The 144,179-nt window shown below is 42.4% G+C and overlaps 5 protein-coding genes across 12 annotated transcripts; 2 read left to right on the top strand and 3 right to left on the bottom strand.

Moving 5' to 3' along the window:
• Positions 1-4,279: 4,279 nt before the first annotated feature.
• Positions 4,280-28,647, bottom strand: eml2 (EMAP like 2). Of its 3 annotated transcripts, none has more exons than XM_069160995.1 (22): positions 28,280-28,647; positions 19,970-20,197; positions 19,670-19,787; positions 19,122-19,223; positions 13,078-13,106; positions 12,466-12,595; positions 12,051-12,200; positions 11,014-11,083; positions 10,617-10,727; positions 10,352-10,447; positions 10,034-10,168; positions 9,814-9,913; positions 9,483-9,637; positions 9,185-9,310; positions 8,970-9,101; positions 8,773-8,840; positions 8,414-8,502; positions 8,177-8,274; positions 7,726-7,813; positions 7,540-7,635; positions 7,038-7,168; positions 4,280-6,192 (listed from the first exon to the last, which is right to left on the bottom strand). In XM_069160995.1, the coding sequence occupies exons 1-22, from the start codon at positions 28,350-28,352 to the stop codon at positions 6,067-6,069; spliced, it is 2,451 nt and encodes an 816-aa protein (XP_069017096.1). In that variant the 5' UTR covers positions 28,353-28,647; the 3' UTR covers positions 4,280-6,066. The 3 variants fall into 3 exon arrangements, with proteins under 3 accessions (XP_069017096.1, XP_069017097.1, XP_069017098.1); XM_069160996.1 differs by lacking the exon at positions 28,280-28,647 and adding an exon at positions 24,014-24,156; XM_069160997.1 differs by lacking the exons at positions 19,122-19,223; positions 19,670-19,787; positions 19,970-20,197; positions 28,280-28,647 and adding an exon at positions 17,824-18,037.
• Positions 28,648-30,486: 1,839 nt separating this feature from the next.
• rhbdd1 (rhomboid domain containing 1) lies at positions 30,487-34,577 on the top strand. Of its 2 annotated transcripts, none has more exons than XM_069161485.1 (8): positions 30,487-30,663; positions 31,145-31,309; positions 31,721-32,000; positions 32,165-32,297; positions 32,832-32,920; positions 33,184-33,249; positions 33,502-33,645; positions 33,794-34,577. In XM_069161485.1, the coding sequence occupies exons 2-8, from the start codon at positions 31,157-31,159 to the stop codon at positions 33,886-33,888; spliced, it is 960 nt and encodes a 319-aa protein (XP_069017586.1). In that variant the 5' UTR covers positions 30,487-30,663; positions 31,145-31,156; the 3' UTR covers positions 33,889-34,577. The 2 variants fall into 2 exon arrangements, with proteins under 2 accessions (XP_069017586.1, XP_069017585.1); XM_069161484.1 differs by having other exon boundaries at positions 30,487-30,694.
• Positions 34,578-39,597: 5,020 nt separating this feature from the next.
• galnt17 (polypeptide N-acetylgalactosaminyltransferase 17) lies at positions 39,598-54,658 on the top strand. The gene is made up of 12 exons (XM_069161157.1): positions 39,598-40,324; positions 40,439-40,796; positions 42,121-42,304; positions 45,270-45,436; positions 49,174-49,348; positions 49,939-50,136; positions 50,609-50,726; positions 51,285-51,470; positions 51,718-51,855; positions 52,219-52,314; positions 53,324-53,485; positions 54,135-54,658. The coding sequence occupies exons 2-12, from the start codon at positions 40,556-40,558 to the stop codon at positions 54,267-54,269; spliced, it is 1,800 nt and encodes a 599-aa protein (XP_069017258.1). The 5' UTR covers positions 39,598-40,324; positions 40,439-40,555; the 3' UTR covers positions 54,270-54,658.
• Positions 54,659-58,261: 3,603 nt separating this feature from the next.
• caln1 (calneuron 1) lies at positions 58,262-103,674 on the bottom strand. Of its 4 annotated transcripts, none has more exons than XM_069160993.1 (6): positions 103,131-103,674; positions 95,105-95,226; positions 87,495-87,638; positions 82,833-82,945; positions 67,272-67,428; positions 58,262-62,202 (listed from the first exon to the last, which is right to left on the bottom strand). In XM_069160993.1, the coding sequence occupies exons 2-6, from the start codon at positions 95,217-95,219 to the stop codon at positions 62,075-62,077; spliced, it is 657 nt and encodes a 218-aa protein (XP_069017094.1). In that variant the 5' UTR covers positions 95,220-95,226; positions 103,131-103,674; the 3' UTR covers positions 58,262-62,074. The 4 variants fall into 4 exon arrangements, with proteins under 4 accessions (XP_069017094.1, XP_069017092.1, XP_069017091.1 ...); XM_069160991.1 differs by lacking the exon at positions 103,131-103,674 and adding an exon at positions 102,947-103,032; XM_069160990.1 differs by lacking the exon at positions 103,131-103,674 and adding an exon at positions 101,342-101,772.
• Positions 103,675-109,334: 5,660 nt separating this feature from the next.
• Positions 109,335-143,873, bottom strand: tyw1 (tRNA-yW synthesizing protein 1 homolog (S. cerevisiae)). 2 transcript variants are annotated; one of them, XM_069161292.1, is made up of 16 exons: positions 143,724-143,873; positions 143,369-143,496; positions 142,690-142,815; positions 142,288-142,389; positions 141,211-141,405; positions 140,773-141,051; positions 139,159-139,275; positions 134,010-134,142; positions 131,858-131,910; positions 131,626-131,744; positions 129,877-129,986; positions 125,897-126,074; positions 124,017-124,152; positions 120,993-121,103; positions 114,378-114,545; positions 109,335-110,198 (listed from the first exon to the last, which is right to left on the bottom strand). In XM_069161292.1, exons 1-16 carry the CDS (start codon positions 143,785-143,787, stop codon positions 109,977-109,979), a joined length of 2,241 nt encoding a protein of 746 aa, XP_069017393.1. In that variant the 5' UTR covers positions 143,788-143,873; the 3' UTR covers positions 109,335-109,976. The 2 variants fall into 2 exon arrangements, with proteins under 2 accessions (XP_069017393.1, XP_069017394.1); XM_069161293.1 differs by lacking the exons at positions 141,211-141,405; positions 142,288-142,389; positions 142,690-142,815; positions 143,369-143,496; positions 143,724-143,873 and adding an exon at positions 139,656-139,806 and having other exon boundaries at positions 140,773-140,839.
• Between the last annotated feature and the right edge of the window lie 306 nt (positions 143,874-144,179).

The raw sequence follows: 144,179 nt of genomic DNA, 5'->3' as shown, positions 1-144,179 counted from the left end.
TTCTGTCGAAGGCCAATTCCAATAAAATCTACCACAGAAAAATAAATGATCTAATTTGTTCGTGCTCCTGTTGGTTGTATATTTAACCGTATCCAATCGAAACCCTCTGCACCCAAACACAGCCGAGACAGAACCTAAAAGAAATAGAAATCTTCTTTTTTAAGTTTAAGCCTTTTGAAGGAACAACTCCAGATGTTTTGTTATCACACAAGTAAACTGTGTATAAAAAGCATCAAATGATATTAAAATCCTAATCCTCTTGATGACCTTTAAAGGAATACAGAAAGAGAAGAGCTTGTTGGTGAATTCAACATTAATCAGCCGGAGACGCCAGGCAGCTTATTTTATCTACAACTAAGTAAAAATAAGAAGAAGTAGAAGTTTCAAATATAAACAATCTGCAGTACCGTGTTGGAGGTTAAACAGTCTTCACTGTAAACAACCAACCCTGAAATGGACGACGTTGGGCACTAAGAGACTGGGAAATAAAATATCCAATATATATCTGCACACGATGTGGAAACATGTTTATCTTCTCATTTAAGTACACGTAACATCAGGCAGCAGTAAAACAGGACTGGCAGTCATTGAAAGCTCCACCGTTAATGATGCCATTCACCAACAACATAATCAATCAAGTGCGTATTTTCTTTTGGATGTTTAGTTTCCTCCACCAGTTTAGTTCACTGCTGACATCAGCGTTTTCTAAAAGAAGCATCACCTGAATGCTTCACAACTACGTTTGGATTTGTGTGCGCAGTAATGAGACGCGTCCCGTAGTGCACAGCTGTAGATGCCAGAACATTTTTAATGCAAGTCAGCATAATGTAATAGTGCGTGTGTGTGTGTGTGTGTGTGTGTGTGTGTGTGTGTGTGTGCGTGTGTGTGTGTGTTTGCAGCCTCGGGGCTGTACATTATGCGGATGAGACCCCTGACTGTCAGAATCTTCCATCCTGTTATTTTATTAAGTGTCTCTGAGAACAACTCCAGCCATTTTCTGTTCTCACGACTCGTCTCCCACCAGAAAAACACAAACCTTCAGCGCTTCTGTCTGACTCACAGCGTTTTACATAACTCCTGAAATTTCTGTCCATCGGACCAAATAGAAACCGACGAGAGACGTTTGCTGACCTTACATTTTGTTTTCAGTCAATACTTTTGGAAAAGGTTAAGTGATCTTCGAGCCAGTTGGTCTCGCCATCAGAACGCATTGTATGATGTAGCACGGCTGCATGAACCTCCTCAAACAAATAACCTTTCCATTGGTGAGCAAACTGCCAAGCAGACCATCCCTTCGTTCCTGAAAATGAATGTCTCTTCATAAAGTTTGGGAATTACAGCACTCGACGGGAGGGAGTATTATTGTGTGACTCAAGTACTTCATCATGTGCTGAAATCCCACATTCTCCACAACTGCATATATCGTCTGCTGAATCTCCATGCAGATGCTGTTTAAATGCCGCATGGAGGACGAGCTGCTCTTTCTCACCCGACTCTGTCCTCCTCTCGGGGGACACGCTGAGGTGTTGTCTTCTCAAACGGTTCCTCGTACTGGAAGTGTTTTCAGCTCGGTGCTTGAATACAGTCTGGTTTTTATCTACATAACAACAAAACGTGCAACACTGCAGACCGTAAGCGATGCCAGCAGGTAGGACACTGATGCGATTAGCTACATATATATATATATATATATATATATATATATATATATATATATATATATATATGCAAAACATTTTGCACATGCCATGTAGCTCATTTCAAATGAACCAAACAATACAGCTTTTCCCTGAACTATGACTAGCAAACCACACAGGTTGGATCTTTTAAATCAATAATTTAGATTTGACTGATTTGCATTAAATCTTCTCCACAGCAAGGCCAATGTCCTGCTCGTCTGTCTTTCAGACAACATGGAGATCGTTCATTCCTTTACTGCTAGACTGCAACCACGCTGAAACGTTATGGATTTATTACCATCCAAAGAACAGTATTGTGAAGATGTGAACTAGCCGTCACCATAGTTTGTTCTCCAGCACTCAGCCTCCGAAGGCTGAAGAGACAAAACTGAAACAATCAAAGTTAACTGACTAATTAAGTTATCTGATAGATAAATCGAGCCATTATGTTTAATGAAGCAAAGATATTCAACATTCTCTCTTTTATCTTGATGTATTTACATGAAAAATATAAAAAAAACTATTTGTATTCATTTAAGACGTATGCAAGGTCTTACCGACGAGTATTAATCTAGTATCCATAATAATCAAATACATTTCATGGTATTTTTCATTCATCTTCTGGGAAAACAAAATTGTCTAGTTTATGAATTCTGAAAAAGAATATACTCAATGTCATATCTGATGGTCTGACAGAGAATCGTGACTGGAAACAGTCCGAGGAACTTCTGCTTGCGTCCTGAAGTGAAGCCGTCAGAGAGGAAAGTAAATAACATTTGCTTGCAATTAATCACCCGCAGATGACAACGTGTATAAAAGGAAACTATTGAATGTGCTGCAGCGGCTGAGAGATCTGGTCTGTTGTGATCTTCTGCGCTCATGAATGAATCTTGATGAAAATGAATGCTGGATTCACGCAGGCAGAGAAGGACTTGGATGAACATGTGAATAAAAAACGTTTTATATATTAGTTTGGCCCAAATATTAATGTCCCCCTCAATCTGAAATTGACATTTCTTTGCTTCGAGTCTCAGGCTTATTGTCCAAAGCATGAAAAACTCAAGAAGTGTTGAAGCATCAACTTCTTTCCACTCTTCTGAAAGAAACCCACCCTTTACCTGGGTGGGATTGTCTGCTCATGCCGTCACATCTCCAAAGCGACGACGGTCCGACACCTTCAGTCCCGGTTGATCCCATCCCGTCTTTATTTCTGGCTGCTTACACACAAACAAAAAGAGAGACTCAGTCTGTAACCTCGGGCTCAACAAATGTCGTCGAGCTTTTCAAACCCCTCGTTTTGTACAAAGCTTTTCGAGAGGCTGCATCGTGTCTGAGACGAGGGCCACTGTTTGTGCTCTTCACGTCCAATACTGACATCACTTCATCTGGTTATTGATTATTAATCTGCGGACGGATTTGCTTCGCTCTCAAATCGCTGGACAGTAAAACTGACAGAAGAAGGAGGCACTCGAAAGGCTCAATGTGGATTCAACTGTCCAGGTTGGATTTCCTTCTCTTGTCGAGTGGAGAACAGTTTAAAGTGGAAAGAGGGTCAAATCTTTCCCCATAATTTAGTTACTCTTCTGCATTGTGCACAATAAATTCATGACAAACTACAATTACCGTCTAGATGCTGTTACACGTGTCATATAGTAAACTTTCACCTCCTCTCTGTCCTCTGGGTGACCCTCGTCCTAAAGCTCCATGTTTATTATGTTAACGTTTGGGGTATTGTATGTCTCGCACTCTTCCTTTCGCTGTATGGGAAGTCCTTTGTCCTTGTGATATTCATGTTGTGAGTACATCCTGCAGAGCTCATAAAAGCTACCGACACATATTTGTGTTTTATACAAATAGAGTTCATATTTACCCGGTTTACAGAAGGACATGGGGAAGTTTTTAATACAGAAGTTTATAAATGGACACTATTAAGTAAGTAAGACAATGGATGATGAAATGATTACTTTTATGGAAAATTACACAGTATTTAATGTATTAATTAATCATTTTTAAAAAGCGACATCCTAATACTGTGAAACAGGAAAAAAAAAAAAATCACTGCAGTATTAGATGTGTATTAAAGATTTATGGCAGTTCATTTTACTGAGTAGCCTATATTACAAAATGTCTTTTCTCCCACACCACGTGAGATATTAAACCTACTTCATATATCAACTTCTGGATCACCACGTTGTACAACAGGTATCATTTACCACTCACCTCTTCCTCTTCCTCTTCCTCTTCCCGCGTATTTCCCAGTCAAACAGAAGCTGCGTCCAATCAGCTGTTAAATAGGATCGTCGGGGTCTCTGGTGATGACGCATTTGTCACGTGACTGTAGGCCTATATAATATTTTCTGTGTAAAAATAGATTTGTTTGTGCATCATGTGAGAGGTTATTGTTTGGAAATTAGTAGGGAAGCGTGTTTTTATTGAATTACTTTACCTGTATTTGGAAAATGATTGACAACCCTGGAGGTTGAGAAAACCTACTTTGTTATGTATTTAATTGGCCAGTGGGAGGAGCTTAGCAGAGTTTTACCAAAAGTCCCCCTTAAAAGTACTCAGTTTGCTTTGGTAACGTGACAAAGAGCCTCGTAGCACTTGGGTAAAAACTTTATTAACAAAACAGAAGAAGGCAAAGCACAGCTCAAGCTCACTTTCATAGCACAGCAGCCTACGTTACCCCTCTGTTAATTGCTAAAAGTGCCACAAGAATAATAACATCCTCATCATTACAGTTACATATTAAAATAACACAGCCACTCGGATATACTGCATAATATATATATTTACTCTACAGACCTTTGCGACATAAACAGCATCTACAGGAGGGCAGCCTCAGTCATGCTCATTCTCTTGTACCGTAGCGCCTCCTAGTGCCTCCTCAGCGCAGTTACAGTAGTAGTACAATCAGAAACACAGCAGGTGGTGGTGGTGGTGGTGGTGGTGGTGGTGGTGGGAAGGGGGGGGGGGGGGGGGGGAAAGCCTCAGGACAAAACAGCCACTTTGTACCGTTCACAATCTCCAACAGCAATCTGTAACACTTACAAACAATATGCACCGTAACAGTTTGGAAATCAGGCTGAGGGAGGGAGAAGTGGAAGATAACAAGGCAATGGGCTCATTGTCATTATTTATAAAGGGGAATACCACCTATTTTAGGAGTTCTTATTCAATCTTAATCCAAAGAAAGGTCAGTTGATTCCTTGAAAACATGCATCACCCGTTCTGACTTTGAAATATCAAACCTTAATAAAGTTACATTCTGATGTATTATATCCCTGCACCAGTTGTTTACAAGTTTAAAGGCTTAAATCTCCAACGTTAAAGAAAGACCAGTGATTGTTCACAAGAATCGACTGCCCTCCCTTGTGTAAAATAAAATGTCTTAAATTCTTAAAGGGCAATGTTTTAACCTTGTTTTTCCAAATTATGTATACTCTTTATCGCAGCTCATTATTTTGCAAACCAAGCTGCTCTTCTAACAACATTTAGGGGTATTTGTTGTCTTTTTTTTTTTCTTTTTTTTTACAATAATTCATTGGTTTCCATAAATTTCATAATGATACAAAAATCTAATAAAAATCTCCTCGCTGTGTAATCAGTTGAATTTCAGTCCTGCTTTATTTTCTGAGTCGTACATTCCCATTGGGTTGTCATGCAGTTAATAGTCCAGACTTTTTGATTTGTTTTGAAAAGTCTGTACTAAATTCATTCATCCACCTTAAACACGATTCAAGAGTCTGCCAAATGTTTGTATACCTTATGAAAATGAATGGAAACCAATATGTGAAAGGTACCATAATATTAAAATATGTATCTAACGTTTACCCTAACTGTGTAGCACGCAATCAAAAATGGCCAAAAATACTGTATTATACATGCTTTGTTATTAGGCAGCGAAAATTTGCCAAAAGACTTTTCTTGTTTAAAATAGATGGAATTCCCGTTAAAGAGGGTTAAATAAATACAGTTTAGGCACAGTTAGTACTAATACTAAAATCACAGGATTATTGTGGTCACCAGCAGCAGCATCCAGCTCGGATGGAGTTGCAGTAGTGGATTTTTTTGTTGAGGGAAAAGTTAAGTTTCACCTCCTGCATTGTAATTCTCTCTACATTCTATTACAAACAGCGGGACACTTTCATTTATTACACGGATACTCATCATCTTATCCGGTGTGACATCTGTGGGTTGATCACGTTTTTTTTAACTTTTTTTTTTTTTATTATTATTTTTTTTTATTATTATTTCCAGTAGGCACAGAGGAGATACTGCCCCCTGGTGGCAGGAGGATAAAACGGCAAAGAGGTGACAGAGGGTCAGAGATGATGCTGGTCTCGGGCCTGTGAGGGATCAGAGATGTGGATGGAGACAGTGTTGCCTAGGCAACCACCCACTGCAGGATGCTGGTGTCTTTCCCGCCGGTTGAGATCAGGTGACTGTTATCGTGCAGGAAGGCAACGTTGGTCACGTGGCTGCTGTGGCCACCGTACTCGTGACTTGGAGCCTGTGAATTGGAGCAAAGCGGAGGCAGGACGAGTCATTGCAGAGTAATGAATCGGAATCACAAGTTGACAAGCTGCTGTACTCAGTATGTGGGGAGTCATTTGGGAAAAATGTTTAAACTTTATAATTATTAGTATTAATTAATGAGTGAAAATAACACGGAAGTACGTTTTCCATCGGCCTGTGTCCTCTTAAAATATAACTTTATCTGCAACCAGAATCACATGAATATCTCAGATTCATTTAAGGAAAAGAAACTGAATTTATTTGTTTCCCTTCTTAACACAAACGATTAAATATTTTTTGGAAGATTTCTTTTTTTTTCTTTTTTATCACCGTTTCAAACATGTTGTAACTATTTGTAACTTCTGTGGTAATGGAAACCAGTTTGTCTGAATGGACAATTAAGTTTACAGCTCCAGTTTAAATGGCTTTGGCTGAAAACTTGTAAAAAACAAAAAGATGTCTAGCAGCCTAAACGTGTTTGCGAGCACTAAATAAACACCTGGTAGAAATTGTGCACATTATAGGTCTGATAATGAGCCGACACTAAAAGTTGTGTGTTTTTTAGGTGTTTTGTTATTTCTGCTGAGCTTTCAGTGTTCATTAACAGCTAATCACGATGTGGGCGAGAGACGAGCGTCGTGGCTGCTCAGCTCTCGAGGTGTTAAAAGGTCAACGAGTAGATGAAGCAGATCAAATTTCAATAACGGTTGAGGGATGAAGTTTTGGCTTGCGTCAAGTTATAAATATGTCAATAAAAAAAATAAAAAAAGCAATGTGTGCATACAAACATGCAGACAACGGTCCTGATGTGCTGTGTGTAACTGAGAGGATGTGACTGACCCTTGGTTGGGAACAGGGGAAAGAGAACAAGTGCACTTTGCCAAAGTCATCAGCAGAGGCCAGCAGGGATCCATCATGTGACCTGCACACAGCGTTGATGTCGGTCCCATCTGCTCCATCTGGCCAAATTCCTGAAAGAGATGAATAAAGAGTGAGGAAGACAGCTGGGAGTTAGCAGAAGACAGCCAGACGTCGACGTTTACTTCACGTTCTGTTTCGGGCTGCAGAAAAATACAGGATACTGTGCAGTGGTTTGATCAGAAGTCAGTCTGGGCATTTCTCCACCAACAAAAGTTAAAAATTTAAAAAAGACAAAACTGTCTTATGAAACAGCTGTGGATGGACGACCTGTGTCAGGTTGGAAAACATTACATAATGCGTTTTCTGCTTTTTGCTCTCGCTTGTGCTGAGCAATCAGCCAACTCAACCCAACATGCACAGAATAGAAATCTATGTAAATGTGGACAGATTCAAATGTGATGAGTACATTTTGTCGACCTACCGAAGGTGTTGAAGCCCAGAGTGCAGGTGAAAGTGGCCCACTGCAGGTTGCGCAACATGTCCATGTTAGTCACGTGTTTACCATTAGATGCCTCCCCTAAAAAAGAAACACAAAAATGTAATTCTTACACTAAGAATCAAATTAAAAAGGACAATTATCCGTAAACAGAGAAGAGGGATGACTTACAGAAGAGGATCTCATAGTCTCCTGAGTTGGTGACAAGGTGTTGGCTGTCTGTGGACCAGTCCAGATGGGTAACGAAGCTGGAGTGGCCCTGGAGAAGAGCGAAGAGTGGATTTTACACACTACACTACACAAGGTCCGATTTACTGGTTATTGATCCTATTTCAGAGGGAGTATGTTGTTCAGTACTTCAAGTAAAAATAAAAAAAATGAAGTACTGAGTTTAACAATATACAATAACAACACAGAAAATCACTTCATGTAATCGTGTTCCTTCAAGTGGCGAAAAAAGCTGTTGCAGCTGCTTTAAATTTATTGTTATTCTTTATCTATTCTTTGTTTTTTAAAGCTCCACAACAACTGAGATATGTTGTAAAAGGCGGTGATTATTTTAGGAACGGGATCCTACAATCATGTACATCTTGTGATGTATATCATGTGAAGATATACTCACAGTGCATTTCCCCACGCGGCTGTACTTTCGTCCGTTCTCCGTCACAGCGTAGATGTAAACAAAGTTGTCATGAGAAGCAACCGCCAGGAAGTTTCCATCTACAGGCACAACGAGCTCAAGGTTAAAAGTGCTGTGAGCAGAGAACTGGTTAAAAGAGTCCTGAAGCAGGACGGTCTGTCTGTTTTTTATGGGTCTGGATCAACGACATGAACATGTGATTTATTTATTTTTTTTTACCTGGAGAGTACTTGACGTTAGAAATGATCTCATTGCCGTCTGTGTGCATAGAAACAAGATCCCGAGTGTCAGTGTCCAGCACCAACCATCTGCAACACACACCGGCCAGAAAATAAGGAAAATGCCCATCGCAAGTTCACAAAACCCGAGGTGACGTCTTCAAATAGCTTGTGTTGTCCAACCAAAGGTCCATTCATACCCCAAAGATACATCAGTCTCACAAGGAGTCCTAGTAGCTCAGGGCTAATTGATTTGTTGTCATCCTGTATAATAGTTTATCTGCCTGTTGTGAATGTTGTTGTTCAGTTTCTAAATCGTAACCACGGGGACAAAATGTGCGAGAAAGCTGAGAGACCAACCGTCCGGTCATGGTCCCCACAGCCAGGACACCCCCGCTGGGATGGAAACCTGCAGACCTTCCTGGATCCTGAAGCACAGGAACGAGCAGAAAGAGAAAACCAGTAGTAATATTTAGTTTACATTTGTATATATTAATTATGACTGAATTAAAAATGGGTAAATTGTAGTTCTGTGAGACTCGTCATGTTTTTCTCACCTCGATGGTCTTGCTCCAGAGGGGCTGATGGGAGTTGGTGTCCCAGAGGTGAACCTGTCTGTCCTGTGAGCAGGTAACAAACTGCTCCATGGAGGGATGGACGTCCAGACCCCACAGCTCATCCGTGTGACCCTGGAACACATCGCAGGTCATGAACATAATTATCTACACTAAAACAGATCTTCTTAGGAAGTGGATTTTGAGTGCGTAACAACCTGCACGATGGGAGTTAATGTGTTGGGGAAGGAGGCTCTGATGATGGCGTTCTTGGTGGTTCCGACGAAGAGTTCTCCTGGTTTACCTTCAGCCAGAGCTCGCACGGGGCCGAACGCATCGCCCACCTGAACACATGCACAGCAGGGGGTCAGAGAAAGCTCGAGGTTAAAGGTAAAAGGACATGTTTACGCCTACAAAACCTGAAAGTGACGATCATTGCATGATGCTGCGCATTAAACTATACTCCATAAACATATTCAAGGTTTAATGTTGCACATGACAGTTCAGCACGTTCACCTCCATCTCGGCCTGTTTTCTGTAGTCGTGGTCCCACAGCACCACCTTGCGGTCCTTCCCTCCTCCAGACACCATGGTGCCATCCTTCAGAACACAGAGAGAGAAAATGCCGCCTTCGTGGGCCCCCGACACCACCTGGCTGATGCGGTGACCACCTGTCAGATCGCCAGCGGAGGACACAAACATCTTTGATGGGTACGTCTCATTAGTGAAGCATAATTAGAACATTGGTTGTATCACCCCACGTTCCTTTATTTAGTCTTTCGGTGTTCGAAGATGAAATCTTCGCGAACAAACATTTGGAAAGAGACTCATTCATCTAGATTCTAACCTTTGGCCCAGATGTAGATGTTTCCGCCGGAGTCTCCGGTGATGGCGTCTCCGTTCTCAGCAAAAGCCACACACAACACATACTTTGGTTTCTCGTGTTTCTACAGAGAAAGAGAGTAACGGAGAATTACTGCCAGGCTGTTGTACTAGGCTGCTGCATCTAATCAAATAAGAAGTGTGTTCTTCACCACAGTTGGAGGTTAGTGTGTTTACAACAGTACCTCAAACAGGCCCTGTCTCTTTGTGAGAGTGTTGCCCTCCATGGTCCAGAAGTTGATGTGAGATTTTCCACAGGTGACAATCAGGTTGGTGTCCATGGGATGAAACACGGCAGCCAGCACAGACTCGTTGGAGCACTGCAGAGACGGGAAGCATGAAGCCAACGTTTGTTTCTATATCAAATTCAATTAGTTCTCTAACGGGAACATTTGCCTTTCCAGCCCTTTTATTCCCGCTCGTAATCCGCCCAGTTTGTTAGATGAGGTTTGTAACGAGGAGATAGTACCAGTAATGAAACAGCTGTAGAAATGAGAGGTTACCTTTACATCAGCCAGCTGCTTCTCCTTCTGCCAGTTCCAGACTGACAAGATGTGATCGTTGGCATCGTCCACAGCACAGAGGAAGCTGCCGCCGTTCTGGGGAAAAAAAAAAAAAAAAACGAAACCCAGAGGTTAGATTTACATAAAGCTAAAACATAGTCAGACATGTTTCCACAACTAGTTCTCTTTTGTAAGTCATTACCTGACTGAACTCAGCACGGTGCCACGTGGTCGATTACCACTAGAGAAACGAGAGGCTGCTTACCGACTTGGAGAAAGCCACGCAGGTGACCGCCCGGTCGAACACTCCCATCCCGATCACGTGCAGCGTGTTGAGGCTCACGGAGTCCCAGACACGGACGTGAGGAGCCAGCAGCTGAACGGACGAAATCAGACATCGGTTTTTGACACAACTAATTTGATTTGTAGAAACACAAAACAAGTATTCCTTTTACATTTTTCTTCTAGTTTTTGCTCCATTTAAAAGATGATTAAACTCCTAACTCCTCATGCAAACAATTTTATATCATATAAAGCTATGCTGAAAAAAATTAAACAAAATAAATCGCTATTGAACTAAGATGCTTTCCAGCAAGATATGTCAATATTTAGCTACGAGAAAAACAAACTGTAGGAGGATGCAAGTGTGATTTACACAGTACCTTTCCATCTTTAGAGTTCCCAGCCACTTGCCCTGTTGCTATGGTAACCATGTCAGGATGCACACTCAGGCTAAGTAGAGAGGATGAAAATCATTACTTGATTTTAATGTGTTCCAGTGCTTCTGGCTTTTTCTGAAAAGAAGTTGTAGTGTCACAGAGCGTTTCCCCGGGAATTCAAACAACTCATTCAGATTCAGACAGAATGACAGTAAACACATTAGTTTATAAAATGTAAAAACGGGGAAATTCTCAGGATCTGATATTATTATTTTTTTCAGCTGTTTTCATGGCAAGTGCTGTTTTTTTTTTTCTGGTCTCAGATTTTCATAAAGTCTTTCTGGACTCTTTAGAAAGACGTTTCTGACGCTTGGCACCATAAAATGATGGCCATCTTAAACACAGACTGTTATATACATTTTGTGGGAAAACTTAAATACAATACATATCATATCGTCTATATCACAACAATTGTGTGTGCTAAAATAGGAGCAATGTTAAAAACTACAGTAGTTAACACGGGACCTCTTTCATAGCAGCAAGAGGAGGCCTCGATATCCGGCGTGGGAGAGCCGAGCTCGATTGTTTCCCCTGTAGAGACAAGTAGCTTTCCCAGCATGCCCCTGAGAGGTTTAGTGTTTACATCCATGTGGCTCCATGCACAGAGCTCATGTAGGATGTCGACTAGTACTCATTAAGTAAACCACAAATTTCATGAATGATAAACAGAGAAGCTGTGAATGACGTGTTCGAGACAGAATCTGAGTCGCTGTAAACATTCGTCTCTCTTTTGTCTCCGTGTAGAAGCGCTGTGCAAGAAGTCATCTCAGTAGATGGACACAGAAGAACCGCATGAACTATTTGTATGTCAAGAACAAAAGATCGAGAGTCAGACCTCTGCTTAAACTAATCTCTCTTAGTCTTACACACTGTATGTTCAAAGTGTTTACAAGGAGAGTAAATGGCAGGAAACTGCATAGCCTGACTAAATATCAAATACCACTTGGAGGACAGCTCTTATCGGCCTGCTGTTTTCTCACCATTTGACATCGTCGTTGTGGCCCAGATAGTGTCTCTGCTGCTGCTCCTCCGTGTTGTACAGCACCACCACCGAGGCATTGAAGTACACGATCTCCCCGGTGGGCAGCAGGTACAGGTTGGAGCGGCAGTCGCGACCGCGGTAGCCGTACCTGGTCCACACTGAAGTTAGGGAAGACAGCTGAAGCTGGACAGGACCGGTGAGTAAGAACATTTAATCGTCTTACACATGTTCATGTATGACAGAGAAAATTCAAGTTAACGTTGCTTAAATCCTTTTGTCTACCTATGAATTCATCAGTTGGATTTTAGGAAACAACACCAATAATACATTTATTTCTCAATCCAGACTCATCAGAGAAACAGTTGGTTTCAGGTTTACTTCTTAGTTTCCTTCTGGGTTTGTGTGAAGGATACACCCACTGCAGTTTGAGCTTGTGGTCTGGCAGCGCCACCTTCTGGTCGAGGCTGTAGCTCTCCCTCTGCTGGTCGGGGATGTGCATGGTGACAGGACGACCTCGGAGGAACATCCTCACGTAGCCGTCCTCTGAAAGGAAGAGGGCGAGGACACGTCTCTGCGTTATGAGGTGTGAGATATGTCCATCTCCTTGATTGGATTTTCACTAAATCTTTTTAAAATACAAACATAGCCAGTGATTTTGCTTGTTCTTTATTTTTTTTCCTCCTGCAACAACAGATCTTCTCTTTTCCACAAAAAATATAATCTTCAGAAATCTGCACTTGTCTTAATAACATATCTTCAGAAAATATAACGGGTTCCTTCGTAATTCAAATGGAACTTCATTATTTTAAATGAGAAAGCTTATTGGTTCAAAATGACATTAATAATTAAATCTTGAAGAGCACTTCAGGCGCTGCTGAGGGCTAATTGAGTTTCATACTTTTGAGGCTGCTCATCTTCTTCACAGCAAATTAAAGTTTAAGAAGAGGTGGAGGGTAAAACATAATATGTAATGCATCCATTAGACAAACAGAGAAGCAACGTGTCGGAGAAGAAATGAGTTTTACCTGCATTGAAGGTGCATTCTTTGGATTTGCTGAAACGGAGGAAAGAAACAGTGATGAAACGTCTCCTGTGAAGATTGTTGTGCAGCATATTGAGGGTGTAACTTCCCTCCATAATGGAAAACTAGATAATGGAAGGTGCTTCGCCCCAATTAAACAATATACACAGTAAATATAATACAAGTATTTTCCAAAGCTCCTGAGACATTGTTCCATTTCATTCTTTCTGTCTAAATCCTTTATTCTTTTCTCTACAGACGGAAAACTTCAGCAATCAGTTTAAATGTTTATGGAAACACAGGATCAGGATCAGATAATTAAAGACGTGGAAAATTACTTTTATCCTCCTGAGGATGACATAATGTGCTCTGGAGGAAGGATTAAGGTCCCCAGCCATGGGGACAACACGTTCATGAGTTATGAGTTAATGCTCATATTAGCTGAACAATGCTGAGGCCTCCAGCATTTTAGCAAACTTCGAAGTCTTTTCTTAACAATACAGTTTTAATGCCGTTATTATTTCTGTTGATATCATGCTGACATTGTGTGTAAATATAATTCCACCTGACAAAAACTAACAAAAGGAGCCCACAACAAAGTTAATGCCGGCCTTGGCATACGTCTTTGTTATTGGCCAATATCCAAAAGTGAACACAAAGTTCAGATTTTCTTTGATGAACAGAGAAAATAAATAAAGGTTTTAGCTGTTTAATGTGGCTGCGTACACAGGTACTGTATTTCAACACAACAAGTGCCTCTGATCAAATCAGCAAACATAAAGTAAACAGAGAAATCCTGTCGTATCCGGTGGTGACACCATCAGTAAACCAGCTCAGACAGGGAGAGTTACAAGTCCTCTTAAGAAAATGTTGGACAACGAAATCTAAAATGACAACCAGCGAGTCGGCCACTTTGCCAAAACCATTAATAAACCTGTCAATCAACAACTGCAGCTGGCTCATCACTTCACAGCAGCTGAGCAAGAGCAAAAAGCTGTTCCTGAATCAGCTGTCTGTCAACCAATCAGAACTGCCCGCTGAGCATTTCAGTGCATGCTGACGACCCGACCCAACCTGTCAGGGTAGCGTCCACCCATCACTCTAGGTTTGAAGGGTCAGCGGTGGTTTCGATGGTAGAACGGGTCGCCCACTGACCATGAGGTTAGGTCATTGGTCCTCCCGTCCACATGCCGAACACGGTGTGTGTGTGTGTGTGTGTGTGTGTGTGTGTGAGGGGATGGAAGAAAACTGTAAGGCAGACTGTATATGTACTGTATATATCTACACCATTTAAAGAGCTGCCTCAGCTGACAGGTTGATATCACCATGGCAACAGTAAGGTTTGATAAAGAGAAAGATGAAGAGAAAGAAAGGATTTAGTACTTCTTGTTCTGCAGCAGGGCACACACACACACACACACACACACACACACACACACACACACACACACACACACACACACACACATACACACACACACACACACACACACACACACACACACACACACACTTCTCCTCTGCATTCAGGTTTATTTCCAAAACTACACCGAGTAAGTCGGAGTAAGACAAAGATGTTGGCTGTGAGAAAACCTGCAACTTTTGTTTGAGAATGAGAAAAACACCACGGGGCTCCTTTAAGCTCCAGGATGAACTTTGTGTATCCACCTGCGTTGACATTTGTTTAACAGGGAGGCGACTGGAAAAAAAGCCTCCGAGACGTCTCAGTGTCTCTGAGCTAATGAGGTCACGTCAAGTGAAATGTTTTCACTCGTTTCAGGTTCGTCAAAATGTGTTTTTGAGATCAAACTGGGACATGTGTAACGAGAACAAAATTAAATCAAGAGTTTCCATGAAGCATTGAAAGGAGATTAAAAGAGATTTCAGAGTAAACACATGACTGATCTGAGGACCTGAGCGGTGTCTGTTGGGTCTCTGGGCAGCTGGAGGCGAGCAGATAGGGTGTCGGCTCTTTAAAACGACCACATAAAGGCCCGTTTGTCTCTTGAACTGTGTGTGTGTGTGTGTGTGTGTGTGTGTGTGTGTGTGTGTGTGTGCATGCGTGCGTGTCTGCCGGCAAGATGGGGTGTGGCCTGGTTCTAGCCAGTGAGAGAGCGAGACTGAGCCAGAGCCAGTAATTAGTGCAGGGCATGCTGGGTAAACTGGCAGCTGCACAGGGCAAATAACTCTGCATCCAAAACCCATGCGGCGGCCGTCCTAGTCACCGGGTTTCCAGAGAGAGGGCATGAACAAACAGAACACTCATCAACGTGCGGGCCGAGTGTATTGCTGGCATTTTCGGCCTGCCTGCACTCTGAAAACACAATGACTTGTTGTAAGAGCGAGAGGGAACTAATGAGCAGAGAAATCCTGCATCATGTCAGACTTGGTGAGAGGTGCCATCAAGTTTGTACTCTTTGTAAAGAGCTCACTTAAATCCTCCTCGAACTTCAAGCTCCTCCAGAAGATTCTTTAAACCGTGACAACGGGCTTTCTCAACAATGTCAACAAAAGCCTTTTCTGCATGGATGCGTCACGGTTCTTTAAACTGACAGCAGAATAGCCGTTTTGCAGCAGTGTTAATATGTTCCTGCTGCTCCATGTTGAGCTGTGGAAGAGACCACAGTCATACAGGCGAAGAGAAAATGGATTTTGAGGTCCACTTAATGGGTCCACACTCCCTGAACTGTGGGAGCACTCAAGTGTGCATCCACTTCCTGATCCATTACGGCTTCAAGCACCGCAGCTGCAAAATTACCGAACACGAACACATCTGACTTTCCTTGTTACATTTTCACTCAACTCGTGCAAAACAATACGGTAATACCGAAACAAACTGCATTAATCGAATTGCTTGTGAGAATATTGCGGCACCAGACACTGAAGACAAAACCCAGACGGAGGCGAAGGAGGAGGAGAAAGACTTTGACTGAAGGATTCTTATTTATTATTGTCGTTAAACTTTACAAAGGTAATGTTGGGGCCACAATTGTAAATATATGAGGCGGTTTTAAATGTTCTATTTAGAAGATTAACCTACTAGATTTCATAAATACAAAATGAAAGAGGAGAACAGAGTGAAGATGATAGAAATCTTTTCCATATTGCTTATGCAAGTATATTTACACCTGCAAGGCAACTTTGTACAAAACGCCAATATTTCGAGGGTTATTACCCAAGATTCAATTTAAATTGGCTTAATGTCGGATGAAAGGAAAGTCACGGTGATGTTAAACTGATTTGCAGTGCAAAATGTGCGTCTGCCATCAGATACACTGTCAGTGTGTTTGTTGCATGTGAAGCAGAATCAATGTTATCGGCTGAGCAGAATCTGTAAATGGAACATCTCTCCCTCTGTGACCTCAGCGTCCTGTCTGTGGTCATCATGCTGCATTGGGTTGTAATAAGGAAATTGTGTCGTCAGCATTTTGCCTGGACTCTCGATTAGGGGCTCTTAAGCTGCACGAGGAATTTACCTTAAAATCAAAGTTAGTTTAGGTACACAAGTGCACCAGCTCAAGGAAATAAAACTAGACTATCGGTGAAGGGAAGCTGTTTTTTTTTGTTTTTTTTAAACCTGACCGTGTGTTATATTCTCAGTATTTGTGAGCTTCAGGCTGTCCAATAAAACAGCAGCTCTCCTGTCTGCTGCCAGAAACAGTCAGGTTTAACAGAATAATCAGTGAAGTGACAGATATGCTGAGCGCAGTGTGACTGGTCCTCTGTCACTTCACATTCACTCATCCCATCTGTGTGTGTGTGTGTGTGTGTGTGTGTGTGTGTGTGTGTGTGTGTGTGTGTGTGTGTGTGTGTGTGTGTGTGTGTGTGTGTGTGTGTTTAATAACCAGACAGAAATGCGACATGTCTGTTTCTTTTCACTGGTGACACTTAAAAAGACATAAATTCATTCATCAGCATGACGTAATGATTTCAGGAAAAACAAAGGCACCTTTAGTAATGTTTCCATAACAGTTGCATCCTGTTTTGAGCAGATGAACATTGTGAATGTGATTCATCTCCTGTGATCTAAATTTAAAGCAAGTTTCACAGTTTCCTTTGTTTAACTACAAAGTTATTAGACTTTCTTTCCCAAGTTGCATAATCTATTACGTTGGTGTTTTCGTGCCATTTCATCTGTGGTTCAGGAACACAGCTGGCTCTCATTTCTGTTTAATTCATGTTTGTATGCGGCTGCCCCCCTTCCCCTCCCCCCTCCCCACCCCACCCCGCCCCACAGCCACCCACATCCCTGAAGACAGGATCCGACTGCATGACACGGTTTGCGTGACAACGGTTTCATAAAACAACATAACTTCCCCCTGCGGTCGTGAGGCCAGACTTAAACAACTGACTATTAAATTATTCTGATCTGAACATAATGAAAAACAGGACATTATGAACACATTTGATCAAACAAACCAAACTGCATTTCATCAGCAAATCAATAATCTATTCCAGTGATAGTCAAACAGCAACTGAGGTCCTGAGCTGGGTGTGACACCAAAAGTTCCCTTTACTAAAATTCATCCCACTGACTTCAAAACCTGCTCGTGAACCTTGAAAACTGCAGTTACCATCTTCTTATCCGAAGACTAAAGCTACACACTTTCCTTTCCAAGATACAAAACATTTCATTTTTGTGCTATGAATCATAAAAAATGCAAAATTGGTATCTTCCAAAAGCTTCACCAACAAATCCTCTCTGCTTCTCTGTTAATCATTGACTGTCTGTTGTAAAGCAGCTGTTTACCTGGAAGATTTCTTCATGTCTGCAAGGTTTCCGAGTAAGATCAACAGTGGCAGCAGTCAGAGCGGTTCCTGTCCTGTTCAACAGTCAGAGCAACACACCGGCTTCCTCCTTCACTCTGCAAACTTTTAGCTCAGCCTGAAAGGGCCTGTCATCCAATCAGAAGGCATTTCCTGACCGTGCAGTCACGCCCCCTCTGCAAACACCTCCCTTTTACCAAGAGCTGTTGGAAATTTGATCCATCAGCAGAAAGATAAGAGAGAGCGACCGTTGAAAGGGAAGGAGAGAGGAAAGAAGGAAGGAGAGAGGAAGGAAGGAAGGAAGGAGAGAGGAAGGAAGGAACGAGAGAGAAAAGAAGGAAGGAGAGAGGAGGGAGGGAAGGAGAGAGGAAGGAAGTAAGGAGAGAGGAAGAGAAACTAAAGAAAAAGAAGGTAAAAAAAATAATAAGAGAAAAACTTTAGATAAGAAAAGTGGAGAAAGTGAAGACAGAGAGAAAGAACTTTTTTTTTTAACTGACAGAAAAAACAAGATAGAAAAATGAATGAAAGAGAATTATAACATGCAATTAAAGATGTACATAGATCCTGAGGAAAACAAGAACAATGGAGTTTGTGTTTGTCGCCATGATAACTAACAACAAACTTCCTGCGTGTTTGTTTACTGCTGACAGGAGACCCACGTGTTGCGTTGACTCGGCCGGGACACGTGAAGACTTCATAACTGCAGCGTTGCGATGAGCAACGGCTCGTCAGCTGCGGAGGATAATTCACGGTGGCATCTGGAATTCAGGGAAGCGCCGACCTCGGCAGTTCAACAGCGACACGTGATGATGAGACACATCAGACAACACTTATAACGATGAACTCTCTCTTCTCTCAAACACAGTCTGAATCACTGCATCACATCTGTGTTTACTGCAGGTGGACAGTATAAATATTTTCCACCCATTTTGATCTGATTGCTGAAATCGAACTTAGATATCATCTGATTCAAGGTCAAATCAATTTCCAGTTTTCCACTGTTGATTATTAATTTTTTTATCTTAGTGCCCATGTGTCTGAGGCTTCATCTATCCATTTACTACATCTTCTCATCAGGGTCGTGAAGTGTGTGTGTGTGTGTGTGTGTGTGTGGAGGGGGGGGGGCAGCCTATCCCAGCATGCATTGGGAGAGAGAGAGAGACAGGTCACAACCTGGACGGGTTCCCAGTGTATTAAATATACTGTCTAAAATAACTCTGACTCCCAGACTGACCGACGGCGGTTGAACTATCCGACGGCCGTTCAGAAGAAGCCGGTTACCTTTTGCCACCGGAGGAGCTGCTGGAGGAGGTGGTTCGACTCCGACTCTCGGCGCCCATCTCTCTCCTCACCGAGGTGAGGCGCTCCGTGGACATGCTCTTTCTGAGGAAGCGAGAGCAGAGCAAAGACAGCTGCGTCCAGCATATCCCCCCCCACCCCCAAGTTAAATTCCCTCATTGAAATAAAATAATGTAAAATGTAGTTATCGAATACAAAAACTTTGGGTGACGTTGCCTATCCCCTAAATCAATCATTAGACGTCAGCTCTGTGTGTTTTGCAGTGTGAAAAGAAAAGTAAATAACATATTACTGCAAAAACTAAATAAATCTCTCATTTTGTCATGTTGCTTTCTGTAAATGTCTCCAGAGGGTCTTTGTTCTTTTACCCTGTCATCAAAAATGCTGTTTTGTCACCGTCATAATTACTAGTTTAACCCTTTTAACTTTTTATCTCCCCACTGAGATAAAGCGCAAATGCAGGAGTATAAAAATACATACATACACACAACTGTTTATAGAAATTAAAAGTTTTACTTTCCTCAACATACCTTTTGATGGACAGCAGCACCTCTTTCTTTGGAGATGAAGGGGAGGAAAGGAGGCGTTTCTGCTGAATGTAACCGTTACTCAGAGGTCTGGAGGGAAGAGCCTGCAGGAGCTGACGTACTGAAAGGTAAGAAACAGCCATCGGCCTCGTCAGAAGAGAAATAAGAGGACGTTAACAACTTCACCAACAGTTTTGTGCATCAATCAGTGTCAACAACGAGTTAGAGAAAGCAGTGAAGACGGAGGGAAAGCAGAGATTCCTATATTTGTCATTAGATGTGATTTGTGAGTGCTTTTCTAACCCTTGGTAGGTGGAGCTGAGGCGGTGGTGGCCAGAGGTCTCCTTCCAGCCCGGGCAGCTCCTGGTTGAACCTCCTTGCTCTGCTCCTCACAATACCCGAGTCGGCGCAGGGCGTCGGCCAGAGCCGACTTCAGCAGCTGGATCTCGTCCTCCTGCAGCAGCAGCCTCTGCTCCAGGTGGGACACCCGGTCCTCCATGTCCATGTTGCTGCTGGCCGACACCGTGTCATCTTGAAAGGGGGAGGAGGGAGGAGGGAGGAGAGAGGAGGGAGGAGGGAGGAGAGAGCGCAGTGAGCATTGAGCAGCAGAGATGGCTACCAGGCTACAAAATGTAGATTCACAACTTTGCTGTAAAGATGAGAGATAAGAGATTTAGAAACTGTGGATCTGCGTCGGACACAGTGTGAGAAAGAGAGAAAGAACCGCTGCCGGAACATATTTGACCATTTGGAGTATTTTTATTTTGACGTGAACACAAACAGCTGCTTTAGGTGTGCGTCATGGATACGTGCTGCTGCTGCGGCTTTGTGAATTAGTGGTTTGGAGTTTCTTGAGAGGGATAAAGCATTAAGTTTTGACTGGTTTTAATAATTTAGACTCTGTTTATGAGTGTGAACCAGAGAGAAGGAGAGAATGGAGAAGGAAGGAAAACCAGAACAAACCACACCAGCAAGAAGACGAGAAGATGGGAAAAAAAAAGAGGAAGAAACAGAGAGAGGAAGAGTGGCAGACAGAGAAACAAAGCTTTTTGTTTTGTTTTTTATTGCATCTTTGTACATTAAGATTTAAAATGGCAATCTGTAAAGCATTTAGTTTAAAATGCACAAACTAAACTTACCTACAGGATCAGTATTGACGTTTTGTCAGATGGATATTTATTGTGTTGCAGATGTTTTTACAGAAGTTGACAAGCTCGCTAGCACTAGCTCATCCGGTCTTGTAATACCACTTTGTACCACAAGGTGGGACATTGAGTCACTGGAGGGGCCAGTTTGAAGAAGTACGGCATTCGAACTTTTTGTTACGATAAATGAATAAACATTGGTCGACACTCTTAACCAGAGTTATCACTGCTTTCCCCTATTGATTAAAGGCATGAAGTTTAATGCTGAATTCACAACGTCTCCGAGGAAACAACCTTCAGTGTGAACGGTGGTTATGTAGCGATAACTTAAATAATAAATCCTGCTGGGCTGCCACACGTTTTTTCAGTATAAATATTATTCTATTACTTTTACTTTTTGGTTAACACGTGACGCTGCGCGTGAGCTGCTGTGGCCTCAACACCCGCTCAGTCTGCTGCCTTTATTCCTCCCATCTTGAACGCTCTCCAGCGTAACCGTTCAACAATCTCTCATCTACCATGATTACATCACTGGCGGCTGGTCAGATTACCAAAGGAAACTGCCCAGTGCAGATTATTCATCTTTTCCCCACATTAACAGATTACAACATGATAAAGTCAAAAACAAGTTTCCGGTCGGACGGAACATCTCGACTCTTCGTGCGTCCTGATTTCTGAACTCTGTCATGATTCCCGTGTTGCAAAGTTTTCCAATCATGAAAAGGAAGTACACGCTGACTACTTGCTATTATTCATAAAAAATATATCTATAACATGATAGATTTTTGATATCACATTTGAAAGTACGAAATCTTAAAAAAAAAGAAGCTAAAGTTTCATTAAGCACATCAGTATCAGCCTTCAAACAGCTGTTTGTCCAAGTTGAAGTATTTTGTGATTTTCTGAGTAACTACAGCATCCGGTCAAAACAAGCAAAGCTACAAATTATTACAAATTCACCAAACTCAGTCCAATAACGTGAAGGGAAAGCAGGAACTTCCTTCCTCGTCCTCGTTATCGTTCAAGCAGAAGTCACACTTATCACGTGTGCACACCGTTTGAGCTGCAAGAGTTTAAAGTGTCACCTTTAAACTGGCAGTAAAAGAGCAACCACACTTCATGAAAAGGTTTTTACAGGTCAAACTGCTTCAGCGCCAGAGAAGTCAGTGCTCCCAGCATGCATCACTTCAGCACTGTAAGGCGAGCCGGGCGGACAGAGAGTACTGTTACTGTTACTCTATCACATCTCCCAGTCAAATAAGACAGGAAGGAGCCACGGGGAAATCAAGCTTCAGATTTACATCCGGACATCCAGCTCGGGGGACATTTGCATGGCAGAGCAGCATATGTCGGATCGTCGGGCCTTCGTCACTATTTCTCTTCCTTTTTTCTTTTTTTTTTAAATAGCGAGGAAGTTTCTAAAAGCACTTTATTAGTCTTCAATAAATCATAGTCAAGTGAAAATACAACTATCTACTCAGATGATGCAGAGAAACCACCGTAGTTTTATTATCTATCTATTATCTACTGAGGAAAAAATGTCTGCTTTTTAATAATAGAAAATAAAGGAGAAAAAAACCTACAATATGAAATAATTAACCCTCAAACTGAATGAGTGAGTAAAAGAGGGAATGAAATGTAATAAATTAAAAGAGGACAGGACATAATGTAGGTGGGAGGAGATCGTGAGTGAAAGGAACAGAGAAACTAGGAAGTGGGAGTTGACAGAAGAATGATTCATTTTCAACTGCCTACTGTTAAAATCATCTTTATTTAAATTGCTGAGAGAATCAGGTGCATATAACTATTTTCTTAAAGAAACAAGACAAAATAGAAGAAGCTAGAGGGCTCAGTTCTAGGATCTTAAGGCTACACGCAGGATATCTTTACCATTTGATGGGTAGAAAATAGTAAAGTTAGTTTGGAGGGAGGCACCATGTCATCTCAACATGTTCCCTAAATCAGATGATTTTATCTTCGGTCCAGCAGCAGTTTAAGTTTAATCTCAGGCTCGTCACAGTTGGATCAACTAGCATCGCTCCGAGCTGCGCTTCGACCTCAATGCTCACATGTTAAACCATCCGCGATTGCAGGATTTTATTGTGTTGCCGTGGAAACGCATTTAACATAAAAGGCACGCTGCGTCTTGGTTAAAGTTAAATTATTGTCGTACTGCGTGCGTGTGGTGCTGCTAACACTGAGCTGAGCCTCGTTTCCACCACCAGATCTGCTGATTCTTATTTGAGTAAAGCTTCTAAACTTTTGTCTGCAATGTTTGAACAACTTCGACTTTATCGTCTCTTTACTGGCATTTTGTCTTGCTGTCGCAGGGATAACAGAATTTACACACACTACAACTGAAGATATAAACGATAAATAAAACATGTTGGCATGTTGACATTTAGCCCATTTTTGTTTGTAACATGCCAACATCATCCTGAACATGAACGGTGGAGGAGAGAGACAGAACAAACAAAGGTGGAGAGACCAGCCGGGCTGACCTTCATCTCCTCTACTGTCAGGACACCTGTTCAAAACTGCTGCAGCGCCGGCTGCTTTTCAATTTGCCCTTGAATTATCACACACACACACACACACACACACACACACACACACACACACACACACACTAACAGTAGTTACACCACAGTGGTTTTCCATTACTCTCTTTATAAACTCGAGGACACGTCTATTTGATATTCTGCAGGCGACACACACACACACACACACACACACACACACACACACACACACACACACACACACACACACACACACACACAGAGACACTTCAGGGCACTAGCTAACTTCCCTCCATCCCAGCACAGACAGACGTTACTGTAAACCAGCTGACGTGAGGCTGATACAGACACATGGCTGCCGTCAGCAAGCAGAAAAACAAACAGAGATGATGAAGGGAGGTGGACGAAAGAAAAAGGGATGGATGGAGAGCTGGAAGAAACAAAAGGAGAGCTGGAGGGAAGACAGACAGGACGATATGCATGATGAAATGAAGGGGGTTGTGTGTGTACGTGTGTGTGTGTGTGTGTGTGTGTGTGTGTGTGTGTGTGTGCGTGATGCTGCCAGAGATGGCATGAGATGGACAATGAGAGGTCGGCGCAGGGCAAAGAGAAAATTGCAAGCTGCTGAAATATTCATGCTGCGGAGAAGTGATGATGAAGGTGGAGCTCGTCTTGCCTACCTGCCATTGTACCACGCTGAGTGCCTGATCACTCCTCCTGTCAATCAACCAGTCAGTCGGTCGGTCGGTCAGTCAGTCAGTCAGTCCACAGAGCAAAACACTCAGTCAGCCAGCTTGACCACTTGCTCTCCCTCTTCCCCCCCAGAGGCTTTCTGCACTGTGACTCCCTCCCCTCCCCGTCTGTGGCTGGTGCTCGATCACTCTCTCCCTCTCTTTATTTTACACACACACACACACACACACACACACACACACACACACACACACACACACACACAAATCCTCCCCCTGTCCTCTCTTGCTGAACCACTCCTCCCTCCACTTCCTCCTCTCTCCCTCTCTCCCCGGACCACTCCCTCTTCGTCCTTCCATCCCCTCCTCCTCCTCCTCCTCCTCCTCCTCCTGCTCCTCCTCCTCCTGCTGTCTCATTAGCTATCAGCAGAGAGAATGGAGCCAGAAGGGGTGGAGCTATAGGGCCACACACACACACACACACACACACACACACACACACACACACACACACACACACACACACACACACACACACACTGCACCAGCACCAGCATCTGTACAGCCAGGCACCACCAGGAAGAGATGCTGCAGAGCCTCCAGGATCAATGACACACACTCACACATCCACATAAAAAACCCGCAGAAAAGTTACTCAACATACTGCAAACAAATACGTTTCAAAATGTAGACAATAACTTCACGATACATTATCTTCTCATACAGGATAAACATGCTCTCCTCTAAAAATGGAAGACTGATTTTTGCATTTTAAAATGTGTATTAATCCCCCACTGAAAATAGTCCACGCAAAAAATGTACTTTTTAACTCATGTTTGAGTCAAATTTGTGAAAAACTACAGCGTCCAGTAGTTTTAGGAAATTACTTAACCGTTACTAAATTACTTAACTGTTTAACTTAATGACATCTGTACACCTTTTTAAAGATGTGGAACCAATCATTACATCACTGAGAGCCACAGAAAGACACGCTGACACATTGTTGGTTTTTCATCTCTCTACATATAAAATAATATAGAGGTATAGCACTAAATTATATTCTAATCTAATCAATATACCACCTCTACTAAAGGGAATAATAAAATGCTGCTATAGAAATAAAGTGGCCAGTTATCACTGTAAATCTCATTGCTAATTTCTAATTCTTTACGTAGGTTGTTGTAAATCTTTAATCTCTCATCTTACAAAGTCCTGTTTAAACATTTTAACAGAAAAAAACAGACTCCTTGGAGAAATAAATTTTTCATCCGACTGCTTTGTATTTCTTCTTCTCATCAATGCGGAACAAAGTTAGCAAATCCCTGCTGAGCAGCAGCAGTACAATAAGCCTTGATTGACAGGTCCTGTTGCTGCAACACCCCACACACTGCTTCAGACATCAGTCAGCTCAATCTTTAGCTAAAGGAACAGACTGTACTCTGCAGGCTGCACACCATTTTTTTTTTTTTTAAATTTTTACACTGTGAATGTAGTCAGAGTCATAAAATGGGACATTGGGGGAAAAAATGTCCAATCGACAATAATTCCCCTTTGATTTCACCCAAATGAAATTCTAGATGTGAGCAGTGACTGTGAACGTATGAACTTTGTTTTCATACTTTACAGTCCATCTTTTACATTTTTCTCACATGTCTGAGCTATAGGACAACATTAAAAAGTATACACACGATTTCTTCGTTTGAATGATAAAGGACAGCGATGTAAACTATGTTTTGAAGACAGAACAACAACAAAAAAGCTTTAACCCAGGTGGGCGGAGTTTACTTGAGGAGGATCATTTAGATAATCCCATGAAGCTTGGCAGCACTGGAAGAGCTCAGCTGAATCATTATATTGCCCTGCATGACTCACAACATCTGGCGGCACCAATAAAACTATAAAAACTGTAAATGGGGGGGGGTATAAACTATATTTGGCTATAAATGTAAGCAGGTGTCAGAGAGCAGATCTGATCAAACTGGAGGATCTCTGGTTACAGCGAGAGGACAGATGGCCGGCGAAGAACGACAGCAAAAGAAAGGGAAGGAGAGGAGGTGACGCAACAGAGGAAGTTGACCGTTACTCTCGACCTGCATCTCACCACCTGCAGCACGATATTCTCACGTCCGATTCACTCCATTTCCATCTTCTATTTCAGCGGATAAAACTGTGTTTTTTTGTAATCTGGTGTCATAATTCCAGATTAAATTCTGCATTTCAGCACCGATCGTCTCCAGCCGGCCTCCTCATGATTTCAGGAGTGCGCAAAGGATTTTCTGTTGTCGTTCAATTCTTTAAGCAAAAGAATTCACAAATTAGTACAGTGGCAGATTTCACAGGATAGTGCTTCCTTTTTTCTTTTTTTTTAGCATTAGTGTTTAAATCTTCTCTGATTGGTCAGACTGAAGAGTCGACAGTCTTCATGGCACAAAGTTACAACATCAAAACAATGTCAGCAAACACAAACGCGCCTGTTGTCCTACACTTGGGAGGAAATCACGGACACGTTTGTTCTCTGAACTCTTATCTTCATTTTATATGTTGATAAATTAGCTGAAAGAAAACCTTTAACTCTGAAGTCAACTCTTACTCCATGAAGGGAACAAAGACAGCCTCGTATCTGATGAGTTTCAGCAACACACACCTCATTAATCGACTCAACTGTTGTCTCCAAGTGTCATTTAAGTTATTTAAAAGCCTTCAAGTTCCTTAAAATTAATTATCTGAAAAAAAACCTAAATAATTGTTTTTATTTTTTCTATTCTAAGAAGGTCAGAAGCCAAGCAGGCAAATATACACTTGACAAAATATAAAAAGTGCCCACGTTAAGCAGCTGGTCTCTCACTGCAGGACCAGCTGTCACTCAACAAGCTTTTCCTGTAACCTACACGTGACATGTTTCACTTCATGTTTTGATTTGACCTCCATCTATCTCCTGAGCTCAGCTCCGGTGTCTGTGACCGTGCATTTGTCTTGCAGTTTAACTGAAATCATTACGACCCGCGGGGCTGTCGGAGGCTTCGGACCACAACGTTCACCAAACGCTTCCAATGGCCCCATCTGACATGTTGGATGCCAAACATCCCGGCTCCGATCAGACTCCTACGACCCCTCGCTGTCCCTCCACCTGCCGCTCAATATGGCTGTCTGAGAAGTTCAGGAGAGCCTGCAGGGACGGTGTTTTCACAGATAACAACAGTTTTAATACAATAAACTGACCTGTTGATGTTATTTGCATCTCTGCATGAATCCTTCCTGACTGCGGTAACACAATGAGAAAAACAGAATCTGCTTTCTTTGCTCCAGCTGGAAAAACTCATCGCTTCCGGTCTCATCAATAACAGTCCTCCATTGTCACGACAGATATGATCTGAACCGACAGCAGTAGAAGGGTTATTTGCATTATATTTATTCGGCAGGATGCCAAACCACCATCAGGAATCATCATTCAAATCAGGAAAATGGATCACGTATGAAAATGAAAGCAGCCAATGCTGCTATCATAACAAGGTTTATATGCTTCACGGTGTTACAGTGAATGCTGTTTTCTTGTAGGTGTGAGCTGGGAGGAACACTTGTTTCAGGGATAATGACTCTGTGATACGAAAAGGGAAGACGTCAGCCAAAGCCCAACTACAACAACAAACTCAAAGCCATTTCTACCCAAAAGGGTCGGAAGCAAAAGAAGAAACACATCATGAATAAATAAATATAATCCAACACTGGGAACTGTGCTGTGAGAAACATTAATGGGTAAATGCTGAATAGCCGACACCATTTGTCCGACTCTCTAATGTCCCATTAAAAACACATTTGACAGAAATGTGTTCATCTGTGCTTTGAAATATCAAATAAATAAATCAACAAACTAGCAACAGTGTTCATATTATTTTTTTTCTACTTTTCAACAGAAATAGTAAAATAAATAGTGTTAAAAAATATCCCCCAAAAATGTACTGATCCAGCAGTGCATGGAGATCTGGTGTGATCAAATGAAACGGTACATTTCATTAGATTCATATCTATTTAATATGCACAGCATCAAACATCTGAGGAGGATAACAAGCTGCTTCCTGTCTCTTCTTTTGCTGATATTTCAAAACAAATGGTTATCGGGGGTCCCAAAAAAAACCTCAAGTATTTTCTCTCGGAGCTTTTTGACTGATGCGTGATTGGACCTCTGCAGCTGTCTGCACGATGCTCGGCTTGATTTCTTCTGCTGTGTCTGATGAAGTGAAACGAGAAGCGGCTCACCGTTGTTGCAGTACTGTAGCAGCAGGTTGGTGCTGTCATACAGGCTCCCACACGAAGCTATCCTCTCCGACATCCTTCCCTCTTCTCCGATTCCTTTCTCTCTTTCCAACTCGTCCTCCTCTCAGCCGGCTCTTCTGTCCTCCTTTCACCTCCTCTCGGTCTCTTCTTCACGCCGTCACCCCTTCCTGTCTCCCCCACATTCATGAACAGAGACCCACACCTTTACCTGCCTGGGCTCAGCCCGCTCCTTCCTCTCTGCCAGCTGATCTAATCAGCTGCACTTCCTCCTCGTCCTTTCAGAGTAATGTCGGCACGCGACGCCGCTTCGCTCACCTCCAGGTTGTTTTTGAGGAGGTACCTGTTAACAATTACTTTTACAAAAACATTTCATTCATAGATATTATCTATAGGCCCATAGGTAAATATTGATTTAAAAAAAAAAAATACCCAAAAGACACTTTTTAAATTGTAATTATTTCCCTTGGTGTTTTCTCCTTTACGTAAAGCACAAACAAAATGCTCCGTCACCTCCAAGTCCAGCCTTCCTGTTCCTGGAGTTGTCCGATTTTAACAAATAAAATAAAATAACAGTAGGCTATGTATTAGCTCAGGCCCACACTAAATGAAGCCTGATAGGCTTCATCCCTTGATAACCATTAGAAGTCATCATAATCATGTATTCCTTTTTTTAAAGCATGTTCTTCGCTTTCCAGTTAAAAACAACAGCCTTTCCAGTGATGTGATAGTAAATATGTTCATCACTCTGGAAACTCTGTTTGTTGCTACGTGACGAGCTGTGCTTTTATTTTGAAGAGGAGAAACACGAGTTTTCCGGTTATAATCCAATTAACTCTCGCTGACTTGCATCCTCTTCCCTATCTGCCCTGCGTGCCGCTGTTACTATAGCAACAGCCTCTCCATCGTCTCCTCTGGATCATGTTTAAAGGCGGGAAATATGCAGATTTTCACTTCACAAAACTACAAGCTCAATGTGAATAAAACCGGACCGACCGGGGTTTCGGTTTCTGAGAGGAGAAAGATGATCCCGGTGTCACAGTTGAGTTCCTCAATAATTAATTTGAGAACACGTGCTACAGGTGCGACACCTGGCGCACGTGTTCTCAAATAATGCCACAGACTATTTAGGCAAAGGGGGAGTTAACCTCCTCCACCTAAATCATGTGTGGCAAAAATACTGTCACCGGTCAGCTCCATCTGTACCTACTGACACTGCAGGGGTTTTGTTTATGTCTTCATAAGCCGACTTTTTAAAACTATTTTTTACTACAACTACTTATTATTATTTTTACTATCAACATTATACATTTCAGTCTCATTCTAGTTTCAATCTCAGATATATTTAGAAAGTATTGGCCGGAAGTTTATGTTATTATAAGCCTATCTAACTTTACCTGTCCTGAACTTGATGTAGTTTCTCACTGTGGCCACCAGACGGCAGTCGATATTCACAACTGTGTCTGTCATCAGTCACCTCATGGATGTAGCATCAACACAGACATGCAATCGTTAAATGAAAACCAATTATGAAACGTAATGACAATATCATTTAAACAAACCTCAAATCATGATAATGTCCGTCTGGTGGGCTGTCAGCCAGGACTTCATTGTGGCCGCTGGAGGACGCTAGACACCCACGTTTCTGAGCACGCTCATGTCAACTATCAGTAGAGTAAAATCAAACATAATACCACAACAACACTGACACTTTCGGTAAGAACTTTCAAAATAAAACCATAAAGTCTTTTCTGAATATAGCCTTTTAAATACAGTGTGCAATATTTACAACACGTGTATATATCTTCTTTGCTGGATGCATATTTGAGTTGAAAGAAAATATAATTGTGGTTAAAAAAAAAAAAAAAAAAGCAATGAAATGCGGCATGAGTTTATGTATGAAACTGGATAAAAATTCACCAAAGTAGAAATTAATTCAGAGCTTTTTCATGGAAGAAATTAAGTGGAACAAACGTCAATACTGTTTGAAATCCAGATTGTATGATGATGTGGTAGTTTAACAACAGAAAGTATATTTTATATATATATATAAAGTAACTACCTAACCTAACCGATATGTTTTTGCCTTCCGACAGAAAACAGGATTAAAAGGTAAAAATCCAAAGACAGACCGAGAACTCCAATGCGCCTGCGCCATTACGTAGCGCTGTTATTGTCACGTGACTCCCGATTTCTCCTCAACGCCACGCAACGATAAGTAGTAACTTCCAGAAATGATGAAATATCAAGAAACACAGTCTGCCGACGTTTGACTCGGTGGTTTATAAGTAAAAGCTCAGTTGGTCTGAGGGTCGTGAGAACTTTGAAGCGCGGTCCGGTCTCTTACCGGGTTGTACAGCCAACTTCCGGTGAGCTCCTCGACAGGCCACTCAGCTGACGGTCAGTTTGAGACTCAACCACTCATTTATCTTAAAGAAAGCAGAAAGTCCGACTTTTATTCCTCTATAAATCCAACTTGGGGCCTTTTTGTTCCGTTATTCTGGCAAACGAGCGAGTTTTATGCAGATAACTTTTTACTGTTTACTGAAGGACAACAAGAGGAATAAAAGAGCCAGACATGAAGCTGGAAGAGGAAACCACAAAATACACTTTATGTGTTAAAACATAAAACAAACAAAAAAGAAACGAGGCGGTCTTTAAGATTTAATACATTCACATTTGTCTTCTCTGAGAAGCACATTCTTTAAAAGGTGATCTCACCAATCATTTCCGGTCTAGCATCCATTCGTCTCTGGTTTGAATTGAGCTGGTGATCAGATCTGAGATGTAACCCTGTGGAGGTTTATAGTGACCCAGAAATGACTGACAGATCATCACTCGTCTCCTCAGGCTGATTTCAGGATGCGAAACAGATCCCGGGGATCCCAGCTGGGCTTGCTGCTCCTGGCCTCCCAGGTGTTTCAGTTCGGTGTGGACAACGTCCCGCCCGTCACTCTGGGCGTCCTGGCTCTCAACGCGTACCTTTACCTGTTCCCCGCTGCTCCGCTGATGCAGGTATTTCACTGATGCACAGCTAAGAGCACTTCGTCATTTAATTGGATAAATTGTTCAAGCCAGTAGTTTGTGAAGGAAAAACTGCTGTTCTCAACTTATTTAATGTGAAATTCTGGCGGCTTTTCCTCGTTTTATGTCCTAACCAGGTATTGAATTAATGTGACTGCTGCTATATATCCTATCTATCCTATTTATCCTATTTATCCTATCTATCCTATATATCCTATTTATCCTATCTATCCTATATATCCTATTTATCCTATCTATCCTATCTATCCTATTTATCCTATTTATCCTATCTATCCTATCTATCCCATCTATCCTATCTATCCTATATATCCCATCTATCCTATCTATCCCATTTATCCCATCTATCCCATCTATCCTATATATCCTATATATCCTATCCAGACCTGTATCAGTGTCCAGCAGGCGTACTGGCTGAACGACTGGCGCCGACTTCTGCTGTCCCCGCTGCACCATGTGGACGACTGGCATCTGTACTTCAACATGGTGTCCTTCCTCTGGAAAGGTACCAGGTTGGAGCGACAGCTGGGCGGGCCTTGGTTCTTTTACCTGCTGTCCGTCTTGTCTCTGCTCACTGGATTGGTCTATCTGGTGTTGGAGGCGGTGCTGACAGAGGTCACCCAGGACCAGTCCTACAGCATGGCGTGTGCTGTTGGCTTCTCGGGTACAAATTATGCTGCAAATAAACAAACATAGTATAGTTGGTATCAAAGATTGTACAACTTCAATTCTGCAAATGGAATAAAATACAAAATGATTAAACAACATATAGTGTAAAGAGTCCCACCACAGTGTTTATTAATCTCTGTTGTATATCTATATTTCTAGGTGTCCTGTTTGCTCTGAAGGTACTCGGCAACCATTACCACCCCGGAGGTACAACCTATGTGATGGGTGTCCCTGTGTCCAATTGCTATGCTAGCTGGGTGGAGCTAGTGCTGATCCACATGACATCACCTGGGTGAGTTACCAATCAGAAAGCTGTACGAGAAATTCATCAGGATCCTGGATTCACAACCTCGATAATATCAGTGAGCGCTCTTCATGTACGTAGCAGGGCTCTGAAAAAAGATCAGCTGGAGTTTTAGTCTTTAGACTTTTCAGCATTTGTACATTTTATAGAGCAGAGACGGATCGAATCTGCAAATGAATTTGAAAAACACCGAGGGGGATCTGATTATTTTTCTTAGGAAAACAGCACATTATAGCGACGGCAGTAATTCACCAGCTCCGAAAAAGAAGCGTTTAAGCACTGAAGTACGGTCATTGGACACGATCAGAAATTTGTGGACGGAACGGATGAGAAAAATGCCAGACGGGAGATCTTCTGGTTTTAGTTATTTGTTGAAAGAACTCCTCCCCTCCACTGACTGATGTGTAAACTCAGTTAGTGTTCGTTAGTGAAATGTGCCGTTTATGATGCTTTGTGTTAAAGTGGTCACCAGATGGCAGTGTTTCATTTGATAGCAGTTAACGGTGTGGTTTGCTTCTTTAGGACCTCTCTGATTGGTCACCTGGCAGGTATCCTGGTGGGTCTGCTCTACACCAAGGGACCACTGAAGACCGTCATGAAGAAATGTGCAGGTCCGACTTTATGTTTGTCGTCTTTGATCCATAAACCTTCGGCACTTGTGATTTGGCAAAAGCTGACATGCAGATTTTATTGAAACTAATAATTTTTCTTGAAGCCTTTTAAATTGTATCATTTTCTCTAAGTGACATAATGTGCATGTTTGTTTTTCTGCAATAAAAACAATTCTAACACGACAGCCAGCTTTGAGTACCACAGTATTAATCCATACACAAATATAAATGTACATGAACTGTTTGTTTCTATTTTTCACCAGACTTGGTGACATTGAATGGATATAACTCACGGCCCGGTGCACACTACAGCTCTTCAGGCTCTTCAGGTAATTGACATGTTGTGAAACCTCAGCTGACACAACACATCAGTGAGCACACGGTTGCCCCGGGTGACATGTTCCTTCATTAATGGACACACTATCGGGGATTTTGACTCAAACCCACATAAACTGTCCACGCTGCTGTAAATAGACACACACACTCAATTTTAGGCACCAAATGTGTATTAAATATTGTCTGAAACTGTGTGTGTGTGTGTGTGTGTGTGTGTGTGTGTGTGTGTGTGTGTGTGTGTGCAGGCTACAGAGGCGCTGGCGAAGGATACTCAAGAAACCATCGGTATGCACCAGATTACACAACGTATCGTCCAGCATCTTATTCTGGTGGACTGACGGAGGAGCAGCAGTTGGAAGCAGCCACCAGAAACAGCCTGAATGACAGAGGTAAGAGAGGAGAAGGAGAGTTTCGTCAAATAGAAGCTGGCTTAAATGACATCGAATTTTTAACGCTTTGCCAATTTAAAGTGACTCCAGGTCAGAGTCAGCCAAACGCTTTCGGTATACACATCTAACAACTGTGGTTTTTTTTTAGGACAAACCAGCCAGAGAGGAGCTCCTCCTCCGTACGGTTTCCACCTCTCGGAGGAGGAAATCAGGCAGAGGAGGCTGAGGAGGTTCGACAACTGAACTTCTTGGCAGCAGCGGGGAAGGAAAATGTTTTGGTGACAAGACACGAGGAAGTCTGGTCCAAACTCTGCTTCCACAGGCCGAGGAAGAGCGCTCTGGATGAAGAGGTGGAACCACACATCCCGACACATTTAAGAGCTTTTATTGTGTGGTCCTTAATGTTTACATGAGTGTTACCAAAGAGTTCATGTCAGCTATGGAAAGCTGCTTTGATGTTCGCTAACTAGGGAGTTCATAGGCCCATGAGCAGGTTCTGTTTTGGTCTATGTAATTGTAATTGGCAGCTTCTGAATTGGAGTTTTGGGGGAAATTTCAGAAGTAATAGTAGTGAGGAAATATAGGCAGAAGACATCATAGTTCTGTAAATACTGTTTAATACTTTTTAAAATGTTTTGGGGTTTTTTTTATACCAAAAGAGCAGTTCAACCCCCTGAGATGTTCCATCTGTACTGACCAGTATTATTAAAGTGGGTTTAGCTAAAAAAAACAAAAAACACCAGCACCCCCCGAATGGTGCTGAACATGACACCTTGTATATATTCCATGAATAACATGACCGCTGTATTGTGCCAAGCTGCCACACATTTCATTTAGCCAAATATAGTTGATGGACGCTGTCATGATGTACATCAAAAGCTTTCATGTGGTACATCTGTAATAAATGTTCTTTTGGTTCACCTGCAAACACACGGCTGGATTTTATAATGAGTCATTTGTTACGACATCTTTAGGAAAGACATTAAGCTGTGAAACTAAAAACCAAACTAGTCTTACCTTTGTAAAAAGTCACCGCGCTCGTCATTAGTTGGGTGAAGAGCTCCACCTGCCGTGACGGAGAGAAACATCCTCCGCTGCTTCGCATACCGGCCAAGTTCAGTTGACCACAAAGCAGGAAGGAGGTTGAGCGATAGAGTTAAATGATTCTTGTTCAAGCCCCTTTTGTCAGGGATTAGATCTATTTACTGATCCTTTGATTTACAGTTTTTTGTCTCCTCAGCAGCATCTGAATGCCTGAAAGTCCAAAAAAACAACAACAAAAGTTTTGTGAGTGATTATAGTAGCAAAATATAAAAAAACTGAGAATTTCTTTTCACCGTTATGGAGAATTTAAAAAAGGTCATAATTTCTTACAATACAGCGGGAAGAGTCAGCGATGTGTTCGGGGGTTGAGTGATGTTTGATGGGAATGTAATCCTTCCACCGCGGTGACATTGAAGCCACCGGGAACCAAACACGCCACGACAGCTCTGTTTCAGAGAAGACGCATGTCGGTGAGCTGAACACTTGGTAGTGACTAACCTAAATACCCTTCAGCTCACTGGCTGAGCCCAACAGTACCCCCCCACCCCCACCAGCACATGTTACATGCCCACTTTGATCCCCTAGAAAGAAGGAAAAAAAAAAAAAAAAAAAACACCCTCCCCAGCAAATCCAACGTGAAGGTCAATTTGTCTTTGCGTCTGCCAAAGATTACAATAGAGTCCCACAGGACCAGCAAATGTGCCATTGCATAAATGAAACAAGCTCGTGGTAACAGACGGATCCCCCCCTCCACCCCCCCACCCCCAACAGTTCAGTGATTAACTTCATCATACTTAAATCCTGCTTAGAAAGTCCTAAAGTCTCATGGAGAATGGTATTAAGTTGTGCAGCGGTATTAAGCCCAGGGCTCATTTTTACAACAGTTATATCACTCTTGGGCCAAAGTTACATGCGGGGCTTGATGACTGAAGAAACTTGCTGCACTATTTATAGGATAATCTTATGAAATCCCTCCACACCCACCCACACACCCCCCACACCCCCTCCCCCATCACACCCATCCCACCCTCACCCTCCCACAATTATCCTGCCGACTTTGTTCTCCGACTCTTCCTGTTCTTCCTGGCCCCACAGTGAAATCTAATGGACCTTCCTCTTTCACAATCAAAGACCCTGCACACACACACACACACACACACACAGGCGCACACACACACACACACACACACACACACGCACGCACACACACACACACACACACACACACACAGGCGCGCACACACACACACACACGCACACACACACAGGCGCACACACACACACACACACACACACGCACACACACACATACACACACACACACGCACACACACACACACACACACACACACACACGCACACACACACACACACAGGTATTCACAGTAATTCTTTTGATCATAGACCTGTGTTTAATCAGCCAGAATAACCAAGGACACTTTACCAGTAATAGTGATGAAGTTTATGCGTTATGGCTTCAACAGGGAAACGCAGAAGATGTTATTCAAACACACAAACTTTTCAGATGAGGTCTAATCAGGCAAAATCTGAGTAAGATCAAAGAACTGTGAAAAGGTTTGCACTAAAAAAAAACACAGGCTTTTCAAAAGATAGCATCAGGTCCATATAACCAAAGTTAAGTTTCTTTAAATAGATTTATTACCTTCACATGAACCAAAAAGAAACTCTTAAAATGAAAATACAATTTAATCAATGTGCAACATATTTACAAAAATATATTGTTTTGGTCAAAGGACCTTCGTCAGCACGACTCAGCAAAATAAGTGAAACCGCGTCTTTGATAAAGCTCCAGAGCTAAAATACTGACCAAGTAAAATGTTCATTTAAGATGTTATTACAAGTTCTCCTAAATATATAATAATTGTTATAAATAAATAACTTATTTTAGATTATAGACTAGAAAAAAACCCACAAATAATTTACCTTGTTGCTTAAGATGAGAATGTAAAAAACAATATGCAGTTATTTATAGCTATTTACAAAATGTATTTCATTGACTTTTTTATTCATCAACGATATGCTGTCCTTCAACAATCCACCTCATCAGCGTATACATACGTAATAAAAACAAATGTCTTAACACGGAGTAAAAATCCAAGATGAACTGTAGAGAACAAGCGAACAAAACAAAAAAAGCCTCTCGGCTTGAATTTGCCAAATGAGATTCGTCTGACTCATGAGCTGCATCAAATATTAGAGTCACGTGCTTTTCTTTCTTCCTGACATTCAGTTCACTTCTGTTGTATTTACATCGCGCTAAATCATAACATGTGTCATCTCAGGGCACTTTATATCGTAAGGTTGACATTTTACAATATTAAACAGAGAAAGGAAACAATTCCCACGTTGAGTTGCAGCCCATCGATTTGACACGTCTTGCTTTTGCCGCTCACATGAAAGCATGAAAATCTAATAATCTCAATAATGTTTTGTTTTTTTACCAATGTCCTGCAGCAAGCTAACAGACCAGACCTAGTTGGCATATATGTGATATATATCTACACATTTTATATGTAGAAGTGCTTTTAAAACCCCCAAATATAAAAGTGAACTTTGCAGAGTGCCTGTCTTTGTTAAAGTCCCACCTGTCCAGTGTTACATCACATCTTCAGCCTATTAAAGAGCAATGCAAGAGCAGTTATGGATAAGCGCTTGTGCACAAGAGCCTATAGTGCTCACTCTAAACATAGCTAGGCAGACAGCTCACATAAACGCTGACAGACATGAAAACAAACAGGAAAATTGACTGGATCCCCAGAGCACAGCGGTGGTATTCACTTCGGCTTTCCCACTGCAGCCGTGAGCCGTCCACCACTTGACTAGTTTCTCTGCAGCGATTGGACGAGCTGACAGGAGTTCTAGAGTTGAGACGGTATCACGTTTACCGCTTCAAAAGATATCAGGTCAAATCCACTCTTCCACTTCTTCTTTTTTGTACTCGGCTCTCTTCTGTGCCGCCGCCACACTATCTCTCCTTCTTCCATTTCTTTCTTTTGTTCTCTACAGCATCTCAGCGTGTTTCTCTCTACTGCTTCAGGAATTTTTCTCCCTTTGAATTTGGATTCCTCCCAAGTGTCTGCTCCCTCCTCCCACCTTTTCTAAAACTCTTTTTCCCTTTTTTCCGTCTGTATCTCTGCCTCCTTGTGTGCGTGTCACTGATGCTCCATCTCTTCTTCCCCCTTGATGTTTCTTTCTGTTTGTTTCTTGATTCATCTCACACAATCCAGCGCTGGTTTTGATCTCGCCGTACCGCTCTTATTTCGCACTCTTTCTTTCTTTCACGTACACATCCACTCAAACTGTCTCTCCTTCCTCGTGGGTTGCCTGCAGATCAGAGTTGGCGTGTCTCTCAGTAAGCCGCGGAGTTACCGAGCGCCTTGATTCATACCAGCTATCTGGGTGACCCATTTCTGCACAAACTCGCACATTTTGATACTGTGAAATGAAGTGCTGTATAGTGTTTCACTGCATTGGTTCCACAGTACACCTACATTATCGCTATGCGGTTCTCTCGCTGCTGTGAAGCTATAAATCAAGCCTTTGCAGCTAAAAATGGAGTACCACAGGGAACTGTTCTTGGTCCACCATATTGGAGTAGACCTATATAACACCTATACAACACTCCTTAGCTGAAACCTTTTCAGACATCTCTGAAAAGAAATGAAGATGAAAACAAAACTGAGAATAACCTTAAATCCATCTATGACTGGGGTGTTCAGAACGACCCCTCCAATATGTTACATACTATGTCTTTTAAAATTGACTATAAAACAAAAACATTTGCTTTATTCTGTATTCTGTGCACATTTTGCTCGATAGTGATTTCACACTACAACACTGATGGGTCTTTTTAAAAGTCTTAACAGTGCTTAACAAAGCTGCTTTTCTTATGCTATTTGAAAAGTACAATTTTAAGGCATAGGTATAGTAGGAATAAGCATATACTGAAAGTGTGTAAGTCACCTCTGACCTTGTGTGGACATTACAGCCCAAATATTGAGGACTGGAACACAGATAGGCCCAGCTGCATGTCTAACAACAAAGAGAAATGATATCGTTGTAGTTCAAGCGGCACATCGGCTCTGCGAAATCGATGTGATCCATATGAAAACAATCCCTTTTTCGGGGTTCACTTGGGAAACCAAAAAGCCTTCTGTGCCAGAATTTCATGGACTAATAAGTCCATCCAGAGATGAGTTGAGTCTTTCAACATGTGCGGTGTTTTGGCAGGCTGTAACACACGGGAGAAAAGCCAGAAAAGAAGTGTATCAGACTGTTTTGAAAGGTAGGTTGCTCTTTTCATTTTCCTTGTATGCAATTTTTCAAATCTGCTGTAGCATTTAATAAATCCTGACTGTCACTCACTTGGAAAATCATCTCACTTCTGTGTCTTGATTTTCTGTGTATTGATTTTCTGTGTATTGTGTACCTTAATTTACCACCAATGAGAGATCAGTACGAGTGCTGAGTAAACCTTTAAATACTTGAACTCAGGAACAGATGGGTTGCCACAGATAAAACTATCCAACAGGAGTCAAGTACCAGTTTTCAGTTTTTCATGCTTAAATGCTGCTCAAAATTATGAATGAGGTACATTCATTTAGTTTGATCCAAAGAGAGTTGTTGTCATGTTTCCCTACATGTGAACTGGATGGTTTTTCTCTCAATGAGAAACATCATGTAAGTATTTTGTTGTATTATTTAGGACAGAATTGGGTCACTGTCTATACCTGCCTGGTTCACAGAAACATAGAAATTCCACCACTGTCCTGATCCTATATATCTATAAAAACAGCCCCTCTATAGTCACCGTTGTGGCCAACAGATGACTGGATTTAATGTTGTGTAATTGCAGATAATTGGGTGCCAGTGAGCAGACACCCCACCCACCTTACCACCCACCACCTCTGACCTGCTGTGAAGTGAAACGTTGCCGGATCGAGTCCTGCGCCCCACCGAGGGGTTGTGCACGTTGTCAAGAGAATACGAGGAAATAACAAGGAACCGCAAACAACAAGGGTGTGTGGAATAACAGGAAAACGTTGGAATGCGCTGACTCAAGACGGGAAATGTAAGGAAAAACGAGAAATAAGGACGTAGTGCTTCGCTCCCGCTGCCGCGGTTCCGGAGGATCGTTCACCGGAGATGCTGCATCTCTTTACCCGCTGCTATCGGCTCACAATATGTGCAGTCTCCTCAGCTGCATCCCGGTGTGATTAACGTGTGTCGGGTGGAAGATAATGTGGCAACAGACAAGAGGCAGAACATGTTGACTGAACGTTCAGTTTAGAAGCTTTTCCCTGAGCACCGAGAGGATTTTTGCGCGCAGCCCTCTTCAGTCGCATCACTGCCGACTTCTGTTAGACGCAAAGGAGGAAAAAAAAAAAAAAAAAAAAAAAGAAAAAGACACACTTGATATTTTCCTCACTGTTAAATTATTAAAGAGTATCTGTTCCTCAAGCTCAACATATGCTGGGGTCTTTGTCTTACATCGTCCGTACATGGTTTTAAAGCCAGGCTGGAAGTGGCGGTGACACGGATGAAAGCCGATGGCCAGGCGTCCCAAATATCCTCAGAAGGGGGATGCAGCCTAAAATAACCCCTGTGTCAAATGGTAAGAGCAGATTTGTGACCAGAAATCGGTGCACTTGCTCAGATTTGCAGTGCAGATTTCTGTGGGTTTGTATTTGCCTGTATAGCCTAACCCGGTGGTGATTTATCCCTGCAGCTTTCCGCACATCGCAAGCCGAGAGAGCACTGAATCTGCGACACGTAGGGCTTCTCCTGAGACTGCCCCCCCTCCTGTCCCCTCACCACCCGGAGCCCGGACACCGGCGACTTTTTAATGGCTTTTGTGTTCAGAAGATGGAGGGTTTTACTGGTGCTGAACGTGCTCGCGGTTGCCGGGTTCATGACTTTCTGGGCCAAGTGCAACACACGCAGCGTCCAAGCCGCCGGTCCGGGGGCTCCGGCTGATGGGAAGAGGCCCCGGGGCAACGGGACGGCGCAGGGGCCCAGCATCAGCCATGAGGTGCTCCTGAAGAGGCTCAGCTCGCTGGAGGACGTGGTGTACAGGCAGTTAAACGGTGAGGAGCCCCGTAACATTTCAGCTGAAATAACATGTCAACCTGATTTCTGTCAAGGAATCTGTAAAAGACAGAAAAGTCAATGCTGTCTGACTTTTCCTTGATTTACTCCAGGGGCTGTCACATGAAAATAGAGTAATGAGTGTAAGGCTTTTAAATTTGCCCTCCAGATTGTCTGTTGTCTTGAAGAGCCAATTGCTGGGTCTTGCACACTCCTCACTTTATTATTTTTTTTTTTAATAATAATTGGGCATGCTTAATGAGATTGTGCACTCTGCTAGAAAATCTAAATGCACTCAACTGACCTTTAAAGAAAATATCACTACACCTGTGTGGTAACTTTGTAATAGAGATGAACAATGAATTGTTAGTTCAAATCATTTTAATATTGAATGCCAACACAAGTGTCAAACTTGGTTATAAATAAATGACGGGATTAGGAGAGCCTTTCCCTGCAACAATGCCAAGTAAAAACATGTTTTTCTTAATTATTGCCTGTCGGGACAAGGGCTTCTCCCAGAGAGGTATGAGGTCAGAGTCGACTCCAGAGCCGGAGCTTTTAGAGATTCAGTGCCTCCAGGGTGCAGGATGTTTGCCACAGAGCTAATCACATTGAAGTACAGACACTTTAATCATTCTGCCACCCACAATACACCCAATCACTCCAAGAGGAATCTTCTTGTTCCCCTAATTTGTAGCAGTGAGAGATTTAATTATTCAATGGCATCTTGCAGCCGAGATCATTCATCATTAGATAAAGGTGTTTTTTTTCACCTCTGATTATGTGAATTACTGACCGAGGACAGAGTAGGAAGTCCTGTAAGCATAATTTACACATTTCTTTAAAAAAAAAAAAAAAAAAATCCTTATTGAAAATATTCTATGAAGTTGCTCCAAAGTTGTTATACTATGAATTCAGCTCAGAAGTTCACCTGCTTTGACAGCCACTGACTACATACTGTAAATTCATGGGACTTTGGAGCTGCGATGGCAACGCAGGCTACCAGCTGTGGGCCACAGACTACCAGCTGTGGGCCACAGACTACCAGCTGTGGGCCACAGACTACCAGCTGTGCACCACAGACTACCAGCTGTGTACCACAGACTACCAGCTGTTGGCCACAGACTACCAGCTGTGCACCACAGACTACCAGCTGTGTACCACAGACTACCAGCTGTGGGCCACAGACTAAAAGCTGTGGGCCACAGACTAAAAGCTGTGGGCCACAGACTACCAGCTGTGGGCCACAGGCTACCAGCTGTTGGCCACAGGCTACCAGCTGTGGTACCTGACATGTAATCTTCTCTTGTTTGCTTCGCTCAGGTCTGTCCAAATCTCTGGGCCTGATCGAAGGCTTCGGGGGTCGAGGAAAAGGCGGCCTCCCTGCCACGCTGTCGCCGGCTGAGGACAACGACGCTAAATACCTGAGGGAAAAGTACGGCTATAATGCCTACCTCAGTGACAGAATCTCTCTGGATCGCACCATACCGGACCATCGGCCGAGCAAGTGAGTCCATGTCAAGAGGTTTTGAGTTATCCAATCTGAGTTTCCCACCCACAGTGACAAATTAGATGGATGAAATGTAATCTGTGGTCTCGACACTATTACAAAATGCTTTTAAATAATTAAGCAGCGAGGTCTGTTTCCATAAATAGTGTCCTTGTTTTTCTGAATAATGCAGACCTCACTGACTTTTAATTGGAACACGGACTTCGGAAAACAAACAACTGTTCAACACGTGTTGAACTGTTGAAATACAGTGTGCACAGTTAGATGTAAAAGTTTAGGCAAATTATATATTTTGTTGATGTATAAACTGAAAAGTAAATGCAACTGCTGCATGTTAAAAAACAACCTGTACTCAAATGTTAATGGACCGTTGTTATTGATTTTTATCAACTTGTTTATATGGCACTGTTATTGTGGCATGTCACGACTCAGCACACTCCTCCTTTCATAGACATCACAGCGTGGAAATGTTTGGAAATTTGATCCACTTTCACTTCAAGTTCTGAGATATCTATTGGTTGTCTTGCACACATAAAATCTTTTAATATCTCCCAACAGATGTTCACTGATGTTTACATCAGGAGACTGTGACGGCCATTCAAGCTTCAGTTTGTGTTTTTTTATGTAGTTTATTTGCAGGTCTGCTTTGGTCCTGTTGTACAATTTAGCCTCTTTTATTACACTCTCTCAGATCTGCTGGTATTTAGTAGAAATCACCTTTTCTATCCGTGTCACACGTCACAATATATTCACCCCCATGTTTCACAGATGACAAGGTGTTCTTCAGCAAATGCTGCTCCTTTATTCTCTGAACAAACATTTGGTTATTGTGGCCAACGCATTCAGTTTCATTATATTGCAGTTACAAGAGTCCAAAACAACGTCTGTCTGTCTGTCTCTGTGGATCTGAACGTTGCTTTGCCTCCTTCAGATGTAGACCTTTGGGACGAAGGTGCAGATAAGATTAATGACTTGTTTGTGCATCAATGCTACACCGTGAAACAGTTCATCATCATTCCTTCGACAGCTGAACCTTCCTGCTGCTCGTTTACAGCCGTATTAAAGTGTCACTTTGCTTTTCTTACCACAGGGGTTATATTTTAAATGTCATTTCATTTAAAAAAATTTAAAAAAAAAAATCAACAAAATGTGTCCTTTTCCCTGTGCAGTTGTCACGCTAATTTACGCAGAGCACTGACATTGCACTTGCATTAGCTGATTGGCATCACTGCTTTATTCATGCTTCACAGTAACTGGATTATTCACAGCTGTGTGGCAATCAGCGGCCTCTTCATATGTAATTATGTTCATGCAGGTGTAAAGCACGGCCATTACGACCTGACACTTCTCACTATGATGGTGCAGCTCCAGAGCTCAGCTCTCAACACCAGACCAACGTTGTCTGGATCCCATATAGTTTTCATAACAATGTTTGCATTTCTTCAGAGAATATTTGCTCTTCCATCAGAATCCTCGTTGCCGTTTAGTGAAAAGCATTTTTTTTCGGTGCTGTGAGCTCAACAAATAGGATTTTATTAACCTCTACTGCAAACAGAAACCTCAGAGATAGAAATCTCACAACCAAAAACCTGCATGTAGCAGCGTAGAAGAAAAGTTTTACGCATTGAGAAGTTTGTGTGAAATGTTTGGTTTGGTGGCTCCTTTCATTGCATCACTCTCCTGTCATAGAGCACATAAATCACCTGTAGTGCACCTCACCTGCTCCTTTTAATCTGTATCACTCTCAGCCTCACTCTCATACTTGATGAAGTTGCACTGTCATGCTAGCTATCGATCTGCAGCCATCGCATGCATCGGCAAACAGGCCCAACAAGCTGTGCTGTGCTGCACGTGTGTGTGTGTGTGTGTGTGTGTGTGTGTGTGTGTGTGTGTGTGTGTGTGTGTGTGTGTGTGTGTTGTTTTTTGCGTGGCGGGATCCGAATCCATCGCTCTCACTTGTCACTCGGGAGGTCTTTCATGTTGCCGGGATCAAAGTGGCATGCGAGGCGTGTCTGGGTGTGATGTCTTCAGGCTTAGCAGCAGCATGTCAGCTGAAGTCTGAGGAGTCGACTGTGTTTGACTGAACGTCTATTTTAACTGCAAAAAACGGACGTGGTGTTGAAAACGTGAGCGAGGAGGAGAGAACAGATATTCAGACTACAATTAGTATGAAGAAGAAACATGGCTGGTCTTTGTAAAGTGAGGAGTTCACTCTGTCATATATGTAATCATCCTCCTTCTGCTATAAACGGGTTACGCCGAGTGCTCCATCCTCACTGGCCTGAGCTCTTATTGCCATGAGTGCTGTAGCTTCTCTTTCTTGCTACAGTACAAACACACATCCCCGATGTAAGTATGAGCTTTTAAATACGCTCTGCTCAGTGCGGCTCTTTGGTCTTCAAACAGTTCCTTTTCTGCAGCTGTATGTCCTTTTGTTACCAACAAAACTCCCTCAATTCTTTGAATGAAGCGTCTTTGAATGATTTTTTTTTTTTTGCACATACATACTCCATTATCATGTTTGTAATACTTATAATTATCCATCCAACATCATGCATTTTAATGAAACCACTGGATTTATCAAAGGATTACTTGCGATAAACATTTCCTTTTACACGGGGAGTAAGATTACTGAGAAATGAGGCAAGAATAGGAAGGTGTTTCCACACATGCTAAACTTAGAGACAAAGTCTCACCCCACCGGTTTCCTCTTTGTTAGAGCTGTTAAAAAAAACCTGTAAAACTAAGCGGTGAAGAAACTAATTTTCGAAAGCAAAAAAAAAGTCCACGTGATTCGAGCTGAAGAAGAAGCAGGACGTGCTTTTGTTTTTTCAGCCCCATTGAACAAGATGTCAGCTGCTTCGTGGAGGCGCCTCGGTCTTTTACAGCAAAATCCAGAAAGCCTACATTCACGAGGTTTTACTTGACAGATGGTGTGGTGTGTTTGCATGTGTTTCTGCAGATGTAGAAAGGTCAGCTACCAGAGAGACCTCCCCCAGATCTCCCTCATCTTCATCTTCGTCAATGAAGCTCTGTCTGTGATCCTGCGCTCGGTCCACTCAGCTGTCAATCACACTCCGGCTCACCTGCTCAAAGAGATCATCCTGGTGGACGACAACAGCGACGACGGTCAGTGGAGATGAACCATTTTTTCTTTCCCTCCGTAATCCTTAACGGTGGCTTTCCTTTTCATTCTAATCTTAGATATTAAAAGAAATACAGCATTCGCCCGTAAAGGCCAATGAAGAGAAAACGGGGGTGAAAGAAGTTTCCCGGCGGACCTTCTGGTTGGAAACATGTGACAGTAACAAACTAAACTTCAAGTACTAATCATTCAGATTCCCAGTCATTATTATCTCCCATTTTCTTTACATCAAATATTCTAAAAGTGACAGTAGAGTTAGAGAAATAAAGGATATTGGTCGGTTAATATATTATGAGGGTATTAATATTTGAATTGTTTTTTGCTCTGTTTTCCTCTGTCAGCATCAGAGATGTGACTTTTCAGATAGATGCACGAGATTTCACTACTTCTGATAGTTTTGATCCTTTTCCTTCAACATCACTTACTGTGATTACTGATTGCACTTCGATATTTTGCTAATTTTCCAAAGGAGATGTGCAGAAGTTAAAAAGACATCGGTTGCCACGACGAGGGAATGAGTGTCTCCTTGACAAAAGCTGCGGCCATTGCTTTTGAGGAGTCGCGTTTGCTGAGTTGACTGATGGTGTCAGATCTTTGCGGGGCAGATAGAGGCCGAGTGCACAATCGGATGTCACGGGGGAGGGGGAGGGGGGGGAGATGTCTCTGTCTTATTTATTGGGCTGCCGAGCCGAGATGAGAGGGGGGAGGAGGGGGGGGGGAGGAGGTAGGGGGAGGGATGCAACCGGGCAAAGTGAAAAAAGAGAGAGGAGGCACGAGAAAGCCAAACAGGCGTTGGAGAGAAGTGAAGAAGGCTGAAGGGTTTGAAAAAAAGGGAAACAGACGAGGGAGCATCAGAGAACGAAGACGAGTCGAAGAGAGCAAACCAGGCTATTAGAGAGAGTGGTAGAGAGAGAGGGGGGGGGGAGGGAGGGAGAGAGGGAGAGGGACGGAGAGGGAGGGAGAGAGAGGGAGGGAGAGGGAGGGAGGGAGGGAGAGAGAAGGAGGGAGGGAGAGAGGGAGGGAGGGAGAGAGAGGGAGGGAGAGGGAGGGAGGGAGAGAGAAGGAGGGAGGGAGAGAGAGAGAGAGAGAGAGGGAGAGAGAGAGAGAGGGAGGGAGGGAGAGAGAGAGAGAGAGAGGGAGAGAGAGAGGCACTAAGATAAATGAGATTGGACAGAGAGGAGGAGAGAGAGAGGAGGAGAGAGAGAGAGGAGGAGAGAGAGAGAGAGAGAGAGAGGGAGTGAGAGAGAGAGAGAGGGAGCGAGAGAAAGGAGGAGAGAGAGAGAGGGAGCGAGAGAGAGAGAGGAGGAGAGAGAGAGGGAGAGAGAGAGAGGAGGAGAGAGAGGAGGGAGGGAGAGAGGGAGGGAGAGGGAGGGAGAGAGAGGGAGGGAGAGGGAGGGAGGGAGAGAGAAGGAGGGAGGGAGAGAGAGAGAGAGAGAGAGAGAGGGAGGGAGGGAGAGAGAGAGAGAGAGAGGGGGAGAGAGGGAGGGAGAGAGAGAGAGAGAGGGAGGGAGGGAGAGAGAGAGGCACTAAGATAAATGAGATTGGACAGAGAGGAGAGAGAGAGAGGAGGAGAGAGAGAGAGGAGGAGAGAGAGAGAGAGAGGGAGTGAGAGAGAGAGAGAGGGAGCGAGAGAAAGGAGGAGAGAGAGAGAGGGAGCGAGAGAGAGAGAGGAGGAGAGAGAGAGGGAGAGAGAGAGAGGAGGAGAGAGAGGAGGGAGGGAGAGGGAGAGAGAGAGAGGAGGAGAGAGAGGAGGAGAGAGAGAGAGGAGAGAGAGAGAGACCAGGCGATGAATATCCGGAAGAGAAAGAAGATAAAATCGAACAGAATGGAAAGCAGAGATGGATAAGAAGGAAACGGGACGAAAGAGAGGAGACAGTCGAGGGCTTAAGGGATAAAGACGGCATTATCTAATTCATGTATTGTCAACAAATCCCACGACAACAGCCCAACCAACAATGTGAGCCGATGCTGTCTGACTGCCCGATCCTGTTCCACTCCCCACCCACATTTTTATTTTTTTTATTTTACAGGCAGTAAATCATCTCCTAAAAGAGTTTTAACAAATGGTATTGAAACAGGAAATAGAAAATGTGAATTAGAGCATTTGTTTTGGACTAGTTTTATTCCCGAGTCGTGTTTATTACAACTGTGCTCTTTGTTTTTGTAGTTTTTGCTGTTATTCCTGATCAGAAAAGCGACATTGTTAATTGATCTGATAAAGCAGCGACATCGTTTATTAGAAATCTAACAGCCACACAGATTCAGAGGATTAGGAAAATAAAAAAATAAAACAAAAGACTACCAGTAAACTGTCACCAAACTTGCATCACTCACTATTATGAGAGTTACTGGTGACATTAAAGGTTCTCACGTATCATACTTGGTGCTTTAGTTTGTGTTTCCAGCTGCAGGACGGCGCAAAGTAAACCGAACGGTCTGGTTTCATGTTCATGAAGGAGGACGTCGAACAGTTTTAGACAACATTAGGAGTTAGAACAAGAAACACAGAGCAAGAGAGCGGGAGAGTGACCTCCACCTCCACCCCCCCCCCACCACCACCACCACCACCCCTCTCTCACTTAACACTGCTGGTTGGCCGACAGCCGGCTATCCATCATAGAGGAGAAGACATTGCAGCGACACAGAGGGCAAGGCATGCAAACAAATAACACTCACCACGAGGCACCGTGGGCTTGTACACACTCCTCTGTGTGTGTGTGTGTGTGTGTGTGTGTGTGTGTGTGTGTGTGTGTGTGTGTGTGTGTGATGTGCGCCTGCGAGAGAGAAAACACAGCATAAGAAATCAAGTTTGTATTCCAGACTGTGTCAGTAAGACAGAAATAAAAGAGGCAGAGAGAGAAATAAGAAATAGAAGAACACAGAGAGCATGAGGAATGAGGATTTTTGTTGTTGTTGTTGTTGTTGTTGTTTGAGGGAATGTTTGTGACAAAGAGGAAGAAGGTTGTGAGCGTTCGGGTCCGAAGGGAAAAAGGCTGATGAGTTGAAGGAGAGATCAAAGGTGGATCAGCCGTTGTCGCTCAGGAAGCCACGAACTCCCTCCGGTGTTGTTGAGTCTGTTGATCCAAACAGAACCGCAGCGCTGACGTCCAGTGGGTTCGTGTCATCCGTGTATGTGTGCGTACTTTGTTTATCTTTCCTCATATACAACATCGCTCACGGTCTGCCAGTCCTCAGTAACGTGGCCTACGTTATTACAGTGTGGTCGAAGACCAGAGATAATTATCTGCTTTTCAGCAATGTAATGTGTGTTAGATGAGAGCTGGATTTATTGTTTCATTTTCTATTTTCTGACATGTAATCAATGAACGAACGCTGGGAAATGAGCCATACTTATTCTTTGGTTAATTTAATGATGCTTTCAATATTTTCTTTTTATAGTATTTAAAAAAAAAATATATAGTTTTGCAAAACAATCTAAACAAATGATTTACTATGAAGCCCGTAGTTTTCATAAATACGATTTTAATTAAACCCACTTTGAAGAGTGCATCAGTCACTCACTGATTTCAGTGAACCACGAACCCCAAACATGATTAGTTAAATGGATCGTCTGTTATGAATTATGAATAGTTCTGACTGATAAACAATGACCTTCATCTTTAGGAGGTCAGAGGTCACGGGCTGAACTTGCAGATCTCTCTCAGCGTTTCTAACCTGTGCTTTTGTTCGGCGTGTCATCTTTTTGTCACGTGGACTTCAGAGCAGCTGAAAGGACCGCTGGAGGAGTACGTGAACAAGCGCTACCCCGGTCTGGTGAAGATCGTGAGGAACCAGAAGAGAGAGGGGTTGATCCGGGCCAGGATCGAGGGCTGGAAGGTGGCCACCGCCGAGGTGACGGGATTCTTCGACGCCCACGTGGAGTTCACCCCATCGTGGTGAGTAGAGTGGATGAAACGTAGCTGTTGAGTTTTAAAAGAATGACACGAAGCGCTTTACAGATGAGAGGACGAAGAAAAGCTGAAGCGGTACAAAACCAACCGTCACGCTAGTTCACACCTCCGAAGTTTTCCGATGAGGAGAAGAGAAGGCTGAAGACTGTAAAATCTGGATTTTAAAGACCCGACAAGACAAATAACAAATAGGACAAGTAGATTTATTTGGAACTGTTTAAAAAAAAAAAAAAAAAAAAATGAAATGAAACCGATCTGGCCGAGATCTCAACTTATAAAACGCTGCTGCCGCATCATCCCGACACCTCCACACATATCCCACATATCGCTTCCCACTGCACACACATACCAAATATTTTTTTCATAAAATAAAATGAACATAAATCAGAGAATGCTTTTATTCATCATCGCTAAATAAAAATGCGCTGTCCGTCTTTTAGTTCGTCCTTGTGAAGTGTGTACATGCGTGTGTGTGTGTGTGTGTGTGTGTGTGTGTGTGTGTGTGTGTGTGTGTGTGTGTGTGTGTGTGTGTGTGTGTGTGTGTGTGTGTGTGTGTGTGTGTGTGCTCCTGTCAGGGCCGAGCCAGTTCTAGCCAGAATAAAAGAGGACCACACGAGGATCCTCTTGCCTTCCATCGACAACATCAAGCACGACACCTTCGAGGTGGAGCGCTACGAGAACTCGGGCCACGGCTACAACTGGGAGCTGTGGTGCATGTACATCAACCCGCCCAAACAGTGGTGGGACGACGGAGACATGTCTGCTCCCATCAGGCAAGCCAACTTCACCTGTATGAGCACACGCTGAAAGGAAGTCGGAACAGAAAGGGAGCAGATATATGTGTGGATTTACACGTACAAACACACAGGCCGACCTTCACCAGATTATTTTACTCCGTTCTTATTTCCCAGTTTTAATGGTGATGAGGTGAAAATAAGAAATAAGCTTCTTACTGAGACTCCCTCAAAGCAATTCTAAAAACTGACCGCCTTCAGTGCTGCAAATACAATTCACATGATTTATTAGCAATATTTGCATCAAATCTGTTTTTCATCCATTTATTTTAAATTCTAAATAAACGGAAGATTGAAACATGCAACACGTCACATTAACGTGCAGATTCACACGGTGCTCTTCTGCCTAATACATCAAACTATCCAAAACCACTTTCACACAGACGGATCCAAATACAAACAGTTCTAATTCACATTTACATATTTCATCTGGTGTTTTTGCTCACGGCAGGACTCCCGCCATGATCGGCTGCTCCTTCGTGGCTAACCGGGACTACTTCGGAGAGCTCGGTCTCCTGGACTCGGGCATGGATGTCTACGGAGGGGAGAACATCGAGCTGGGCATCAGGGTTTGTGTGTCACCCAGTTTCCTCTCGTTCCTCTTCCCTCTTCACCCCTGTAGGTTTAAGTGGAGCAGTGGCCACCGCAGTGTGGCACCGTTGATAAATGAGGCCCCATTAAGAGTCCCGGAGGACCGGTCCTGTGCTCACGGCAGGGCAATGGAGATAAATAGGTCACGTAGAGCAGGAAGGTTGGGGAGTTTGTTTCTATACATTTTAAGAGATTGGAGAGTCTGTTGTTGTTCTGCGCCGTTATTTTATCCTGAAAGACGGAAAGCTTTCAGTCGGACCAGATCAACTCTTTCTCACTTTGAATTGCTGAAGAGTTTCACCACGATTTAAGAAATGATTTGATATCAATTATAAATAAAATGACAATGTGAAGGGATTGCTTGTAGTGATATTTATCAGCCTAAAATTAAAACCCAACTCCACACCTGAAGAGCAGTTTTTATCTCTTTGTTTCCCAGCTTTCTCTGCTTCTTTTGCTTGTTCTGCCCCCTAGTGGCCGTAAATATGTCACCGTGAGCATTAAGTTCATGGTCTTGTGACACCTTCTCCCTGCAGGTGTGGCTGTGTGGAGGTAGTATGGAGGTGCTGCCTTGCTCCAGGGTGGCTCACATTGCTCGAATAAAGAAACCCTACCACAGTAACATCGCTTTCCACACGCGGCGTAACGCCCTGCGTGTTGCTGAGGTCTGGATGGATGAGTACAAGTCCAACGTCTACCTGGCCTGGAACATCCCCGTGGAGGTGAGAGAGGCCCACTGATGGGAGAACGGCAGGTTTTATCAGTCCTGTCTTATAATGCAAAGTTTACTACAGTGGATGTCCATCGGTAGGATGGACGTCTAAGCATTGATTAGTATGGTGTTATATCCGTAGTGCAGGCACACCAGGAAAATGTACATCTGTGTTCAAATAATCTGGATAAATATTTGTGGAAACATCGACTCTGTAAAGCGAACGCTTCCCGTAACGATTCCCGGTTCTCTTGCAGAACCACGGTATTGATTACGGAGACGTGTCCCAGAGGGTCGCGCTGAGGAAGAGTCTGCAGTGTAAGAGCTTCCAGTGGTACCTCGACAACGTTTACCCGGAGATGAGGAGGTACAACAACACGCAGTTCTACGGCGAGGTGAGTCGTCAGCTTGTGCGTCCACGGTTCCGGTGCATTTCCACTACTGGACCAAACCACTGGAAACAGATGAGTCAGACAAAATCCAGAGAGAGTTATACAAAAAATGAATTAAAAGATCTCAACCCCAGTTAGAAAAGTTAGAAAGCACTCAGAAAGCATATTCATGCACTCTCTCTCTCTACCAGAATTCTTCCTCTGCATCTGGATCCAGATCTTGAATCTAACACTGAAACGCGCCGGTAGCCACGTGTTGTTGTTTATTTTTAAACCCTCTTCAGGAATACTTGGACTTCGTACAAAGATGATTTGTGTGAAGTGAAACCGAGTGTGGTTTTCAAAGACGTTTCTTTTGTTCTTCAGATCCGCAACTCTAAAATAAGCCACCTGTGTATGGACCAGGGCATGAAGGAGAACCACACGGCCACCCTCCACCCCTGCCACGGGTGGGGTCCTCAGGTACGACGTCAACTCCGGATCCCGTCCGCTGATGTGATTTGCAGCCGTGTTTTCTCACACAGACTCGGCTCAAATCCTGTCAGGACAACAGTCCTGCCGTCAAAATAAAAATGTTTTCCGCGTCGCGCTTTTTGTGCCGAGTCAGCCGGCGTCAGCTGCCGAGCCTCGGGGCCCGCGGGCCTCTCTTTTAAGCTCGCAGTGGTAAACAGGCGCTTCGGGGAGAACGTTTTGGCTCCGCTCGTAAAATGCTATAAAAGCAAACAGAGCTAAAAATAATTTGTATTTCTGGTAATGAGAGCAGCATCACTCTCTTTTAAAGGAAATGTCGAGTTGCATTTTTGAAATTGTCAATATGACAACAACAAAATATGCTTCCATTTGTTTCTATTTTTATTATTGCAGCAGTTTGTCCAAGTTTAATGCAGGTGACTGTGGCTCGGAGTGTGTTGAGAAGCAGCAGTGACCTCTAGGGACCACAAGTGGGACTTTTTAAGTCCAAAATAGATCTACAACACCTGAGTTGTGTACTGCAGACACATGACAGTAACTCATGCATGTGTACCTACAACATTTCTGGAGAGTTTTTGACACCAGAGTCACTGAGAGAGGAAAAAGCACAACTTCAAGTTTTTAATGTGATGTTAGAAACTTCAGGTGACGTCATTTGGAGCCCATAAATCCTCCGGCTCTACTATCAGCTGTCAAAACCTTATTAGAGCTACAGACCTGTTTCATGTAAATGATGTGAGGAGATTCTTTCTCTCGGTTTTCATACGAGACGAACACAAAATTTATTTGTGCAAAGTCATTTTTGTATTTTAAGTGGGTTGGAGCGTTGCCGAGGCAACACAGTGATTTACACCGATAACACTGATTTACAGGAAACCTACGTTGTAGAGAACAAAGGCATGTTTTGGTTCTCAGCCCCATTTCTGTACAAAGAAAGCAAAAAAACAAAAAAAACTCGGCCTGCATTTTGTTTACGTGTGCCGTCTCCGTTTGCACTCAGTTAGGACGTTTCACCAAAGAGGGTCAGCTGTTCCTGGGTCCACTGGGCAGCACCGGGGAGGACACTCGCTGCGTCGTGGACGATCAGATCAGCAGCTTTCCTCAGCTCCTCAACTGTGACAAGGTGACCAACGTGAAGCAGAAAACGTGGCATTTTACTCAGGTAAGAAGTAAGAAACACATCCGGGTTCTTCTCCGAGCGTCCGTCTGTAAGACAAGCAGAAGGTCTCGTGACTTATGACGTGCGAGTGGAACAGGAGGGCTGAAATGAGATTCAACTTTTACCCTCGTAAGGCTATTTTTTTTTTTAACCAAGATGTACTTGATAAAATAGTTGTACTTAAAGGATTCGGTTGCAGCACCAATTGTCTGTTTATTGTCCAATTACACAAACTATTGAGCCATTCTCCCACAAGACAAATTGCCCCTCTGCCCTAATCTGGACGTTTATTTTTACTGAAGACGAAAACCCGTCGAGTCTTTTAGTTCCATCTGAGAATCTTTCAAAGCTTTCAGCTGTATTTGCTAAACGCGGCGAACCTTCAGCCACATCGATCCCGTCACAAAAGGCAGCGCCGAGTCCAGCAGACGCTGTTGGTTTCTGCAGTGGCTTTAATTCTGCTGGTGTTGCATATTTAGGTCAAGATTTATTTTGTGCCACTATTGACGCAACAGGTTTTTGTATTTATAATTAAAGATTAGAACCCTGTAAAGATGAAATGAGAAAACATCTGTGCACATCAGGCCGTCACCGTCGGTCCATCTGTGAAACCCGTTAAAGCCAGAATCCTGGAACTGCTCCTGCCTTGCAGAACGAATCGATCATAAACCGAGCCACGGGACGCTGTTTGGAGGTGGTGCCGGCTAACGTTTACTTCGGCCACCTGCTGGTCCTGCAGCCCTGCTCGGGGCAGAGGTGGACCATCAAGAACACCATGAAGCAATAGTCTACTGGCCAATTTCACCGGGAGCAATTGCACCAGAGGCCGTCGACAAGAGCCGTCACCTGACCTCAGCCTGGCCGGAGGACGGACGAGGACGCCGAGGCTCCTCATCTTCTCCAGGAGAGACTTCAGAGGACGTGGCATTAAAGAAATAGCAGCTGTGGAGACTTCAGCGAGGTTGCTTGGGAACATTTGTTGTTTTTTTGTTTTTTTTACAAAGTGGACATTCAAAATGATGCAAGTTTAGCATGAAGACCGTTTCTCTCTATTTCAATTTTACAAACTTTCGATGTGATGTTGCCATAATTCCTGTATGTGCCACTTCTCGAGGATGTTTTTAGGTTTAAGGATAGAGATTTAATCAACCAAAACTATGTTCTGTCTTATGTGGGGGGGGGGGGGGGGGGGAATAAGGTTTCTATCTTCATCCTCAAAATACTTTCTGTAATATTTCATTCTGTATCATGTCTTTGAAGATGTAAAAGAATAGAATATCTGGAATTACACTTTCTGTAATGTGCACTGATCAGAATGCATTCGTAGTTCAAATAGACACGGTCACTTGTTTTTGTTCCCACGTTTTCAGTGTAACATACATGAAAATGAAGAAGTACCGACTTATGACAGGCGTATATTTAACAGAATTAAACATAAAGGCCCAAATAATGATTTTTATGTTGTTCTTTCAGAAGTCTAGGCCCTGTAAATATTTATAACTTGAAGAAAAGACACAAACACGTATTACTTGGTGTGTTGAATCCTATTTTTTCAGTTCAGTTCTTCAATCACCTCAAAATTCACACTGTTAAGAGGGCTACTGGGATAAATCACACGTCACGGACATTTGACTTTTTCGTGGTCATTTTTACTCAAAGCATTCTGTAGCATCAGACGCACACATCTTGTAGCATGATTGTAAGTACTGTATGCACATGGGTACAAAGTTTGGTTGTGCCGAGTTGATTTACTCTCTTACCTGCCTGGTGCCATAAATACTGCCGACGGCCAAAACTATCGAAGCACTTTCTTTGGAGACGGAGACGGAGCTGCAGACGACGAGATGGAGATTGACTCTGGAATTGAAAAGTGCACAAGTCTATTAGCTGTGGAAATGCTTCAGGTCTTCGAGGCTGGATTTGTTGCCGTACTGAGATGTAAATGATGTCATGTAATTAAATGAATTCAGTGTTATCGGTTGGATTTTTGCTCCCAAGAATGTCTTCCAATAAACAGCTGGTTTCCTGGTTTGTGCAGGGTTACTGTTCTTGAGGACAGATTTACGTTATTTAAATTTTTAATAATTTAAATACAATGTCAAATTTAAAATGTCAGTAAATTTATTTGAATATTTTCTGTTTTTTATGCCCTTTAATTTTTAATTAAACCTGAGTTGAAGATCCAGTCATTATTGTGCAAAACTATCATAAGTTTAAAGACACTAATGCATCTCACTCTTCTGATAGTCAGAAATGTTCAAGTACATTTAGTTTTTTCTGGCTTTAAATAAGCTTGAGACTCTCCAAAATAGGCACCATGCTGGGCCACTCTCTTTTTAACTGCTTTACCCATTTGCATGGTTTTGGTCAAAATATTTTCCTCACACTGTGAGATTAGTCCACGAAATCATCTCCAAAAATAGAATACTTCAAAAGAGATTTCACCCTCAGCTCCCAGCTGCATGGCATCCAGAGCAACTAGCACCAACTTGGCTTCTGAATACTTTAATCACAAATCCTTTATAAAACTAGTACACCAAAATATTGCAGAGCAACATCTGAGGCATGCAGGAGGCCCCACATTAAAGAGACTATAAAAGGAAAGTGATGGATTCAACCTTGTAGCGTCCATGTGTCCTGTGAAAATTGTCCTTGAATCAGATGCTGAACTCCCACAGCTTCCTCTCACTGAGCTGCTCGGGATGAAGCATCGGTTAAATGCTTCAGATGGGGGTGGGGGGGTGGGGGGGCTCTCTAGGAGCACAAGGGCCTGTTTCTAGCAGAGAGCTGGAGAGATCGGTGTGGCTCTGAGGGACAGAACCTGCATGCTAACACGACGCTGAACGCTGATCAGACTCTGAACGGCAGGCCTGCTCATCACCCCCCTGGTGTGAAATAGGATTACTCTGTGCTGGTTAAAATCCTGCTAAATGTTGCTGTAAATAATAACAAGAACTCACTTCAAATTACAGGACCCGTGTTATGCGGCAGAATATATGGGGACAAAAAAATTGGACTTTAACATGGAAGAAAATGGTAATAAATAGTAGATACTGACACAAATCAGCGTTATCCATCCTGATTCGACACCGTGTGGTTTGACCTGACTGGAGGTCGGCGTCGCTGCATCGGTCATCTCCGTCTGCTCTCTGCTTCTGGGTCTGGATGAAGAGCTGTAATCTTGTAATCTGTTGAGAAAAGGCAACAGAGATATCATGACTGCACAACTTCAGCTAGAATAGGAGCATGTGACAGTTTGATAAAACTCACTGCAGCTGCAGTATCAGACGTGATTTAATACAGCAGCCCTGTGTGAGCTTCAGGCATTTAGTCCAAATTAGTGGTGTCCTTAATGCTGAGGAGTACAGACATATCCATCAGAACGGTCCAGTTATCTTTTACAGCATGAAAAAAGCTCAGGCATACAGCCAGCCATAACCCATCTTCAGATCAAAATGTGCAACAGATGGCATCAACTCGACAGAGTCCCGATCTGTGTGCGAATGCTCTGAGGAGAACGGCTGCTGTTTTAAAGGAAATCTGACTTCATTTCTAGTGCCTGAAACTTTTGCACGCTTTACAATGTGCCGTATTTTTCTTTTGCAAAATTACATTTGAAAAAGATGAATGACCGATCAGCAATAAAATTCTACTAATTCTACCCACTGATCCTGTATGTGGAGGTATCGGTGAAATTACATTTAAGTTATACACAACAAAATCCCTACCCGTCATAGATTTATTATCTTCTCACTAAGACCAATTTGGACAAATGTGTGAACATTAAAATTGAGAGGAACAAACCTTTCAAAGAAGAAGTCACATCTTTTACTTCAACTCATGAAAAGTGGGAACAAAAACAAAAGATGTTCCCATTACATTTCTGTTGAGCTGGATGCCCTCTGGTGGTGTCACGATGTTCATAAATAGATAATAAGTGTGTAGGAGGCAAGTAAATAAAGCAAAGGCTTCAGGATTTAGTCATCTTTTACTCAGAGGGACACATCAACAAACACACGAGCCGTTGTGTTGCTCAAACCTGTCGGTGTCTTTGACCTTGAGCTGTGGTTCCTTCCCCGCTGATCTACCGCTGCTTTCATGATGTCACTTTATCTCCCTCTTCAACCGGCTTTTATTATATCGTTTCTCACCCGAGTGCCCAGATTTATACTTTAGAAACTCTTAAGAGCAGCTTTGATTCACGTGAACCAAATTTGTTCTGCAAAAGCCAACGTGCTTATATTTAACTTTTTACAGAAATAGAATAGTTGAGATTTAAATCAAACAAAAACCCAATGATTTGTTTTGGTTCAGTTTTACAGCTCCATGTCTTACCTCAGTCCATCACCTGAGCTCACCTGTCACTCATTTCCTCTTTCCACTCGTCATACCTCTGTCCTTCCATATTTGTTGGCTTGTATGACAACCTTCCCTTGATCCCAAGAAAGAATTGTCTCTGTTGATAACACAGGAAAACACTCAGGAGCAAACAATGAAATCTTTGAAATTATTATTATGAAAGTTACATGGAGTAAATAACTTGTACCATTTTTCATGAAAGCAGTTTATTTTAGGTGGATTGAAGGAGTCTGTTCCCGAAGATCACTCAGTGGGACCAAACCCAAAATGTAAGTGTCCATATTATTTTGAGGGATAAATTGTTTTAAATCAGTTCTGTGTTTGTAAAATCCCTTTGAATTTTTTGATACATGGAACTAATAAATGCTTTAATAGCAAGTCTAGTGTAAAAAAAATAAAAAAAATAATCATAAAACACCATTTAAAAAACACCATTTTATTGCAACAATTCTCAATCCTTTAACTTTTGTACAGATTTCCATATTTACAATCTCATAATTACTATGCCTCTGATAAATAGTACAACTGAAAGTCATTCTATAGTCTACATGTCTAAATACTTCACGTGCAAAGTATGTGTAGTATGTGCTTGTCTAATAGATATGCTGATTTATTAGCTATGTACAAAGTTACACAAGAACAAAAAAAAGAAAAGAAAAGTGGGATCCAACCACGATTCTACTAGAGACGCTGCGTTTCCCGTCCAAAGGAAAACTCACTTTAGTGATTGAGACATTCACTCGTTCTGCAGGAGTCACTTTAATTACAGCAAAACTGTAACAACAGTAACTCAACGAAATCCAACGAAAGCAAAATTCAAAAGACAAAGTCTCAAATAACAACTACAAGTGACTAGTTGTGAATTAGGTAAGAAATGTTTCACCAGTACTGCAAGATGTACAGACTAGAATTAAAAAAATTTAACTCACTTTTTCCTGTGACTTTTTCCAGATAAAAAAAATTCAACAAATCAAAACCAGTGTGACCTACAAGATGTTCAAGACTGCTTTTGCAGAAGTGCTCTTTATGCAGTCTCCAGAATGAAATACTGATAAAGCCTCTGTGAATGAAACCTTTTACAGGTTCAAAATGACTTTTTCTGCCATAGGCAAGAAATCTATATCTTTAAATACACCGATTAAATACGTGTTCGCATACGAATGCTGCTCCACCTGCAGTTTTGGTAGATTAAAGTCAACCTATACATTATACATAAAAACCCTCATATTTCAACATGTAATATCAACAATTTCTAGACATTGTGAATAAAATGTCGAGTCCTGCCTGGCAACACATTTCCATAGTGTTCAGAGTGAGAAATACACAAACACCGTGATGGGACAACAACGTGGCCAACATGATCCTACTTCACCTCTAGATGGCGCCATTACATCGATCTACAACCCTCCGAATGGTTTCCTTGGACTGGATGACAGGGACGGTGCAAAAAACAGTACCAGGAACAAACCAAGTCCTACCCGATATGCACGTTTCTGCCCCCCCCCCCCCCCCCCCCCCTCAAAAAAAAAAAAAAAAAATGCCCGTTTGATCTTGTGTTTGTGGCAACAGGGAGAAGCGTATATATTGTGTTGTCTGGTTCACCTCTGCAGAGTTTTATGGCTTTGGCAAGAGGGTGGAGAGGAAACAGAAAGGGCCTTCAGCGGCTGCCTCCCTCCCTGCACCTCTGAACCCCGGTGAGCAGAGAGCACCGACGGTCATGCACACGGAGATACTGGACACCTCAACGGACACGTGGGACACATCAGACGCCAGTCACAGTATTTACAGAAGACACCGACTTGATCGCATGCACTTGATAATATGGGCGTTTCTGACCAGCGGTGCGGTGCGGTGGGGTGGGGGTGGGGGTGGGGGGTTATATGTGGAGATGAAAATCAGTGCAGGAGTTCAGAGCCAACCTCAGGAGAAACACACCGTGTCCAGAGGAGTCTTTCAATTGTTTAGTGCTGCCAGGAAGTTTGTACATACCTCGAGTCTTTGCAGTTTGTCACGCTGCAAAATGATTCAAAGGGAAGTGATTTAATCTTTTTATCTGGTGGGTTCAGATTATTTCTATCACACAACAGGAAAGGTTTCAAAAATCAAAATAAATGAAATATGGTGAACGCTTAAGCAACAAATTTGTGAATTAACTATAGATTATGGAGATTGTACACCTGATGCATTCTGTATTTATTGACCTACATGTGATGTGCATATAACTACACTCCTAATTATGTCCATCAAACAAAGGGCTACAACTAAAACCTATTTTCAGTATTATTTAATCAGTGTTTTGTTTTTTTGCTGTTGGTCTGTAAAAGGTCCATCACAACTTTACAGACTACAAGCTGATGTGTAGAGAGCCAGCAATCTAAAAATGTTCAGTGTACTCTTACTGAAGTCCACAATAACAAGCAAATATTGACCATTGAGAGACAGAACAACTGGACAAGAATTATCAAAACAGTTGATAAATCCACTAATCATTTCTGCCCTAAAACCCCAAAAAAAGGTGATTACAATTTTGAAGATTAAAAAAAATATAAAAACTGAAAAGCTGATATAAGGGAAATTTAAAACTAATAATTAAGTTAATCGAAAAGAAAACATGAATTTACAATTAGATGTTATTAGAATTGTTTTAGGTGCAAAGAGCAGGAAACAGATGCAACTTTTCACAGCACAGTTATAATTCATCAACTCAATTTGTGGCGAGTTTTATAGTCCGGAAAAAAAAAAAAAAAAAAAAAAAGATCCACCCTCAAACACTTCAACACTGTTCAGAAATGCTTTGTTGCTGACAAGCCTGCTGTTTTTAAGCCACTTTGGTTGTTTGGTGTATTTTCTTGTTCTCATGAACAGCTGGTGGAACCCAGATGATAGCATGTCATATAGCGCGTTTCTTACTACCGCTGAGTTTAAGAGCAGAAAAATGTTCAAGTATTTTAAACATCGATGATATGTCAGGGGTTTGGCATCAGTCCCTCATGATTAAAAAGTAAAAGCAACACTGACGGACCTGCACGTTGAAGCCTGAATGCATCACAGCCACAAGAAATGCTGCATTTAGATTAAAAGTTACAAGTCAGGTGTTCCCAACTGGAAAACAGCTCACCATTTTGCTGTTGCCATTATCCTTGTCCTACCATCGCCGCATTAAGACACATTTGAATGCGACGTGTTCACAACCGTTCTCTGCGGGTCGATCAAGGTCGTTTTGGAAAATGCTGAAAAATCACCAACTGAGGCAGAAGTGCTCGAGACGAGAGAAAGTGGCTAAGAAACAAAAAGTAAAATCAAATCACTTCACAAAACAACTCCCGCAGTGCACTGAACCCCACAGACAGACGAGATATATAATCATATACAGTTTACAGTGTCGGAGCATCGGAGGGTGGATTTTTTTTTTTCCCGTTAATTGGACACAGAAATCTTTTTCTTTGCGCCCTGCACAGTGTTCACCCAACAGTGTGGAGGACGAAGAAGTGACCCAAAACCATATTTCCCGAGCTTCTGTGTTCATTCATGAAGCCACGGGTTCTAACATCTAACATTTTAGTAGCTTCGCCGCTTGGTTTGTAGGGCTGATGAAGTGATGCCGGCACCTTAGACACAGTAGAGTAGATGGAGAGCTGAATACCGGAGCACCACGAGTGCTGCAGGAGCTGTGGCCCGATGCGTACAGATCCTTTTGCCTGAGTGGTGGTGAGCTCTGCCATCATCCTTTCAGGAAAGAAAAATATTAAGAGGGCGATTGTTCCCCTCGTCTTATCCCCTCCAGACTGCAGCCTCTGGCAGCTCGTCAGCCTCCTGGTGGGTGACAGTTCAGCGGACACGCGTCACATCTCGTCTGCTGGAAAAGCCAGCAGGTCTCAACTCCTGCACTCTTTTTTTTTTTTTCTTTCTTCTTCCGACATTTATTTTTTATTGCATCAGGGAAACAGAGAGGACAGTGTATTATGTGTAATGTCAGCCCTTGAGTGTCCCTGTCAGAGTAAAGGGGGAGGAGTCCCGCATGACTCCTCATGCTGGCTTCACGGTTTTACTGGACGTTGGGTGGAGACGTGCTCCTCGTTCGATAAAAACTAAGAGCAATTCTAAAAACAGATTTTGTCGACGGTTACTTTGAGTGTTGATTCTGTAGTTCTTTTCCTATCAACAGGGACATGACCTCACCCACTGGCATGCACATGCAGGGGCTGGCTTGTTCCCAGCTCACAGTGGGCACAGCTACTCCATGCCATTCCTCAGCATCTGATTGGCCGCGATGAGCATGACGCTGATGATGAACGCCATGGCGAAGGCGCAGATGAGGCTCTTCCTCACGCACGTCTGACGGTTCTTCTTTGAGGGGTGAACTGAAAGAGAAATGAGAAGTAGACAAACAGAAAGATGAGGAACATAAATAAGAAAACAACTCTTCAACTGCCGATTTGAAAGATGGCGCCACTTCTGCATCTGACAGGACTTTGAATTTATCATTTTCTGCGCCGAGATGATGAACACAATGAAGACAAACGGAGGTCGCGCTGACACCCGAGCGCATTTTCACTGGTTTATTTATGCTGTGAAGCGTTTACTCCTTCAGTTCATGGGTCAACTCCCCAAGAAGATTAATGTCGTTAAACTTTAATACAAACTGCCCTGACATGCCTTTTTGCAATATGTTATTGAGGATAAGAAATTAGACCAAGAGCAGAGAGTGATGCCACGTGGAGAGAGTTTTGGATATTAAATATGAGGAGACGCCTACAGGAGGTACGAGCCCCGATGTGGTCTTTGGTTGTCAAATATTCTTCAGGACAAATCAAATTCAGCAGTGAGTAAAGACGCTGTTTACTGAATGCTCATCATGTGTCACAGAGGCTAGAATAAAATATGAGACAAACCTGCCGCATAATATTCTTAATGTCAGGTAACTATTACTCACAGCTGCACATGGAAGTGGGTCACCAACCTCAGAAATACACTTTATTGTTACATTTTAAATAAAGCTGGGGTGGGTTGCCGGGCAGAATAAACAGGTCTGCTCTGGATCTGTGCTGAATGACCAGCGGGTTGCAGTCAACCAGCAGAGAGGGACACGATGGCAAGCATCACGTTTCACAGGACCAGACTGGCTTCATAGCAACAGCCAAAAGTCATCATAAAAAGCCCAATTAGTCTGGTAGCTCTATAGCAGGAACGGTTCAAAGTCAAATGCAGTCTAATACAGTGTTGGGATAAATCGGAGCCTCGTGAAGGTCATCACTTTCAGTTTTTGTTGAAACGGTTTCAGAAAGGTGTTGATTCCACTTCAGGGTCACTGTGGAGGCTGTAATCTGTGCTGCTGCTGAGTCGCAGCACGTCACACCGAGAGGTGTTTCTAATATTTAGTCTATGCCAATCAAATAAATCAGCGGTTAGAAAAAAAAAATATATTAAGAAAAGTATCAGTGGTGAGGAGAACCAGTTTCTGGCTTTCTGAACAGAATTTGAATAGCTGGCAGCGAAACCCACCTCAACACTTTAAGTTCTTCGTCTCCATAATATCCCCTTTAAAGACTAAATGACGGCAGTTGAATTGAAGGATATGATGTGCAACTCGAAGCGTCTCTGGTTCAGTCGACCTCTGACATCGACGGGTTATTCAGCAGCTCTTCCCGCCTGCAGCAGCTGAGATGATTTTCCCCGGGCCGCGGTAATTACAGGTGCCGAGCCAATGACCCGCAGCCACATAACTATCACTCACTCTATTTATAACTCTCAATAAAAGTGGCACCGAAGTCATCAAAAATGCTTCTCGACTGCCGTTCCAAAGAAAATACAACATGGAAAGTAGGACAGAAATGGCTCCATCTCGGTGAGGCGCTGTCATTTCTTGGCAATCTTCAGCTGACTAGTACTTCTCCAGACTTTCACATTATTACCAAACATAACGTGACATCATTTTTAGCCACACGGATTATCTAAGAACGAGCTTTTTTTTTAGCCAATTACTGAGATTATGTAAAATGACACTGCGGGTGAATGTTGAGTTTTTATTTGGGTTTTGTCGTTTGTACACAAACATACTGCATAGAATTTAGAATATGTTGTTTTTAGACCTGACTTTCATCAGGCTAGTTTTTCTAAGAGCGCATTCCCTCTTCAGGAACAGCATGCTGACACTCGCACTGACTCACATTCACACATCGAAGCTGCCGAGTACAACCGCCGTCTCCTCGATGGGCATTTGAATCACAGAGACAGAAATGAAGAGGCTCTCCGCTCAGTTTTATTCTCCAATAGAATTGGTAATCTTCTTTGGGGAAGCGGTTTCTCTACATTTTAGCTCAATGCTGACAACACGAAAGTCTTCATCTACTTCAAAACTGCACTGTTGACATGTTAAATGATATTTAATGTGATATGTTTGTGCACCACCTGTGTTTGTACTGTCCGCCCTTCCTACTATTTCTTAAAGACATTTTGGACAGTCGTGACATCCTTTTAAAGTCCTTCCCTGCTTTTTAGTCAGTGATTAGCTTCATTTTCGGTTGCTTCGATGAGCCCGCGGTTGTCAAGTGAAGATAATTTATCAATTTATCAAGAAATGTCATTGGACCCAAGGACAATTTACACGTCCTAATGAGCCAATTAAGTAGAAAAACCTTTGCATATATTATTGTATCTTTTTCTTTTTTCCAAGTCCATGAAAATAAAAGTAACAGTTCATTAATATTTGAAGAAAGGCACATTTACTTTTTTCTAACTTAAAAAAAGAAAAAGAAAAAGAAAAATCAACAAAAAGCTGTCATTTGCCAAAAGGTGCCAACACTTGCATACAAGTGTAATAAAAGACGAGTTGAACAGGATGTCAATGGAAAGAACATGTGTTCGGCTGCTGGACTGTGATGACGGGAGGAGAGTTGTGGTCCAGACATTAGTTCTCAGTCCAGTCGCCCGAACCTGCTGTTGGCCTCATAAAACACCTCCAGATATCCACGGAGGGTTTTCTTCAGCGGACCGCTGCGGTCTTGAAGTTAATGAAGTGTTCAGCGGTTTCCAGGCTGCTGATTTATGGCTGTCTACTTTCACATGTGCTTCAAAATCACACTGTCCCTGTACATTTCTACTTTATAGTATTCTTTTTCATTTCTCTGGTCCCGAGCGGCTCGCTGCTCTGACATTTCTATCCATATCACAATCACGGGAGCGTGAGCTGTTAATCAAAAGAGGCAATACATGACACAGCGAGTTTGTATTTTCTGAAGTGAGAAGAGTTGGAAAAACACCTGCAGTAAAGTAAGACTGTGTTTGGCTGTAGGAAGCATCATGCATTTTTAATTATACAGATTTAAGAGCCACATTTTTCATGTATTGAAATCACAAACCTGCACGAGAGCAGTGTTACAAAAGTCTGCTGACTGTGGGTAAACACTCATCACAGGTTAGGAAGTTTGAGGCTTAAGAAATCTCTCATGGAGTTTATCACGCCATCATCTAACAAACAGTGAATCTTGAGTCTGAAACGATGCCTTGCTGGATGATTTAGTTTTTCTCCAGTTGAATCTGATAAAAGCATCAACTCCTGTGTTCCAGTGTATGAACATATACGCCCTGAATCTGTACGCCTGCAGCTGTGACATTCATGGATTAAAGTTCGTTTCCACGCTCGCGACCGGCAGCCAGCCGCTCTCTGGACAGCAGCTCCTCCAGCGACTCCGCTTTATGCTATTTGCGCAATTAGTTCAGCAATGACTCAGCGCCTGGTGAACTTCTACAGTTACACTCCTGTTGTTTTTCAGCTCCACACTATATTGATTCCAGATTAGAGGTGACACCAGAGGAAAATCAAGTGCCTCTTACGCTACTTCATATATCAGCCGGCAGAAGTAATAAGTACAAGAATAGTGTGATGAAGTGTATTCAGTATGAATCGCGCCGTGACACGATGTATTGATTTCTCATGACTGAGCCCGTTTTGGTGTCCCCGTGCGGCAGACGGTCCTCGTGGACTTCTGGTCCAATGGACGTGATTGCTCCGTCAGCCTTCATCATAAACCTGGTCGGGACATTGATGTAGTCATCCCTCTACACTAGTTTTAAGACCTTGATAGAGTGGCGGTGCGATCGTTGTCCACCCTCAGTGGCACCAGTGCCGGCCCACTAAATCCCCTCTAGGATACAGAGTCGCAGGCAGGTGGCGTTTGGGAAGAAATATCGAAGGCTGTTTGGCCTCCACAGAAGAAATATACATGAGCCCGACTAGAAATATAAAAAGCTCAGTGCATTGGAAACTCACACTTACAGTATCAGTCGCACACACAGCTGATGAAGGCAGTTTCACTGCATAACAAAGTAGGCTGGGACGCTGCTCGGCTAGGCTGCTCTCAGGGCATGTTGACACTGGTAATGTTATGACTCAGCATGTCAGACACCCCGAATTCATGTTATCGGTGTTGGGAACAAGTGAAAAGCCACTTTTTCTTTTTTTAGCTGCCTCGGCATCAATCAAGGTACACGCTGTGAATAACATTACATCCATAAATACCCAGAGACATACACAGTGTGGGGCATTTCAGGACCAGGATGTTTTTAAATGAACAAAACATTTGCTTCCCGCTAGATTCCTTAACAAATCAGCTGTTTTGAGCTGCAGAGACACTAAAGCTGTCTAATCGAGGCTCACTGGCACACAGCACATAAACAAGACAGACGTTGAACAGCAGGAAGTTCATGGACGTGTTAAGACAGCAGTAAATAAAGGTAGTTTGCTTGAACATATCTCGGCTATTGGTTAACAACTACGAGCATCTGTGTATTGACAGCCAATCAGATGCTTATTAACACTGTGCCCTTAACATATGTCTAGAGCTGCCTGGACTGCCTACTGGGTTCTGTGACATTTCATTTTCTATTAATCGGTAAATGTTTTATGTAAATGTAATTGCTCTATTTTGGTCTTAATCTCTGCTCAAATTTTTTTTTTTTTTTTTTTTCTGTCGAGACCCAAAACAGTAAAAAGACTCAAAAGGCTGACTCACTGAATCTGAGTCCGGACCTGACATTTCAAAAAAAAAAGAAAAAAGAAGACTTTAAAGGGGTTGTGAAATACAATCAGTTTGAAAGGACATTTCTTGTTTTTATGGTGACAGTGAAACAGTCCCAGAATACCCTCTCTTGCTCTGACATCCATAAATCTTGGATGGCTGGTTCTGCAGAGCGAGGTCATGCATATTTCATCTGAGCCACTTCTCGAACTGGTGACCAGCTGACACCAGCCTCAAATCAATAAATCAGCAGGTGCTCTGTGACTGTGGCCGGAGAGCTCGACGAGACAGCTCAAACTCTACCTGACAGCACAGACTGTGTGTGTCTATGACACACGTGCACACGCACACTTTCAGCATGTGCTTGTGTGACAAAGTTAGCCGGAGGAATTATTTTTTTTTTTTTTGCTCACCTCCCTCAAACTCTGTCTGACAGTTCCCGGAGTTTTCCTTCAGGCTTTCCTCCTCGTTGATGATGATGTTCTCAATGTCCTTCATGGTCAGGTGGTCGCGGAAGGCGTAGAAGAGGATGTGTTTCAGCTCCTCCAGGGTGATTCTCTGCATGTCGAACTGCAGGAGGAAAGAGGTGAGGAAGGATTTTTAGGAAAAACAAAAACAAACAAAAAAAGACATGAATAAGCAGCGTATGAATGAAGACATGGGAAGCCGTGGTCTCTCGTGTTCTACCGGATAAACCGAACACAAACTCCATCACACTGTCAAGTTGTGGAGCACGAAAATCTCTCAGTAAATATTTGCAGCCAATAACTGATGTGTGTTGTAAAAACAAGAAGAAACACTCAAATGCATAAATCATCATATATTTATTTTGTCATTTTTTACCATCCCAACACCTCGTACAGATATCGGCCTCGTGCGTTCACTTTAATCAGAGCGCTGCTCAAAGTTGATGCATTGATTGAATTGAACACACAAGAGTTATGGTCTGAAAGCGATTGATTTATGTCTCTTCCCAAAGAAGACACACGGACACACACGGCAACACTTATGAACCAAAGAGGACTGAGCTTAAATGTTTTTACGTGTAAATTTCAGAGAAACCGAGATTGCTTTGATGAAGATTTTGCTGTCTATTGATCGCATCTCCTGCTGGAAAACAATATTTCAAACTTAAAAGCAGTAATTTAAGACGAGGTCATTACATTTTCTCTAAATTAGGATGCTTACAAGATGCCATTAAATTGAGCTTTAATGAACTAACCTGACTGAGTGAATGAATTCACAAAGAACAGCGAGTCCTGAAGTTGAGATGATGTAGAAAAATAAAATAAACAGGTCTCTCTACCAATTTATTTAAATACTTTGTCACAGACAAGACTGAGTTCCAGCTCACAGGATCACAGGACAGATTCATGGCACTTTCCATTTGACCAAAATGTATGCAGACCGCTACACAAACATGACAGCAGCTGACCTGACTCAACTTTCAATCACTATAATGGCCTGATCCCAATTTTAAGGACAGTCTGGATGGAGCATGATGTCAGAGTGTAGCAACGCAGTTACCAAGCAAAAAAAAAAAAAGAGGTTTTCTCCTGTGACCTTGTTCTGCCTGTTTTAGTCTGGACGGGGAAAAAGGACAACGTCTCCTCCAAATTAGAAATTGATCGACTGAGTTTAACCAGCGACATCAAGTCGAATCTTTCAACACTGCTGCTGTGAAAATGATGAAATATGACATTGTGAGGAAGGTAAGATGCATTTGCAGTGATTGGAAACAACATGGTACCTGGGTGGATCCAACAGTGGATATGGACTACTTACTATTACATGAGTCCAGCCTACCCAGGCCATTCTTCAGCTGCACACATATATCACTCTGCTAATCTTGGTTGGTGCTAAACCCGGGATACAGCGACGGTGCAAAATAGTGTCGGGGAGGGGGACGTGTTTTGGTGGAACACCTGCACATCAGGAGCGAAGCCATGGCATTAAAATGGATAAATAAGACGCAGAAAGGCTTCTACTCAGATACAATAAAGTAGCTTCTGCATGGACTGAAAGGGATTTCCTGATTTTGAGAGAGAAGTTACTGAATACATTGATGGATGTAGAGCGGTACGATACAGTAGATGTTGTTAACTCCCCGCTGGGAAACTTGTGTGGAAATTGTAATTCTCGGTGTGTTTGCTACTCTAAGCAATATTAAGATGAACGATGCTCATCCGGAGATTCACTGGACTTTCTGGCAAGAGATCCCACTTGGACAAGTAGCATCGATACCATTTGTTATCTCTGGACCTCAGAGTGAGCTAAAGAATAATCACACCAAGCACGCCTCAAATGTTAATCAGCCTCCATAAAGATGAATTATCAAAGCTAATTAAAAGGTGGAGGTCAGCGTTTAATCTTTTGTTTGCCGGGTCATTAATCAAAGGTGAAAGTCAATGTAAACATTGGCAAGACAAAAGTAAAATAAAAGGTACATAATAATTGGGTCATAAATCATGTGACATTTTACTGAAGTTTAAATTAAGCAGGAATGATTATTCCATATAGTGGCTGTATAATTTGTGCGTATGTAAATATTTAAAAACAATGCAGAGGCAGCTGGAGGTCATTATTCAATGAAGATATGAATCAATTGTAAATATTATTACTGCAACCACTTTAATAACTGCTACAACTACTGTACCACTGATACTGTACGATGTAAAAAAAAAAAGACATTAAATGATTAGTGATAGAAATCTATATAAATACATCAATCTTAAAGACTGGTTCAGAGAGGGAATCAAAGCATCCAGGGTTGAATCGAAGTTTAAGTAATCAACAGTTGTAAATCAACCGGCCACCAATTCCCCACTGATCTTGAAAACACAATAAAATGTAGAAACTGATGAATATTGATTGATAGTCAAACACTATAAATTCCCCCCCCGGTCCTTGTTAACCATTAAATTCGGAGTATTTAAGCTAAATGGAGACATTACAAGCTCTTATCAAGATGTGTGTTAGAGAAAAAGACTTAAATGAAAGTCTTCTGATGCTAATGAGCTTCAACAGACGCTTTTCAGTTCATAATCGTTATTTTACAGCCACAGATCTACATTTACAAAGATTATGCACAAACTCTCCAGAAATCTCACCACATCTTTGTGGGTGTAAAAGGCCACATCTGTCTTTTTGTCTGCCACCATGTGAAACAGCATAACAAAAAAAAAACAATGTTTTTTTCTGTCCGTCTCAGAAACAGACGAGATGTGCAGCAGACAGCCGGGCGCTGATTATTCGTCCTCTGGTGTCCCTCTGGGGAACCGAGACACAGCGAAGCGCTAACCTGTCCCGAACAGACAGATCTACCCGGAGACACCCTGCAGCATCTATCGCTTAAACTTACAGCCGACTCCCGTGTTACTTTCTCACCAAGGGAGACAGGTCGGCGGCTTAATTGTGTTTATTCACCCTTCGTGCAACCTTGTGTCCTCCCGACGACGGCGGACATCAAGAGACCGCCGGAGCTCCATCTGTCACGGAAACCAGTGACGAGCGAGAACATCGCTCCGTTCACCGGTGGCAGATGAGAAAAATACATTTTATTATCACTTTCCAATATGTCACAGACTTTCTCAGCCTAAATTCACACTCAAGCGGTGAGTGACCTTTACAAAGAGTGTGGTGGGAGAAAGGAGAGTACAAAAGAGTGAAACACATGGACTCCCGGAGAAAAGATGGGGACAGCCAGGGCTTTGTGACCTACAGCTTCATACTCAACTCCATGCAGGAAGCCTTCGGCCTTCTTTGTCACGTATTCTTCACAGAGGGTTAGTCTGAAAGTGCAAATCACATGCCTCAGCCACGGGGGCCCTTTAATGGAGACGTTGGAGAAGTAGGAAATGTCAAATACTGTTCAGACCTGCGGTGGTCCAAACTCAGAAAGAGCCTCGTCTTGAAATGAAAATGAAACACAGAGTGATGTCGACTCACACGGTGACTAAAAACTCTCTGCAGTTAAGTGACATGCTGCATTAAGAAATGAATACACTTCAACAACATTAAAAAAGATGCTCAGACTGAATCTAACCACAGGTCTGATATTGTTGAAACTGCTTAAAGCATGCTGGCACTGAATTCTAGAGAGCTGCAAAGGGTTTAGATTCCTGCTGAGTCATCACAGTCGAGGAATATATTTAGTTTAATATAAGCGATCGACATCATCAGAATTGGACAAGTGTAGGACTTTTCATAACGGTTCCCTTCATAACAAAATTACTGATTACCACCAAGACTTTCTTTTTTAACAACACAGAATCACATTCAATCTAATAAGTCACATTATTATCGAGGTATTTTGTTTTTGTTTTGTACATGTATGTCTTCAAACTGACGGGAAACACTCCAGCTTACTTTAACATGTAAAAATGAAAACAAATCTCTGCACGGGGCTCTTGGTGACAGGTCAGAGTATGAATCCATATTTTTGGCCAATATTATCAATGTGGAGGCTGTATACCAAATAACACAATTTTATATTTTACTACCAGTCTAAGTTTGGTAAAAACGCGGCTTTTTAAAGACAAAGCTGACAACTTCCAGTTTAGTTACAATATGACAAAAGAAGAACAGCTAGAATAACAAATGCACCATGACTGACATGGTTTAAAAATAAATGCCGATTGAGAGATGGACAGCTTTAATTTTAGTCTTTGTATTTTGTGTGTTTTTTTTACTGTAATCTTATCAAGGACAATGAATAGATGTGCTATATTAAATACCGTGGAGATTGTGGGGGTCTGTGATACAGTCTCACCTGTATTAGGAAAATTCAATTGAAGCTGTAATTACCAAAACCATTATCAGGCTCAATTAAGGAGATGCACTGAGGCAGACTCTCTCACCATGTCCTTAAATTAAACCATCAATTGTTATTCCAAAAAAAAAAAAAAAAAAGGTCTCTCAATCGTTTGAATATGTGCTCTTCAGACTGCGGAGGATTCGGTGTGCCGATAAGGACGTAGAGTCACCCTAAAGAGAAAGATCCGCTCATCTCGACGCTCGTAAACGAGGCGTACTCAGCTGCTCGCGCACAGAAGTGGTGAGAAAGAGCCAAGAAGCAGCATCCGTCCATCTGCTGAGTTCAGCCTTTTGCAGCACGGCCAAATGATACAGCTACACAACGCTTCGCACACACTGACGAATCCAATTATATGCTTTTGCTAATCTAAATTTAACGCAATGGACTTGAAAGTGTTTTGTTTCAAACGGCAGAAATATGAATGCATTGGAAGATGCTGCAGCTGGAGGCGAGCTACGAGAAGTTCCTGAGATTTGAGTGCAGAATAATGTCTCCAACACTCGGTTTGTTAAAGACGCCCTCTCTACAAAGTCGGAGGTTATTTTGGGAAAGAAGGAGGTGATTTTTTTTTTAACAGGGATCTGGTTGCAGTCTATCACCTGTTATTTATTCTTGTGCATATCATGGCAGTAACTGTATCTGATCATGTCATCTGTAGATGCTTTTGCCAGACTGGGTTTGAACGGGGAAACACAAACAAATGAGTTCTGGACCACAGCGGAGGATTTCATGAGGGAGACGGAGCAACCAGCGAGGAACAGACAGGAATCTTATACTGTATGTTCACGATGGTAACGAAGGGTTTCAAATGAACAACACCAGCCGACAGTGAATAAAAGTCAAGTCACAAGACCTTTGATGTTGTTGAAAAGTGTCACCTCTTGTGAGATCAGTGGGTCTTTGACCATAAAAGCATTTGTCTGAAAGCTTCACAGACGTCACACAGATACTGAGATGAAGTCGAGATGTGAACAAGAGCTGTTGACATAATAATGTCTTTACGGTTACATTGCACTGAACAATTTGAGCGGTAGGAACAAAAAAAAAAATATATAGCTAAAGGTAAAGAAAAGTCTCAATTCATATCCTGAAGAGGATGACCGTCAGTTTCCCTCCGAAGTTGCAGCTATCAATTTAACACTTGCGTCATTTTCTTTACCATTTGTGCGGACCTCGTTTGCATCATCAACCAGTCAGGAGTGAAAAGAGGGGCGAGTACCAATCAGCTCAATCCACTTCCTGCATATTGGACGTCGTGAAGTAACGAGTCGTCAATATATGATTCCATCGAACTACGATCTGAAAGTTTACAGGACGTCTCTCTTGCAAACCTTTCTACAGCTTACGGCTGCTTGTATTTATTGCCACAACATGTATTATTTACAAGGCAGTTCATGCACACACTCTTGCATTATTCACAATACGGTATTTGTTTCGGAGTGTTTCCGTGACGACACATCTTCCGCTGGAGAATATAAATGTTCTCCAACGTTTATTCTTACCTCAGCTTTCAGTGCAACTTCTTTTGGCCTTAATGTCTTCCACACAACTTCAGGCACACTGTTCTTCTTAAACCACCTTATTAAAATAAAGCTAATTAGGTTGTAAGTAGGTTGTTTATCTGGAAGTTTTACCGAAACAATATGAAGGATATTTATCGCCCTCAAGTTAAAGGAGTCATTAGTCTGACTGTATTCGTCTGGATATTAATGCAACTTATAACTGACTCAGGTATATTTATTAACCCTCTGCTTAATGCCCAGGTTCAACATGCACACGCTCTCCTCCTTGTTAAAATGAATGCTCAGCATCTTTATCGATCTCTGCTTTTAAATAGCCGATCCGTTGTCGTCAGGCCCGGAGCCTTCAGGAGAAATGTATGTCTCCATTACCACTGCGTCACCCAGCCATCAAAGGGCAGAAGATTAATTGAGAAAAAAAAATGAAAACATAACGTGCGCCACGAGCCTAACAACGGCGGGGGAAATGAATTGGAGCTCATGTCTGGAACCAATCACAGCAGTGCTGGAAGTGACAGAAACATTGGCCACACCGGCCACGGATGAAAAGGACTTCTATGGATCAAACTTCTAGAAGAAGTGTGTCTCCGTGTCGAGGTCTGTAACCTCTGCTCTCCAGTGAACGTTTCACAACGCCCCGTGACCAAACATGTCAGACAAAAAGTAAAGAAAAAAAAACACTTCTCATGCAGTCACACACTTCATCTGAAGTGTTGTTGTGGCTCATTCAGACAACAGCTGACCGCCGATCAGAGAGGTTCAGGGTAACGTTGATATCAGGCACTCCTTCAGGGAGTCTCCGTACAGACAGCTCTCCTCTCCCTTCAAGAGGCTCGATCACTTTATATTCACTTCTCATTTGCTGTAAGCATAATGACATAAAGCCGGAGCCAGCAGTGAATCAAAAGGACAGCAGATTTAAGATTGCTTCAGTCAAAGGCAATCTGAGAAAAATAAAGGGGAGAGAAAAGGATCGCCTGAAGCCGCTCAGCAAGCTATCAATAGCCAATTACTGTTAGTATAATTAATCAAGGAGAAATTACTACCATTAACCTCTGGACTAGAGAAGGCTGGAGGAGATGCCTGAGGGTCACCGCTCTCATTAAGTGGGATTTAGTGGATCTATGTGCTCTGACTCATGTAATTCCTTCCGTTCACAGAAGAAGAATGACGAACAGAAGAGACAGAAGGCAAGAAAGCTGCAAGAAGAACGAGTTGGAGGGGAAAAGTGGGCAACCAAATAAATTCTTGGCACACTTTTAGTAAGAGGCCGAAGCACTCGATTGCAGTTCAATAGAAACCTGAAAATGTTCAGCACCCGGTTTAATTGAACCCTGAGGGAAACGGCAGCTTTTGTCAACAGGACCTATTCCAAAGTCTGGAGCTGATGATATATCATGTTTCTAAAGTGGTCAAAACAGTTTTAGTCTGACTAAACCTTAGAGCACCATATCTGGGGGCTCACGTAGGAAAATGTAGGCATCAAACACCGAGCTCTAAAAGTCAGATTACTCACTTTTAGTACTTATTTCCTTGGAAACTTTCAAAGAGCAAAAACTAGCGAAGACCTCGAACTTGCCTTTTTATTCCTTTGCATTTACGCAAATATCCAACGTCTGATGCAGGAGAAAGCTCAGAGATCTGTCCACCCACCTGTTTATTTGCATTATCTGATACTAAAATCATCTGCACAGAAATGTCACATTTGGTGCCGTGTTTTTGTACGTCAAGGAGCGCATCAGCAGGGAGTCAAAGCCTGCACTTAAAAGCCAAGGGAAATGGAAATGCGTGCGGTATTGTGAGTTCAGCTTGTTAAAAAGGTTCTCAGAAAATGCTAACAAACTCCAACCTTAAATGATGAATGATGAGGAGACGTGGAAATCTTTTGAAGTCGTACATCCATATTCACTCTTCATCCTCGCCGTCTGCAGGCCTGACGGGACTTTGAAGTGCAGCTCGGAGGATAAAGGTGCAGCACGCCGAACAACACGCTGAAATGATGAACAATGAGGAACGGCCCCACGGAGAGTCTTTTTGATTGCATTTAGCTGACAAATGATTTTCTCCATTAAGGGTGCACTGTTACTTCATAAAAATGAAGAAGAGCCCATTTAGGAAATCCAGCATGTCAGTGTGATATGGTCAGAGGCATTTATTTTGATTGGCAGACACATCATTAAAATTCTGGTCACTCGACACAAGTACTCCTCCGGTGTGCGGTGTGCGGTGTGTGTGTGTGTGTGTGTGTGTGTGTGTGTGTGTGTGTGTGTGTGTGTGTGTGTTTGAAGCTAAGCGATTGTGCAGCAGAATTCAGAAATGTGTTGCTGACACTTCCCAGAGCTGCAGTCTGGATGAGAACGAGCTGTAATGAGGTGAATCACCGAGGTAGCCGAGGCTGACTCGCATGTAATTAAAGCTACACGGAACAGAACGTGTACATGTAGAAGGAGCTCTTCTATGACGTGCAACGAGCCGTTATTTGATGCAGAGAGCAGGCAAGAAGAAAAAGTCAAGAGTGGAAACTTTCACTTGTCAGGAGGCCTGAGAGTTTTCACCGTTGCTGCGCCGCAACTTCAAACAGCGGCGTCCCTGTTTCCTCAGCACTGAGAGAAGGAGCGTTATCGGCCCGACTAATTGGAAGACCGACGCCGTTTACATCCACGTCCTACATATCCCACTCCAACGGTTTATGTCTGAATAAGCTTCTGACTGTAGATATTCTGCATTATTTGTCTACTCGTCCACAACTCCAGCGTTCCCTCTGAAGCCCGAAGGAGATGTTCCCTCTGCACGTACTGGCATACTGCCGTGTATGGTGACACGCAGTAGTATCTTATTTATACTAATGGTTGGTAGGAGCAGAGCTGCAGTTGTGTGTGATGTTTAAAAGCAACAGTAAAGCCTATAAAATGTGTTCTGCACAGTTTAAACTGTATGATTGTTAGTGAAAGGCACTAAAAAGAAGGCACTGGTTCTGGTAAAAACTAACACTAAAACTAGTATAGTATAGTATAGTATAGTATAAACTTGTAGCTAAGCAAAATGTACACAAATTACATAACAAATATACAGAGAAAGTACCTTTCATCTGTACTTTTCAGTGTTATAAAAAATGTTTGGGTGTTTTTTTTTTGTGATGAAATATGTTTCTTTTTTTTAGATTGCTGAAACTTTAATGGTCCAGGAAAGCAAGGAAGGACCGCAGGAACAACACCACTGTTGACCACACAATGCTGAGTCAGCAACCCTAAAGCTGATCCACTGTCAGTTCTAGGATCTGAACACCGCATAGCCTCGACTAAGACCTTGTTTGCAGTATGATCCAGCCGTAAAGGGACCGTCAGAGGTGCAGGGAAAGATGAGCAGAAACAAGGACGACCACATTCATTACAGTAATGGACAACTATACGAACACCTTAACTCAGTTCCAGGTACTCAAAGTTTTGCTTTTAAATGGACAAAAGGAATAAAAAAATAAAATAAAAATAACTAGAGTTAATTTTCATCCAAGACAAAATAACAATGAAAACCACCAACATTTAAAACCTTTGTGTGAGGTGGTCGAGACCGAAGTTAGCACTAAAACCTCACGATGAAAAATGATTCAGTCTCGGTTAGAGCAAAAACCCCAGAGGAGACGATTCTGGCCAGAGATCAAAGTGACGGTCTTTCTGGCATGATCGCACAATAAAGACAAATGGAAGTCATTTTCACTTTGATAATCCTCCATAATTCACCTCCCAACCTCTGAGCTGGAATCTGAGGAGGAGCACATTAGAGACCGTTTGAAGGCTGATGAGGTATACGGAGGCAAAAGGGAGGACAATCGCATTTGTGCGCGCATGTGTGGGTGCTGATTAGCTGTCTGTAATGTTTCGTCTCCGCGCCACATTCATTGCTATTCAAGGACATGACTGGCAAAGAAAATTTGTTTTTTTTCACCCTTCTCCACCCTCCCAGCAGGCCTGTGAATGCCCTTCGAGTGTGCATCCTGCACGTCTTAAATCATCAAAACGCCCAGCAGTTGCCTGTTGGAGCAGTGCTGCATGTCTGGTGCAGGACTTCTGACAGTCAGCAGTTTCTCAGAGGACGTCTCAGTTTGAATTTCAGCAACTAAGCATGGCGGTTGGGGAAACTTTGGAATTATGCCGACATCGGCACAACCAACGAGGGTGAAAAAAAATATAATAATTGCAGATATTAAAAGTTGAATTTTCGAATACTTGCATCCAAATTCTGCCATATGTTGGACTTGGTCAGTTCAAGCTAGATAATAAGACGTTGAAATAATGTCTGATAGATTACAGGGAGTGGAGATGAATAGTAAAATCACACCAATTATCTAAACTGAACATTTGTTGCTGAAGATCATAATTTCTATATTATTCTCATGGACACATTAAATAAAACAGCAACAAACACACTGAAAGCACATCAGCAATTTATAATTGTCAATTTTCAAGTCACCATTTTGTAGCACATGACTGACTCTTGCTTGATAGCTGTGGAGGAGCCAACACAAATATTAACTTATACTCTCACCTGTATTTACAAAAATCATTGTGACCCATGTATTATTCATCATTAAGATAAGTTGTTCCAAAGTCCTGAGGAATCCAAAACTGCCTTAGCCGGCACACAGGACAGAAAAGGACAAACTAAGGGAACATTAATGCATCTGATTTAAGGTGAGTCTGCATTTATGAGCCAGACAGGATTATTACAAAAACAATGGAGGAGCTCGTTACCGGCTACCCTATTTATCTTGAATATATTTAAATAACCAAATTGGAGATACAAACAGAATTTTACATTACTGGATTATTTACGTTCATGAAAATGGGATTAATTTGTCCCCACGTACCGTCTAAAACAAGCAAAGCGCCATCACTTATTCAGCTCATTTAATGGAGTCATTGTGAGCCGAGTGTGAATATCTGCTCATTAGACTCCTCACACCTCTCTGATGTCTGCTCTCTGAAACACACTCCACCCCAGAGAAACATCAGTCGTAGGAATACCACTTTGTTTAAGTACTGGACGCAGAGGGTTTGTTCATACAAATCAGTTTAAATAAGAAAATGAAATTAAGATTAAATAAATACTACGTCCTTTTTTGTTCTCTCTTTCGCATAAGGGACCATTATAATGTATTAATCTAAATTTAAAGGGACATACTGTGTAAAGCTTTTGTACAGAAGCAAAAAAACAACAACAAATGAACCATTGAATAATCAGAAAAATAACCTGACCAACTAAAAATCCAAACGTTAATCCACCTTTGTTGTTCAACAAGAAATGTATTTTTCTTTTTCATTGTGGGCGTAAAGCACAAAGGATGATTATAGAGGTAACGGCACTAAAAAAAAAAAAAAAGCTCCCTCATGCCGTCCTGTCAAAGAGGTGAAAGAAACCTAATCAGCCCTTTCCCCAGGCCATCAGGTCTTTGTTCAGTTCACGTTGAAATTTTACTGAATTTATTTCACTTGACGAGAAAAGGCAATGAAAGGGATGTAAAAGTACATTTGAAATAACAGAGAAAAGTTTGCAGCTGTGAGAAATATCTGAGAGTCTACAGGAAAACGGATTTTTTTTTTTAGTGATTTGCATGCATTTCTTGCTCTCGCTCTGAGCCAAATGTCCCCATTAAGAACTGCTTACATGGCAAATAACAAAGTTAGGAAAATTAGCGTGAGCTTCTCTGGGTTGATAATAAGTAAAAAACAACAAGGTGTAGATCCGTTTCTCAAAGCATTACAGTGCATTGATAAGAAATATGTAAATACAGTGTATTTAGAATAATACCTCAATAACACAAACACCGACATTTCCGTCAATCCGTCACGATAAATCACGAGCACGCAGAGATGCAGGAACACTTTGTGTTTGACGAATGGTGGTGACAGGTGATGTCACATGTTATGAATTATGACAGCGCTAAAATTATTTCTATTTCCCCGACTCCCAGTCAGAGCCAACGTGCGCCTCCCTACACTTCGTCACAATTCTGCTTCTGGGGTCAATTAGCAATTTTTGAGGAAGCAAAATGAGACGAGACCTCCGATCTGTTTATTTATGGCAGAAAAAAAACCTGCCTGGGATGAAGGTACAACCTTGAGTTGAATCACAATATCACGGTTATTCTTTTCTTTGTGCTTCTGAACAAAACAAAAAAAGAAACGTTTGTTTATCTTCTGTTATTCAATGACGTGATTTGTTTGGTGTGATACTTAAAGGGCAACTAACATAGACGGGATGCCAACATAGGCTTGAATTGCGCTGCAATACATTGTTCCACCACACAACATTTAGAGGCGCTGTTTCACTCACTGTTACCTTATATACCTAAAACCTAATAATGTTTTTATATCCATAATAGATGCTGATTCTGGAGATGAAATATAACACAGCAGTGTGTATATTGGTCTTTTAGAGAGGCCATTGGTTTGCTTATTATTCATGAAGACATCTTTTTGGTGATCATGTTGCTGGTGATTAGCAAAACAGAAGAAAAACGAAATGTTTGCAGTTGCTCAATGACGAGGTCATAATTACCTAACGGGCTAATTAGATACGTTAACAAACTGTTCAAGAGCAGATACCAGCGAGTAGGAAGGTGAGCGTGTGACAGCGAGTGAATCATTATCCCGTCACCCCAGCTGGTGAGGATGTGACACTTTGCCTGATATTACTGGGATGAGAAAATCTCTCAGCCAAGACGAGAGCTGAGCGACTCTCAAGGTTCAAAAAGACCGAAACCAGAAGACGATACGAGGTTCACGCCAGTTCGACGGCGTCTGCTTGTGTCACACTTCCTGCTGAGCGAATCCTGCTCTGCTCTGAAGGAGACAAATTCTGACAGACTCAGCGGAGGAAAATAAATACTTAATCATAAAATCCTACAAAATGCCGGATGAAGGGAAGTGTAATCTGTGAAACGCCATCGAGTGCTTTGATAAGGGAGGATTTTTATGCGGGTTACACAAAACCCCCTCCAGCTAAATGCTCTCAGCGCTGTGCCGTTGTTATATCCTTGTCACGCTTCATGTTTTATGGAAACTGACTACAAAGAGAAGCTGGTCAGAGGTCGACGGGTGTATTCATCTGTTTCAAGCACTTTGCTCTTACTTTCTTTAATCAATTACTGCAGTTGTTTCTTTTAAATCACCTAATAATGACACAGACAATAGAAAAAAAAAAATCCCCCACTTAAAGTCAAACCTGATGTTCAGTTCAATACGGCTGCATATTTTGAAATATGACATTCTCTTTGTAGTTTGCTTATTCCCTGATTGGTTAGTTGTTTCTGATTATTTTTACAACACAGAGGGCAGAAAAAGTTCAGTTAGCTTCTTCCTTCGCTTTAAAAAAACAAAACGGAGCTCATAAAAGTTCCCACACTGAACTCTACTGTTGTCAGAGCCTTTGAGCTACAAAAGAATAAAAAATAAAACTGTATAATTGGGTGATAATTTGCAGTAGTTTAATCTCTATGATCTTGTTCTCGTTTCACATTGTCATTAAATTTGGGGTTAATATGACGCCGAATATTGCAGCTTCAAAGACTAAAACTAAAAGGCATTAGATAAGAAGAAAATGTGTTTCTGCAGTATTGTATATTCCTGATACATAATAATTAGACATCATGTCCATCCTCACGTCCTGTTTGGTAACTACCAGGAGAGATAAGTCTTTTATAATCCCGTACGGTCTGTTGATTGGAGGTCCAGTACAATTTCAGAATTTTGATGAGCGGGACATAATGAGCCGGCAGCATGAGTTGTCTTCACTAATGGTTTATTCAGTGTTTGCTGAACTGTTGGGTGGGCTTTCAAGACGATAAGTGTTATTTTTCTCCACGTATACTTGCGTCGCAAAGACCATTTCCATTTTCCGATCATCGCACTAAAGTTACGCTGCATGTTATTTCCGCGGAGCGGAGCAGACATCATGTTTTATTTTTGTGAAATAAAGGTGGTTGAGCTGGTTTTAACAGCGAATCATCACCTGCTTACCAGCATGAAATGGCAAAATCACTGTATGCACGATCCCAAAGCTTATAAACACTTTCAACTTCACAGCAAATATCCAATACAGAAAATAACATGAACATGTTGAAAGAGACTGAGTCACACACCGCAGTCCATTAACAAACTAAACTAAGCAGGAAACTGTAATAGCTCAAACAACTAATCATCTGTGAGGCGTGTGGAGAAATAATCATGATGAATCAAGGCTTGCAGCACATTTTTTCCTTCTTAATATGCTCCACACATTAGATGAGGTGTTTAAGCTGCAACGAGTCCCGCCTCTGGGCATTAATTCATCAGATCAGAAATGTGGGCTCCTAAGTGGAGAAGTAACAAACCCCCAAACCACAAACCACAAACCACCGGCCGTACTCAGAGGGGTGGAAATGTCGTTTCAAGCCAGCTGATCTCCTTCACAAGCTGCCGCCCGACGTGGCCGACTGCCTTCACCCAGCCGCGGTGGAAACCACAAAGCTCCTGCCCCAGAAAAACCCGGGTCAGACAGATGATTACATCAAGAGAACGGGTTTTCCAAATGTCACTGTGTGTGCCAACTGTCCTGCCCTTTACCTCACACCTGCTTGATTTGTCCTCATTCCCATCCACGCTCCCTCCTCCTTTCTATTATCTGCACATTCATCACCGTCTCGCGCGGTAAAAGTCAGTATACTTCACTCTTGTGAAAATCATCCCTTTGGTTCGTTTCTTGTGCCACCAATTCCTCCGTCTGATTAGATTTCAAAGCACTTTCAAAAGTCTCTGTTAGACTCTCCATCGGTCACAGTACCTCCCCCCCCCCCTCCCCCAAGGACATAAGATGTCGCATATTAAACATTTGTTTTCCACTACCTCAGAAAAGAACATTGAGGCTGCATGGATATAGAAACTAAGTTATATAAGGAAACTAAGTTATATAAAGAGGATAGTATTTCAATAAAAGTCATTTACAGATAGCATTTTTACAGAGAAGACTCTCAAGGCTTCTTTCTCTTTGATGGTCGAGCCCAACTCCAGAGTCTTCGTCCTAGTCTGAGCACAAATATAGTTTTTCTGCAGCATAAAATCCTTTGAGCTCTGAGTGGGTTGTTCAAGTTCAAACTCCTCATCAACACAAGGAGCTTTAAAATGTGGAGAACATGAAGCATTTTGCTCGTAGGTGTAATCAACTTGGAAAACTCCCGTTTTTAAGTAGACGTTTGTTTTCACGTTAAAAAAAGGGACTTTTTACGGATTACCATAATTTGGACCGTAGTAAATAAATGCAATATTTAATTTGAAAATCAAAGGGTTCCAGTGTGTGTGTGTTTGTTCTGGTTTTCACCTGGGGTGCAGGAAGCAGAGGAATTATACCCGAGTTGGGTGAGATTTGTAGATACAGCGAACAAAGTACTGAGACCTCGAACCGCAACCAAATACAACAACAGCTTTCATTGGACTTCGTTGGCATTCAAAATTCAAGACCTTGAATTAATGAAAAAAAAAAAAAAACTAAACACGAGGAATTAAAATGAGTCATTTTCCTGCTTGCAGCACTTATCTTCCAGCTCACACATACAGAGTAATGATTCATGACACTCAGAAAAGATGTGTTTCAGAAGAAAGACTTACCTGCCAGAAGATGGTGTCTATTGTGCTGCCCAGGAAGCCTTCTCTCGTTTCGGACGACAGGAGCTTCGGACCGAGGATCGTCATGAACTCTTCAAAATCAACCTGCCCGTCACCTGACCATGAAAAAAAAAATAATAATAATAAAAATAATAATAGGACAGATAGTAGACGAGAGGATTTTAAAGATGATTTCATCACTGTCGGCAGCTTTTGACAAATTAACGTCATTTAATAACCAGAAACTGTTCAGAGACTGAACCCATCCTGATCAGTCCAGTTGGTGATCCATCCGGCATCTTTAACCTGTACAGGCCCACAGGGGGCGCTGGAGTCTATCGCAGCTGACCATCGCAGGGCCGACACACAAAGACAAAAAACATCTATTCACGCTTACATTCACACCAATTTCAAATCACCAATTAACCTCGCGTGCATGCTTCTGCAAGTCGTCTTCTGTAATGTGAAGTAAAACTCAGCTGCTACATCGAATGTTTGGGCTCAAACAGGAAAATAAAAGCAGTTGATGTCTTTTGTTATTTCAATTTTAAGGTCAGCATGCTTTAAATCACACAGCTCAATGCACCGTTATTCTACTGAGAAGAAAGATTAGAAAAAAACAAATCAGTGAGCTCAGACTAGATCTATAATAGAGAGAACGGAGAAGATGAAAGTTTACAGCCGTTGGATCACTCACAACATGGAGTCCCGCATCGACTCCAACAGCACTGATCTGGGAGGTCTGCTCATATCTGTTAAAGCTCCTGCCAAAACAAAGCATCAAAACTCCAGACCGCAAGAAATGAAACGAACAGATCTTGGATTCATTTTTGAACACCCTTTAAACCTTGTTTTTTTTTCCCCTGTTACTCTAAAGTTTCTATAATCCCAGTGAGGTTTCATTATCTCCCCCGCGGAGGGTTTGTCTGGTTTTACTATCTCTACGTTTGGATGAACCAACCCCACACTGAAGCCTCTCGCTGCACATTATAGGTTCAGGGAATTGTTCAAAATGACGTGGGTGAAAAAGTCAGTAAAACCAGGAGAGAATTGAAATTTAAATTAAAGGGGTGGGCAGGTAACGCGCTGCATTCAATGCCCTGTAGCTGAACTCAAAAGGCATAATAAATAAGGCCTAAAGCGAGAGGAAGTCAGTAACTGCACAGAAAAAAAAACAACAACACGTGATCACATGCATCCACACGTGTTTTCCACATGTCGCAACGTATGATAACGTGTGGGAATCTTCTCACACGGGAATCTACGCGAGCTTCACATCGAAACCACGGAAACACGTTTCCCACAGGAACAATACGAACGCTCTGCAGGGAGTCATCTTCTATTTTTTCTGGTCTCGCCGTTGCAAACGGGTTCTACGTCCCTCCTCGTCCCACCTGCTCCTCCTGTATCTGCACAAGAGGTCCGGCAACGAGTCAGTGGAAAGTTACTGATGCAAGACGACCCAATCTGCCCCGACCTACTGTTCCTCCGCTCCCGCTCGGACGGTGGCAGCCATTCTTAGACATGCTGACACTTGTCACTTTGACGCCATTGACTCCCATCCATCCATATTAAGCAGGGCGACGGGCCAAATGAAGCAACACCGAGAGACACCGGGGGGGGGGGGGGGGGTTAGGGTTAGATGGATGACAAGATGGAGTGGGTGAACGAGTTCAAGGTAAAACAGGATGTTGTGTGTACGTCGGAGTCCGGCGACGACGACAACAACAACAACAACACTGTGGTTGAAATCTCCACTAAGTGGTCATTTGGATATTTCAGAAACTTGATGGTGCGACAACATCTCAGATTCTGTGGGTCTGTTTGGAAGATGTGTTGCGTGTCTTGGTAAAAAAAAAAAAAAAAAAAAAAAAAAGAAGAAGTCTATTCTCGTTTCTATTATGACAATGTTGTTGTCACAATCGTTCTCCCTCAGCCAGTCCGCCACTCACAATGAAGGGAAAATAAATGAATCACACAACTCCATATGACATTGACATGCCTCTCCCACACTTCAGCCCTTCAACCCTTTCTGACAATGAGCCTTCCTCCTTAATAATGAATGAAAGTTTTTAGCTGTGAATGGACATAACATTAAGTTTTATGCTGTTTGTTTATGTCGTGAGTGTCATTTCAAACCTGGAACATGAACTCCTAATGTTTGTTTGTCCGTTTTAAACAGCACCTGAAACTTTTACTACAGAGGATGAGCCAGCTAATATTACTGAACTATTATTCTGTCTGGTTTGATTTCATGTCACACTCAATGTGAAGTTATAAAAGTTTTTAAGAGCAAACTCTGCTCTCTGATTAATCCTGATCCAGCTGCAAAAACCTGCTGACAAGTTAAGACTTTCACACTTGATATTCTATAATTACTACTTCAAATTAAACCTCTTATTTTGTCATTGATACTTAATGTTGTACAAGAAGTGCATAAAAATCCCAACAGAAAACCATGAAAACGCCAAATGTTGGGGTATTATTGAGGAATGTGTTCATCCTAAAAACAGACTTTTCTTTTTTTTAAGTAACCACAGTTTGCGACAGCTCAACACGAGTCACCGAGTCACCGAGTCACCGCCCGTGTCTGTCACAGCCGACGCCACCTGCATTCGACCCACTTTTTATTTGTTATATCACAGCCAAGCGTCCCGTTTCAGCTGGAAACACAGCGATGAATTATTCAAGTAGAGATGCGAAATCCGGCTCCTTTTAGTTTCAGACAAACAAATAAGATGAAAGACGGGAGAGACTACAAACTAGAGGTCTCTGTTAGTATTTAGTGAATACATATCTACACGGGTTGAACCTGAAGGTTTAGCTAAAGGTCTTTAATACCAAAATAATAATAAAAAAAAAAAACCCAGCACGTGTTATCTAGACTGCAAAACAAAAGGCTGGTGCAATGCTGGGATCACGAACGAAGAAGAGCAGTCACACGTCTTTATGAAGGCCACGGAGAGCTCAATAACAATCACAGGGATCGGTTTGGCAGCGGCGAGCAGCACAACAGATAATCTGTCCTGATCTTCCACAGATCAGATGGACTCGGCTGCCGGGCCGAGAATCGATGGCTGCGAACGAGCGTCCGATCCTCACAGCTGCTCACCTGGCCGAGACATCCGCTCCGATTCATCCGCCGATACGGCTCCTTCACGCAGCGTCCCTTCGATCACCGTCTCGTCATCATTATACCGACGCGTACCAGAAGATCATTTCACAAATTGCACACTAATTTCTCCCGAGCAGCGTGAGCTGGTTCCTGATGTGGCAGGAAAAATAAAGGAATGAAGAAATTAGGGGGGAAACTTACAGATACGTCATTTCTTTATTAAACTAATCAATGTTTTCATCTATTTGCAATTAGAAAATAAATGTTCAGCATTACGTTTAGTTTTTTTTTTTTTTTTTTTCCTGTAGTCTAGTGATGTACTACAAAGGGATTTTTCATCTCATCATACTCTCATTGATCTGATCTGCGTGAGGTCGGGTTACAACGTGCGTCACCGTGTCTGATTTATTACCGGCGGTGGGCAGGAACTGTCGTTCCACGTTTATAGCCAATAATAGCCGCAGCCTTTATATGGAAACACCACCTGCCCGGTCAGCTGCATCTGGCTGCATCTCGTAGGCCAATCGATCCACACCGTGTTTGTTCTCCCGCTCCATCTTGTAAATCAGTGAGATTCTTTGGATATAAAAAGCCTCTCTCGGCCCGCAAATTACCGACCGAGCCGTCTTTATTGAAAAGAAATTCTTCGAAATTAACGAATATAAAGACCTCGCTTGGCATTCAGCCGACCTTCAGATTCAAAGCCACCAACATGAACTAAAAGTCCAGTATTTTCATGAAGATATTCATCAAAACTAACAAGCTGACTCAGGTCATTTAAGCACAACTCGGACAAATTCAGATTAAATACGCAGAGCCAGAAAGATAAATGACATCTAAGTGAATAAATAAATGAAGAGCGTTACTCGTCACAGACTTCCGGAGACAAAAGCCTCCGTGACCTTTGTCAGATCTGAAAGTAGCCTCGCCTGCTTCTTCCAGTTGTAGCAGACGCTGCAACAACATCCGTCCTTCAGGCATAAGAGCAGCTCGAGTCTCCTGAGATCCTGAGGCGGGTGAGTCAGAAGAGGAATAAAGGAAGTACAACTTCTTAAACTTTTAATATTCAGCCTTGAACATTGACAGTATTTCCCTCTCCGCAGTAAAACTGAACAACATTTATCAAAGACGGTGATAACGGCATGAAGAATTGGATTTTTTTTTTTTTTTTCTCCCATTTGCATTTTCCCATTCTCGCCTTATACATCTTTAAATGTCGGCCGGTTATGAAACGTCAGTCACAGTTAACGCAGACGCCGTCGCCTGTGAATGCGTCGATATCGTAGCGTTTAGTTTGTTCTGGCTGAGCGACCGAACGCCAACTTTCCCCAAACATTTTATTATCTCGCAGATTTATTCATTCATGTTGCGACATCACTTTCAGATATCTACTTTCAGACACTTTTATGTCTGTGCATGATGTACCGCATGAGGCCAGGAACCCATCCTGCAGTGCACAGAACATTTGTGTGTGTGTGTGTGTGTGTGTGTGTGTGTGTGTGTGTGTGTGTGTGTGTGTGTGTGTGTGTGTACAAGCACACGTGACTCACCGTCCATGTCTAGTCTCTGCATGATGATGGCCAGCTCCACTTCACTTGGCATGTACCCCAGAGACCGCATGGCCATACCCAACTCCTGCTTGGAAATGAACCCGTTCCCGTCACGATCCAGAACCTTAAACGCCTCCCGTATCTCTGCCAAGACAAACAGGAGAGCAAAAAATAATAATCCCGACTCAGCATTTACAAACGACGCTCATCCCCTCCCGCTTCTGATTTGTAGAAAGGTAAACGCGTGTTCATTTCACAGCGATATGTGGATTCATCTGCCAGACAACTTTGTTATTCCGGGTTTTTTTGGGGCGATTCCCCTCTCGTGACTTTGAATTCCCACTTTCGATGAAGTGAGTTGGCACTGCACCCCCCCCCCCCCCCCCCCCCCTTCATCGTCCTCTGCACACCTTTCTTTACCTTTCTCCTCTCCCTCTCTTCCCGTCTGACCTCGCTTCGGGCGGCGCGTCATGCGATCGGTCTCGCACCGCTGCCTCAACTTAACGAGATCAATTCCAGCCATCGATTCATTTTCTCCACCTTTCTGTCACAGCCGCCGGCACCTCGGCTCGTTTTTAATCTGTCACATTCCCCTTCAGTCTGTTCCCCGTGAGCTCTTGTTCAGTTCATATTGTACACTATATATTTTTTATCTTTCAGCTGAAAATCCAAAAGCAACATTAGTAAGTTGGAGGAATAAGAGTTGCTTATGGGGCATATTATCTGTTTCCACATTTAATTGTGTGACATCCAGGTTACTACATTTTTATCATATTTTGCTTCAATGCCCATTAAAAATATCACAACTGCATGAAAGCTAAATTACAGGAACATAATACATACATAATATTCAGCTTCTGTTGGGACTCATTGCCATGAAGATTTAGCTCAATGATCATTTTTTACAGTGTAGTTTGTGCTGTTGTTAATGAACAACAGGTGGAGGACTGCTTTTACATCTCATAATGCTTTATGATGTTTTCCTCACAATATTTTGCAGAACTGGTGACTGATTTAACACCATTTCAAGATAAAACTGTTCATTTACAGACGGGAGAACAACGGGTGTAAGCGAGTGACCAGTCACATCATGAAACACGAGACGTTTCATTTTCAGCAACATCAGCGCAGATCAAAGTCATTAAATAGTAAATTAATTTGGTCCAGATTGTGTTTTAACCTGAATGTGACCACGTTTTACCAAAACAGACAGATTCTCAGATCAGAAACAGAAACTGCTCACTTCGACACATTCGTCAGCAGCTGGTTGACCGGCGGCTCAACGTGTCACCGAGGCGTCAGCCGGCTTCGCTCCGCTTCAATGAATGCGTATTTCATAAGTGTGCCTACGTAGCGGAGAGGATGTACGGTAAGAGAAGTGGGAGAGACCGACGGGCATCTGGTGCTTTTAAATGGAGGTGAAATGTCACTTCTCTGAAGAACACTGCGACTGCGTGACATGCGTGAGCACACTGTTGATCCCTGAATGATTCCACACTTCATCCTTCCCGGGAACCGCGCAGGTTTTTTCTTCAAGGGATATATGAAGGACATAGACCAAACCTTTCTGCAAGTTTTAGATCCAACAGCAACAAAAACTGGCACATCCCAGATTTAAAATTCAATACAAAATTTATATTTGACAGGTGCAAATCATTTTTTGTAATGCACATCTAAATAAATACACAAAAACAATGAAACAGTACGACACTACAAAAAACTGAAAAATCCATCGTAACTGAACGGAAATGTGTTTCTGTTGATTGTTTTGTTTTTGGTTTTTTCAGAGAACAAACACACTAACAGCATTTTGTGACTGCTTGAAAACAGAATTGCCAATCTGGAGCAAAAACATCCAATAATAAGCCCATCAATCATCTTATTATCTGCCGTTCTGCCGAGATTCTGAACCAACAAAGCGTAAATGGAGCGTGAATTATGAATCGTGTCATTACGTTGAGCAGATTGTTTTGACTGTGTTAAGTACCGACTGTAGATATAAAGGAACATGGCGTGCTGTTGGCTGCTGAACCAGCGCACCTAAAGACCACATCCTCATTTGCAACAACCCAAAGCTCTGTTTTACAGATCGTATTTTCCAGAATGAAAACACACGAACGCTAACAAACCGTCACATCAAAGGCACACGGATTACTTTGCAGGCATTGAAATGAGTGTCTCATAAATAAATGTATCAGCGAGTCGAGCCTTTGTGAAGCGCTTTCCTGTCTGGAGCTCGTTGGAACAGAATAACAACGCTGTGATTGCGTCTGTATGTTGGAATAATTCGCTCTATTTCATGCACAAGTGCTCCCGTCCGTCTGGGAAAATACTGAGCTGCCAACCGAACACCTGACATTTGACACAGCAATATTTTTTGCACAAATAAAATACTAATACTAATAAATACCCACTTCCATGGAACGGGATCGGAAGCGGTCGATTTTTGTCTCGTTTTGTATCCTGGTTGTGCCTTCGTAATGTTTACCGTGTACGTGAGCATGTGCGTGTTGTGCGTATGCTTGAATGACTGATGTCGCTTTACTTGAATTATGCACTCTGCTTGCCTGACCGCTGGGATGCAGCACTGATGCTCGGCATTGACAGACTCACAGCTGGAACCGCTGCTGGAGCTTCAGCACCGAGCCGACAAACTGCAAGCAACAAACATGATGAGACGTTGTGGTTCAGGACGCCGAGCTGCGTATTGTGGAATAAAATAGCATTATTACGTTATGTGTGTATGCAGTGGTCTCCATTAAGTATATTGTTTTATGTTGAATAGATCATGATGAGCTTGATTTATATCTGGGGAGAGTTTTCATTGTTGTTTTTTTTATTAATTTTTTTTTTTTTTTTGGATAGAAACACCTGCTGAGGATTGTGGGATTATTGGACGTATTCAAAGTGCGTGATGTAAAAAGTCAAACGGGTCTTCATATTGCCAAATCTACCGTTTGAATTAAAATATCTTACTGCTGTATCCTCAACAGCAGAACGCCGTGCGGTTGTTTATATTTACGTGTCTCTATTTGTGAAATGGAAAAACTTTGTAGGCGTAATAACATCAGACCAACGTTTAAATGACTCCTCAGCATCTTTAACACCGACGCTCCATTTCAGATGAGCGCGGCGTTGCTATGGCGCCGTATTGGTGAGTACTTAAGGTGTTGTGACATCCCAGTGTGACTGAGGAGAAGGAATAACACCGTCAGCACCCTGGACAGCTCCCCCCCCCGGAGACATGTTGTCGATTGAAGGTTTAGAGATCCGGTCTGCCTGGTTCTGATTGTACAAACCAGTAGCTTCACTATAAGGTAGCAGTTCTGCAGGAAGCCCAGACACACAACCTGCCAGGTGGGAACTGTTGTTTATATGGAGATGATGTTGGAAACCCTGTTTCTTCTCCCTCTATGCTTCAGGGGGAAGCTCAGCGCTGGTGGGCTGAACAGACTCACGCCAACCCGTCGGCTTCCTGCCGTCTGGTCTAGCTCAGCATGCTCTATGAAAGAAGAGCACACGTGCCAACTAGGAAGGATTTCTTCTGCAAGCCTTTCACTTAACATTTAATAAAGCAGCCTATTTTAGATCTTGCTCCAGGACTACTACTTTTTTTTTTTCCTTTTCTTTTTGTACTGTGAAGTCTATTGGAAATCCCCCTGGAGTACCACTGTGGATAATGTGTCTAGATGCTACTACTTTGTCGGTCCGGTTACTGGAACCAGAATAATTATAACATACTGTAGAGTATAAGAACAACAACCCCTAAAAACATACTTGGTGAAAATAGCTCAATTTAACATGAATATTTAATCAAACTAAATGCGTTTAAAAATGCATTCATGTCCTGGTGTGCCATCTTTTGAACCAATTTACGTTCTGAGTAACGTCTGCTCGTGCTGGCCTGAGATCACAGATGCAGTTAAAATTTGATTTGCATAAAACTTGCAGAGAGACGTCCTAAGTTTTCCCTAAATTCACAAAGATAACCAAAGTTTGTTGGCTGGATGTAAAGTACCAACTTCACCCAGCAACATCATCCCTCAGAAACAGCACAACAAACAAATAAGGAAATAGCGCACTGAACAAACAAGAACTTGATGTTATTTACTGACCTCTTTATGTCTATATTTGGCATTTATATTATGTAAACAACATTTTAATATCTTTATCAAGAGTTATTTGTTGGCAGGAGCTTTTAAACAGAAATTATGTTCAATTTAGTGAAACTTCACAGCCTCTAAATTACTCTCACTCATTAAATGTGACATTTTATCTTTGCAATAACAGCTCGTTTTGTTCTTTCCGGAAACAACAAGATTATGAAACTTTACTCAGCTTGAATCTAACAACATATCAAAGAGCATAAAAGGCATAAAGGTGATTGGATTTACATAATGAGAGAGACAAAACGATCTGCCCTGAAACTAAGTAGGGAGGTGCCAGAAGTGTAGAAATTGCTTCCAGAGCATCTCTGGAACAAACCTACGAAGAGACTTTATGATACGGAACCAACCACATGAATAAATTAATAACAGCTGCGAAAATAAAAACAATGAACAGTCACAATTGTGATGAAGTTGGTCCACTACTTTCAGGGAATAGTGAGGAAGGTTGCACAAGAAAAAGAAACAACACGCTCAAACCAAGTTGAGTGACAGCAGCGCTCCTGAAACACAGAGCAGCGGCTCTGGAGGCAACAAGTCCATTTATGTTCACGGTGGATCATCTTGTGTATTCTGTTTCAAAGAAATAAGTCCCAGCCCGACATCCTCCAAAGGATATTTACACGCCCTGCACTGTAGTTTAAAGCGTGTACTCAAACACGCAGGCACCATGTGGAGAGAAAACACAGGTCAGGAAACAGTCACTCTTCAACAGTGTTGCCTAGACGACCGGCGTTAGTGGCGATTTAATAAATGTCAATATATTTCCTTGACTATAACTTTAATCTTCACAAAAACTAAAATCACGGTTTTGCAGTTGAAGTTGGTCACAAAGTCGCCTTCGTTTCCTCCGAAGCTGCGAACGAACGAGCGAGATACGATCGATGCAGCCGGCCGTCTCCGAATGACTGACGTATGTAAAACACTGCAGCATTATCCATACCGCGAGAAACACTCCAGGGCCTGCTGCTGTCTGTATGCATCCCAGCAGGCAACACAGGCTTCTCAAGAGAGAGGAGACATTAGCAAAAAAATAAAAAAAAATAAAAACGCAGCAGCTGACTGATTCCAGTCTGGCAGCCAGACGACAGGTCAGCCCAGCGTCGAAGGTTTTTTAATGGCGCTGGACAAATACAGTAAATTGCCTATTTAAATACTGTGAAGCAGAAGTGTTGAATGTGCAGGAAGTGGAAGGTGAACCGGGGAAGACATGCAGCATAAGAGTTTCTAATCACATCTGAAAATGGACACGTGAGGCTATTTCTATCAGAACCACATGAAAACTGTGTGTGTTGAAATGATCTGTTTTTTTCTGGTGTTATTAGGAAAACGTTTGAAAGCGCAAAACACTCGACACAGGTTGTCATCACACTGTTGGTTATAATCCTCTGAATCACTGGAAACCCGTTACCGTGTATGTTTACAGATTTATGGAATAGCAAGTACATATTTTCTTTATTTACAAAAATGAGGTTCTATCCAAAAATGCTGATTTACACATCAGTGGAACTAAATACTGTTCCAGGACACATTTTATATATAATTCTGTGTAGAAATGTCATCAAAAGAGTCAAAAGTCAGATTAAAATTTGGTGCGACTATCATTTGCCCCTAAAACAGCACTACTTCTGTAATAGAATTTGCACGTGACATCAAAGTTTTTTCACCATTGTGTCTTTAAAAAAAAAACATTAAGATAAAAACGTTTCCAGTTTCCATCTTAATTCATGGGACGTTACAAAAGTGCAAAGTTTCTGTTGAGTGAGTGCAGCAAAGGCACGAAACTTCTTTTAATCTGTACTGTTAAAAATGGATCTCCAATTAATATGAATCACAAACAATCCCCGTTTGTCCTGTAATCATGGATCTCCAAACAATATTCATTAGATTACCTTAAAAAAAAGGAAAATAATATTTTGTGATTATAAAAAAAAAAGCTGCTTTTTATATGTTTTCTAATTGCATTCATGGACACTTGTTGTGGAAATCACTAAAACTATAATGTGCTTGATATCTATGCTCTGACCAATCAGAAAAGGCCTTGGTGTCAGAAGACCAAAACGCAGAATGACTCATTCTCCTTCCACTGCCTCCAACTATCCAAACTAGAGACTACTGTGAAACTATCAATCATCCAGCAGCAGCGTACGGTAAATAATAATACAGTAATTAGAGTGTCGACAGGCCTCAGTTAGTCACTCAGTGTTTTTAAAAGAACCTCATGAGGACCACAAGTTATGTCCTATTCACTGAACAACACAAACCCATTGCAACAGGAATAAGGAATTTATACTTTGCAAATTCCTTCATGCATATTAAAACTCGACCCTGACGGAGTATCTGACTATTACCGTGCGCCGTGCTGCCAATTTTCCAGCCGGCAGCTTAATGTTGCATCAATGGATGAAAATTTCCGAGGTCTGCGGGGGTCTAGTTTGTTTGCTACCTGTGAGACTGCCACTGCTGACTCCAGCAGCCTGTTATTGATCAGGTTTGCGTTGTGCAGGCCGGGGTGATTACTCTCAGACAGACTCCAAAACAAAGGCTTCATGAACACACCCTCAGAGAGAGAGAGAGAGAGAAAGAGATGCCAGCAGACCGCAAATGCTCCCGGTGTGATAAGATATGTGGGGAATAATGCACTGCTGTGTTTTGTTGGCTCACATGAGGATGATGCTGCTGGTTTCTGCAGCGCTGTATTCTCTTTAAAACATTACTGACCATAAAACCAAGCCGGATCAGCACCTGCCTTTAAAAACAAAACCCGTTTAGTTGCCTTTTTTTTTTTTTTTTTTTTTTTTTTTTTTTGACCGGCCGTCGTGTGATTTGTGGATTTATTTTGGAAGTAACTGGAAATGTGAACAAAAGCTCCACGTAGGTTTGGGATTCTGCAACGTGTTTTCTTTTAAATGAAAAAAGAAAACGTTGCATAAATGCAGAATCCCAAACCTCCTTGAAGCTTTGTTTGTCAGTAAACATTTCCAAATGCAGCCAATGTTGTCCTTTAACTTTTGCGAACTGTTTTTTTTCCAGTTCTACAGCCTCCTCAAGCTGGCATGAAGTGGAACTAAACATAAAGCTGCAGTGAGTTTACACTCATTTGTATGCAGCACCATATTTTCCAGGTCAAAGTATTTTAGTCTCATTCAGTTGTCTTTTTTTTTGCACTGTAGAGCAGAACTTGTGTTACCGCACATATACTGTTTCTTTCTAGGAAATGCACTATAGATGGAGGATCTATAGATATGCATGAACGCCCTGAGATGCTACTAAACACGTGCAATGTCTTGAAACAGATTCCTTTGGCTTCGCCAGGTTACAGTAGACTTTAAAATATCATCTGCACTGAAGAAAAAAAATGGTGCCGGCGGTTTTCGGGGGTCGAAGGACGAGACGCGACAGACCGATCACTTCCCATGAACATGAATCATCGTGAAGTCTTACCGTGCAGCTCCTCAACGGAGATGCTGGCCAGCACGTCGCTGTCGCTGTCGGACAGCGAGCGGCTCAGGTAGTTCCCTTTGTAGAGGAGGCCCGCCGTCACATGGTGGAACGGCATCTTCTCCCTGAGACACAACAGGAGGACACGGTTAGAATTCAAACTTATCCCACATTACACGCGCTCTGAAAGACAGGAACTCCCACGTGTGACGTTTCATGGTGATTTCAGAAGATGATTTGTCCATTTTTTAAATTGGTAAAGCTGAAAGAAATTAACATCACAACGAGATCCATAAATGAAGCAGAACTCTAAATGGAAATTCACACAGTGAGGCAGACTCGTATAACTACAGGTAAATGTAGTGGACACGTGTGTGTGTGTGTGTGTGTGTGTGTGTGCGCGCGCGCTGTATGTGGAAATGAGTTGGAGGCAATTCATTATTTAATAAATTGAAGCCCAAGGGCAAAGGAAGGGAAAAATAAGATCACATGGTGCAGAGAGATGTGGGTGATTCGTCCTTTCTATTCTCATTAGATTTCATCTCGATGAGCACTTTGAGGAGTCTCTTCTGAAAACAGAATGAGGAGTTTAAAATTGGCCAAGATAATAGTTAACTCTCCACTGAATAACTGGTTCTTCGATGAATTTGCCTCTTTCAACAGTTGAGCTTTACGTCAATACTGCCGAGTCATGCAAGTCTCAGTTACAATTTACTTACAAGTTGACGTGCAGGCTTTCACAGCAGCTTGCTAAAAAAAGACTAACAAATATGCAAGTCTAATTCTTAAAAGTACTCTGTTGCCAATTTCCTCCCGAAGTGCTCTTATTACTGAGAAAGCACAAACAAACAAACAAACAAATTAAGCAGTCAGTTTATTCATTTGAAAAGTTTCCCAACTCATGCCTTAGAGGAACTGATGACTGCCTGGGTACTTGGCTAAAATTGTTTGTTTTGGCAAATTGGCAACATGCATAGAGATTTAAATAAAACTTTGCGAAAAAAACAACAACAACTGTCATGCGTTGATTATCTGATTACAGAAAAATCAATTTGAGTATGAAAGAAAACCTTTAAGGGAATCTCTTCTAACTTTTACATAAAAAAACCAACATTATTTTGTGATATCTGGGCAATATTTCATAAAACATGCATTTATTTATTTTTTTTCTCTTTTGTTGAGGCATAATTTTGAAATATATCCAAAACAATGGCTGTATTTCTCTACTCGGAGCGACCAGCCATCTGTTAGCTCACAATTTAAAACTGGTCAATGCATATTTCTTGTTTGTCAGTTTAATAAGCGTGCAAATCAAGACGTCTGCTGCTACGTTTATTACACCAGCTTTTTCTTGCTCACAATGTCAGGATTTTTCATTTCCTTATTCATCAATTATTCAATCATTTCTCAGCTGTCATTTTGAATATTACAACCATCGCTCTTTCCAGATTACGTTAGGAGCCAAACAGATATATCGTCAGCTGTTTGACACAGAAGTACGCTGTCCTGAATCTGTGTTGCTTGAAGAAATATTGATCGGCGTGATTTAGCCTGCAGCGACAGACTCCACGTACACTTCAAGACGACCACTCGCTCGGTGCGTGGAGGAAATGTCTGGCTTTCATTGGGAGTTTTCTCACGTTTCTGAAGCCTTTGCATGCTTAAGTAATCTTTTTATCCGACTAAACGCTCCCACAAACCAGCTCTAAGAAGAGGGCAGACATGCATTTCAGTTACAAGAGCCTGGATGTTTTGTTGTGAAGGACTGCACTTGTAGATAAGTCAGATGTACTGGAATTCAAAAACAACGTAATTCTCCCGTTTTAGAGAGGAATATTTGATTTTAACTCGGTTACATCTGTCTGATGGACGTGCTTACATTTCATTTAACGACAGGAGTATTCAGAATAGTGCTGAAACAAACTGATCAGGAAATCAACGGAACATGTTTTGACCATAATGAGGCTCTCACCACAAAGTCACTTTACGAGTTGTCTCTTTCTGAATGGACCGTGTAGTGACATCCATCCGTCCACTCAAACTCTGTCTGGATCCTGAACGGGAACTGGAGCCTGTCCCAGCTGACTTTGGCTGAAGTTCACTCTGGACAGGCATCCCGGTCCATCACGGGGTCAACACGGAAAGACAAACAACCACTCACATTCACACCTACGGACAACTTGGAAATCATCAATCCACGTCGCACGCGTGTGTTTGGACGGTGGGAGGAAGTCAGAAACACCTTCTCGCTCTTCACTGTTCCGACGTTATTTTCTCAAAAGCTTTGTGGTGTAGAATGAACTTTAAAACTCAACCGTTTAGGAGTAAGATGGGTTTTAAATGGTTGGCCGGACAGTTAGTTAGTTTGAGCGTCTAAAATCAGTGTTGGGATTCGTTGTTTTAAATCTGCTTGAGAATTCACACGTTACGACTGACACGTCTTCTCACTGCTGATTGGCTTCTGCCAACACCATCTCTGCCAATACTCGGTCGGCCACTCCGGTCTCCTCATGTGGTCGTTTTTTAATAGCAGTGATTTGGGTGAGATTTATTGTAGGTGCCTGTTGATTTGTGGGGAGACTCATTATTCCAGCAGAACCCTCATTCACGCTCGGACTCTTCAACCCTCAACGAGCTGAGCATCTTCCAATCAAATTTAACGACATGACCATTTGCTGCTTTGAAGCAAAGATACAAAAAAAAAATCAAAAAAATCTGACAGCACTAACAACCGTATAAGTGGACGGTACATTAACAAGTTATAACATTTTACCGCCATACTTGAGTGTAATATCTCACGAGGATATAATGTTTATTAATGCAGAAGATGAATTGTGAGATAATGTGCTGAAACCGTAAAACCCCGGATCTCGAAGTCCTTCAGAAGACGGTGTGGAACCGAGCCGTTCACGGCCTTCGGCATCATTACCCAGGATTAAATTGATCAAGCTCTCTGTTGGAGCAGCTAACTTGCACTTTTTGAACAGAGCAACGTGCACTGATCCCTTAAATGAGGAAGTGATGCATGAAACCTCAACGGAGACCACAGCTTTCCCCTCATCTAATCGCTATTCACGGCATGCTAGGATGTAGCAGTTTAATAGGAAAAGGAGGAGAGGATTTAGGAAGTTGATATTTAGATTGTCTGATAAAACTGAACCGTAGAAATAACTTGAGATAAAAATCAGTGGATGGTGCCTCGCTATTTTTACTGAGCCGGCTGCTCGGATGAATTCTGCATCTCCAACTCTTTGAGGACACAAACGCTCCTCCTTGCAAAAGAGATGCAACTAATAACTGATTTCAATGTCCAAAACTGATTTCAATGATCAATTGTTTATTCTCTAAAATATCATCACACCATCTCATCACAATCCAAACGAACGTCTTCAGTGAGTTCAATTAACAAGAACCTCTAATTGAGAAAAGCACCAGATGCTCAACAACATTAAGCAATTAATCAACTAACTATTTCAGTTAGTTATTTCAGTTTTAGTCGTGCTGTACACGCAGTCCGGCAAGAACAACTCAAGAATCTGTAAAATCACACACGACGTGACTCTAAAAGCAGATGAAACCTAACCTGGTTTTATTGGATAGTAACTCCGATCTGACATGAGGTGGAGGCCATCATCGCTGCCGTTTCACAAAGCGACTTTCAGTCAGCGAGTGAGTCGGGAGTCAGTGTCTGGCTCGACGACAGTTTCTGAATCGACTCCACTGTTGATGGTTGCACTCGCTGTGATTGGTCCTCCGGCGTTTAATCACCGGGACGAGCTGTCGCTCTGCCGTTTCCCCGAGCTCCACCTTTAAACCCAAATGTGTTTCCACACCATCGCGGACCTTCAGCAGTTCATGGATGTATTGTTTTAGAGGTGCATACGGAAAGTAAACAATCCAGAAAAAGAGTTTTAAATGATGCAATTTTCTTATTTCTCACAGATAAAAGCAAATGAGCATTCAGGATTTATAAGTCAAAGAATAGTTAAAAAAAAAAAACTCAAAAAAAGTACAAACTAAAGCATCTTCAATTTAAACAAGATTTTTAAAAGAGATCTTGATCAGATTATACCAGACCAGACCTTGAGAAAATAAAAACCATTCAGAGCATTTACAGCCTTGTTCTCTGTCAAAATATACTTCCAGTCCCACAGAAATAAACTATTTCATGGTGACTTGACAGAAGATAATCTGATACTGCATCATTATAATACTTTTAAGTCTTTTCCGGAGTTGTTAAGAGTGGGTCTCAGCAAAAATGAACCCAATTACAGCAGAGACATAAATAAAACCACCTCCACTAAACCTGAGCGCATGCCTTACAGGGAACGCACTACTTGTCCTGACTCTTCAAGGATAAGACAAAAGATGATATGACTAATCAGAGACCTTCGATCCAAAAGGAAGAAGCAGTAAGTGGCCGCTGCCATCACAATGCTGCATGTCCTCAAAGAACTGAATTGTCTCTGTGAACTTTTTGTGTCCATCAACAGTTGGTGTCACAGTAACCTCCAGGATGGAGCTGTCGTGACCCGATCAGGATCCGGACGCTGAAACAAACGCTTTAATTTCAGATTGCTCTTTTGTTTTCTTAAATATTTCCGAGAATCAAAATTGGCATCCAAAAGCCAAAAACTAAAAATATTCAATAGACGATGGTGAGCATAGAAATAAAAATTAAACAATGAAGTGATCTCCGCTGCGATGTAAACATGATGCACTTCCCTTTCAGGAGTCATTCATGTCATAAATGTGTAAATGATCCCGAACAGACACCATCTCAGATAAAAGGAGCTCTTTGAGTACAAGTATATATCAAGCAGATTATTTCTACTAATTCTTCTCTTAATGATTGAAACTTGTTATTCACTAACTCAACATATAACTGAGGCGGTTCTTTGAGTTCCAACCCTCTCGGTCCTTTATTAAGACATGACTAATCGAATCATGACCGCACCGGCGTGCCAAACCAGTCAGTCCTCCGCTCTCGAGCTGGACTCTCGAAGAGGGAAACCTGATGAAAGGACCACAGCTTTGCTCACAGCTTTCTGCATGACAAGAAGGCCAGATGGCAAATTCTTACATCAGACCCTGCAGCACAACAGCCAACAGCCACCGGCTGATAGAGGAACACGAGCAGAACATCGTGTACCGGCCACCGGCCATGAAATCAACTTCCTAAAGGACGCTGATACAGCGACACGTCGATGAGCATGTAGAATAACCAGCCTCAGTTAAATACGCTAGAATTTCCCTTTCAAGGTAGAAAAGAATCGTTATTTCCATAACCACCCCCCCCCCCCCACCGCCCCCCTTCACAAGGCAAAACTGCTGAACCGTAATGACAAAAGAAAGGTAGATCCCCACAGAAGGTTTAACGTCTCCCGCGCTGCTCTCCGTCATTTCAATTATGTTTTTTGATTGCAGTCTTATCGGAGATGTGACGGCGAAGCACAAACACCTGGTGTGACATCACAGGTGGAGGCGGTGCCTCACTCGCAGAATACTGACAAAGTTTCCACCCAGAGATCAGAGCGGTTTGATCATTTTTCCATCAGTAACAGTCAGCTGGCATAAAACAAATGTCCAGTTCAGGAAACGACAGCACTATTAAAACTAAAAACAGGAAGATTTCTGGATGTGTAACCTTTTAAATGGAGTCACACGTTTAGTATTCTGGTCACACTTCAGTCCTGCCTGTCTCACCGTGTCTCCATGTAGTGAAGCAGCTTGCAGCCGTCTGATAGCCGCTATCATTCATATGGATTCATGTAAACACGGTGAGCTTTTGACAACGTTGTACAACAAAGAGATAACAAAGAGTTCCACCTCACAAGTCATGATTAATCTGCCTTCAATAAATCTAATTGTTTCTGTTCGTCAGGTTTGTAAAATGACACCAAGTTGCAAAAGACAACAAATCTAAATGTGAGAAAATGTGTCCCTGTAATGCAAAAAAATAATGTGGCGGGTATTCCTGTCAATCAACGAAACGATGCCAGGACTTTTCACAAAAGAGTAATTTATAGTTAAAGGACTTCCCGGCGCTGTGCACTTTGCAGTCGGGGCAGACAACACAACCAACTGGGCGCGAAGGCAATTCATCAACCCGTCACTGCAACGCTCCACAAAGTAAGAGGAGAGACGGGAGTGTCCCACAGAGGTGCCACCTCTCTGCACACATTACCAGCCGGTCCCTGCAGCAACAGACTCTTCCTCCGTCTCTATGCTGATTCTTACCCACACTGGAGGCTGGCATCGCACTCCGTTGGGTACTGCAGCACAACAGGCTCCCTCGCCGGACTCTCCATCACGTCCACCGTCCCGTCCCTCAGGTACGGGTTGCCTGGCAAATCTCCGTTTACCTCCGATTGCGTCCCCGGCGGCGGCAGCGGCGGCGGCGGCATGCTGCGGGGCTCCACCGTCTGAGGATCGGGCTCGGTGACCTCCTCCTCCATCACACTCTTACATGCAGCGGTGCCTCCAGCAGCAACAGCAGCACTCCGCCTGTCCACAAACCACTGAGCCCAGCTGCCTCCACAGTTTGGTCCCGTCCCACAGCAGCAGCATCAGTTCCCAGAAATCCGCTGTTAATATTTGAGTAGTGAGAGCAGCAGGTACGGCGGCTCCTCTCACACTCCACTCCTTGGCTCCTTACTCACTCCCTACACTCCCCCCCACCTCCCCCCCTTTCTCTCTCCCTCCCTTTCCTCTCGCTCTCTCTCACTCTCCAGTGCAAACATTCCTCCACATGGGGAACAGAGTGGAGGGCTCATTAGTGAGTCCCGATGACAGACTCAGCCCTGCCTGCCTGCGGCTGTGCTCACAAAAACACAGAGAGGCTGGAGGGAGGGAGGGAGGGAGGGAGGGAGGCAAAAAGAAAGTGAGAGGCAGATGAAGAAAAAAAAGAAGAAAAAAAAACGACAGGTAGTCAAATATGGAATTAGAGACAAACGGGATCTGTGGAAAAAGAAGGAAGATGGACAGATATGGTGATATGGAAACTACATGCAGCCTTTTGCATCCCTGAGGAACATGCTCACAGTGCTGCAGGTCAACACCGGATGCTGTGAACACCGATCACGGAGCCACACGTCTTTGGGCGAGCGCGCGCCACCGTGTGGAGCTGAAGCGCGCGCGCGTCAGACGCTATGCAACGGGAGACTTGGTAGTGGTGATGGAGATTTTTTTTTTTTTGGGGGGGGGGGGGGGGGTCTACAGTGAGAGCTGTGCTGAGCCTCCTCACGGCTCCTGTACATCACATCGACTCCCAACACACGCGCACTTCCTGTGAGCTGCTTGTCGTCAGTGTGACAGAAACGACATTCGTCCAACAGCCATCACCATCATCATCATCACCACCATCATCATCATCATCATCATCACCGCTCCCCGACGCGTCCACCAGCCGCCACCACCGCTCCCCGACGCGTCCACCAGCCGCCACCACCACCACCACCACCGCCGCTCCCCGACGCGTCCACCAGCCGCCACCACCACCACCACCGCCGCTCCCCGACGCGTCCACCAGCCGCCACCACCACCACCACCACCGCCGCTCCCCGACGCGCTGCGCTGCGCTGCTCATCTCCTGCTGCTTCATGATCGACGGCGGGTTGAAATAAACGCAGGCCGAAGCGTATCTTTGTCTGAGAGCTGCAGCTGAAATGCAGGACTTTGTAAGACGATTTATCTGCAGGTTAAACGTCAGTAAAATACAATTTAAAAAATAAAAACTTTACGCTTATGGTGTAGCCCGAAACTACACATGGATCTCTTTGAAATGTCATTAAAATGAAAAGTGAAATATGAAATTGACGTATTTTAAAGCATCTTTCTTCTCACATTCTCCACAGTAGCTATTTCCCATCTGCAGCAGTGATGAACACCGGACTCGGGAGAGGACATGCGGGTCTTGACCGAGCCATTTTCCAACAGGTGTGGGCCTGATGGGGGCGCGCACAAAACAACAAGCTCGAAGCCGGAGCCGTTAACGGAGGTCATTTATCGCCCGATTCCCACAACTTACTTTGGAGGGTGTTCGATGTCTGCTGGCGATCAGTCAAATTCGTTAATCGATGCTCACAGTAGGATCCAGTTTCGAGACTTGAGAGGGACTCTTCAATCAGCGTCGTCGATCGATCCCGTTGATGATCCCGTTGATGATCCCGTTGATTGCTGTTACCAGTGAATTATTCCTTTATTTTGACAAAGCAGCGCGGTCATTTCTTCCCATGGTAGTAAAGATGAAAAGTCACACCGGCTGGTTTGTCGTCTTCTTTTTTTTTTTCTTTCTCTAAAATGAAGTCCAGCAGCGCATCGCGCTTTTATTCGAGTTGCACTTTTCGCCAAACTCTCATCAGTGTTTCCAATCTCTGGTTCCACGTCGTATCCACTGGTTTTCACAGACTACGGGGTGGAATCAGAAGAAGGAAAAACATTGAAGTGCACGGATCCGTTGTCCCGATCCACACCAACAAATGCAGAGCGTCGGTAAGATTGATGAGAGCACGCGATGGCCAACGGAGACTCTCCAACCCAAATCAATACGCAATCGAAGGAAAGCAGCGGATTGGCTGCTTTTACGCGTTTGCCTTAATCGGTTCATTGTGTCGTTTTCAACCGGAGAAACTACCGGCACCGTTGAAAAACATTTCATTTCATCCAAGGCGTTTCATTCCGTGCACTAAATCTCAGAAGTGAATCGGTGTCACATCAGCCAAAACAAGATTTATCGATTTCAAAATAATGCCCACCAATCATAAACAGGAAACACTTCATTTCTCCTCACAGCTGATTAAAAGAAAAGTAATTATGAAGGCTATTTCTTTCATTCATTTGCTCTTGATTCTCAAACAGTTTAGTTTTAAAGTTGTATTTCAAAAGTTCTGATTCCAGTATTTTCTGCATTTTCTGTGAAAGGAGGTCAGTTGATGTTGATGTTCAGTATCTTCTTGATCCAATAACTTACATTTTCATTATAACAAAGTCTAATCTGCTTCTTCAAAAACTAGCAGATCAAGGGAGACACGGTTGAATCAAACATACACTCAATATCACCAGTTCTGTTTTCCTTTTTAGGAAGATGACGCATAAATATTGTGTCTCTTAATGGACCACTGAGTTGATGTTTAAGTGGATTCAAAAGAAACTTGCTTTAGTCACATGACCCTCCCCCACATGACAGATGTGAAAAGTTGTGCTTTGTAGAGGACAGTAAAGAATACATGTATGCATTAAGTATTAATATGGAGGGGAAATACCTGAAATCCTGAGAAAACAGCTTAATAGAAAAAACCCGAGGCCGGTCAGCATCTGACTGAAAGTCTGAGAGTAGGCGAGTAGTTGGCCGGAGAGGAGTGAGACGTCGCTGTTGTTCTGCTCACCCTCCTACTGTCACTGACCTGGAAAAGAAGCAGAGCAAACGGTTGGACAGGTAGTTCTGCTGTTGACCCGTGTTGGCACGTAACGTAATAAAGAAGCCGAGCTTTTAGTTGGTGCAAATGTGGAAGACATTTTCTGTTGAATACCTGTTAAGAGTCAGTGGTTGATTTCCCCTGAAGGCTACGAGCCTGAAGGCAAGAGCACTTTCTGCACACCCACTCTCTTTTCTTTATTATTATTCCTGTCAGTTAAATCCAATGAATGCCTTGTCTAACGTGGGTATTGTTCATTTACCAGAGCTATTCTAGATCTGGGTAATTTGCCCACCTGGAATGCCAAAGGACAAAAACAGGCCCTGCCAAAAATCCACCCACACGTTCACTGCCTCATGTACAATCAATATATTTGTATACATATTAAGGCGTGTTAGAGGGTGCTCAGCCTGTTTGACTCGTGTGTGTCGGCAGGCAGACAACTTGGTTATTGTTTAGTCTCAAATACACTGGACATAATGCAAATTCTAGTCCTATTTTTCTCCAAATACCAAAGTCTCTTGAAGTACTTTTTTAAGAAGGTCCTGACAAAAAAGAAAGCCTACACACAGTAAATCAACTCTTTACAGAGTTAACATACACAAACTGCATACAAAGGAAGCAGAAACACATAAAACAGCTCTTACACTGTACAGCCCGCAAAGTAGCATGAAAGGAATGAATACAACATGAATACTGGAATAGTGTAAATGACCTGAAACACTTCATCTTACAGTGTATTACACGCTGCAATCAGAGCATTCAGTAGAATACAAAAAGACAAAAAAGCCACTTCATTCTACTGATTGAGGGTTTCAATCACACAGGTCTATTATTACATGCAGATAGACATTTAAGCTGCATGCATACATACTGATTGTCAGGCCAGCCTGTAAATCAAGTCAGGTTTCTGGTCGACCATTTACAGTCTGCAATTTACACGAGCTGTGATGTTGATATTAGAGAGCTGTTTAGATTTAACCTTATTTATTTAAAGAACAGGAGTTGTGCAAGTTCTGTCGATGGTTGAACAAAAAAAACCCACAAGCAACAATCAAGATTACCTTCATTTGGCGATTCTTGAGATTTGAACATGGAGGAGGATCCAAATGCACAGCACTGAGGGTGAAACCAAAAAGACTGGAAGCAACAAACAAATGAAAAAAAGATCAAACGGGCAAAAAGTCAAACACGAAAAACTAGAGAGAAAAACTCAGTAAAAGGATGAACTGGAAAAGAAAGAGGAGAAAAGCTGGGCTGGAAAAAAAAATAGATCGGCTGGTATTCAAACGAGGAACAAGTGAGCGCAGCAACAGGTGGCAAACTCCAGGAAGAACAAACAGATGTGACAGATGTGTGAATATAAAAGTAGCCCAAGAGTAAACTTCACTGTCACTGAATAACTTAAACACCTTGATTCGAGCTTCAAACCAACCTGCATTGGTTTTAAAAGTAACTGACTTCCAACATACTACCATCCTATTTACTATCCTAGAAAAAGAATTCGCATGTTTCCATGCGTAGAATGTGACAGTAGTATTTTTACTGCTATTTCAATGACATCATAACTTTGTCCAAAGTTTTTTCACCGGTCATTTTCCTCAACAGAAAAACTACAAATAGATCCAGAATACTTTTGTTTGGATGTAACACCAGAGGTTTCTAAAAAAAAAAAATACACAAACTGAAAAATAAATAAATATCAGCGAATTCATCTGCACTCACGATCATCGCTGAAATACTTCAAAAGATATTAAGATCGCCTTTACACCAGACACGCTGACGTTTCCTTTACTTTGATCACGCCTGGCAACAGGTTAGCAGGAGTACAGATAGTGCTCGTGTGCAGCCGGCTTTTATTAGGCAGAAACTGTAATATATCACATAACAGACGTAGTTCTGATAAGGCATGGCACCACGTAGAGCTGCACCCAACCAGATGTGGCAAATTGGCAAATTATATAAAGCTGAAATTCATACTGCATATAAACAAAAGTTCTTTGTTATCTCCAATTTTTTTAGCTTTCGTTAACATTGCAAGTAAAGGGCAGTTGGCTTTCTTGAATGCCAAATATCTCTAAACCTAGTGGATGGTATCTAAATTCAACAGTGACAAAATCATAGGCCATTCGAGGAATTCAATGACTCTTTTTTTCTAAAAGTTTTATCCCATTCATGAAATGAGGAAAATAAAAAGGGGAATTTTAAATTGAACACCGTTGAAATGCAGTTGTATAAATGTAACCATGTGAATGACAATATTTCTTGTACAAATATGTTTAGTTTGCACGTGTGGACATAAGAAGTAGATGACAACAATTCCCAAATGTCAGTGAGGCGTTGAACCCGTGTGGTGGTCTCCTGAGGTAAAAAGTTTGGAAGTATCGTTCCCCTTCATTCAGAGAGTTGTGAAACAGACCAGACGACTGCTGAGCCTGAGGAAGGAAAGAAGGATCCAGGACACACAGCAGGCAATTAGCACATATCTCTTCTAATCGCTCTGCTCCCAGCACGCATTTCAGCACTCGTTATCCAGACAGATTTTCTATGATTCATCGCGTCGCTCTGTGATTTACCGCCGTTCAGTCGTCATGAGACTGAACTAATTTGCCACTAGAACGTGAATCCTCCTTCGAAAACAAAGCATCAACATGCAAGGCGACGCCTTCATTAGACGGTCATTTGGTTAATTGAGTCATTTTGTTTATTAGCATCAGCTAATAAAGGTCGTTCTTCAGAGCACCTCTCTCTCTCTCTCTCTCTCTCTCACTTCTCGGGGGCAAATGTACGTTTTTAAGCCAGTTGCATATTTGGAGCAGCTGATAAGTGATGAAAAATTCATTCAGTGAACTCCCAAGAAACAGGAGGTCAGGTGAGAGAGAGAGAGAGAGAGAGACAGAGAGAGACAGAGAGAGAGAGAGAGAGAGAGAGAGAGAGAGAGAGAGAAAATGTGAATTGTGCTTTTGAGCTGCAGCAGTTACTTTTTATTCAGGACATTATTTTCTAGGGGAACATGATGAGAATTCAATGGATCTAGAATATAGAACAAAGGAATATTTTAGCGACTTACAGCCTTTGTATAATTTAGTGGGCGTGTCCTCTGGCAGAGAGCAGCTTGAGAATATTCAAATCCGTTGGTCTGTGCTGCCAAACTAATCTCCGTCCTTAAGTAGAGAAGCAGAGAAGCTGCACACCTTTACAGAAGACGACGGCGTGAAGACGAAGGCGTGCGTACGATGGCGTACGACGGCGTGCGTGCAGGTTTGAAGGTCTTTGATGTTTTTACGGGCGTGTTGAGCAGAGGATGAAGCAATGACATCCGACCCGGAAAAAAACCCTCATGTACCGAGTCGGGTTCTTCAACCGCTCCTCTCATCATCATCATCATCATCATCACAACAAACCGCAGCTGGTTGATGGAAAAAAAAAAAAAAAAAAAAAAAAAAACAGGAGTGACGGCGTTTTTACAGAAAATGTATTCTTATCGTGAGTAGAAATGATAATTTTCTGACAGGGAATCTATCAAAGAGTCATCTTACCACGATCCAGCAGCAGGTTATGGAGACAGTCGACGTCAGCTGGGAGAGGTGCTGCGTTACAGATGGACCGACGCCGTTAACTGAGGAACCCAGATTCTCTGGACATCTGGTCCAAACAGCACACGCATGAACACACGGGTATGAACAGTCCAGCACACGCATGAACACACGGGTATAAACAGTCCAGCACACGCATGAACACACGGGTATGAACAGTCCAGCACACGCATGAACACACGGGTATAAACAGTCCAGCACACGCATGAACACACGGGTATAAACAGTCCAGCACACGCATGAACACACGGGTATAAACAGTCCAGCACACGCATGAACACACGGGTATGAACAGTCCAGCACACGCATGAACACACGGGTATAAACAGTCCAGCACACGCATGAACACACGGGTATAAACAGTCCAGCACACGCAGGACTGAGTAATGGGTCGAGCAGTTGAACAGATATTTTTTTTTACGATCTGACGAACATGAAATCACACCGATGCCCACCGTCACCAACGCCTGCTCTTATTTCATCGGTCTCCGAAGACTCAAATTGAAATTCATATCAAACTGAAAAAAAAATCATTTAAAATAAAGAGATTCTATTTTCTAGCTGCCTAAAAAAAAAGAAAAAAGATGTCTTCTGTATCCTTTGGGCTCTTCGCTTTGAAAAGACACTTTACATCCGAGTGCTCCAGTCCTTCAGGTGCCTGATGAAAACTTCTGAAAACTTGAATCACAAAGTTATGGAGGACAAAAAAAACCTCTTCTTCTCTTTCTGTCTTCTGTCATTCGTCCCACAAATCACACGCACACACTCTGTTGAAATAATTATTCCTGTAATCTTTTCTGTTGGTTTTAATTATGAATTATTTGTCTCTGGGGTTGAGAGGATTGCTTAAGAATGATAAAAACACATTTCTCATTTAAAAGTTATCACTGCACGCGTTCACATTATGAATTATTCATATTATACTTTTGCGATCTGCCGCTTGTGCATTTTTAAATATTTGGAAAATGAAGCTATTGTCTGCAACAATAAAGAGAAAATGGTCCTGAAAATAACATTTAATTTAACTCATCTTTCTCCCTTTTCATTCTGTATTCTCCAAAATCGTGGATCTGGTCAACTTTAACAACAACAACAACAAAAAAGCTACTTTAAAACTTCAACTCTGCTCCATTTGTTTGTCTTTTGATGTTCAGCCCAGAAAACTGTCAGAAATACAGTTTGACATTTGTTTAAATGAAATTCAAAAAATGACAAAGCACATTTTTCCAAATTCATTTATTAAAGTGATATATCCATTTTCTCCCAACAGGGCAGCGCTGCTGCATCACACAGCTCAGAAAACAAAATGGACTTAAACATTTACATCAACAATTTCATGCAACAAATTAAAATGGTCTTGATTTTTACATCTGGATTTGCATAAACGTTTGGTGAAGGTTCACTAGATGGATTATAAATATATTAGAGGAGATGAAGCCGCCACCAGGTTGAACTGAAACCACGTGAAATTTTCCCAAATGCTGCAAGATGATTATAAAGATCAAAGCCGTTGACATTTATAATTATGACCTCTTCAAAACGTGTGACGAATCAAAGATCTACGTACAAAGCAAAAACACACGTGAACTCATGTCGGGGGGGAATGTCTAGAAAATCAGTGCAGGAATATCATTCTGGAATGAATAATAATTATTTAAAAAAAGGTGCAAATTGTAGATTTAAAAAAAAAAGGAAAGAGTTTAGGTCCACATGAGAACGAAAGCAGCTGTGGACATAAAAAAAATAAAAAATAAAAAATAAAAATGTGAAACTCCAAGAAGGTGGAAATAAAACTCACTGAATCTTATTATCCTTCATCGTTTTCAAAGATCAGGACTCGCTCTGTTCATCCTACCTCGTCCGTCAGCATCCGGAGATGTCTTTGGTTTTGTTACGCCGTTGAAAGCGAGTGTCGACGGGGTCGAAACCTTGTTGGGGGGCTCCGAACAGCGCCCAGCTGGGGGTCCTGGCTGTGTACTCCGAGGCCGAGAAGCTCCGCTGCCCTCCGCTCTCCTCGTGAGCCCGGACCAGCTCCTGAAAACGCTCGTAGTCGATCCACGTCCGCCACTCGCCGTCCACCTTGAACTGGGAGAAACAAACGGTAAACATCCCTTCCAACATCCCTCGGCCTCGTTAAGCCTGCTTGTTTTCTTTAAACCGGGAGCCTGAAGTGTTGTTTCCCAGCATGCAACAGTGCTCTCCAGTTGATTGAATACCGTGTTTCCCTTGTTAGGTGACTGAGAAAAAAAAAGACAGAGCAAGCAAAGCAGCGAGCACGTGTTACATAAAACATGAATCTCTGAGCTGAAGTTCAAAGTGTTGATCTTTAAAATGACTCAGCTGTGTTTTTTTGAACTTTTTTTAATAAGCTATAACTGGACGCAAACTGCCACGTCGCCGGGGACAACTGTTGTGCTTTTAGCTCTCAGCATTTAGCTTTTAAAAAGGTCTTTCGGGTCCATGGCTGCTTTGGTCCGAGCCCCATGAGTGCTTTTTTAAAAGTCTCAAACTTCCACCAAATTGCACTTCCTACTGTGATTAAAAAAAGAAAAAGAAAAAGTTATTTGTCCAGTTAAAGAGTTTCCTTCTGGAGCCGACGCCTCGCTGAGGGAGCGTTGAGGCCGTCGACGCCGTCTCAACCTTTAGACAAACGCTGCATCGCTAATGAAGCTGAAGAAATGGTCCAAAAAAAATGACAAATGAAAGTGGCGTCTACTGAGAGCTACGGCTTCTGGTAATGAGAAAACATTAGATTTGTTCAGCTGGAATTTTTGTAAACAATTTCAGTCTCTGAGCTACAAAGCAGAGACGGGAAGAGAAGGAAGGAGCCGGTGGACTGAAGATCCCCCGGAGAGACGAGGACGGCGTCTCGTACGAAGACGCGTTATTGACCAGCGGATCTCATCTGCCTTTAAATTAAACTGAAAAAAAACCAAACAAAACATAATGACATTTTGTACCATCACAAGACCCGAAGGGCTCGATGAGCATTTTCTGATGCAGCTTTAAAGATATTTTTGTTCCTCAACGTAAACATGAATAAATCTGACATCGTGTTTTGGTCCAAACGGCATGACTTCATCTGGAGTTTGAAACATAACCAGCGTACTGATGCCGTCCAGGAGAATCCGGGCGTTTTCTTTTTGTGTTGCACCATCGTCACGGTAAATGGAAGGAGATGCATTGAAGTGGAAGAAAACAAAATTGGGAGACGGAAATGAGGGAAAGAAAGAGACGGAGACGGACGTCTGCATGCCTACAAAATGAGAGGATCCCAGAGATCGAACAGGAGCTGAGGATGATGATGATGATGATGACAAAACAGGACAAATGTCCTCTCCTTGGATGCATATTAAACTCTGCTGTGACACAAGTTAACATTACAAACTCTAAATTCTGGATTCTCTTCCTGCATGAAAATATTCAGGACACCGACGACAGCGCAGCACATTAAGCTCTCCGGGACCTAAAAATGCCTTCAGTTCCCCGTCTGTTGGATTATTGATGACGGCCCGGAGACAGCAGCGTGCCGCGCATACCCAGTGGTAAATATTTACATAAAAATCATTCATCCCGAAGGTTCCAGTTTTTTTGATTAAACTTTTGAATATTAATTATATTCTCAATTCCCCTTTCTTTCTCGACTGCGTCTTTGTCCTTTGCTCTACTTACAATTTGGTTTCTGCATCTAAAATTTTAATATATATACAGTCCTTTCCAAAACGAGTTGAACAGTTGAGTCAAATGTTGAATGTTAAACTGAATGAAACGAAAGCTAGTTTACCTTTCGTTTCATTGTCTTGATCTGAATATTCAAAAGCTCGACCCGGTTGACTCTCGTGTGCTTCGGTACGTTGAAGGGCAGCGATGAAATCATTCCACTACATTAAAAGGTCATTTCAGGTTCTTGCAGATGACACGTGAGCCATTGTGAATAACTCAAGACCTTTCTCTGACTCTTTGTCGTCATGTTAGCTTTATATCTTTGCTTTTGTGGGATTGTACCCGGCGCCCGGTGAACCTTTCAACCCGTCGTCCTTAACAACCGAGCGTACGACTTGTCACTCAAACCTGAATTGCCGACAACCTCTTCTCTCAGGTGATTCGCAGCCAGTCTGAGTATCAACGGGGGAAATACGGTTAATTATATGTGCTTTTCTGTTCAAGTTTTATTCGAGTTTATGCAATTATCCCTCCCATGTTATAATTTACTATTTTATTCATCTAGATTTATACTTTCTTGTCACGATGTTACGTGTTGAAAACTGAAGCTCCTCTCCTGTTTTTGTCTAGAAAAGCTCAAATAGATGCTTTAAAAGGTTTTTAAAAAATCAGAGCTGCTATTAAACGAGCTCCACGGCGTCGAGCACCAACGCTGCAATCTGAGAGCAGGAAGAGGGACGAGATGAAGAGCTGGTGTGAGTGTACTACGGACATACTGACAGCTGGAGGCGAGGAGGTGACAATGAATTCATGTTTTTAAAGCAGTTGCACGAATGGCAAAGACGCTTTTAATAGTAAGCAAAAAAAAAAAAAAATAAACTCCACATGTTGAATGCTAAGCAGGTGTAATATTTACCATGTTCACTAAATAACAAAGGCAATCACAAAAATGACTGAGCAGCATTAATGCATGTCACAAATTTCATGGCAATCCTTCACAAACTATGGATGTAAATCTAATTGGAAAACTAAAAGCTTTCAGGAAAAGTCTGGCGACCACGAATGCTGCGACAACATTCAAGGACAATCCATCCGCTAGTTATTTAGATATTTCTACCTTTACAAATTTGCCACAAATATCCGTATTTAAATAAATGTAATTTTAATCATAAAGCTCTGAATCATGATTTACTATAAATTGACAGTTAGAAGAGAGAAACGCAGCAACTGCCAGAATTTTCCACATAATTGCATTTTCTCAGACAATTAGCCACAAGTAAAGTGAGTCAGTCCATTTTTTACCTGCAACATTTTGTACATCTTTTTATAAAACCCTTGACACCAAATTAATGTTGCTTTTTAAATCAAAATAAAAGATTTTTTTTTTAGCAGTTCTAATAAATATTTATATCCCCAGCAGATTTCTTGGGTTTGTCTTTGCCATATAACGTGTGCAACTTCAAAACTCCAGTTTGAACTCTTCAATTAGAGGATCTAATCCGTCCCTGTTGGCTCTACTCCATCAAACACAGCCAAGACGGCGATTAATCATCTTTCATCAATAATCGATAAGACAGCTGCTTTGGCAGAACCCACCGTTGACTGATAGTTTCTTGGGCGGTGAACCTGTGCCAGACTAAAACCACTCGGATGGTTTCATACTTCAAAAATATGGGAAGCAGAAAACTAAATTATAAAACGAGACAAAATCAAAATACCAATGTAAAAAACTAGGAACCCGCAGTGAGCTTGAGAATTGTCTGAAACGCTACTTTGACAGATGATGAATGCAAAATGTGACAAGATGTACGTGTTTGTGTTTAAAAAAAACAACCAATGAACAAAACAAATCAAAACAGAAGACGACAAATATCAGCATGTTCACATTATTCAACATGATGTGTGAAGGGATGCTATCGCAGCATCCACCGTCTGGGGCAACTGATGCAGGACAGTGTAGCCAGCAAGTTGGAGCTAATACTAATAATAATACTAATAATAATAATAATAATAATAATAATAATACTGCATGTGAGATAATCAGTTCACTTCAAATTATACACACAAACTATTTTGAAACTAAAACTATTTCCTGATTTAGTTGTGCGGCGCGATGATTGGTGCTCGTGAATAAGTGGAGGGTAAAGTCACAGCTTTCACATATACATATATATTTATTTTTTTATGTATCAGGTCAGATATTATGAATTTAACCCTCTATGACCAACTAAATACATTTCTTGCAAGTCTATTTATTGTGTCGGAAGATATTTTGCTAAATTTGAGTCCCCGTTTTTACGTGTAAAACAAGAATAAACAGTTCATCTTCTGAACCCGTCACAATCTCTGGCAGGAATTACTACAAATTCATTACATCCCATTTGTAAGCTTATTAAAATGAGCAAAGGCTACAAGCAACCATTATTTTTCAACTACTGTTAAATGCTCCCTGCTGAAACAGTTGGTTCTACAAAATATATGAGACAACGAAATAAAGAAATAAAAAAAAAAAAAAAAAAGAAACTTTCCAAAGTGGCAACTTCAAATTGCTTTACATTCACGTGAGAAAAGCTTCCCGACACTCTGAAGCCGAGTTCCTACCTTCGTGTGTGCGATGAGCAAACAGTTGGAGTGCTCGTGCTCGCAGGCGATCTCGTACTGAGGCAACATGGCCGCCAGCTGCCGGACGAAGGAGACCACCTCCTGGTGCCACGGGACGTTGGCCATGGTCAGACTGCTGGCAGAGCTTTCCCCACAGTAGGTCACACCCTGCACACACACACACATCAACACCATCACAACCACAGCACAGGGAAGACGGAGCTGCACCATGTCCATACCCACCAGATGTTCTTTACCCACGGACGACGGCCATCTGATCCTCGGTTATTATTTCATGGAATAAAATGTGCTGGTTAGTCAGAGCGTCAAAGTCCTCGAAATCAGACAAGTGGCTTATTACAAAAAAGGTTCCTCATTTGAATTTTATACACTTGGGCTAAAAGAAATAAATAAATAAAAGTCTACCCACCATGAGAAAATTAATTTTTACTTCCTTCTTTCAGCTGCACAACTGTTCAATAGGATTTTATTCAGCGAGTTTTATGGTTCAACTGTTTTGACCCTTTGGTTTCTCAATCTAACTAATGTTACTAATTCTGATCATGTATGATAAAAAAAAAAAAAGTTAAATAAAAAAGGGTTGATGCACAGCAACAACTGCTGGAAATCACTAGTAAACGTGTGGGCCGATATAATCTCCCTTCCTGCTGGAGAGAGAGAGATTGACATGAAATCAATCAAACCAGCAGGATGACCGCTGAGTGTCTTCTGATCAATAGTGGCTAAATCTGTGTTGTGGTTACAAGTGATGAGGAGGAAGGAAAACGCACTGAAAGAATCTTCAATACGAGACCTGCATCATCAACTACATTCATCACCAGGTTGTTGTTTTTAACATAAACTCAAGGAGTATTTGGACTTAAGCTCCCTGAACAATCGTTTGGGTCGAGCTGTTCTGCAAATATATTTGAATGTTTCGCCGTAGAGGCGGTCAAACCCGGACTGACCTTTGTATTAATAACTCGTCTCACCGGCAGAGCTTTTGAATCACACACCGAAAACATTAACGAGGTCGTCGACGCGGCTGATTTGGAAAATGAATAAGTCGTATGGGTTTAATATTTCAGAATTTCTGTGAGCATCAATGTTGAATCAGCAAACAAAGCTGCAAGATGTTCCCGTATAGTATAGAAAGTACGCAATAAAAAAAAAATATCAACACTAAGTAATATATCTGTGTTGGAGAAATTATGCCAAAAACCAAAGCATTGGTTGGTCAGATCACTTTACCAAAGAACCGAAGCAGCAATGTGTAAAATTCCTGTATTTCATGTAGTTCATTCATGTATAATGCTTTCTGCTTTTGGTAGCATGTACTTTTTATATAGGATTCACTCTTCAGGCTTCGCTGCACTGCATGATAGGAATGTGGTGTTGTGCTTGTCGACAGCAGCATTGCAGCTGCGCTCCAACTGAAGCACCAAAGTAATACACACGGGTGCAATGCTTTGTTTGGGATGCTTATTTATAGGAGGGTTTTCCCTTTAGTGCAAATATTAAGAATTTAAAATGAGTCAAAATTGGTTTCCTTCAGCATCTCTTACCAAGTTCAAATCTTTGTACACAGAAATGTAGCTCCCATGATGCATCTGCTCGGCCCTTCGGCCAAACCTGAACCATCTCGACTGACTGACCTCCCTCCCAGTGCACAGCTGATTCTAATCTTAAATCATAAAACCAAGTCTGAACGCTCAAACAGCCTTTTGAGGGAAGGACTGGCCAAAATGTCCTCACAAAGATAGCCAAACAAATACACCGACACACACACAGACCCAGTGTGTCACCCGTGTGTCAGGATGCTGTGATGGCGCCAAGGCAGCAGCTGTGCTACTGTAACTCTCTGATCTGTTGGCCAGGAAGGCCGTGTGATCCTCACCCAGGTATCTCGGAGAGAAACGGGAGCATCCACGCCTGCGTCTGTTTGTGAGCGTGTTAAATATCAGGTTCTTCTAGTAACGGTGAACTCTCCAAGAACAGCCACCAACAAAAACTCTGTAAATATAAAAACACCTGCACGAACCAACTGACCCGGCCGGCCATTTCTAAAATCTCACACAAGCTTCACACTTCAAACACCGCATCATATTCCTGTGATGACGCGATACTCTCCAAAACGTCACGTCCAGAATCTGAAGGTCACGAGGTGAACGGTTTCCTCTGAGCGTTGGCGAGAACCGAGGAAACCAAGTAAAGATAAAAGTATTACCTAAAGATATAAACCCCACGAGAAAAACACATTTGACAAGTTGGCGGTAAACATTATGTTGAACGTCTAGTGGAAAATAAAGTGCTGTTAATATATGAAGGAAAAATAAATAAACTGGGGAAATGTTTTAAAACGAGTTACATAATGCTTCGTTATTTGTTGATTATTGTTTACCTCTCATTTACCTTCACGCAGCTTTTTACCGTCGTCTCTTAACGTTTCATAAGACGCCATTAAAAGTGCCACTCTTGATTTTGGAGCATTCACTTACACACTACACAATGGGCCGTATTCTTTAATAGGTCCACCTATTTCCAGAGATGCCTTTCACATCTCCAGTCTGAAGCAGCAGGGGGTCTCCGGCTCCTCGCTAACTTCACCACATGTGTCTTGCGGGGGTGGTGGTGGGAGGGTGGGGGTGGAGTGGAGAGGGGGGGGGGGGGGGTGCTTGTGAATTCATTTCACAAAGAAAAACACAAACAGAAAGTAAAGTGTATCTTCATGGGCTCAGTTTGGAGAAATAGAGGGAGGGGTGTAGGAGGTGAGGGGGGGGGGGGGGGGGGGACGCTGGACAGAATTGATGAGAGACCTCGGGAGTTATCAGCCTCGCCCGGAGGCCCTTTGAATAGAGATCAACCATCTAGGACTCGATATAAATCACCAGGAAGAGGGAGGAAGAAAAAAAAAAAAAAAGCACGAGATGGGAAGAGATCTTCTGAGATACGTGGAGGGAATAAACGTTCCGTCTCAACCGAGGAGGCGATGAGTTCGAGGGAGAGACGGAGCGACAGGACGAGAGACGCGAGTCTTTCGCCCTCAGTGGAAACCGTTAATGTTGATGGTGGAGGCGCCGCTCGCTGTGTGCAACATGCACCAAACTCATCGCTGTACATTCACATCTTTGCTCTCATCTCATCCCTTTCCTTCCCGAACCAGTGGCAGGTAAGTGATATTGATGTCGCACCGAGATGATAAATCAAACCTCGGATAACAATTGGACAGCAGATGGTAAATTACACGAGCAGAGTGTGTTGCGTCAAACCAGATGATGAAGTAATAATGAAATGGGCCAACAACAAAGCTCTTTCTTTCGGGGACGGTGGACAACGCCGCACGCCGACGCAATTCATCATCGTTACAGATTCACGCTTCGTCTCGATCGAACGCATTCACAACACAGATGGTTGAAAAATCAATAGACAAATCTGAATAAATGAGGCGGCTTCCAAATGATTATAATCAAAATTCTGATCGGGATTTTCAAATAGTTTCTAAAGTTTTACTAATTACTATCCAAGCACCACACTTGTATTTAAATTTGCATAAACACTCAAAATTACTGTGTTTATGAAAAACAATCTCTTTTTCTGTAATCTTGAACAAAACTGATGATACATGGAATAATCTAAATTTAAAAAGTGCGTCTTATGTGCCGAGTGTATCGTTTAACGGGACGCACTAATTACTGGACTCGTGACGCCGAAGTCGATAGTTCGACCAAAACTCAGCAGCCAGACGGGTTTATGTGCTCGGAGAGGGACAGTATACATACTGCTCACGGTCAGGAAGATAAGAAGCACACCGAGGAGATAATTAAGGGGAAAAGAAGAGACGCAAGAGATCAGAAAGCAAGTGAGACTTCACTCTGACAGTGACCCTTTACTTTTGTGCCAGAGAGACGGCTTAATAATTGATCCTCAGGATGAAGGAGGATCTGACTGGGACTTACGCTGCTCTGAAGGTCAGAGAATTAAATACTTACAATTTAACTGTACAAAGACAACGAGATGAATAATAAATAACTTTAGACCTGAATATGGGACAAATGTGAGAATCAAATATGAAAATAAATTAGGACTCGTTACAACTAGATTGTGTGCATGTGTTTGTGAGGAAGTAGGACTCCATTACTTTTCTTCATTAAACGTGCATCTTCAAATGCAATCTATCATAAAAGAATAACGGTCGACAAAGTCTCTTAAAATAATGATGTGATAATGAAGATATTCACTTCACAAGGATGTTTTTTGTTTTTTTTTACATTGGATAAAATAAAAAAAGAGAATTATGGGCCTTTCTCTGCACGATAATTGGAAGCAAAATAGAAAAATACGTGAGCGAAGCTTTAACATGTCGGCGTGTGAAGTCGCCGTGCGGTCACGGCGGATGAGCGGCTCTGATTACGCGTCCGGTCCAGTCCGGTCCTCCGGTGCTCCGGTGCTCCGGTGCTCCCAGCTGTCTCGTTACTACTTTTCTCTCGCTGACGTAATTAAATGGTGGATCAATATACAACGATGAGAAACCTTTAACAGGAAAAACAAAACAGTCTCAGTGGACAAGTTGGATTTAGAAGTGTGTGTGTGTGTGTGTGTGTGTGTGTGTGTGTGTGTGTGTGTGTGTGTGTGTGTGTGTGTGTGTGTGTGTGTGTGTCTCATTAACAGCTCATCATAAACTCAATCGCGGAGCGAAGATTTGCTTGAAGCAAGTTGCTGTTTACTTAAGAAGCAATAAAACACTCAGTGAAGAGGAGAGAAAGGTGAAGACAGACGAGCGTTTGTTTGTCGTCCCGGCGGGTCAAATGTACTTTTGCACAGATGGCAAAAAAAAAAAAAAAAATTGCTTTGGCATATAAAGCAAATGGCGACATGGAGTGCAACAGAGCAACAACAGAAGAGGAAGGATGGAAGTAGAGAGACGAGGGGAAGGTGAGTGAACCACTACACAACTGTAGAGACAGGAGACAAACACAAGGTTCACTCTTTCATCACGTTATCTTTTATAGTATATTATAAAAGCTTATTATTATTAGCTTATTATTATTATTATTATTATTATTATAAAAGAGTGATATGCTGAAAGAATTAGTGAAAACGCCGTATGTTGGCATCAGCCTCGCTAATGTAACACGTACTGGTAAGATGCCCTTGAGCAAGACCCTTAACCCACACGCGCTTTGGTCTGCAGTTGGCGGACAGATAACAACTTGTGCCGCCGGGCAGTTCCCAGGTGGGATTCAGTGTAACTGAGAAACACGTTTCATTCAGCTGAGCGAACCCAGTCCGGATAAATGAAGGTTAAAGGAAGCAACAGCTCGGAGCAGCGAGATCCCAGCGGAGACCGTCCAGTGGAGGAGCTCTGTTGTCAAGGAGCGCAGTAATGTGATGCGCTCTGGATTATGAATGATTATTATTTTTATTATTATTATTATAGAGCGTGGCAGTGTTCATGAGGAACCGAGGATAAAATCTCTAACTTTGTGTTCAAAGGCAGCATTAAGTCAAAGAGGGACATCAAAAGTGAACTACATGCAATATTAAAGAAATACATCCTACAAGAGGGTTACAAAGAATAAAAAAACAGATCATTGTGAACAGCCTGTCAGATCTATCGGAGAAAAGGAAGCTGCTTAATACGCAAAAGCTCATTTAGACCAGCAAGTCATAATTTCAAAACCATTTTGGACCACAAACAAATTCATATTTACAATAAAGCATGAGCTGTGACACAGAACGGATAGAAACGATGAAATCATAATGCATCAGCCACATGAGACGCAGAGGCAAAAATAAAAGCGTATTAATAAATAATTAATTCCTTTCAGGTAAAAAGCCAAAGTGCTTAAATTAGATTTTTGTGTATTTCAGAGAGTTTATTTCATGCATTAATTTCACCTCATGTATTAATGAGGTCAAAACATAATATGATGTAGTAGAGGAAGTGTAACGGTGCAAAGGTCTGAACTAGTGCAGCAAACACAATTCACTGGATCCACTCCAACACACTACTACTACGACAAAGTTGATGAGCCGCTCACTGAACAGTGATCACAGATTCAGGCACATTCGTCGCCATGACAACAACAGCTCAGACTGCCACCAGGTGGCCTCCTCCCACACTATTAATACCAGCAATGACCAGCAGCAGGTCGGTGCGGTTCGCAGACCACCACTCCAGCGATCTATCCCACTTCTAAACGCTGACATATAGAGGCCCGTGACAACACTTTCACAACGTTTCAGATTCGTATCCAGTCGGGAGGCGTCTCGATTTCATTCAGTCACAATTACGTAGAACATTAGTGGAGAGAAGAACAAGAGGACCTCTGGCCACACAGGCCTCATCTCAACATTATCAAGTCAGCAGGGGGTCAGATCTAATGAGAAACTGTCAAACTGATGAGAATTGGTGCCGTTTTTCAGGATGCGTTTCATATTCCAAAATATAACGTTTTAATGATTCTGATCAGCTTTTCTTTTTTTTTTCTTCTTCTTCTTCTTCAGGCACCTTTCTATAGGCGTAGAAACGATTAAATAATATATTGCTTCAATAATAAAGCAAAAGATTAGCTGAGAAAAGAGGAGGATCGTGCAAATGTTGCCGAGTCGTACCTTGACCTCGATGAAGTCCGGCTGGCCCAAAGCGATGAGTTCAGAGTAGGACTGCATCTCCTCCACGTTCCAGGCCTTCACCAGCGTCAGTCTGTACACCGTCCTCTGTCTCTGGAAAGACAAAGAGGGGTGTGGGATCCATGGAAGGTGTCCAAACGTAAAGGTTATATACATACACATGATATTTCTGTAGTGTGTGTATTTAATGGACTAAACGAGTACCGATTCATCTTTGTAACAAGATCTTTTCACACCGTGTCTTGTCGACGGCTTTAAACCGATGTGATGAAGAGGAAGAAAGACGATCAGACAGAAACAGGATTGGACGCACACGTGACACGACGAATGGTTAATACCGAGAAACCAGCAAACGGCAGCGGGAGGAGAGAGCGTGCACTCGTTCCCACGTTTCCTCGCCGTCCTCCTCTCGCACCGGACGGTTATCTGTAACACTGGGTCCTTTCAGCCCAGTAGGGAAAGGGATAATTATAAAATATGAGCAACATCAAGGGCTCTACTTTTAATTTAATCTGAATACACCGACGGGCCAAAACCGTGCCAAAACCGTGCCTCACATTTTGTCAAACTGCCACAACGAGGCCAATAATTCAGATTATCACTCTTCAAAAACGTTAAATAAAAGAATTCATATATATAATATTTCACGCCAGAAACCGAATCCAGAGACAAAGTCGTAAAAGGCTGAGGTTTGCTGACATTTTCACAACATGGAGTTTGGAGATTTGGTGTCATCCTCAGGATGTCTGACGTGTGTTGTGTTCATGAGAACGCCGAGTCAGGAAACCCCGATATCGTGAAGACATTTTTGACAACTTTAAAAGTAATTCTCTTGATTGATGGATCCTCCGACTGTCAGACTGTGAAGCTTTATTCAAAATAACGAGATGCCACCGAGGACGCAGTTAATGTGCCGGCGGACAAAAGTGTAATTCTGAAGTCCAGCAGGACTTTGCTGTCACCAACGGTTACCATTTATTGTCAGGCTATTGATTCTTTTAAGATGCCCCTGTTATTTGTGCCGACCTCAGCAGGTGGCCATTGATATATTTCTGCTGAGGTTTAGTGAAAACGGTGATCTAAACGCAATTACAGCGTGATGATCCATCACTGGTGAATTGCCTCAAACCAGGCAGTCCCCCGGAGTAGTAATGAGTTTGTCCATTGCTTGCTAAAGCATTGAACAAGGGGAAACGAGCTCATTACAGAAAGGTGCAACGGAGGCTCCCTCAGAGATTTTATAGCTCACATCTTTCTCAAGGTCGTTTGGTTGTTCACCGAAGTCCCATTTTTGTTTCTTCTCCCCCTCTCTACAAAACGCGCTAACGGAGAGAATCGATTTACACAAGTGGCCTCGTGGCTCGATGCAGGACGTGGTAATGGACTATCCCTCTTCTCACAAATGATTAAATGACGTGGAAGACTATTGGATGCACTTCTTTTTTTTCTTTTTTTTTTTTAAACCGCTGCAACACAGTTCACACTTGTTAAAAGGTTTAAATGGCTTCTTGTCATTTTTGGCATCTTACTGTCATCACATGGGAATTGGTAAATACAGACATCTGTGTTCGAGAGCTCAATTGAAGCTCCAGTTTTCATCAGCTGCTCTGAATCATTCCAACTAAAAACAAGGGAATCTGCACAGGAGGTCAAAATCAAAAGTCAATAAGTCTGAGAGAAGATCAAAACTAATCTTTTAAAAATGTCTTTACTATTCAGGGCATTTTTAGGAGCAATGTGACAGAACATAATAAAAGTGTCCACTGCTATGGAGGCTTATTAAAACATTAGAAATCCCACAAAACTAAACACACGGTGAAAAAAGAAACAATAATATTCAGGTGACTCTTTAAACTTTAAATCTCAACGGTGGATTTTAAAAAATTTTTTTTAATCTGGTTAGCTCCATAAATAAATGATGGGGATTCTTATCAGCAACCCTCACACAAGCCAGTGCCAGCAGAAGAAGCAAGAGCCTTCATCTGTAAAGGATGAGCAACAACATTTTTCATTTAGGTTGAAATGACAGATTGTATTGTAAATGTGAACTTTATGTTAAGTAACATAATCTTCATGCACATGCTCTCGCAGGCTTTACATCTCGTCAAGATAAACAATGTGCAAAACGTGTATTCATTCCTCTCAGCTGGGAGTAAAGCAAATGATGCATTCGAGAGAAAATGATAAGACTATTGACATTTCTGCGGCGCCTTTAATTGGCAGAAGCACCCAGGATGCCGCGGGGCTCCCAGGATGCCGCGGGGCTCCTCGGCTGATTAAACAGGTGCGCCGTCACAAGTGTCCCCGCTCTCATTACATTTTTTTGGTTTAGCCAAGATGCTCATCAACTCGCGGCAATTATGCAATCACACATACAGTATGTAGCCAACTAATATCTAGAAATATATAGAACTTCACATAAGTACAATAAAAAATAAAAAAAAATCCTTTGAAAACGGGTACGAACAGCGAGATGATAGTAACAGGAAAAATACCCAGCTGTAAGATTATTAATCAAGAGTAATTTCCAAGGGAAAAATTGTTCTACAGCTAATTACAGAATCCAAAGCAGAAACATGTTGCAGAAAATTACCCAATTAATTTACCACTTTCAAATTAGTCAGGCTGGGCAAGAAAATAGACTTAATCACAGCTGATGTAATAAGTTATTTTGATCAGGGGGGCAATATGTGCTCATATTTACAGGTTGAGGTTACTTAAATTGTACAGACTGTAACAGTGACATAACCTCAATTCATGAAAGCTGTTATTTTAACGAACCGTCTACGACATAATTATCATTTAAAATCTCAGCTTTTCACTTCTTGTGAATATCAATCCCCGTTTTCTCTTTATTTTATAGTTGTATTGTTTGTTTTTATTTTTTTTTGTCCAGGTAGATTTGACTCAGCAGATTCTTTTTAAGCATCATCTTCCATCAGAGTAAGACAGTTGAACCACTCACCTGTCTGGGTGGAAAGCAAAGTAAGTGACAGCTCAGCTTACCTTCTCTCCCAGGGCCTTCAGGCTGTCCAGGAAGCGAGGCCAGAAGTCTTTGAAAAGCGGCCGGTCGATCTTCTTCAGACTGTCTTTGGTGCTGGCGTCCACACTAACGTACAACTGAGTAACTGGCACCAACGTCCTGGAGTAGAGAGGAAATGTGGAGGAGAAAGGAAGACGGGAATGATCTAGTTTGAGAAACTGTCAGACGACAAAAGCGGTAAAAAAAACCAAAATCTAGAAAGTGTTTGGGAAACAATATTTGTGGATATTAACAAAAGAAAAAAACATCTTTATTCTTCTGAAGTTACATGAATGTTTCTGTCAACTCTATGAAGCAGGCAGTTGTATTAAGTATGCTTCTTATCACTATGGAAAAAGGAAAGACATGAACTTAATTGTCTGTAGCTGTGCAGAAAGATGCACCAGAGAGGTGAACAGAACCAGAACGATGGGAAACGTTCACACGGCTGAGCTCCACATTATCACGTCGTCAAATGAGAGACTCAAATATTTGCTGTGAAAGAGCAGCAATTAAGTAAAGACACAACACGTACAAGTCTGGAAATTCAGTTTCTAATTCTGGTGGAGGTCTGTACAAAAAAAAAAAGAAAGAAAGAAAAAAGGAACCTCTCCCCTTTATCAAAGCAGCTGTGAAATAGAAAGCGGATAAAATGCAGCAGCTCATCTCCAACCAGGTCGTTCAGGCAGACGGTAACGACAGCTGATGGCCGGCGTCCTCGCGTTCAACCTGCTCGATGAGGATGTGATAAGTGCAGCTGTGACAGGACCGTTAGCTGACATTTTACGCGTGTCAGTACGAGTTTTGACAACTTGCAGGTGGATCTGAAGTGAGAGCTCTCAAAAGGCATAACAGGAGCCATCTGAACATCTGGAAATGTAATGATTACCTCCAATACATCAAGTGAAGTACAGTTTCTCAGTCGAGACCGGGAGGAAACTGCCAACAGGAGACTGTGACTTTATATTTATGCGAAGCGTTAAACCACAATTGTCCCTTAAGAGTTGTATTTATAGCTTTTTGTATCATCACTCGGAGGTTGTCGGGCTGCGAACAGCAACATTACAAGTCTGTGATCATTTCTACGTAGAAGTAAACAACTGGTTTTTACAACACATCGGCCAAATCGATGCGGAAAAAAACCCGCCGTGAGGGTCATCTGACTCGATATCTGCCAGAAGTCTGACACACGGTTCCATTAGAAGAACAGAGAACAGCAAACATACAACAAGCTATTATCCAACACGCAACTGAAAAACTCATCCTGGAATAAAGCATAAAGGCAAAAAAAGAAAGTATCATCTATGTAAGCTCCCGCTATAAATAATATAACAGATGTCGACTTCAGTCTAATGCTTTCAGCGGCCCTGAAAACACTTTCAGCACTTCGTCTTAAGACTTCACATCACAGATTGTACATCTGATGGACAAAACAACCACAAACCTCTTCTGAACCTAGAAGGGATGTCGAGATATACAGCGACGGAGTCCTGTGTTGACAGAGTGCTGAGTAGACGCCGACACTGAGGTCACTTCAGCGTTTTTACTTCTTCAGACACAAAACCTTTAACCTTGATTCTCAAAAACCCTCCTCGACCTTCAGTACAAAGCAGAACTGTGTGTGTGTGTGTGTGTGTGTGTGTGTGTGGATTGTACATATCACATGAAGCTGGATTGTCTTTTATGAATTTTTCATGCAGTTACTAGGAGTGCATAAGATACGCCCAAGAACTGTGTACACGGTGAACCCTCCATCAACCAAACATGAACACAGCGAGCGGAGACCTCGACTCTCGCAGCTCAGTTCAGAATACAGTTATAACACCCACACAAACAAGATGGAAATGTCCACTAGTTCCCGTACCTGATTTCCTGGGGGAACTGTGCATTGGTGACCAGGAAACTGGAGATGCGCTGGCTGTGCAGGAGGCGGATGAAGGTGTTGATTTCAGGGTACATGATTGGCTCGCCCACCAAGGAGAGGGCGCAGTGTTGGACTGCCAAGCCTTCCTCGTATCGCTCGGGCTTTACTCCGGGGACACCTGGAGGGGAGACGGGTCAGGGAATTAGATGATTGCTTGGAAGTCAGACTTAATTAATGCTTCCCTAAAAATAAAACGAGAGGCCCTGCATGTGGAAACATAAAGAAGAGCACTGCCAATTCAAAGTAAAAAAAACAACAACAACAACAACAACAAAAACCATGGGAAATAACAGCTTGAGGTCAAACTTAGTAATCACATACAACCAAAGAGGAGCAAGAGGGACATCTAGTGAAATGAGAATATAAGAATAAGACCAGAACTCATTCGATCTCTCAGCTCTGCGCTGGGTGGTCGTGGGTTCGACTCCAGGGTGCTGAACAGCAGAAGCTCAACAGGATCAACTCATAAAACACTCAATAAAAAAACAAAAACAGATTCATTCATAAAAATAGTTGACAACCAAGACCAGACTCCTCTGAAAAACGACTTTTAGAGTGAGGAATCATGTCTCTGTTTCCATCAGCTGTTGTTACGCCAAAGAAAATAGGTTTGTTCAAATTGAGGCGAGTTCATATGTGGATGAAGACATAAATTAGATGCACGCGGGAACCAAATTTGAGAAATGAACAAAACCATCTGGGACCATGACACCAATGAAAATGAACAGGAGGATTGATGTGTGTATTTGTTTGGAAAACAGAATTTGTGATTTGATCAAGTCCCCTTTCAGGATTTAGAGGGGTGCAGGTGCTTTCTGCTGACGGCATGAAGTATTAAAAGTTGTATGACATTGAAAGATTTTACAATAAAGGGGAAGAAACATTAAATCCTTCAGGGAAATTTTCAAACAATATCATGGGGGGGTTTAATGCCACATGGCTGTACTCGGAGCAGATGCTATTTCATTTTATAGTAAATGCAGTGAACCCTCAGTAAAATAAAATGTTGGACCTTTGCCTTCGTATACTTAAAAAAACCTATGAATTATTGATGAGTTTGCATTTTCTATAGTTGAACCACGTAATGTGATTGTTGCCGAGGTAAAAATTAAATCTCACAGCAGCTGCAAGGACGTCAAAAGGCCGTCCGTCCCTCAGGAGGAATCCCACTTAAATGGAGCTCGTAAAGGGTGGAGGTGGATGGTGCACGTGACCGGCAAGGAGAGTGTCTAAACACACATTCAATTTATACAGTAACGTGGCAAAAGCTTTCAGCGCTACAAGAAAAGTGGGGGTCTTTTCTTTTAATGCCATTTTTATTCATCAATTGACTTCATACAGTCGTAGAGCAGAAAACAGATCAAACCCAAACATGTTTTCTTGACAGATCCTTCACTCCTACAGCTGATATCGGCCCTCTTAGCTGCTTCTGGTTCCTCTGGTTCTGGCTCGCCCTGCTGCAGGACCTCGTGCTCTTCTTCTTAATAGCTTTTAATGTTTCGGGTCATTGTCGTGGCACTGCACATTATCTTATGACTTCAGTAATGTGACATTTTATTACATTCTCAGACGATTCCCTCCCTCGAGATGGTTTGAGAAGTCTCTATTTCTAAAGTGGAACGCTATAAAATCAAGTCGGCCGGGAAAGAATCTGATCTTTATGGAAAACTGTTTTAATGATGGTTACCCTGTTGAGTTCGGGGCCACGGACTTGATTCGAGGCAAAACTATTATCGAAGACCTTCAATGACCTTCTGGACTCGACCTGCAATATTTCTGGTCCGACGCCAAAACTTCACCCAAAATATTTCATGTGTGATGTGTGATAAACCTTTCCAGGTGATACTGGTCGGTGTCTAGCACGTACCATTGGGCTTCGGATGAAAGGGTGACGTGTCCAAGTTCAGTGTGCACGACTGGGACGCGTCATTCGAGTAATTGAAAGTGCTGTGATGTTGGCGCCAAGAGAATCACACAACAAAATATTGAATTAATGCGTTCGCTGAGCTGCCAAAGGTAGAACAACGCCGAGCTCCTGTCTGATATGCGACTGTGTTGCACGGTGACACCGAGGAGGCTCTCGCTCATGACAATTTTACCACACCGCCTCAAGCACAGACTCATACGGGACGGATCCAAGTGGCAAGAAACAGTTGGACCCGAGAAAGAAACGGGTTGTTCAAAAGAGTAAATCTAGTTTGAAATGCTCCTTCACCGCGACATTCAACAACAAAACATCCGGTTGAAACAATGGCTGTTTTATATGAAGGATTTCTAGGTGTCGTTAATCACATTAACAGGTTCAGATTATCGAGAGTTGGACAAGCAAAGAATTAACAGACAGCTTGCAGGGTAATAAGGAAAAAAACAAAAATCACTTTTAAATGGTGACTAATAACTTAAATAATAAACGGTTGCGCTGCATTTCAAACTGCTATTGATGAGACATTTTTACAAAAGAGCCTCATGCAGTCAGAGCAGGCACCAGCCTTTCTGAAGGTTCTGCATGGATAGTCCATTGCGCTAGAGTAAAATGTATCACTGTCGGTTATAAATGGCCTTGAAGGCTGCATAATGTGCTTTTATAGAGCAGCAGGAAAGAAGATTATAGGTGATGACGACAGCCTTAGAATTGCAAAGTTCTGCTTTGCAACAACAGTTGGAAATGTGCTTTTTTGCAGTTTTTTCGCATACAAAAAAAAGTATAATACTATTTGTGAAGAAAAAAAGAATTAACTCAGTGAACTAAAAAAAAACGTATGTCAACATAAGCATGTGTGTGCTACAGTTCAATTACAGTCACCTCAGGAAATTACATTTTTGATGATGACGTGCATTATAATACCTCCTGGATGACTGCTCTGAGAATGATATTAGCTATGAAGCAGCCCTTTGAAGAAGATATGTCTTCAGAAGCTTCTAGCATTTGGCCTTTATATCATTTCCCAGAGTACAATTGCTTCACTGTTTTATAATGAGATGAGCAGCAGCAGCTTTGAGGTTAGAGAGGCGGCTTTTTGACTCTCGGGGCGCAGGATCAAGGCCGGCCTTCAGACCACTTGGCTGAAGCTACAGCCATGTGTGTTGGCCAAGCAATCCTTGATGTCAATGTACTGTAGATTTTGAAGATTTATAGATAGTTTTATGTGATATAAGGGTGTGCATCGCAGGTGACATTTTATTATTTTTTTTAAAGAAGACCACGGTGCTGACACTCAAATAGAAGATGGTCAAAATTGAGAAAAAAAAAAAAAAAACCAGGCTTGAGGAATCTATTAATGTTGTGTGTGTGTCTTTGATGGTAATGGTAATAAAATATTAACAACCCTTTGTGCTGTTCACAAGAAAACAACAACTGAAAATTGAATAGATAAAAAAAAAAAAATGCAGACTATCAATTATTCATAAGTTTTATCTGATAAAAATACTCAACATTTATATGTTACAGCTCAACTATGATGATTTGCTGCTTTTCTGTTTTGTATCATTGAGATTTTCGTGTCTTTGGCTTTTGAACCATTTGGTAAGACAGCGCAGGAAACTTCATCACCCCAGAGATTAGAAAAGTGCACTCGGCCTTTTCATTATGTTTTGACAAGTAATTGAAACGTATATGGATAAATTCATCTAGAATACTTAACAGTAAGGTAACTTAAATAAGTACGAATTCTAACCTGTTGAAGATCTCACTAAACAGTTGAGAAGTGATTAATGAGGTGGTGTAGAAAGGGTGTGACCAAACAGCAGAACATCAGTGTTTGAGTCTTGCCTCATTAAACACGGGACAACAGGAGGTCGTGAGCAACAAACTCAATATGGAAAAGAGGTGCAAGACAAAAAAAGAGTGTGAAATCCATCAGGTGTACACAGACGTGGGACGACAGCTGGTGTTTGCATGTGGGACCTTGTGGGACACCAACCTCTGAACTGTCGGATCATGTTCTGGTGCTTTTCCAAAGCCTCCTGTAGGATTTTCTCTGCAGTGTCCATCTTCCAGCGCCACTCTGTGCCCACGGGGTTGGTGTGATGTCTGGAGGTGGGGGTGGGGTGGGGGGGTACAGACACCAACAGATAAGGACGAACTACAGACACACTGATTGTAACTACTCCTACAACATTTGTTCCCTGCTTGCCGGAGCAGTGAGGAGCGACCACGGCTCGAGGCCAAAGCAAAGCGTCTTGAAGTGCAACCGCACCGACGGCTGCCGGCTGGCGTTCGCTTCGGTCCGAGGCAGCGTCGGTTTGTTTCCACAGTATAAAAAGGGAAAACCCAAACACATGGATGGTTCTGGCTCCCAATGGAAAAGAGACCATAAACTACAAATCTGGGCTTCAAAACCAGCTCCAATACAAACTGAGACATTGCACCATCTTTAAATAAAGCAAGCGACAGACTGAATGGATCAAAGGCATTTCTCTGATTTAAACACACTAAGGCCATTAGACTGGACTCATTTACAAGATTTAAAAGGGTTTAAAATCATATTGTACTTGAATCAGAGGAGCAATCTTGCCAAACATTAAGATCCAAGATATTTATTCACAAAATGAAAGTGACTCATGTGGGTGTGTGTATTCTCACCCTATAAAAACATATTAAGTGAAGGAATGCATCCTCCTGTAAAAAGAGGTGTTAATAACACCTCCTAACTGCCCGAGTGTGATGTCTATGTGCGATAGCAAAAAAAAATAAATCCTGAGGCATCACAAATTTCAGACAGTCTGTCGCATGCATATGCCCACACCGGCATCACGGTGCCCACGACAATCTAACGCCACCTGTTGCCACGGAGAGGTGGATGCTGGCGACGGCAGAAACGACGCGCCGGTGCCCTGAAGTTGCTTATTTCCTGTCACCCCACATAGCTTCCTTAAGAGCGACGGGCATATCTGTGGCGACAGGGAAGCAGCTCACCACAGCACGTCCTGACAGCGACCTTTCAGCGCTCAACAGAGTCGCCTTTTCAAATGGAGCTTGAAGGAATAAAAGGTCCGATATCTCGCCGGTGACACCATGAATCAGTGTCCACGTTCAGGCCTTGGGAGTTATTCTGGTCGTGAGCTTTCCTCCCTCTCTTGACAGGCAGCGGTCTTGAGTAATGCACCGAGCGAGTTCGGTTTAGACAAGAAGGAAAAAAACAGGCAGGCAATCTTTCCTAATCTTGAAAAGCACAACCTTCGGTAATGTGGCGCGAGTACATCTCACTTTATCAGCGTTTTAAATCAGTATATAGCAAAATTAATACTAAAGAACAACAACTAAATGTTGGAGTAAAGTCTGGTCTCATCCAAACTTAAGAACAGAGTGGAAGAAGTAAACACTTTAAGTGATGGGGAGCAACTAGTAACTCTGGTCCAGACACACTTCACTGTTACAATGTCAGGTTATATTTCCAAATCAATTCTTAAGACTAATCGTTTTGTAATCTATAGTTTATGTGCAAAGATTCCTGGTATTTCAGACAGGAAATTGTGTATACTGTCTAAATGTTCCTAAAATCGTGTTAAAAAAAAAAAAAAAAAAAAGGCAATTTATTACCTTGCAGACAGTATTGAGATATATGAAATTTCAACCGCCGTGTTATGATACGTCACATTCTTGCTAACACGCAGGTCACGACAACTTCTCAGGACTCTCGCAAATGATGTGAAAACAAGTGATAACGAACCTCCAGCAGAAGACGCACTTGTTAGCGCAGGCGAGGCTGGGCGTCGTCTCCATGCAGCGGTGCGACTCGATGCCGTAGAAAGTGTGCTTGTAACAACCTCCTCGTCCTCGCAACATGGACTAACCGACAGAAACAACACTTTTAACGGGATTCACGCATTCAGTCTGACAACAATCGTAATGTGAAGTGAAAACTTGAGAAAGGAATGTGTGAAAGTAGTAAATTCTATTACCTTAGTCCATCGACAGAGCTTCACTCCCGAGTGACTTCCTATTAGTTTATATCCTGAACAGAAACATAAAGACAAACACCAGGATGTGATAATGGGATTGCTTCAACCAGGAGAGCTTTGTGACTTTTAAAAATCATTTCAAGTGGCAGCGCAGCAGCCTGAAGTCCAACTCGGGTGTCAGCTTCATGTTGTGGAAGCTCGTACGTGTTTTAGCTGCCATCAAACTTCTGGGCAGGAATACAAATTGTACATAAAACTTATTGGCTTCAATATGATTCAAAATTGTGAAATCAATTTATACTTGGAAGTGTGATACTCTCTTCAAATCTCAGCTGCTCGAGGGAAATCAAACGAGCGGGAGGAAGATGTGTTTAATCAACTAATTTGTTTGGTGAAGTTTGCTGCTCTTATTTTAAGTATCTTGCAGGTGCTGGTTTTGCAAGAAGTAATTAAAAAAAAAAAAAGACACTGGATCCTCTTTCAGTGTTTCAGTAGCATGTAATAACATCTACTACTTTTTATTGTTTCACTTTCTCAGCTTATTACTTCAATCTCTGAAACCATCTCAAATATCGTTTTGATTTTCTACAATTTTGCTACGAGGCGCCGCTGATGATAAAAATCCTCAAGCAACTGTTAGTGGGATAATGAATTAGGTTGTTGGCTTCTCTCGTGACCCTGTGCTGGTCTCCTACAACTCCTCCTGCACAACGGAAAATTACAACAGATGTGCGAGTTTATATATTTAAAAACAAATGTAGTTTTTGCTACCGTTTCCGGTAACGGAGGTACGTGGAGTCACAACCAAACGCAGTGAAGCCGCCTTTAACGACTACGCTGCACCAAACCACTTTCCTAATGACCGCGAGTAAGCACCGCCTCAAGCGCTTTCAAATCTTAATTAACGCCGCCGTCAACCCGGGCTTTTGATCGATGGCGTTCTCTCCTGCTTTTCCCTTTTACGGGAAATAGGTACATCAGAAACTTCCAGTCTTCAGAGACACCTTAACGGCAATATATATTCTACAATGTGAAGCACGTTGCTGAAACTTTCTTGGACACGGCATAAGAGGTACACTGGTGTGTGTGTGTGTGTGTGTGTGTGTGTGTGTGTGTGTGTGTGTGTGCGTGTGCGTGTGCGTGTCTTTTGCATCCGTGCCATGCCAGGAAAAGGCTGTACAGGAAACGCAGCCTTTCAACACTGAATCCCATTAAAACAAAGCCAGAACTTTTATCCTTCGCTCTTTAATTCCAAGTCAAACGAGCTGCCCCCCCCCCCCTCACCCCCCAGGACGGACCGGTGCCAACAAGCACCACGAAATAGGTCAACATTTGGTCAAATGAAGTGAAGTCTTGCAAACAGAGTTCTATTTATAGAGCGTTGTGTAAGCTGACTGTGTGTGTGTGGTGGGGAGAGGAGGGGGGTGGGGTGGGGGGGGGTGAAGATGGCTATACTACTTCCATTAAAATATAAGATGTCCTTGTCAGTAAACTGAACTGGATCATAATACTGACTTTATTAAATGGAGGAAATACCTCGTTAAAAAAAAAAGAAATCTAATTTGACTTCTCGGCTGCCGGTTTGTGGATGTTTTAGATTTACTGCTGACACGTAAAAAAAAAAAAAAAGGCATAACTCATAATTTCTGCTTTAAAGTGAATTACAGCGTTGCTGCCCTTGTGGAAACAGTAAGGTTAAACATCTCCTGACAAGCAGCGGGTGTCTTCGCTGTCGTGTTGTTTTTCTTTCTTCTTTTTTTATGCAAATCAACGGAAGCTCGATAATGTGAACACATTATTCACCGTCACCAGTGACACACAGCAGATGTTCTTTAGTGATCAGGTTTCAGTCAGTGATCAATCAGGTGTCAGTCAGTGATCAATCAGGTGTCAGTCAGTGATCAATCAGGTGTCAGTCAGTGATCAATCAGGTGTCAGTCAGTGATCAATCAGGTGTCAGTCAGTGATCAATCAGGTGTCAGTCAGTGATCAATCAGGTGTCAGTCAGTGATCAATCAGGTGTCAGTCAGTGATCAATCAGGTGTCAGTCAGTGATCAATCAGGTGTCAGTCAGTGATCAGTGTCAGTCACTAAGCTGACTTCTCCTTCAACTTTATTTTTTTTTATCGTCTCCTCTTCAACCTTTTCTCACCTTGCTTCGTCAGCGCTTCTCTTAAAGTGGGTGTGATCATCTCTCTTCTTTCACCTCCATCTTCAACCTTTTTCACTCCGTTCAGTTTGGATAGCTTCACCATCTGTCCGTCTCCTCGACCCTCCTCTTTCCTCTGAGGGAAGAAACAAATCATTGTTTACGACCACGAGAGTACACGAGAGAAATCAGGTTGTGTTGCGACGGGCGTCTAAAATCAACGACTACGTTATCGATTCAAACATGATGTTAAGGAACAACAAGAATTTAGCTACTTTTGTTGAAAATAAAACATATTAAAAGTGTTTCAGTCAAAAATAAATAATACTGATTTAATTAAACCAACTAGATGCCAATAATATACTTGATTAAGTTACACATGGGGATAAACACAAACAAGACCAGAATAGACCAACAAAGGAGCAATAGTATTATTTTTTTATCTCAAAGGTTGTTTTTTTTGTGTGTCATTCATATAATAATAATAATAATCTGTATTTGTATAGCACCTTTCATACAAGAATTGCATCTCCAAGTGCTGCATGTTGTTTGGACCTCCACTGGTCCCTTTGACTGACATGTTTGACATTTCGGACGGTGGAAATTGCGAGCAGGAGGAGCTTCGATATCTTTTTATAGCCGTCTCCTTCTCTGTGGCTGTCGATCGACTTCATTTCCAGATGCACGGTTGCTCAGAGGAGCCCGTGGGGCTTAAAGCATTACTACAATGTTAGAGGATACTCGGCATCAGCTGACACTTCCTAAGGACAATTCTTGACATACTTTAAAAAGTTCTAATGAGCCAATTAAGGCTTAATGAGTTAAAGTTCGGAAGATTTACTGACAGAAGAGCGACCGAATTTAGCACGTACCACTATGACATGAAAGTTAACGTCCATTAACATTTGAAGAAAGGCATTTTTATTTTATTTCTCTCTCGTGACGAACAGAATGTGAATGAAATGAATAAAATGTACAACATCCTGTCCAGACGGCAGACGATGCTCTTGATTTAAGGCCTGTGAGAGTCCCTCTAAAATACAACAATAGTCTCCAGCACAACACGATAAATGTTGGACTTTTACAGCCCTCCTCTTTTGTTGCTAAAGCTGCCGCATCTCATTTGTTTGAAAGATTAACACGCTTCCTTTAAGCCAAGATTAAATTACTGCGGCGCATAGCATTCGTACATAAAGCTAAATATCTTAGGAGATGATGTGTACAGATACGACCGAAGATTGATTATATCCTGCTGGAAAAGTTGCCCCAGGCATGGAAACAGGTATTACTTTTCAGAAGGGTGCTATGGATGACTTGCCTGTGAGATTAGCCATTTTAAATTACAGCTGCACACAATTCAACACCGCTGCCACTTCCTCGGCCTGCCTATAGGCATCTGTACGTCACAGCGGTGCAAAGCACTAATATGGTGTCAGCGAATGCTGATGAATGTTCATATGTGAGAATTCCTAAAAGAACCAAGACGGTTCACAGATTTCTAAGTATTGTGCTGGATGATATTTGGAAACTTGATTTGTGTACGTGGGATACTGTTTTATTTCAAGTGGTTTGAAGAATAATCACGAATGCAGGAATACAGCAACCCAAACACACAGCGAGGCAGGGATAGCGCCGGCCGCCGCCTGGTACAACCATCGGAAAGGTTTTGGCCCAAGTAGTCGTTCCAGCTCGCCGGGTCTCCAACTTGGAGGGGGTGAACATTGTGCAGCCTGCAATTTAAAGCTCAGAACGGGATGACGCTAGTTTACCACTCTCAGCCAGCACAAACGTCCGCCTTCACTTTAAATGCATCCGTGACATGTTCAAGTCCGACAGCACACACGACACGTCGCCCACAGTGAAACAATCTGTCCCCGTGGCGTTCGCGTGCAGCCCTGTCGGTTCATCTGGCCCCGGCCTCCGGCCTCCCGGTCCCACCGCTCGCGTTTCACCTTTTGCCTGAGAGCTCGCAGAAATCTAGTCGTGGCCGTGCGTGTCTGGACGAACGGAAGTGGGACAACTCACAGCAGCCTGTTGCGCTCTGACGGGAACCGAGACACAACATGGGGCTGATGCAGGCGGACAGGGCGGCCGTGACACGCCGAGGGAAGCACGTGATGCTGAGCAGAAAGCAAGACTTAAAACAAATACCAAATGAGATTCAAAAAAAATTAAACATTATATAACTGCAAGATTTCAGTTGAAATTATACATTTGTTTAAAAAAAAAAAAACAACAAAACAGTAAATTAGTCCCGTGTGTAGAAATGCACCAATCTTCTCCACATTGTTAAGCAATATACTAACGTGTAGTCGGCTCTCCTAGTATCAGTGTTTATAATAGCTGCTGACATGTTGTCACTGAAAAGTGTCAAAGAGGCGTTGATGCAACAGACGGTTTGTTCAGAAGCACTGGGAATATAGCTTTACTTTAAAATATGCAAATATGAGAATTGACTTTTAACGTATCTAAAACTAGTAAATAAATACAAAATAAAGTCTCAAAAAGCACCGTACCAGATCTGAACTACAATATTTAATGTCCTGGTCACCTAATGTGAATTGTATGTTGTTATTGATGTTAACTGCCTGATTTAACTGACAACATTTGGCATAATAAAAGATGAGCAAAGCTTATATGGTCTTCCACAGAAACCACTAATTGTAAGCTGTGACAATACTAAGTTTGTGAGATTATACAACAGCAATCTAAATCGCAGTAGCATCTCTTGTCTGCCGTCTCCCTCTGGACACAAAGCTAAAAAAAACAACACTCAAACTGAGCCAAGAATAATGTGCAGCGGTCCACATTAATGATGAGTTTCACACCAACTCGTATCTGGCAGCAGTCCGACAACATGGACGGGGACCAAAACACAGAAGCATCGAAAGACAAAGTTCAGACGCCGATTTTATGAGCGTTTGTGTAAAAATCAAGTAAAGCCACAATAGAAATGAAACTCGCTGGCACTCGGTAGAATACAAACAGAACGACAGCCAAAGCCTGATACAGACTAACGTCGGGCACCATGAGTAGTGTACTCCGGGCAGCCAATGAGAACCGGCCTGCGAGTCTATCACTGGCTACATTAGAAGAAAAACAACTTTGTGATGTCACAAAGTTTAGCAGTGATCCGGTCGTCCTTATTCCAGCTTGGCAACAAGTCCCACATCCATGAAGCAGACGGATGTTTACTTCAGTGTCCGTGAGCATCAAAACCAAAACCAACGAGACTTACTAGTGAGAGAAAACGGGTTCAAACTGGGACCGAGTCATCAATACTATGTATAAAATCTATATTTTCTTCAGTGTAGGAAATTTGTGTCCAAAGTTTGGAATATAAAAACTATTTATTTTTTTTAAATCGGGTAACACCGAGGGGATCGCTGCTTTTCCTGCCACAGTGAACGTGGTTGGTTTTTCTGATTTTGTACCACTGGACCTGATCTCAGAATGACCCCATTAAAAAAATATATTTACCATCAGTGACTCGAAAGCACCAGAGTACAAACTCAGGAGGGGTTTAGCTTCAGTTTGATTATTCCTGCACTGTAAGTGTGATGTTAAATGTCCCATGTTGCAGCTCTGCCAGACACCAGTGGTTCACTTCAGTGAGTTGAGTTGCCAACAACTCGACAGTCTCTATCATCACCTAGTGGTCAAACACAGCCAAACGTGAGCCTCCACCTGCAGCTGTGTGAGCAGGTTAAGCTCCACCTCCCTTTTTAATACTGCAACACTCCAGAGTAATTCTTATTGAGCGGTTACAACCCCAGATGAAAGTCAGAAAAAAAAAAATCTTCCACATTAATTAGCACGGCAGCAGATTAATAGGGAACCATGAAAACATACAAGACCTCTGGACCTCAGCAGGCAAACACTGGAAAATCAGCTCAATGAAAAATTCCAGTCACAATTTCCTTGCGGGCAAATTATACAGCTTTGTTAAATACTTGTTGTCTCTGGGCAATAGCGCATGTTTAATGTTCGAACTAATTACATTTTGCGCCGCCTGCTCTGTGTGACCAAATTATGCAGAAGCAACACTAATTTGTTTCCACCGGCTGACGCAAATTAAAGTTGTCATTCTGACATCCGAGTGCGATGATACGAGTCATTGCAGCACCTCCGTATGATTAAATGCTGCAAGGCAAGTCAGGCTGAAGAGTATTTCCTTTGTCCTTTACAACAGATATGAGATGAGCGTCTGGGAACACAATGACAATAAGATCTGGTGACTTCCCCATGAAACCTGCATGAGCAACACCTCATTCAAATGTTAAAAAGAAGTCTGGCTCCTCCCATCGTGGCAGATTATTGATCGATATAGCTGATGTCACAACAACAATTCTTGAACATAGAAATTGTCCAGTAAAGAACGTTAATGTACAACAAGAACGATTTAAACACGTTTTAGCATTGTTCTTAAGTAGGTGCATTAAAACGTAATTTTCCATCCAACAGGAGGATTATTTGTTTTACCCATTTTATTGCTACACCAGGTAACAAGCCTTTAAATGTACATCAGCCTCCAGCAAAGAGGAGTGCATTTCCTCTCTGAAGGTTTGGGACCTTTTGGGCCCGGTGGATATTTCCAACGTGAAACCAGTGGGTGAATAATTACTCTGATTCTAACTCTGGTTTAAAATACAAGATGTTTTTACCCAATGATCAGAACAACAGGTACGTTGCACAGTTGGATTCATACGTTTGGTTTCGTCGCCAGCTCCTTCTACGACAGCCTATAATAGGCCTTTCTTGAGTCACTCGTTCCATACAAATCTGTGAAGTGGGCGTCCTCGCTATTACGCAGGCCTCCACTTCTCGTCTGCTGGAGTCTGGTGTCTATCAACCCATCTGCCATTTCCTCTGCAATCAATCCCTTTTTTTTTTTTTTTTTGTCCTTACTGAAAACACTTCAAATAAACGAAGGTGGTGGAAGACTGACGCCACTGGAGCTTCCGTGTATGTTTAACATATGACTTAACTGTAATACTGCGGGCCGGACAGCTAAGACAGCCTGAGGGACAACGAGCCTCTGAAGCTAAGATCATCAACTAACTTATTTCTGATGGGAAATTGTGATGCAGGTAAATGTGCAACAAAACAAACAAAAAAAAGAAGCATGCGTGTCACAAAAGTGGAGCCTGACCTTTGCTTTCTTGATGCTGTTCATGATGCGGCCCAGATCCTCCATGTCGACCACGGACTGTTTCTCATCTGCCAGGCCGGACTCTTCTTCATCACTGCTGGATTCGATGAGATCCTCCTGAAACGTGAAAGACGGTTGTTTACATTTTTTATGTTTCTATAAATAGTCAAGGACACGGTGAGAGACACGATCGACTGTTAAACTTTGATGATTGTCGACAGTAGAGCGCTTCACATATGTTCCATCCCATAACCAATTAAAACCCGGGCCGTGATTGGACGAGGGTGCAGGTGTGGAACACATTTATTGCACGTCGTTATCTCCTCCTGATTAAACCCCCCCCCCCCCCCCCCCCCAAAAAAAAAAAAAATATTAAAAAACAATGGGCATGTTTACGGCGTTTCAGCTGATTTATCACAACACGTGCTCGGTGTCGAAGCTTCTGCTCACATTAAATAAACTGCGTGAGTGACAGTGCGTAGATAAATCATAATTACGGTGCCCTCGCCACAGTCCTCGGCTCGTCTCGGTGCCGGCTGAATGTCACCTCTGCTGAGTGCACCGAATGTCGCACACAGAGGGGAGAAAGTCTCAGCTAGAGTTGGCTCCAAGGTGCCCGCTACCATGACAACCGATCATCTGCGTGTGCTGTGATGCATATAAAAAAACATTTGTGTGTACGTATAAATTGTCTGTGTTTGTACTTGTCGTGTTGTGAAGACAAAAACAAAAAAAGTCCCATTTGCATATTTTTGAGTGACGGACAGCTTAAAATAAAATGACAGATTTCATGGAAGTCATGCAGAACGTTTCATAATAGCGTGCCAACCTTGAAAATGTGCAACTTGACTGCTGCTAAATACGGATCTGAGGACCTGAAAGTAACACGAAGCCTTTTCTGATTATAATCACATCGTTGGGTCGGGGAGGACAACATGAGGCTGTTAGCCAGTCGGCTTCAGACTGTGATAAGAGCTGCTGAGACCTAAAGTGCTGATGTAATGTTGAGAGCCATCGTCATAACTCAGAGGACACAGCAGCTGGACACGTTTTCTGTCTCTCCTTCTTGTGATTAATAATTGACTTCATCCGTTTCCTTGGACTTCCTGCTGAACATCACTGGGCCGGTTTGTTCGGAGGTTTATTGCTTCTCAATCTATCGAATGCAAATCTCTGTTTAAACAGGTTTAAATGTTGTAAGTCACTTTTTACTGAATAATAAATACTATATTATCAAGCCAGGAGAACATTTTAAACATGTTGTTTTAAACACCGACCGACACCCTCATTTTTACCATCTTTGTCCACCTGCTGTTTACAGTCTGTTAGAGGAAACTACATAAAAACAGAAAGAACAAGAACCCCAAATCAGCGACATACAATTTAACAGCTCTACAGCTGGCATGTGACCTTCAATCATCCATCTTTATCCAATTCAACACACAATCAGCAGGAAGCTGAAATCATTAAGAAGAAATGATTTCAAGAGGGACACGACGCTTCACTTTTCAGACTCAGAAGCTACGTCCACTTTTATAGACGGTCTATATTTTCACAGATGTGAGGATGTTCGTGGTGCCCCGTTAGAAACACACCCAGCTTCTCCGTCTGTACCTCAGAGCTGTCACTCTGCAGAGTGGCCTCCTCCTCCTGCTCCTCCTCCTGCTGCTGCTCCTCGTCCTCTTTCCTCTTGTTCTTACAGTTCCCGCTGCAGCTCTTCTTCTCGCCGTTGGCCAGAGCCTGCAGGCGGTTCAGGAACTGGACCTTCCAGGCCAGGAAGTCTGCCTGGACGCTGCCGTTGCGGCTCTTCACCACATTGCAGTCGCCCTCTCCCCTGGTCATGATTCGCACGCCACTCAGCATCCACAGCCACTTGTCCACATTTTTACCCACCTGGAGAGGAAAGAAAAAAGCAGTTTGACTACATTTTATTTATTTATTTTGAACACATTGTGCTGCTGTTGTGTTTAGGGCCTGAAAACCTGATTCTAAAGCATATTATAAAGCAGTATTATCATCCTGATGGAACTTGATGTGGAAGCCGTTTCTTACGGTGTTGTAGTGGCCAACGTAGACGGAGTTGCCGAGACCAAACACTGCGTATCTGAGGCCTTTGAGGTAGTTCTTCCCGTATCTGAAGTCAGTGGACGCCTCCTCCAACCACTTGCAGAACCACTCGGCGTTCTCGGTGGGCCGTCCGTCGGTGTAGGTGGCCACAAGAAACACGCACACCGACTTACTGACGCCCTGGATGGAGACGTGAACAGCACAGACGGACGTAAGACGGCGAAACAATAACAGGACGCAGTTTGGAAATGTGCAGTTTCTTCGAAGCGTAATATTGAACTCCGACGCGTCTCAAAACAAAACTTTCATGCAAGGACAGAAAGAAATCAGTCTAGATTGAATGTAAAGTAGATGGACACGGTCTGGTTTGTCCTGTAACAGAGAATTTGAGTCTCTTGTCTAACGGGGTCCAAACGGTTTCGCTGACGGCTGGCCGGCGAGTCGGTGAACTGAGAAACAGCTGCAGCTCCGGAGCGGCTGGCGATTTTCCATCACTGGAAACCGTTGAATAAACAGCAATCTATCTTTTCCTGCTGTGCACCTGCCAACCAATCTCCTATTCATCTCTCAATGCAGTACACAGCAAAACACAAAATAAAAAAACCAGAACAGCGATGAAAATAATCCATCTTTTTTTGGAGCGGAGCAGGATAAGTGGGACTCCTTCGTCCTCGGTGTCAGAAAAATCTACCCGGTGAAAAAAAGGGAAGGTTGAAAACAACAGAAGTCGAGCATCACTTTAAAGTCCGTCGTCAAGGTTTCATGAGAAAACAGAAATGATTCATTTTACTTCGATTCATTTTGTTGCGATTAACTAACAGACGCATTAATTAGTCGCTTGATTTAAGGTGCTAAAATAAAGGTTGGCGTGCTGAGGAGCAGCTCTAACGTTGGCGCGGCGCCAGCTTCCTGTTCGAGGACACGATCTCGTTAAAATGCCGTCGTCAGACCGGCGGCCGTGTGGCGGAGCACATTTCCTGCTGTCCTTTTTGTCCATCTTTGTTTTTCCACTCTGGAAAACTAAACAAAAAAAAAGCATCTTCTCATCTGCACTCAACTTACCTCATCGGCCAGACGATCATCCGGATCGTAGTCTTTCATGTCGATCACCTCGGCAGCCAAACCCAAAGTCTTCACCTCCTCCGACAGCTCTTTGGCAAAACCCTGAACAAACAAGAGTCTCGAGTTGATGCGCGTCAAACATCCCGGACGACTGCGTTCACCACGAGAGCTGCGAGTCTGTCCGGCCGTGACTTTCACTTGTATTACGTGTGAAATATCAACTTATAGTTCACCAGCTGTGTCTGTATTGCTCTGAATCTAATTCTACATTCGTGAAACTTAAGTGTTCAGATTTTGTTGACACGGTGACAGAGATCGATGAGAACTCTTTTGCTGGTGTCGTTACATCGGATCGTGGGCCGCCGAGGATGTTTAACGATGTGAATAAGCAGTTTCTTGTACCGTTGCCGTTCCAGTCTGGGAGCCGTAGAAGATTCGGACTCGTGACACCTGAACGTCTCCGTCAGAGCGGTCGCCGCTGCCGTCAGCTTTGCGGACCCACGAGCCGGCGTCGTTTAAGAAGCTTTTCTAAAAGCGCACAAAGGCAGACAATTAATGCAACAAAATAAAAAACACTGGTGGGATGTAACCAAGTACATTTACTCAAGTATAAATTTAAAGTCCTTCTTTAAAAATTAAAAAAAAAAAAACTTGGCTTGTTCTCTTATTAGATACTTGATTGTTGTAGGACAGAAAACGTACTAAGACTCATCAACAGTACATAAACAACCTTAAACGACTACAGCAGTAAAATACACATTCATTTGACAGTAATAATCCAACAAAACATGGAATAGTAAAACACAGACAGGAAACATTGACTGCATTATGTGTGACATGTTAAGTATTTTTTGCTGACAATACTTTTACTCGGTAGGATTAAGGGTTTCAGAGCAGTACATGTACTTGCAGCAGAGTATTTGTCCTCGTGTGATATAAGTACTTGTACTTCAATAAAAGGACGTAAATGCTTCATCCACCGACAAATACAAATAAACGACGTGTGTTCTTGCAGCTGACAGCCTGCACACAGTTTTAAAAGCAGAAATGAGACTAAAACTGTGCTGCAGATGTCGCTCACCTTCTTCAGGGCCATCTTCAGAGAGAACCAGACTCCAAACACGAGAGCAGCAGCTGAATACAGGTAGAGCCTGTTGTTCCATACCGACACCAGGTAGTTGTCGCTGGGTCTGTGGGCGTCCTGTGAGGCTGAAGGGAAGATTCAAATCATTAAAAAAAAACAACACACGAGATAATAAATGCAAAGCAGCAAAGGTTTCTGGCAGCCTGTTGGCCGCTTCCTCCAACCAGCAGGACGAACCCAGAAAACGGGACCACACGTTCAGTTCCGTGCAGTGCAGAATGCGGGTGGAGCGTCGCTAGCTAACCAACCGTCGCCTGAACGTGGCGTAAAGTTCCGGTTAAACAGAGCTCACCTGGAGCCTCCGAGGCGGCCACGTGACCCGTGAGCAGCAGAATAAGCACGAACAAGCTTGGCATCGTTGAAACTACTACTTATTTTTTTTTTTTTTTTTTAAATACAGGTTACAATCTTCTGCAGCTGGTGTTGTGCGTAGCCATGTTGTTTGGCCGAAGTGCATGCTGGGAAGTGTCGTTCAAAAGAATGTTTATGTGGCCTCGTTCTGCCTTTGCTGCCCTCTGGTGGTGAGCAAGGACAACTGCAGGATGCTTTTTTTTATATAGCTGGCTTCATTAAAAAAAACAAAAACAAAAACAGTTACCATAGCAACGCCAAATATTCTAGAAATTAAGCAAAACATTTCAGGGGGAGAGCAGATTAGTAGATCACATACAGCTGTTTACATCAGGCCAAGCGGTTCAATTTAATTCAATTCAATTTTATTTATATAAATAATTGTATTTATTGGTGC

This window comes from Embiotoca jacksoni, unplaced genomic scaffold (genome assembly GCF_022577435.1).
Source record: "Embiotoca jacksoni isolate LCO1_2020_lvr unplaced genomic scaffold, fEmbJac1.0.p SCAF_28, whole genome shotgun sequence".
Classification (NCBI taxonomy): Eukaryota; Metazoa; Chordata; class Actinopteri; family Embiotocidae; genus Embiotoca; species Embiotoca jacksoni.
The sequence above is the reverse complement of the archived record's forward strand: the minus strand, read 5'-3'. Positions and strand labels throughout refer to the sequence as shown.

Excerpts from the sequence above, each read along its gene's own strand:
- eml2 (XM_069160995.1), bottom strand. The coding sequence starts at position 28,352 with ATGTCGGAGAGGATAGCTTCGTGTGGGAGCCTGTATGACAGCACCAAC. Across the intron at positions 12,596-13,077 it reads AGAATGCACCTTCAATGCAG|AGGACGGCTACGTGAGGATG; the intron begins GTAAAACTCATT and ends TCTTCCTTTCAG. Across the intron at positions 8,275-8,413 it reads TAACGTCAAGTACTCTCCAG|ATGGAAACTTCCTGGCGGTT; the intron begins GTAAAAAAAAAT and ends TTGTGCCTGTAG.
- rhbdd1 (XM_069161485.1), top strand. The coding sequence starts at position 31,157 with ATGCGAAACAGATCCCGGGGATCCCAGCTGGGCTTGCTGCTCCTGGCC. Across the intron at positions 31,310-31,720 it reads CCGCTGCTCCGCTGATGCAG|ACCTGTATCAGTGTCCAGCA; the intron begins GTATTTCACTGA and ends TATCCTATCCAG. Across the intron at positions 32,001-32,164 it reads GTGTGCTGTTGGCTTCTCGG|GTGTCCTGTTTGCTCTGAAG; the intron begins GTACAAATTATG and ends CTATATTTCTAG.
- galnt17 (XM_069161157.1), top strand. The coding sequence starts at position 40,556 with ATGGCTTTTGTGTTCAGAAGATGGAGGGTTTTACTGGTGCTGAACGTG. Across the intron at positions 51,471-51,717 it reads CCTGGAACATCCCCGTGGAG|AACCACGGTATTGATTACGG; the intron begins GTGAGAGAGGCC and ends GTTCTCTTGCAG. Across the intron at positions 52,315-53,323 it reads GCCACGGGTGGGGTCCTCAG|TTAGGACGTTTCACCAAAGA; the intron begins GTACGACGTCAA and ends GTTTGCACTCAG.
- caln1 (XM_069160990.1), bottom strand. The coding sequence starts at position 101,559 with ATGGAGGAGGAGGTCACCGAGCCCGATCCTCAGACGGTGGAGCCCCGC. Across the intron at positions 87,639-95,104 it reads CTCCGTTGAGGAGCTGCACG|AGATACGGGAGGCGTTTAAG; the intron begins GTAAGACTTCAC and ends TTGTCTTGGCAG. Across the intron at positions 82,946-87,494 it reads GCAGAGACTAGACATGGACG|GTGACGGGCAGGTTGATTTT; the intron begins GTGAGTCACGTG and ends TTTCATGGTCAG.
- tyw1 (XM_069161292.1), bottom strand. The coding sequence starts at position 143,787 with ATGCCAAGCTTGTTCGTGCTTATTCTGCTGCTCACGGGTCACGTGGCC. Across the intron at positions 143,497-143,723 it reads GGCCGCCTCGGAGGCTCCAG|CCTCACAGGACGCCCACAGA; the intron begins GTGAGCTCTGTT and ends TCTTCCCTTCAG. Across the intron at positions 126,075-129,876 it reads CATGATCCGACAGTTCAGAG|GTGTCCCCGGAGTAAAGCCC; the intron begins GTTGGTGTCCCA and ends TCTCCCCTCCAG.